The sequence below is a fragment of the Canis lupus genome, chromosome 25, assembly GCF_011100685.1.
Source record: "Canis lupus familiaris isolate Mischka breed German Shepherd chromosome 25, alternate assembly UU_Cfam_GSD_1.0, whole genome shotgun sequence".
In the NCBI taxonomy this organism is placed as follows: Eukaryota; Metazoa; Chordata; class Mammalia; order Carnivora; family Canidae; genus Canis; species Canis lupus.
Window position 1 is genome coordinate 12,199,075 of NC_049246.1, and position 143,435 is coordinate 12,342,509.

General features: G+C 44.9%; 2 protein-coding genes, 3 long non-coding RNA genes and 1 pseudogene across 10 annotated transcripts; 3 read left to right on the plus strand and 3 right to left on the minus strand.

Annotated features, from left to right (window-relative positions):
- Positions 1 to 15,526: 15,526 nt before the first annotated feature.
- Positions 15,527 to 19,062, minus strand: LOC102153058. The gene is made up of 2 exons (XR_005378429.1): positions 18,928 to 19,062; positions 15,527 to 18,617 (listed from the first exon to the last, which is right to left on the minus strand). It is a non-coding gene; the product is annotated as an uncharacterized LOC102153058 (long non-coding RNA).
- A 40-nt stretch (positions 19,063 to 19,102) lies between these two features.
- On the plus strand, positions 19,103 to 33,215 carry MTIF3 (mitochondrial translational initiation factor 3). Its single transcript, XM_038573402.1, has 5 exons — positions 19,103 to 19,247; positions 24,418 to 24,492; positions 28,567 to 29,033; positions 31,901 to 32,058; positions 32,965 to 33,215. Exons 3-5 carry the CDS (start codon positions 28,568 to 28,570, stop codon positions 33,178 to 33,180), a joined length of 840 nt encoding a protein of 279 aa, XP_038429330.1. The 5' UTR covers positions 19,103 to 19,247; positions 24,418 to 24,492; position 28,567; the 3' UTR covers positions 33,181 to 33,215.
- GTF3A (general transcription factor IIIA) lies at positions 28,326 to 45,595 on the minus strand. 4 transcript variants are annotated; one of them, XM_038573405.1, is made up of 10 exons: positions 45,307 to 45,595; positions 42,776 to 42,876; positions 38,508 to 38,604; positions 38,038 to 38,126; positions 36,980 to 37,053; positions 35,928 to 36,011; positions 34,943 to 35,172; positions 33,660 to 33,713; positions 33,295 to 33,423; positions 28,326 to 29,247 (listed from the first exon to the last, which is right to left on the minus strand). In XM_038573405.1, exons 6-10 carry the CDS (start codon positions 36,004 to 36,006, stop codon positions 29,227 to 29,229), a joined length of 513 nt encoding a protein of 170 aa, XP_038429333.1. In that variant the 5' UTR covers positions 36,007 to 36,011; positions 36,980 to 37,053; positions 38,038 to 38,126; positions 38,508 to 38,604; positions 42,776 to 42,876; positions 45,307 to 45,595; the 3' UTR covers positions 28,326 to 29,226. The 4 variants fall into 4 exon arrangements, with proteins under 4 accessions (XP_038429333.1, XP_038429331.1, XP_038429332.1 ...); XM_038573403.1 differs by lacking the exon at positions 28,326 to 29,247 and having other exon boundaries at positions 33,163 to 33,423; XM_038573404.1 differs by lacking the exons at positions 28,326 to 29,247; positions 42,776 to 42,876 and having other exon boundaries at positions 33,163 to 33,423.
- Positions 45,596 to 45,711: 116 nt separating this feature from the next.
- On the plus strand, positions 45,712 to 51,406 carry LOC119865911. The gene is made up of 2 exons (XR_005378430.1): positions 45,712 to 46,024; positions 50,965 to 51,406. It is a non-coding gene; the product is annotated as an uncharacterized LOC119865911 (long non-coding RNA).
- A 48,905-nt stretch (positions 51,407 to 100,311) lies between these two features.
- On the plus strand, positions 100,312 to 103,045 carry LOC119865830. Of its 2 annotated transcripts, XR_005378194.1 has the most exons (3): positions 100,312 to 100,430; positions 100,908 to 101,025; positions 101,351 to 103,045. It is a non-coding gene; the product is annotated as an uncharacterized LOC119865830 (long non-coding RNA). The 2 variants fall into 2 exon arrangements; XR_005378193.1 differs by lacking the exon at positions 101,351 to 103,045 and having other exon boundaries at positions 100,908 to 101,308.
- A 26,038-nt stretch (positions 103,046 to 129,083) lies between these two features.
- Positions 129,084 to 131,201, minus strand: LOC119865831 (annotated as a pseudogene). The gene has a single exon (XR_005378195.1). The product of XR_005378195.1 is annotated as a stress-induced-phosphoprotein 1-like (transcript).
- Between the last annotated feature and the right edge of the window lie 12,234 nt (positions 131,202 to 143,435).

The window sequence follows — 143,435 nt, forward strand, 5'->3', positions numbered from 1 at the left end:
TTCGGAACTGCGCCCCTCCCCATCCAAATAAAACCACAAGGCTCTCTTTGTTTCAGAGATGGATGAACCAGCAGAAAAGCTCAGATGGAGTCTGTGCCTGCCTCTCCATTTCAGAAACCAGAGCATTTGTGTATCAAAGGCCAAGGTCATGAAGAATGCAGGGTTTAATCACCAGATTTTGCTGAAAAGTAAGCCATCAGAGTCAGTTTCCTGGGCTCCCATGGGGGTTAGTGATTGATGTTGCTGAGGAGAGACAAGAGTCTGAGGGCTTGAGTCCCTCACCAACTAGTTCTGTGACCATGGGTAAGTCAAGTCACATTGGGGGACTTGGTTTTTCATCTCTATCCAGGGATCCTGTACCACCCATTCCAAGCCAGCCAGTTGTCCATAGACCCTGACATTGGAAGACCCTCAACTGAATCATTTCTCCCAGCAGTGACATCCTGAGTCCATCTCCAAAAGGACTTCACTTCCATGTGCCAGACGAATTTGTGTTTCCACATGGATGCTGACTTTGCCAGGAGAGTGTTGGGGTGGTGGGAAAGACCTGGCTGGGAATTGGACAGAGGTGGGGTTAGAATTCTGAGCCAGCTACTTTTAGCTTTGTGACATCTGAGCCCCAGTTCCTCACCTGGAAAATGGAGATAAAAGAATATGTCTTGGGTAGCCCCGGTGGCTCAGCGGTTTAGCGTCACCTTTGGCCCAAGGTGTGATACTGGAGATCTGGGATTGAGTCCCACATCGGGCTCCCTGCGTGGAGCCTGCTTCTCCTTCTGCCTGTGTCTCTGCCTCTCTCTCTCTCTGTGTCTCTCATGAATAAATAAATAAATAAAATATCTAAGAAAAGGAATATGTCTCAGGCCCTCATAAGGATGAAAAAGAACATGGAAAGCACCCAGCGCAGTGCAGACATACACACACAGTAGCCTCAGAGCATAATGGCTAAGAACTCAACCCACAGGGTCAGTCAGACTTGGATTTAAATCCCCTTCCATCACGTCCAGCTGGAGATCATTAGCAAGCACTAAATAAGAATTATTATTATTATTGGCAATTGTTGGGGGAGGGATTTTAGCAATATGGTACATGTTAAGAAGGGCTTCTTGTTTTCAACTGGGTTTTGAGGACTATAGTCATAAATCACAATGCACTACAGAGCTCTGAATTGCAAAAGTAGGGTGCAGGAAACAATCTAAGGGAGCAGATATCACCAGTAGTAGCGATTTTACATAGATAATCCTTCTTCACAGAAGATCGATAGCTCCTTCCACCTGGTAATCTTAGTCTCTTCTCTTGTAAGGAGATTGTTTCATTTCCTGGGTTCTATGCCCACAAAGCCAGGCTTCCCATGTAAGCCCAAGAGCGGCCACTTCAGAAGGAGTATATTGTTTCCAATAAACAAGGCAGGGTTCATTCACATCTGGGGCCTCCCCACCCCATGGTGTGGCTGTTCCTAGGGACTGGGGTTCCTACAGGGACACCCATATGGTCATCCAGCCCCACAGAGACAGCCACTCTGGAAGGTCAGGTGACTACCATGGAAGGATGTTACTGCCACCTACACCCAAAGGGCTGTGCTTTGCTCCCCAGGAAATCAGGTGGCAGGCCTGGACCTTCCTCCCAGGACCTCTCAGGTGAGTCCTCAGCAGACTTTCTCACTTCGATGCAGATTCTGATTCTGCAGATCTGGGGCAGAGCCTGAGGCCTCCTTTTCCAACAAGCTCCTGGGGCTTGTCAATGCCTCTGGACCCAGAGACCTCATCTGGGGAGACCAGCTCTTCCTCGAGAATCCCAGGTGAGTCTGGATAATCCAGACAGAGCAAAGGACCCTGGAGCTACCTCCACTGTCTTGCAGAGACCATGGCAAGAGGCAGCTGGTTTGTCCCCATACCTGTCCTTGTCAGTCATACCTGATATTATAATCACACAATCAAATTAGAGATCACATAAACCATTGAACTATGACTGCAAGAAAGGCAATAAAAAACCAAATTGAAATTCTCAGTAAGAGTGAGTCACTAAAAATAAAGACTCTTGAAATCAATATAGGGAGATTACTATAAAAACCTGGGGCAGAGGGGATCTAGATGATTCTGTATTCCTATTGCTCCCTCAGATGTCTTTAATTCCTGACAGCACAGTGTAGAATGGGTGTGATTTGCACAAGACTACACAGCATTCGAGGCAGTGGACTCACATTCAGAAGACTTAGCTCCACAGAAAAAGGCTGGAAAAGAAATGTAACTGTGTATCTTTTAAGGTAAAAATAAATACCGTATTTGAAATATGTGCTTTTTCAAAATCACTGGTTCCAACTGAGTTGCACAGGAGGGATCCCCTTGTATCATTTCCAAAAGCAAGTTAATATCCCATGTATCATAATTTAGGACATCGTTGATTTTTACTGTTATTAATGCTCCACTTTATTATTTGTAATTTTTTAAATCATTCAACAATGAATACTTTTCAGGCATACCATTTTTTGCTTATGGAACAATTTTTTAATGATACTATTAGAAGAATAGGATTTCTGCTTCAAAATGCCTTTCCAGATTTTGGTTAAGTATTACCTTTCTGCTTTCCAAAGGAGGAATGTTTCCACTTCCTTGATATGACTCTAACCCCCATAACTTAGTGGCTTAAAATGACCAGCATTTCAATATTTCTTGTGCTTTTGAGGGTTGACCAGGGCTCAGTTGGACGGTTCTTCTGCTGCTGTCACTTGGGGTCTCTCCTTCAGTCACACAATTGGTGAGCACCCGGGCATTCCCTGATATTTTGGTGTGAAATCTCCAGGTTTCTGGTAAATCACCTGCTGAGCTAGGCATGGGGAGGAAGGCTGGGAATTAAGTGTGAGAAGGAAAGATTGCTTTTTTTTTTTTTTTTTTTGGAAAGATTGCTTTTAAGATCAAACATTTCAACCTGCATCTTCTCCTTCACTCCCTACCCCAGTCATGTGTGAGGGATGAGGGATAAAGCATCACAGCGCAAGCCAGAGAGGGGACCCAAACCCCAAGATGTGGATGAACTTCAGGGGCACAGAAGTCCGTATTGAATCTATTCCAATAACCTTGCTTCAGCTAGAAACAAAGAGGATTCCAGCTTCGCCCTGAAGCAGTGGGAGTAGAAGACTATGTGAAAGCTTTTGTTCTGAAGTCATTCTGATCCCCACTTCTGGGTGTGCAGCTAATAATTACTACTTTCTTTTTTAAACACCATTTGAGCAGAGCTGGAGTGTCACCAATATAGGAGGCATGGAGACCAAAATGTATAAATAGCCCCTCTGAAAGCACCACAAAGGCTGGGCTGTGACTTCCAGGGAGGAATCAATATTTCGAATGAGTCTCGGTGCTTCTGGAACCAATTCTGTCTTATTGGCCGGGCCCCATCCCCACCCTCCACTGCTCTGGTCCCTCCACATTCCACACCTCCTCTTCACCAGCGTCCTCCCACTTCCCACCTCCAAACAAAGAAGCAGTACTAGGAAAAGCTCAAATATAATTGCAGAAGGTCTCCAGCGGCACGCCATGTCATGGCTCTCAGATGAGATCTTCTAGAAGGAATGTGGGACTTAGCAGAGGGCTCTGGCATTAGCCCTACATTTAGAAGTCAGCAGTGGTTTAAGAATGACATGGGAAGAGTTTCCATGATTAACCAATTAAAAAAATCATTTCACCCCCATGCTGACCTGAAATTCTCCCTATGGGGTAGAAAGGCAGAGAGAAGGTGGGAAAAAATTATGGGTGAGAAGACAGCAGTAAGATTGGGTGAGGATCCATGGCCCATGTGGCAAGGCCACGTCAGGGACCATCACACCACGCGGGGCTGCGCCCCCGCCCCCCAACCCCAGCCTCAGTCACCTTGGCTGCCGTCCTGCTGAAGGCTTTCTTCTTGGTGGGACCCAATGTGAATGGTTCTGTCATAGTGGTTCCAACATCACCAGCATGTGACACCCTGGACCTGCCCATCCTCTAGCACTTCATGTAGTATTCTATCATAAAACCGTAATATCAATAAAACTGTTGTATCAAATATATATGTGACATTCTAGCTACATATTAAAATTATTTATCCCCATTTGGCAGAGGAGTAAGCAAAGACACAGAAGTTCAACACTGCCAGATATAACAGCGCCCTATCTCCCAGGGTCTAAGCCCAGTTTAACCCACCAGCAACACCCAGGCTCTTTTTCACTTTGCCAAGTGGCCTCTGTTTGGGAAATGTGCCAATCCAGGAGAATGGCTTGGGGTTCCCCCTTCTAAGAAAGCCCTGATCGTATCCCACCATTTGAGTTTGTCCATGTTCCCAGGGGACAGTAGCAGACATTAGTAGTCAATGCAAAGTAAGTGTCACACAAGCCCACTGTCAAAACTGAACTCTCTTTTTTTTTAAGATTTTATTTATTTATTAATGAGACACAGATAGTGGCAGAGACATAGGCAGAGGGAGAAGCAGGCTCCCTGCAGGGAGCCTGATGCGGGCCTCGATCCCAGGACCCCAAGATCATGACCTGAGCCAAAGGCAGATGCTCAGCCACTGAGCCACCCAGGTGTCCCAAAACTTAGCTCTCTTGAAGGAGTATTTTAGAAAGAATATTGTTTACCTCATTTTTTTGACTCTGTGCCCTAGATTCTGGCAGCAATCATCAGAGTCAGATCATCAGTTTTAGGTCCAGACTCTTATCAGCATTCAACAAGGGTCCCTAGACCTTGCCCTTCCCAGGATCAGGAAGGGTTGGTGAGCATGATTCAGTCTGCACTACGGATTGAGATGTTCTACCCATTACCATGTGGTCTGCTCAAACAGAACTGTATACAGGAAATGCCCATGGAGGGGCGCTTCGCCATTTACTTGTGTTTCTCTTCACAGGAGGGCTGGGCAGTAACAGCCCCTATTTAGCGCCCCTATTGGGCCCGTGAAGAGGCATTGAACAGAATCTTGAAGAATGCAAAGGAGTTCATTGAGAAAAATATTCTTTAAAAATAGTAATTGTGTCTTATCCTTCCAACACAGTGACTGGCTCTTTCTAGAGATATTCCCTAAGTATTGAATAAACAAACGAATAAGCCAGTGAATGAATGGATGCATGAATGATAAAACTGTCTGTATTGGTGCTTCTCAAACTTTATTACACATCAAAATCACCTGGAGAACTTGTTTTTTTCAAAACCTGGTTGTCAGTCCCCAGGCCCACGGTTTCTGAATCAGTAGATCTGAGAAAGGGCCCTGAAATCCCATTGCTCACAACCTTCCAGATACTGCTCTGCTGCTGGTCCATGGGTCATACTCTGAGTAGCCCTGGTCTACATAGTAGACCTCTCCAGTTTATGCCCAGAAGTCAGAAAATACACAGAGATAGTATTTCAAAGGAACTTGGATCAGGAGATGAATAATATCATGCATTTGTACATTGCTTGATGCTTTCAAAATATTTTAATGTGTCTTATTTGATGCTCGTAAGGCTGTCTGTGACACTGTTAACCCATTCTACAGAAGAAGAAGCAAGAGTCCCGAGAATCAAAATTAATTGCTCTAGGAACCACAGCAGGTAAAATAGTGAGTTAGGAAATATCTCCAGGTCCCCTGATTCTTGCTATGAAGCTCTCTTCTCCACACTGAACACAGAGAATTTTTAGCATAAAGTAAATAGTAATATAAAGATTATCTCATGGTTTAAGTGATTTCCAGTGTAGCTTTCCTAGCTACACTGTTTTTGAAAAGGAAAGAAAGTTTTGAGATTATTATTCACTTTAAGAAAGACCTAGTCATATATTTTGTTTAATAATAATAATAATATATTATTATTATTATTATTACTGGGGCACCTGGGTGGCTCAGCGGTTGAGCATCTATCTGCCTTCGGCTCAGGTTGTGATCCTGGGGTCCGAGGATGGGGTCCCGCATCAGGCTCCCTGCCTATGTCTCTGCCTCTCTGTGTGTCTCTCATGAATAAATAAATAAAATCTTTAAAAATAAATAAATAAAATCTTTTAAGAAATTACTATTAAATTATTATTACATAAATAACATACTGCAATATTATTATTTTAGCCATAATTTATGGAACAGTAGCTAAGAGCATGAATTCTGGAGACAGACCTTCTATGTTCTAATCTCAGCTCTGCCATCCACTGCTGTGTGACCTTGGATAGGTTAGTTGACTTCTCTTGCCTCAGTTTCCCATATATGAAAGGTATATAAGAAGAACAATAGCAGTTCTTAACCATAGGACTTTTTGTGAGAGCTAAATGAGTCAATATATGACGAGTGCGTGGTGCACATGGTAAGTTATATATATGTGCACATGTGTGTGCATGTTATCACATGTCATTATCACTGACGTGCACTGAGGGCATTTAGCCTTTGGGCCGAGGCCAAGTGGGGGCTGCGGAGTCATCATTCAGGTTAGGACTCCCAGTGACAAGGCTCAGTTTTCTGACTCAGAATTCTCTTTCTCCAAAACGAGATAGAATCCCTCCATCCACAAGACCAGAGGCAGGCATTCTTGAAAAGCAATGTTAAGGAAGAATTTGCAGAGCACCTGGGACCCAGGTGTCTGTCTGGGAGGCAGGAAGAGCCCCAAGGCCCCAGCGATGGGGAGGAAGCAGTCCGGGACAGCCAGAGGAGCAGGATGGGAAATGCCCAGCAGTCTTGCTGGCTGAGCGCCCCATCTCCTCATCCTCACCCCCTGCCTCAATGTGTACCCTGGGCTGGGTCATCCGGGTTTGTGGCTCTTACGGTGTCATTTCCAAGAAGGCAGCGAGGCCGACAATGAGGCAGCCGGGGATGCAGCTCAGAGTGTGCAGTGCTGCCACTGTAGGCCTGCCGCTGGTCTACGGGACAGGTGGGAGCCAGGTGGGAGCCAGGTGCCTGGCTCAGAGATGTGCTTCCCAGGGTCCCTTCAAGCCCTCCTGGACTCAAGTAGCCCCAGGGCCTTTCCCTAACTGTTAGTGCTGTGCCTGCAAATCCTTCCTGGTCCTCGTCCACGCAGCTCCCGCATGCATTTCTCCTTTGCAGCTTTTCCAGCAGTTGTGTGTGCTGCCCCCCTCAGGAAACCGAGGGGCCATTGGTCATGGAATTAAGGACAGAATTCACTGCACCATTGGGGTCCTTTCCTCAGGAGCCCGACTCCTGTATTTCTGCCCAGTATTTTCAGGGCAGAAAAATTATTCCATAGCAACATTATTTTGTAAACAAGGCAAGACTTTCTTGAGAGCGTCTGATGACAGGATTGAAATTCTGGAATCTCTAGGACTGTGTTCCAGATACAGCTTCTATGGAACACCTTAGACACTCAGGCACTTTGACTATAAAGAGTCAGCTCTAACCTGGCCTCCTCTCATGAGAATATTTTAGGCAGTTGGTAAAAAAAGTAAGAAATCTCTATTCTTATTGGAATAATGGAATAATCAGCTTTACTGGGATAATAAGCTTTACTGTTTGTATAAGTTAATTAATAAAAGAAATTCCATTTGTACACAGGCTGAATTTATATCATATCTGTCACTGAAAGTGATTTATATACACTCTAATGCAAAATGTAGCTGTGTTTTGGTTTTCCTTTTACATAATATTCTATCAGCAGTAACCAAAATCATACTTTAAAGTTATGACTTTTAAACATAAGCTTCATAAAAATCCTGTTGTAATTGAATTTTTAAAATATTTTTTAAGGATTTTATTTACTTATTCATGAGAGACACAGAGAGAGAGGCAGAGACATAGGCAGAGAGAAGCAGACTCCCCGCAGGGATCTCGATGGAGGACTTGATCCCAGGACCTCGGGATCACTCCCTGACCAAAGGCAGACATGAACCACTGAGCCACCCAGGTGCCCCTGTATTTTTTAATTACTAAGGCAAAGTATGAAATCTGAGTGCCCTCAATCTCATGAGATACTGACACACTGGGAAAAATACATTTCTACCTACTACCACATAATTGAGATAAATACAAATGGCATTTTGCACAATAATAATTTTAGAAAGTAGAAATGCTGTTCATATTTAATATCCCAATAAGTATTCACTGAGACAAAATAAATGCAATACTGAGAATAGAAATTTGGTAAGGTGACAATCTTATTATATAAGATTTTCCTAAAAGTGTTTTTATTACTTTATTATTAAAATAGTATATATATATATTTTTTTTCTTTTCATTTTAAGTAGCTCCACACCCAGTGTAGAGCCCAATGCAGGGCTTAAATTCCTGGCCCTGAAACCAAGACCTGAGCTGGGATCAAAAGTCAAACATTTAGGGATGCCTGGATGGCTTAGCGGTTTAGCGCCTGCCTTCAGCCCAGGGTGTGATCCTGGAGTCCCAAAATTGAGTCCTGTATCAGGCTCCCTGCATGGAGCCTGCTTCTCTCTCTGCCTCTCTTCTCTCTGTATGTCTCTCATGAATAAATAAATAAAATCTTAAAAAAAAAAAAAAGAGTCAGACATTTAATCAACTGAGCCACCCAGGCACCCTTCTTTGTTTTTATTTTTTTTAAATAACCTTATTGATACATACTATTGATACATGCCATAATACTTACATACCACAAAAGCAGTCTATTTTAAGTGTATAATTCAATGAGTTTTAGTAAAAAGACAGAGTTGTGTGACCATCACCACAATTTAATTTTAGACCATTTCTATTACGCTAAAAAAAAAAAAAAAAAACTTTTCTATTGATAATTATTCTCCATTCTTATCCCCTGCCCTAAGCAACCATTAATTGACTTTTGGTCTCTATATTTGCTCTTTTAGGATAATTCATGTAAGTGGACAAATGTTAACTGTTCTGTGTCTGGCTTCTTGCACGGACTGTAATGTTTTTGAGGTTCACCCGTGTTGTAGCATGGATCAGTACTCTCTTCCTTTGAATGGTCCAATGGTATTCCACATCTGGTATGCCACATTCTGTTTAACCATTCTGTAATTGATGGGTATTTGGATTGTTTCCACACTTGGGCTATTTTGAATAATGCTGCTATGAACATTCACGTACAAGTCTTTGTGTGGACATGTGTTTTAATTTGCTTAGATATCTAACTAATGAAATTTTGGGATTTAATGGTAAGTCTATGTTTAACTTTTTAAAAAACTCCTAAACTCTTTTCCAAAATAGTCGCACCACCAGCAATTTATAAGGGTACCAATTTCTCCATATCCTTGTCGATACTTGGTATTATTTTCTTTTTAATTCTAGCCATTCCAGTGGGTGAGAAGTGGGATCTCCTTGTGGTTTTGATTTGTATTTCTCTTTCGATTTTTAAAATCTTTAAATTCATCCATTGTCAACAGTGAAAACTTTTTATTAATGCTTTTTTGTGATCACACTTCCATTTTGAAGTCAATGACTCTGTCACCTTGAAATGGTGATAACTAAAAACTGTAAAAAGCCTGAGGCTACTTGTAATCAAGATTCAGTCAATCAGAGAAGCCTAGGTAAGCAAAGCCATGCTACATCAGGCTCAAGGTATTAAGAAAAATGGATTCAAATGAAAGTGAGGAAGATTACTTTTATAACCCAGTTTTAAATCATATTATAGGATTAAAAAAATAAAAAGGTGATAGAGAAAGATTGGTTTGTGGTGAAGGAAAAATTCAGCCAATGCAATCTAATCTACTGCTATTCCCAGAAGGCTTGTCCGTGTCTTTTTTGTGAATGACACATTTATTTTTCATAGGTCTGTATCCTATAAGTTACTTTAATGGCTACTATTCATCAGGCACTTCTAAGTGCCAGGAATTGAACGTGTTTTCACACTTGTGTGTATTTTTAAAATGTTAACGAGTCCACATGGAAAATACTTTTTCTATCCCCACGTAACAGACGATAAAACAGCTTTATAAGGTAAATAACCTGAGCAGAGACACACAGTGGTCAAACCAGCGGGACCTAAGTCACTGGCTCCAGTTTGCGCTCCTGCTGCTGAGCCTTATGGGCAACCAGCACTTGGCCAGTGGCTCTCCAGAAGTCCTTACACACGTAGATTAATTCTCTGTTGCTGTTTCCTTCTCTGGCTTTGTTGCATGAACAGCATGAATGTATTTCTCAATCCGTTTTATCCTTTCATCCGTGTCATCACTTTTGCCCAAAGCTCGTGTACAAGCCCTCTGGCCACATTCAGGTGTCCAGGAAGCCTGGGGGGCCTGGCTTACCCAGGCTTGGGCTAAGATGAAGCTGCCAGTATACCAACTATCACTCGGCAGCTCTCTCCCCCATTCAAGAAAGCAAATGAGCTAGGGGCCAGTTATAAAAAGAATGATTTCAAATCTATTCTAATTGGTAAAAAATAATATTAAATGAGTGAAATCAGTGCCGACTTCTCTGACTTACGCTATTATTAATATAAACTTACGTATACTGGTGTGTCATGACATGATGGTTGAATGTGAAAGGGGTATTATGAATGTCAAAGGCTATCAATTATAGTCTATAAGTGATGCATCATAAATGTGAGGCACAAATACCTTTTTCTTCATTATCCCACATTATTCTGTTGCATGTCTCACATTTATGATGCATCCTTCCAGACTATATAAAATTGCAGTTATAATTACCATGGATCCATTTTATGATGTCAGTTTTTTTTACTGTGAGTGTTAATACCAAAACCTTTGACCAAATCAGTCATAAAATCCAACAATTATGCATGGAAAATTAAAGAAATGGTTAGACTGGATTTTTTTACTGTGCTGTGAACTTTCTGCCTTAGAGGTAGCAAGCTCAACCCAATGTTACACATGCGTGATCATCTGATAATCTTTTTGAAAATGATGATGATGATAATATGGGATGTAGGTTACAATTGTAGAGTCCATAATGTAGTAAATACAAGGAAATCCAAAGACCACATTGTTACTCCTTTATGAGACAGACTTTCTCTGTGATAGTTTTCATAAATTGTTTAGACTTTCTGTGCTTCTAATTCAGAATGTAAATCTCTAGAGTAGTAAGCATACTACTTAGCAAGGACATTTGTTTCAATAAAAGATGCTGACCTCAGCAGAGCCTCTCGTAGTAATTTAGAAAGATTCCTCCTAAAACCGTAATAAAATACCTAATGGTCTCTTATTAAATGCTCTCAACTCAAAGCCAGAAAAAAAAAAAATGGGAAGGGAAGCCTCTACAAGACACAAAGTCCTACACCAAAGCTTATATGCTTTATCCAAGACAGTCTGCTTTCTCTTATGTCAGAGACCATTAGAAAAGGTTTAGTTGTGTGTTTTACAGCTCACAACATTTCAGCAAATACTTAATATACACTAAAGGTATGTAGGTGTTAGGCTGGTGCTCGAGCCAGCTTGGCCAGGGTGCAGTCCCTGCCTCTAAGGAACTCGCTATGTTGAAGGCAGGAAATGCCAAATATTGAAGCAACTATATTGGGAGGTGGAGAAAAATAAATACCACAGAATAAGCATACATAAAATGACAGGGGTCCAAAGAAGGAAAAATCCACCCAGTTAGGTTAAGGGAAGCCTTCATGGAAGAGGTGGTATTTGGGCTAGGGCTGGAAAGATGGCTCTGTGTTCCAAGCAGAAGGCAGGGCACGAAGAGGTACAAAGGCAGAACAGCACCAACTATGATTACGGAACAGCAAGTAGTCAATTAGCTGCTCAGTAGTGGTGGGTGAAGAGAGAGTTAAAGATATAATGATGTCTGGTTGCACTGAACACAAAGTTATTGTGAGAAAATCCACCTGAGAGATATCTACAGGTTGGAAAGGCCAACCAGTGGACTCCGTGGAGACTGGAATTAGAAAGTTAGACATGAAGGCTTCTATCCCCTTTCTCACAGTGCCCCATGATCTCCTATTTTTCTGCAAGGTCCCTTCCTCATGTCTGTTCTATTCTGCTCCTCTCTGCAGACCAACTCATCTGCATGAGGAACTCCAGCTGGCACATGGGGTTAGCTCGACTCGTGAAATAAACTTTATCAGACTTTTTGTCTGAGTGACATGTTGTCAGGCATAGGTTCAGCTGCAATATAAAGACTTGTTTCTCTCGCAGAGATAATAAATCCAGCAGCACAGTGTGCTGGCGTGTCAGGGCCCAGATTCCTCCTATCTCATCACTCTGCCATGCACGGTTTCCATTCCATGAGCCCCTCATGCTCCAGGATGCCATCCAAGCTCCAGCCATCATGTCCACCTTTTAGCTGGCAGAAAAGAGGAAGGGGACAAGAGTACACACTCCTTCTAAGAGAACTTTCTGGAAATTGCACATACCACAGCTGCTTAGTGTGATCATGTGATATACCATGTAAGAGTGAATGAGGATGCTATTAGTAATTACACTGGGATAATAGGTGTAAATGAGGACTCCCCAGGACCTAGAAGATAAGTCACATGGGAGTACGTATATTCCATATACCTACTATATCTCCATATATTCCACCAGCCAGAACTCTATCAGGCCATGACCTGTCACAGGCTGCACATACCATCCTTACTCTGTGCAGCTACGTGCCCAGCTAAAACCTGGGAAAGAGCAGGATAAATATCCAATTAATAGCTCTGCCACAAGTGCCCTCTGACATCCAGCAAATCTCCCAGTAGGAATGTGCAGGTTGTCACAGTCTGTGGACTGGATTCCTGTAGGACAGGCTTCTCCTCTGGTCCAACAGCTGTGAGCAGGATGAAGGAATGAGGACAGGACTTTTGCTCTGTAAGGCTCCCCTGTCGGGGGCTGAGGAAGGGGCTGGGCCGAGCAGGCAAACTAATTGTCAACGCTAACAGGTTATGGATCCATTGCAGAGGGTGGTTAAGTGCTAAAGCAGCAGCTCAGGATCCAACTCAGCAAGTGGGACAAGGAAAACCGCCAGAAGGAAATCATGTGGGTGGAGTTTTACTAAAATAAGGTTAGTCTGGGGATCCCTGGGTGGCTCAGCGGTTTGGTGCCTGCCTTCGGCCCAGGGTATGATCCTGGAGTCCCGGGATCGAGTCCCATGTGGGGCTCCCTGCGTGGAGCCTGGTTCTGCCTGTCTCTCTCTCTCATAAATGAATGGAATCTTTAAAGAAAAAAAAAATAAAACAAGGTTAGTCTGACTGCGGTGTGAGGGCTGATTTGGAGTAAGGACAGATGGAGAGCAGAAGTCCCCTAAGAAACCCCTGCATTAGGCCAGGTGAGACTGAACTTTGGGCAGACTGTTATAAAGTGGGGGAGAATTGTAAAGCCAGGTAAGCAATTATAGCAACAAGAAGGGGGAGTTGGCAGTATAATGGCAAGAGAAGAGTAAGAAAACCTATGACAGGTAGAAATAGCAAATTCAAAAACAACTGCCGTTCAGAACGTGGAGTGGCATTTGATACAGGTGCGACTGTATCATATAGCACCATATAATAACGTGTAGTCATAATAATACCCTTGTTCTTAAAAAAATTCATTATACCATGTTTCAGAACGCAACACTTTGTAACACATTATATAAGATACTTTTATTCAAAATGGTAAGAAGTTTTGCGTTCATTTGAGAGGTATCCTTAGGTATCTGGAAGAGACTCTTATACAAAACATTTTATTCCCAAATAATAATTAAATGAGTCCTCACTGTATCTGAGGCAACCGTGTTGTAAAATGCATGCTACCGCACAGCTCTTAGATGTGTAGGTTACACTTACCCTTCCGACTAGACTATAGAAACCATGGCTCTGGAGACCCAAGTTCAGCATTCTACAGCCTCAACCACATGAATGTATGAAACTCATTCAAAAAGTCAAGCCTCTTATTCATCATAGAAATGCAGCTCATTAATACCTGAGGCCTTCATGTGATCAGCAAGACACTTAACATCAGTTCTAGGTAATTCATACCTACTGAAAGGTTTGAGTTTCCAACTGAAAGGCTAGAGTTCACATGACCCTCTTCACATGACCCTCTTTCCAAACACCAAGAGTTGGGTCCTTGAACAGAAAATGTGGATACTAGAATGGTAAGAGGGTGAAGGACACAGGCAGAAACCTATAGCCATGTTTCTTTGCTTGCACAGAGAAACACTATACAACTAGTTATGGTCTGTATGAGGCTCTAAATTTAAAGAAACGTGTATGGGAACTTAAGAGGGGGCCTCTGGTAATTTTGAAAAACAACTGAGAAAGCTATGCTAGGATGGTTAAAAGTAAAATACAAAGAAGCTTCTAGAAATTTGAGCCCTTGCGTCTGACTGCTGAAGCATTCCTCCATTTCTATTGGGGATTTTTTTTTTCAACATCCCTCACAGATTATTTTTGACTTAGCCAAGCAGGGAGCCTATTTTAAAGCTCCCAATCTGAAAATCATGGAAGCTTTATAAAGTCCTCCACCTGCATCTCTTTTTAGGAACACAATCCCTTATTCTCTAAAGGATGAAAACCTCCAGCATGTAAAAACTTTGTTAAGCTGTCACTATCAATAGGACCAAAAAGAGAAAAATAACAGTTGACAAAGAAGAAACAAATTGCATCTTCGAATAAGTTTTCTTGAAGCTCTTGTTAAAAGCTATAACCTCTGATGTTAACTAAATTTAACCCATCCTGACCCTCGTGGTGGCCCTTAACCTCTTCTTTCTTCTGCTTCCTGTGGCTGCTGGAGAAAACGGGCCCGGTCCTTGGAAAAGCGTTCTCTGTAGCACACAAAAGGCCCAGCCTTCCTGCTACCCTGCCAGGAGGCCCCAGATCGACCGAGGGGTCAGCACCTGTGCAGAGAAGCAGGTGACAGTGGACGGCCCGCCACCCTTCCCAAGCAAGTTGTAAGAGTGTCTACCCTTCAGCCACCACACTGCAGTTTCAAGCATTCAAGCCACTGCAGTTCAGGTTTTGTGAACACAAGACTTTAAACAAATTAATCTATTGCTGTTCAACTGACTGTAAAATTAATAGATTTACTGTTGCAAAAAAAAAAAAAAAAAAGAAAGAAAGAAAAAGAAAAAGAAAGTGAGAAAGTAAAACTGAGAGCTTTTGCTTACACTTTGGTAAGGTCATGGATGTGTCCTAAGCTGCCAACAAAACAGCCTTGAAAATCTTTGCAGCAGAACCGAGCAACTTTCGGGGAGGGGGCGGAAGAAGCCAAACAATGACAGAGCCATACAGTGTAAAGTCTTCCTGATACAGTAAACACGTACAACTCCACACTTGAGCTTCTCAACGCCGAGAGCACTCATTTGTTTTATGGCTAACATTTATTCAGTCCTGCCTTCCACAAAGGGTCTTATAACTAGATCTCACATGGTTAAAAATGTCATTGGGTTTTATATACAATGTGAAATGCTAATAACTTAATTCTGTTTTGCTCTGATTTACACAGTACATATTGTACATATTTTAAGGTTTCCTTTACTAGCTCTTTGTATTTCTGCAGGGCGTCCGGCGACGGTAATGGAAATTATTTTCATCAAGTGTTTCAAAATGACCAAAGTTAACGGAATCACCCCCAAATTTAATACCCTTTAAAATGGAAACACATGGCTCTGTTGTTTTTCCAATGGAGACTTAGGACCTATTTTCTGCTTTGTTCAGTTGCACGAGACTTTTTACAGAAGATAAATGGACCTCCCATATGTAACTACTCTTTTATTTAGCATACATGAAAGCTTTCCAAAAAATGTATTACAATATGTCATTAATTTTAGATGAATTTATTTTGCTCATTCACAACCGTCATGTTCTAATAATTGGTGCCATCATTTTTTGCCAAGAGGAATGATTAGTCTGGAGTCCAATATTATGGGAAATTCTGCACATGGCAAATTATCCTGAATCTAATAATAGTTTGAGAGGACATGGAGGGTTTTAACACAGATGTGGTCACCAGATGTCTTCCAGCTCTTCTTGGGAATTGGTACAAGCAGCCACATGATGGATTTAGGTTAATGGAAGAGATTCCCTCAGTCTTTCAAAACATCGAAATAGGCTATTCAGGGAATGCTAAATCTCCCTGCCTAGAGTTTGTTCTTTCTTAAGTGTGTGGATGTTTATGTTTGGATTGATTAATCACACTTCTGCCTGAGGGTAAACAGAAGATTCCACAAGAAGGCTTCCAGCTTTCACCTGTCATAATGGACACTCGGTATTCAGCTGAGGGTATCTTCAGGATGTTTTGGACGAGTTATCTCACACTCTGCCATAGCCCCTCACACACCTTGCTTTTCTGCCCCTGACAAGCTTGTAAACATAGACTAAGGAGAGCGTGGACCCTCACAGCTGTTAAGAAGGCTCTGAAATGAGCAAGTTGCTGCCATTTAAGACAACTGCTGTTGGCTAGATTTAGTTGGTACCACATAGGATCTCACATATAACAGACTTCAATTCCCCTATTTTAGCAAAACTGTCCTGATAAGGGCTTACAATCTCATGTTGGAGAGCATATATAAACTAGCTATAAGCCGTTAACAACTAGTTGTTTTTTTTTTTTTTAAAGATTTTATTTATTTATTCATGATAGTCACACAGAGAGAGACAGAGAGGCAGAGACACAGGCAGAGGGAGAAGCAGGCTCCATGCACCGGGAGCCCGACGTGGGATTTGATCCCGGGTCTCCAGGATCGTGCCCTGGGCCAAAGGCAAGCGCCAAACCGCTGCGCCACCCAGGGATCCCAACAACTAGTTGTTGAAGAATATGTTGAATATGTGAAGCCACACAGGCTTTGACTCATCTATGTAACCTCAAAATGAACACAGGGTTTGATGAGTTTAAGATTAGCCTCTTAAAGTAATTGTTGTAGTGACTGTGGCATCATGAAGACACAGCCTAGTGTTAATAACTGTATAAAGAAAGCACCCATGGAACACTTACTTTGTGGAACAGATACATTGCACCTCGCTGACCTCAGGCTGAAACACAGTCTTAGGGGCCTCCCTGTTGCAAAGGTTTCCTCCATGCTGTGGGGAGAAGGGACTTTGGAAGCGAACAGGCAAGGCAGAGGACAGAATATTTCCTTTAACCCTTCAGCAGAGCAAAACACCAGTATATGCATTATGTGAGGAACCACAGGACTGGGGGGGGCCAACCACAGAAATTAACATGGAATTTACTCTGTGGAGGAAAATGTAGAGGTTTTAGAGTCACCTGGATTTGAGTCTTATTGAATCACACTTTTGTATTTTGAGTTTTTGTTTTTGTAAATTATGAATAGAAATAACAGTTGGGAAAGCTGTGTAAATTTCCAAGAGTCCTACTCTATACCCATATTCAGTTTACAGAGGATTTGTGGCATAGTAATAATATTTCCCCAAAACTAAGAAGTAGGCCATAAATACAGGGAGAACCTGAAAGAGCCAGTTGCCTGCTTTACTATCTTTATTCAAGGGTATTCAAAGTCCATCACAACGGAGCTGAATCTAAGACTCTCAATGACTCTTAAAAACTGCCATGTCCCATTTCAGCTGGAGGTCAGAGCAGAGTTCAAGATAAGAGATTCAAAAAAAAAAAAAAAAAAAAAAAAAAAAAAAGGCTTCTCTCTGAGGGCACATCTGCAATGTGCATGTTTCTCTGCTCATCTCCTTCCTGAGATACCTGATGATGGCAATCTAGAAAACTTCCCAAATCACCTAGCCGGGACACATATGCCCCAGGAGGAGCTGACAGTAGCTCCAGTTACCGACAATCACTTGGGAATTAATTCATTCAAATTACAATCTTAGTAAATTTCAGGTCTTTAGTTTGGGTATTAAACCCCTTTGGGACACCTGGGTGGCTCAGTGGTTGAACATCTGCCTTCAGCTCAGGTCATGATCCGGGGGTCCTGGGATCGAGTCCTGCAGGGAGCCTGCTTCTCCCTCTGCCTGTCTCTGCCTCTCTTTCATGGATAAATAAAATCTTTAAAAATAAATAAACCTCTTCAACTTCACACGTTTCACTGAATATCCTCACAGACTTGAAACTCTACTGCTTCCCTAGTTACTTTATTTAGTCTAGCAGCCTAAGAAGATTTAGCATCAAGAACACCCACTCTGGCTCCATGCTGCCTGCATTTCTTTATTCTGGATTCTGCTGTTAGTTGCCTGACCTTGGGCAAATTACTGAACTTTAGGCTTCAGTTCCCTCCTCTGTGAAATAGGGTAAGAAGCCTGTCCTGAGGATTAAATGACTTGATAAAAATAAAGTACTTAGAAGGGTGCCCGGCAGGCCCATCGGAAAACACTGAAAATTCGAGTATTTGTAATTGCCGAGCACCTACCATCCCCAAGGCATCCTAGTCACTCTATTCCTGCATCTCAACAAACTTACATCTTGGTATTAGCGAAGAATTTTGCTGGCCTAATTCTTGTGTAACGGGAAATGGCCAACACGCATGCCCACCCTGGACTTTGGGCCGCACGCGCGCGCACACACCCACACACACACACACACACACGAGTTGTTTCTGGGTTTACCAGTTCACTATTTCAACAACGTAATGAGCACCTCATGTGCCAGACGCTGGGATGTGACAAAGAAATAGAACCTTGGGCCTTTGCTCTCAAGGAGCTCGGAAGGCTGATCCAGGGATTGCGTCTGTAATAAAGCAAGGAGGATTTAAGGAGAATGAAGCAATGTGTTCGTCAGGACCCCGCTGCACGTACTGTTTCCTCTGGTCTGGTGAACTCTCTCATTAGGTGACTTCACTGCGTCACGACAGCAGATTCCCACCGGGTCTTGAGGAATTTCCTGTGGAGACGAGGTGAGAGGTCAGGTGACTGAGGCGGCACGGCGGCCTCGCGGCAGGGGTGACAGCGGGGACGGCGGGCGGGGGGGGGGGGGGCACCCGAGCTCTGCAGCTGCCCTGCGGACTCCTGACAAGCCACTGAGCCGCCACAGGTCGGTTTCGCCTTCGTGACACTGACGGCCTGCTGGAGGCTCTCCCAGGGACGACACTGCTGGGCTCGTGGACGCCGGAGCCCATCTCCGGATCGGCCTCCGGGGACCCCACGCTCGGGAACCCAGGGCGGCCTTTCACGTCCCGGGTCTGTTTGCTCACCTGCAAACCGGAGCAGTTTGGCTCCTTAAACCACCGTGAACCTTAAGAACGTGTATGAACCACTTTACTCAACATTACACTAAAAGCGAGAGCCCGCAAGAACCAGCCCCCCCCCCCCACCCCCACCCCCACCCCCGGCCCTCCGCACTTTCTGTCGGAGGACTTCCGCCTTCCAGCGGGACGGCGCCCCGCCCTGCGTCACCTTTCCTTTAAAGCACGCGGGCCGAAGCCCCGCCCACTACGGAGAGCGAAGGGGGCTCCGGCGGGGGCCGGTCCGTGGCCTCTTCCGCCAGACCTTACCAGTCGCCGGCCCGGCACAGGTAAAGCTAAAGGCGAGGGGTGCCCAGGGAAGGCGGGGCCTGCGGCGGGAAGACGTGGGCTTCGGCACAGGCCTGCGAGAACGCGGCCTCGGCGCTCGGCTCAGTCCCTGGAAGGGCAGTGCCGCCCCTGGCGCCGGCCGGAGCGCGGAGGGGTGCCGCAGACCGTGCCGCGGGGTCGGGGCTTCGGCCGGGCTCTCGAGCCGTCCGTGAGTCCGGGATGCTGCCGGTGCCGCCGGGAAGCGCGGGCCCTAGCCCTGGCGCCGGTCCCCCGTGACCCCGCGCGCCCCGCCCCGCCGTCGCGGCGTACGCAGGGGCACGCACGCACGCACGCTCGCCGGCCGTCCCACGCCCCCGCTGGCTTCCTGGTGTGGGCGTGGCCGCGGCTCCTCGCGACCGGGTTCCCGGAGGAAGCATCGCGGGGCGGGGCGCGGCGTGTGCCGCGGGCAAGGTTGCTCAGCGATGGCGGGGTTTCCTCTTCCCCTGCGTATCATTAGCAAGGCTCCTGTGGCGTAAGACCCTCGAGAGGAGTAAATAATCTTTGCTACTGAAAAGCCGCAGTTCCACGTCCGTGTAACGAAAGGCTTCGGCCTCAGGGAGGGCAGAGCGCAGGGGCGTCCGACCTGGCGGCGGCTGCGCTGTGCGTGGGACGGTGCAGTGAGGGGCGCTTCAGACAGCTCGCCGTCGGCGTCGGCGGAGGGACGGCGCGAGAACCGCAGACCTGTGGCTGTAGGTGCTAGTGGCAAAGCGAGCCTGTGTGAGCATGGGATGTGCGAGCGTTAATGCCGAGCTCAGCACACTGAGGAGCGGGCCGGGGAAGGAGGCGCCGCTCGGCTCAGTTCGCACCAGGAGCGCCCGGAGAAAGGGAGCCCGAGGCCGCCGCCTGGCGCGTCCCCGCCCGAGGGAGGAGCCTGCAGAGGTGGCGCGAGCCTCCGGGCTTCGTGGAAGATGCCGGCGTGTACCCGAGGGCAGTTTTAGGGAGGGGAGAGGCGGGGAGCGGGGTACACGCCGCCAGCCGGGGTGGCGGCAGCCGTGGGATGGGGCGGCCTGCTTGGATTTGAGAGGAATTAGAGAGTAAAATTCACGAGACGTGGTGTTGGATTAGCGAGGAGGGTGACGGAGAGCAGAAACGCAAGGGTGTTTCTCTGCACCGGCTGTGGTGCGAGGCACCGAGATAGCAAATTCTAGAAGAGCAAATGACGGCGTGGAAGGTTGACGTGCAGGAATGACCCCAACGTTAATATTCAGTCTGTAGCTCTGGATTTAAAAGCTTTTTTTTTTTTTTTTTAAATAATATTTCCTGGACAGTCATTAAGCTATTTCAGTAAAATAGCTAAAATATACAATAAGTTAGGATTTTTATAGATAAGGAAATACGGTTAAGTAATGGGCCACAGATACATGTTGGCTTTTTCCAGTGTTGTCAATCGGTGTACGGCTCTTAAAAGGCCAACCTGAGTATGGAGACTATCTGTACCCCTTGTGGGGGGAAGAGCAAAACCCGAGCCCAGCGAGAGCAAGCAGCGTGAAGGCCCCGCCCGCGGGTCGGGGCGCTGCTGTTGAGGCTGCGGAGCACACTGCAGCGGGCAGATGGCAGATGGGCCCTTGGCCAGTTGTGGGCAGAAGCAAGGACCTTGTGAAACTGCTTTGAAAGGTGTAAGAGAGGATTCTTAAGTCCTAGGAACTGGCAAAATTAGTTTCACAAATATTTAGTCCGCTAGAATCTATGTAACTTTGATCCAACCCCCTTGGGAACCACAAATAACAGTAAGTATGAGCTTGTGAACATGAGCGATAAAGGAAAGAAGAGTGGTGAGCGTGCAAGCAATTTAATTTCTTATAGGATAGGACTCCCTCATAACCACATATTTAAATCATATTCCAAGAAGTTTCATTACAAATACACTATCAGTACCTCCTGAAGAGGTACTATAAAAGGTAATGCAAAATAATGTATCTTTTTTTTTTATTTCAAAATAATGTATCATAAGGGGATTGCAGCTGTCCTTCGGAGCAGTTCGGAGCAGTAATCATTTGATCACTTTTTTTTCCTTGTACAAGAATGTTCATAGCAACTTTATTCATAATTGCCAAAAACTAGGAACATTCTAAACTGTTCATCGTCACCAGAAAACTGGGTTTAAACTTTGTAGTATATTCATATGCTGGGACAGTTCTCAGAAATAGAAAGGAACAAACTAACGATCCATGCAACAAAAACACGCTAAGATTCCTTACAACAAAGAATACATACTGCTTGATTCCATTTATATGAAATCTGAGAACAGACTGTGATGGAAAAATATCAGAACAGCAGTTGCCTCTGGATGGGGATGGGGATGGAGACCGACTTGGAAGAGGCATGAGAGAACTTTCTGGAGTGATGGTAATATTCTACATGTTGACAGGAGTTTTGGTTACAGAGGTGTTTGTACCTGTCAAAACTAATGAAAGGGTATGTTTAAGATTTGTACATTTCATTGTATGTAAATTTTGCCTCAATGGAAAGAATCATAAATATTGAACACGAGTTAATTGAACGCATGCTGAAGTATTGGAGGATGAAAGGTACCAATGTCTGCAGCTACTTTGAAATGTATCAAATGAAATGGACAGAGAGAAGAATAAATAGATGGGTAAATAAAGCAAAGATAGAAACATGTAGAATCTAGATGAGTGGGTATCATTCACTGTACAGTCTTTCAACTTTTCTGTAAGAAAAGTCTGGGAACTAGTTCTCAAAGATTATTGTTCATTTTAAACAACTGCAGAGGGTTCCCTGGGTGGCTCAGTTGGTTAAGCATCTGCCTTTGGCTCAGGTCAATCCCAGAGTCCCAAGATCGACCCCCTGGGCTCCCTGCTCAGCAGGGAATCTGCTTCTCTCTCTGATCCTCCCCCTTCTCATACTCTCTGTCTCTCAAATAAAAATAAAATCTTTTTAAAAATAATATAAAAATCAACTGCAGACTTAATGTGAAAGTATAAAGAATACAGCCGTAAGCTCTCATGAAATACACTGTAAGGACGAAGACATATATTTATTTCATAATTTCCCGCTCTGTGGCTTACCATTTAAAATTCGTTCAATTTCTTAGGAAATATGTGGATCAAACATTAAAATTACTCTGTGTTGTATACATTTGGAATGATGCAGTTATTTTTCTTACATAGTCCCAGGCAAGGTAGTGATGGTGTTGAAGAGGTCTAATCAGAGGAGTGAGGACTGAAATTAGGAATTTCTAAGACAAAAGAGTGAAAAGGGCCTTTAGGGCACTTGTCAGTTTACCCCCCCCCCCCCCCCCCCCCAGTGCTTGCAGGATACAGATTTTTTTCAGTGATCCAGTCTCAGATAAACAAAGAACAACAAGGAAATTACATGTTTTTTCCCTACAATGTGGAATCAGCTACAGAATTTAAAACTCCCACCAGGTATACAGATTCCTGCAGCACAGGATGATCTCGATAAGGTCTGAATTACGGTGAAACCAAACATGGATATCTCGTACTATACAATTTGTGCACTTTAAGTAAATGACTTTAAGATTATTGACTTTTCAGATAGTTCTGGATGTCTCAGAAGGGATAGCTGTGGAAGTAAGTGACTAAAGCCACCCAAGTTGTCCTAAGAACATAAGCATTTTTGTTTCTATTTAGACTGCTGTTTCATTCAGCCCACTACTTGTTTCACAGAGGTATCAAGACGTTAAATCAGAATATCATGAGAGAGCAAGGCCTCCTATTTTGTGTCCACCCTGAAAGCTTTCTTAACCTTGCCTTAACCTTTGCTCTTGTAATCCCAGGTAACCTAAACTACTTGAACCCACTTACCTTATAATGTTTTGTCGTTTATTTTCTTGTGTCTTCTTTTCTGAAGTGGGTCCTGACCCCAGTGGTACTTAACAAGAGAGGAACAAGGAAACATGTTGTGTTTTGAAAAAGCATTCCCAGATGATGCTGGTAGGCCTCCAGTTTCTGGGAACCGCTACTCCAAAACATGTTAACTTTGAACTATTAGCCGAACATTGCACAAAGACACTTTTAGACCTCTTTGATGAAAACTAGTTGAAGAAAAAGACAACTTGCATTCCCAAACAATTCAGACTTTGAAATCCGTAAATTTCCCTAGACATAGGCTTCATTTAGGTATAGCCTTGAAACTAATGAAGAGAACATTTTTAAAAGATACATAAAGCTAGAATACCAATTTATTAAATTATAGTGGCATACATAGTTTATTCAGATTGGAACACTCATATTGGCATGACTAATGAACTTTTTCCTTCCTGTGGGCTCTTGTTTTTCTTTTAATTATGAACAAAATTAAACACACAGAACAGTCGTAAGGCTAATAACCGAACATCCATGTAACCATAACGTAGATTGAGCAAATATTGCCATGCCGCACACATATTTTCTGCCAAATCCTGTCAGAGTAAGTGGCAGATGTCATGGTCTTCTAGAACCTTGAATACTTCAGAGGCCCAAGAATGGCATTTTCCTGCCTGAGACAGTTCAGTTCACAGTACTTCTTGGAGGGCACCGGGTCCAGCAGCAATCTCGTCCATATTCCCCTTGTTCCCTGTATGTCAACATCACTTTTTTGTTGCTTTTTTTCAGACACATTGCATTTTTATACTTATGTCTCCTCTGCCTTTTTATTCAAGAATCGCCCCACTCCCTTTCCGTTTCCTATAAATTGACTTTTTTTTTACACCAAGCCAGAGGTCCCACAGTCTGTATTTGTCAGATTGTTTCCTTGTGGTGATGTCTGACCTGTTCCTGAATCTGGGCCCTTGTATTCCTTGGAAAATGGAAGCCAGGTCTGGAGGCTGGACCAAGTTCAGGATAAACCTTTTTGGCAGGACTGTTTCACAGAAGACACCGTACACCTGGCGTGTCACAAGGAGGTGTGCACTAGGATGTCAGCTTGTCCCATCGCTAGAATGCTGAGTCTGACCTTAGGTTAAGGAAGGGTGACGGCCAAAGTGTGTTTTTCCCATTTCAATTTGCAAGTAATCTTTGAGTCACCCTTTGGCACCATATGAATATCTTATTTCCTCATTAGCTTTTTCCCTAATAATTTTTACATCCACCCTTGTCTGAATCTGTGATTTGATTGCAGGTAGCAAAATAGTGATTTCTAAATTACTTTTCTTCTCCACTTATTTTTTAGCTGACATTCTCTTCTAACGAAGAGCTTTTCTTCACCAGCTGGAGATGATTGCTGATTGCAGTTCTTTCTAAAAAGGTAAGATGAGCGCTTAGTCCTTTTTCTTTACCAATTTTCACAGTAGGGAGTTGAGGTAGTAGTCACATATGGTTCTGGCAAATGATCTTTTTTATAGGTTTTTGCATATTCCATGTGTTGAAACAACTTTCAGCCACAGTTCTTTAATGTTGAAATTGCTGTGCATTTGGCCAGTGGGCCTCTATCCATGCTACTGACATGTGAATGAAACATAAACAAATGGAATGGTAATACTGTGGGGGAAATCCGGAAACTGGATATACGATAATATAAAAGAATGTTTATATTATTAGTTGGAGTAATGTTGTTATGCTTATTAAAAAGACAAGAGTCCTCACCTCTCAGAGATGACATACAGAAGAATTTGCTGGCGCGATAGGATTCACCTTGAAATAGTCCATGGGTGGCTGAGGATGCAGGAGAGTAGTTAAGGCAGAGAGGAAGCGGGTTTGGCTACATGCTATTAAGAAGCTGTGTGATGGGTGCTTAGGGCTTTATTATACTATTCTTCCTGTACATGTTTGAAACTTTTCCTAATAAAAAGCTTTTTAGGGGTGCCTGGGTGGCTCAATGGGATGCTGAAGACATCTGCCTTCAGCCCAGGTCAAATCTCAGAGTCGCTGCTCAGCAGTGAGTCTGCTGCTCCCTCTCCCTCTGCCCATCCTCCCACTTGTGCACACCTGCATTTGCTCTCAAATAAATAAAATAAATAAAATATTTTTTTAAAAAGCTTTTTAATTATTTGAATTTAAGTAGGTATTTGTGATTCAAGTTTAGTAATGTCACAGCTTTGTTTCTTAATATTGTGTTTATACTTTTATCCGTGAAGCACATATTTTGAAGAAATAAGTATATGTTCAGCTTTGCTGACACAAAGCCAAAATTTAGCTAGTATTGGAGCTTATTTGCTCTGTAAGTCAAGGAAATTTAAAATGTTTTAAAATTTAAATAATGGTATAGAATTTAAAGAAAAATATAGTATTTTTCTACTCTTTAAATTTTTTTCTTCCTGGAAGGTGTTTTTAAAGCTTTAAAATAATCTCTACGTCGTTCTCCTGAAATAGTCTTTATTTTGTAAGTAAATGTAATTTATTTGCTAGTATAAAAAATATTTCTTCCATGTAAAAGATTGAGGAAAAAATGATAATTAGGAAGGATAGGAGGGAAAAATCACTTGGGTCCTTAACCACAAACAACCAAGGTTTTCATAAATTTCTTTTCATCTTTTTCCTATGCCTCTGCTGTTTATATGCTTACTTGCTTTTAAAAATCCTACATTTTGGGGGCACCTGGGTGGCTCAGTGGTTGAGCATCTGCCTTCAGGCTCTGGTCATGATCCCAGGGTCCTGGGATGGAGTCCTGCACTGGGCTCCCTGCATGGAGCCTGCTTCTCTCTCTGCCTATGTCTCTGCCTCTCTCTCTGTCTGTCTCTCATAAATAAGTAAGTAAAATCTTTCAAAAATAAATAAATACAAATCCTACATTTTGAAAAAAATCCTACATTTTGAAATAATATTATCTGATTTAATGTGTTGAGAATTTGTTACCCAGGACACAGTAGCTTCCATCCATTGCTAGTGCCATCCTAACTCACAGTGAAATTTGGCACTGCTGCTATCTTTCTGATGATAAATGGAAAAAAGTCTTCTCTGGTCTCTTCAGGCTTTCCTGCTTTTTTTGGTTTAGGGGCTTCCTCTACCAACAAATACCTGGCTTTTTTGGTTAAGCAGTAGTATCTCAGCTATTTAAAAACCAGTTTGCTCCTATTTTAGAGCTTTTACCACATGTACAGCTGGAGTCCCCAACCAGGTAAGGACTGTAAGTGAATTCATCTCATTCACTGGGGGTGGAACGTTTGGCCATAGATCTCACTAGAGGTCAGTGGACATTTGAAATGGTAGCCAGAATGGGAAGAGTGTGGGTTACCAGCATTTGTGAATATTGCTAGGGAATGACGCATCTGAGGACCTAGGAGTCAGGTGCCAGCAGACGCTGACTTTGGTCCTGGCTATTGCCTTTGGCTCAGACGTTCACTAGCATGTCACTCAGCTGGGCCGGGCTCTGGGCTCTGGTGTTAGAACATAGCAGTGAACAAAATTGATAATTACATCATCTCGGGAAGCTTGCATTCTAGTGAGAGATTATGAATATGTGTGTAAATAAATATATGTCAGGCAGTGGATTTTTTCCAAAGGCAAGGTAATGGATTCGAAAGTGATGGGGTGTATGGTATTCTCGAGTGGATGGGGAGGCCTCGCTGAGCAGTAACACTAGAGCCGAGGTCTGAGGTAAATGAACCACTCGGCTATCTGAGGGAAGGGAACTACTGGGTAGAAGGACCCAGAGGAAGACTGTGTTCAGTATTCTCAGGGAACAGCCCAGAAACCAGTGAGGTTGAACAGAGCTGGGAGAGTGGGGTAGGTGCTGTCGGGGAGGGGGGCGCTGTGGGCCACTTCATAGGCTTGGCTTTTACCTCAAGTGCGATGAAGGCCAGTGGAGGGTTCTGAGCACAGGAGGGACGTCATCTGCCATGTACATGTTTAAAGGGTCAATGTGTGTGCCATGTGGGTGATAAATTATAGGGGGTCGGGGCAGAAGCAGGAGGGCACTCAGGAGGCAGTGACTGTAAACCAGGTGAGAGAGGATAGGATGGTATTTTTGGAGTGGGGTGTTAGCAATGGAGAAGGTGAGGAGTGGTTGGATCGTGGATGTTTTTAGAGGTTGGACAGCCAGATGCACTGCTAAGTTGCTAAGAGAAAAAGGAGAATGAAGGATAACTTTGCTGTTTGGGGCCTGAGCAGCTGGAAGGGTTGTGGTCTTTATAGGAGAGAGGAGTGAGCAGAGGGTCGAAGATTGAGAGCTCGGTGGTGGTTCACTGTGGGTGGCACTGGATATCTAAGTGGACAGGTTGTTCAGTCAACTCTACAAGTTTGGGATTCAGGGGAGAGGCTGGAGCCAGAATGATAAATATGGGTGTTATCTAGCTAGGTGAGGACAGAAGTGAGAATATGTGCCTCCCATCACTTCCCATTCAATTTACTGTGTCCTGTGTTTTGTTTTCCATAGCAGTCACTAGAGGCATAAAGGAGGAATGGTGATGGGGGTAGGATCAGTGGTTATACAGCCTGGTGGGATCAAAGCCAGGGACCAGAGGGCATTTCCAGTTTTAGCAAACACTCCAGGTGACTCTCCTGCAGGTGACCCAGGGACCATTCTTTGAGAAGCACTGCTGAAGGCCCCTCATCCCTTCCTCTTTAGTCGTGGACAGGCCCAGCTCCTTGAGTTCTTGTGTTGCTAAGCAGACCCCAGATTACACACACTTGGGTCCTCTCATTGCTCCTCCAGCCTGCACCCCTCACGTGTGAATGTAAGGAGAAGGCCACTGGGGAGAGAAGCAAGTACAAAAGCAAAATGCCAGATATAAGAGCCCCAGTTATCACCATGTGTGCCTCATGCTTAGTTAACATTTGGTCGTCATGCCTTGCCTTGTGAATCATCTGTACAGTTTCTGAGGTCCACACTGATTCACGCCAGGGCATTTCTTGAAAGTCTCAGTGATGTTCCCATGGGTCAGATTCCTCACGGGGAGTCCTCTTTCCCAGAAGAGTGCTCTTGTCTTCTGTATACCATCGGATGTATTGATAAATTGTTAGCAGTTGATTGTACTCAAAGTTTATGAATTGGCATTTATGAATCACCAGGGATTTTATATGCTGCATTCTCCTAAACAAACCTTTAGGATGATAGTTGCTTATGGAGTTGGCACTATAAGATCCTTTGGAAATAGGGTCAGATGAGATAGTATTGGGGGAAGAAATACTGGGAAACAAAAGCACTGGGCATATATGGTTTATTCTGACAATAACTTGCACTGGGGATGGTACCACCACGGGTTAGTGTGACCACAGTCACCTGACAGTCTGCGTAATGGGTGTCACTTCCCTAGGCCCGGACCTGTAACATTCCTGCAGATGACATACCTGCAGTCTCACTCACAGCCTTCATGTACCACAGCACCACAGCCCGGGGATGAACTAACTGAACTGTAACAGCTCTTTCTCCCTGCTTTTTTAGGATGGCTGCCCTTTTTCTAAAGAGGCTAACGTTACAAACCCTAAAGAAGACGGCAGGAAATTGCACTAGAAGATGTTTTGGTACCTACATCCTGCCCCTGACCATCCCGGCGCGGCTGCCCCTCGTTGCTCCTGTCCCAAGACTATCTTCCCTGATGCATGCCAGAGCCTCTGGTACCGTGGCAGACACCCAGGACAGCAGGAAGAAGAAAACAAAGAATGACCCAGCTTTTAGCAACATCGGAAGAAAAATTCACGAGCGAGTCATACACGTGCTGGACGAGGCAGGCAATGATTTGGGGAGCATGCACCGTGCCGAGGTGATCCGGCTCATGGCCGAGCGGGACCTGAGGCTCGTGAAGAGGGACAGCGGCTCGGAGCCTCCACGGTACCAGCTCCTCTCGGGGCTGCAGATTCACGAGGAGCGGCTGCGACTTCGGGAGATGGAGAAGGCCCACCCGAAGCCTGGTAGGTGTCGTGCCTCCTGCTCCCCAACGCCTTGGGACCCTACTTCTGCGGCCGACCATGGCCTGGGCCAAAGAGCCCTGGGCCTACAGGGATGGGAGAAGCGGGGGACGTTCCCTCTCAGCACCTTAGCCCAGCTTTCTCCAACCCTCTTACTTGTGTCTGTTCCTCGTCTTTCTCCCCCGATGCCCTGTGGTCAGCATCTCTTCCTTTCAGCCTGTGTAAAATAAAGGGAAGATAAGGTAAACACCCCAGAGTGATGGGTCCTTGGCTCTGTCTCTGGTCCCAGGTGGCAGTCATTGGGGACCCCAGGAAGGAAATGACACTCAGAAGAGGCGGATTGGAGTCCCTGTTCCTGGGCTGGGCCACCCTTAGCCCCTTTCTTCCTCATCTCTAAAGTACAAGGGTTCAGTTCATTGCTTAGTGAATCTCCAAGGTGATTCACAGAGCTTTCATAGCCCCGTGTTTTGTTCCAATATTGGTAAATAATGCTCACTTATACACTTCACCAGTCACCTTATGGTGCCCTGGTCATTCATACATGCATGGAACTATGAAGTGGATAGTAAAGATTTTTTACGATTCCTACTAAGTGCTGATCGTTCTGGAAGATCATTTTCTGGACAACACCCTGAACCACGGCCCAGGAACTTGGTCCTGCGGCTGCCGCAGCAAGATTATAAGTCTTAAGAAAATCACACACTCTCTGTGGCTCAGTTCTGTAACAGCACACTCCACAACAAGGATGTTGACTGGAAAACAAAGTATTCAGGGAGCCCAGCTAGGATGATAAAGAAACCAAACTATTACAGAAATATAGTTGAATTGCCCAGAGAAGCTTAGAGAAGACGAGTCGCTGTTGTCCGAGATAGTTGAAGGGCTAGGATGTTAAAGGCATTATTTTATTCTGGATGAGACCTAGGACCAGCTGCAGGGGCTAGAAGGAAGCAAGGGGGTGTTAATAAAAGGACTTTTTTTTTTTTTTTGAAAACTTTTGGGAATTAGAAAACATACAGAAAAATATAAACACCTGTTACCCACCATCCAGATGAGCAAGCGTTAACATTGTTGTGCTTCAGATTTTTAAACAAAACCTTACAGAGAGGGATCCCTGGGTGGCGCAGCGGTTTGGCGCCTGCCTTTGGCCCAGGGCGCGATCCTGGAGACCCGGGATCGAATCCCACATCGGGCTCCCGGTGCATGGAGCCTGCTTCTCCCTCTGCCTGTGTCTCTGCCTCATTCTCTCTCTCTCTGTGACTATCACAAATAAATAAAAATTTTAAAAAAAAATTAAAAAAAAAAAAAACCTTACAGAGAGGTTGAAGTGTCTGTGCTCCCTCCCCCTCCACCCCCACTACGGACTCGGGGTGTAGTCTGTGTGTGTGGTTAAACTTGTTATATATAAACAGTATATGGCATGATTTTATATACATAAAATTGTCACACAGTTTGCAAGAGCCACGTTTATAGAAGAGCCCTAGCTAATTTATTATAATTACTAAATGGAATCCTAAGGATATACCGTATACCGTGGCTTTGTTAGTGCCTTTCCATGGACATTGGGCTCGTTTCCAGTCTTTCACTGTGAGGAACAATGAGCATATCTGTCAGTGTCTCCAGAATCTGTGGGGCAGATCATCAGCAGTGTATGAGATTTCTTTCTCCACATCTCACCCACACTTGGTACTCTTATCTCATTTTTGTCATCCTGATGGGTGAGAAAGCCTATCTTTATTATTTATATTTCCTTTCACCATGTGAGTTGCCTCCTCTCTGAATCGCCTATTCATATTCCTTGTTTTTCTATTTGCATAGTTTCCCCACCCCCACCCCAATTTATAGGGTTCTCTATTCTGTGTGATGCCAAAAACCTTGTCCCAGTTAGATTCCTTTTTTTGGCCTTTTAAGTTTCCCAGTAATGTTTTGATATAGGAAGTTATCAGGCTTTTTCTTTTTTTTTTTTTTTAAATTTTTGTTTATTTATGATAGTCACACACACACAGAGAGAGAGAGAGAGGCAGAGACACAGGCAGAAGGAGAAGCAGGCTCCATGCACCGGGAGCCCGATGTGGGATTCGATCCCAGGTCTCCAGGATCGTGCCCTGGGCCAAAGGCAGGCGCCAAACCGCTGCGCCACCCAGGGATCCCTATCAGGCTTTTTCTTAACAAAATCCTTCTCCTATCCTGAGGTCACAAACATGCACTTTTTTTCTTCTGCTTTAAAGTTGTATCTTTTCACATTTAATCAGTCCTCGTGGGGAGATTGTCACATGGGTTGAGATGTAATTTCTCCCCCCTTATGAAAACTCTGAATTGTCCTCAATGCTTTCAATAGTCTGTTCCTTCCATGTAAGATAACTTTTCGGATAGTCAGGATTTCCATTTCTGGAGTAAAGGACCTAGGAGCTCTCTTGTCTGATGTAGTCTAGATGACCCCACTGTTACTAGGAGGGCATCAGAAAAGGAGTCAGATGAGATGAATACTTCCCAGATGCTGCTCCAATCAGAAGGAAAAATAAGGACAGTCAAGTTTATCCTAAAGCTAGACTCGTTCCTTTTAAAGGACCATTCTTTTGTTGTTTCATCAAATGTGGGTGATGGTAACTGGAAGCATTTCATATATTACAGAAATGTATTCTGCTTGTAAAAGTCCAAGACATAAATACTCTTACTTGGCAGGTAAAAAAAAATTGGCAGTTTTATGTCAGTCCATCTTCCTTGTTTATAAAAGTGTTTACTGGTCCTGTGAAACTAAGAGTGGAGCGTTCGGGGCCCTGTGGCAAGCTGACCTCATGAAGCATGTGTGATACAGCTCAGGTTTCATGAAGAGACCAGTAAACGGTCCTAGAACCCAGTCTGTTTCAAACTAGGACCTGTCCTGACTAAGGAACTCACTCTTTCTTCAAATATTGGACAACATGATCTGGACACAAAGAGTAAACAGATTCAGCAGTGGATTGAGAAAAAATACAAAGTTCAAATTACTATAAAGAAAGGGAAGAATGTAGAGGAGCCCGAACATAAGATGGTAAGTAAAAGCAGGTATGAGTAACCGCTCGTGCGTGGTTCTTGTTTTCTGAGCTAAAGGTAGAATTGTAGAAAATCTAGATAATGTAAAGGCAAAGGAAAGCAACTGGTAATTCCACCCAGTGATGGCAGTGGCTTTCCAAGCGTACTCTGTATCCATCCCTTTTTCCATTGAAGCATGTTTTATCACGAGAACACTTCACTTCAGAATTTCACGGCTATGTACTATTCTGTTTAACAAATTGTGCAATATCACTTAAAAACAGAGATTCATTTTTTAAAGTCTATCTCCTGTTTATAAATGCCCCTGAGAAGCACTGCCAGTATCAGTTTACACTCCCAGCATAAGTTTGTAGAATATCTATTTTCCTTTTAGAGTCTGAGGCCTTAGCAGCTCAAAGGCAGCATTAGTCTGGTGGTTTCTACCCTCATTCCAGGTTAGAACCACTTAGGCCTCGGTTTCAGCCCAGCTGATCCAGAATCTCTACAACTAGGTGTATTTTCCTAATCACTCCAGTGACTCTGTTAGCGGCTGTTCCGAACTGCAGTAGACTTGGGGGGTGGGGGTGGGGGGATGGATAAGAGAGTCCTCTGCCAATGCCTAAGCCCACTGCTTTTTTCTGAGAGGGTATCTGGAGTCAAACATAGCCCCTCAATGCCATGACGGAGTGGGGATTTAAAGCTGTCAACCTTTAGTGCATTCGTTTAGTTCCATAGAGTTCATAACACTGTCTGTTTTCATCGGTTTCAGTCAGCTTAACCAGAGAGGCATAATTTGATTTAGCTGCTCACTTAAGAACAGCAAACAGCAATCCAGGAATGCTGATTTTTATGTGTATTACTGCATTAACACGAGAAGGAATCAACATTGGTTTTAAATTAATTTTTGGCTGTTTTCCCTTTCTAGGAGGATATCTGTAATAAAATACTCCAGACTATGCCGGGGATAGCTACCTTCTTATCCCGGCCACAACCTGTTAGAGGAGGAAAAGCTGTAACATGTGTTCTTCGTCATTTGAGCAAAAAGGAAGAGAATGCATATAGAGAAACTCAAGAAACCCAGAAAAGAGATTCTTTGGACAAAGAAAACAGAGACAATAGAGAATCAGATGTGCATCAGTGATTTTAATAAAGAAAAACGTGGTTCTGAGAAGGAAATAGCTCGCTTGTGTGTAGTTGTTTAAACAAAGCAATGTGAGGTTTAGCTGAGGGTAAGGATTGCAACTGTTGAGAGCACCTTGTCTTCAGTACAGTTCAGGGTCTCTCCATTCTTAGACACAGATAAGCCTTGTTCTTGCTTCTTTTTAGGAGGAATATAGCCACTGAGACGAGAGGCCAAACTCCGCTTTTCACGAGATCGTTTTACCTTTGGAAATAAGAACACAAGACAATGAGAATTCATAATCAAACTTTGTGAACTGGTCTTCTAATAGGTGTATCCCCCCAACAAGCCTACCACACTCTACAAGAAAATGAAGGCCATGCCATCCCTTCCATAGCAGTGTAGGCTCACACAGGTAATAAGGAGCCAAAAACATTCTAGATTGCATCTGGCTGAGGTGACTGATGTTTAAAATCAACAGCCTGCCTGATTCAACTTACTTTGAGCTTCTTCTTGTCAGGGTCATGCACGACAGCATGCCTAGTGAGACTTTGCTACAATGAAGGAAAAAAAAAAAACAGTTATATTTTAAAAACCCTGCCATTTTGGTGTCTATTCATATGAAAACTCCATGAGTTATTTAAATTAACTGTCAACAGGCAGCCTGGGTGGCTCAGCGGTTTAGCACCACCTTCAGCCCAGGGCGTGATCCTGGGGACTCGGCCCACGTCAGGCTCCCTGCATGGAGCCTGCTTCTCCCTCTGCCTGCCTGTGCCCTTCTCTCTCTGTGTGTTTCTCATGAATAAATAAATAAAAATCTTTAATAAATAAATAAACTATCAACCTTTCTATTATATACCATTGAGAGTGTGGCCTCTACCCAGAATAGAATTTTTCCTCAAATCCTAGGCCTTTCCCAAAGATCCAGATGAGGAATTTATAGTCTCAACCTACTTATTTCGTAAGTAAGAGGAGGGGAAACTAGTTTTGAGTGAGATATTCCAAGCTGAAGAAGATTCTTTTAACTGAAGTGATGTCAGGCAGCATTTCCAAACACCAGTGGGATATCTGACCAAGGTCTTGCTGTCCTTGATAATGCTGAGCACCATCAGCCCCAGGTTGTTTTCTGATGGGATGCATGCTGAGGCTGCCTCACATTGTCTCTTCAGTCGTAGTTACAACTCCTGGTACATACTTGGAAGAGCATCTGCCAGACTGAGAGTCTGCAGGACTGCACAGGCCCTCCGTTTAGTGTCATAGTCTTAGTCAAATCACACCAAGACTCAGACTAGAGTCTCAAGTGCTGTGGTCCCCTATGTCCTTGTTGCCCACGTCTCTCAATCCCTAGATGACAACAGTCTAAAAGAACACCCAAGAATCAGCATACTCTTACAATTAATTAATGAGCATGTAGTACCACAGGCCATGGTTCTCAAAGTTAGACAACATCGCCTGGACGGTTTGTTAGAGCCCAAGTTACCAGGCCCCATCCCCAGAGTTTCTCATTCAGTGGTGGGCCTATGGATATGCATCTCTAGCAAGTTCTCAGGTAATGCTGATGCTCCTGATGCAGGGCCATGCTTTGCCTATAGGCAAAGGCAAATCTGGCTGTTTTGCGAACCTGAGTTAAGAACCACTCTAAGTGAAGCAAGAGTGAATGGTCCAGAGCACCCGCGCTCCCCATCTCTCAGCCCTGGGGCAGCATCTGGAAACCTAGGGCTCCCAGGAACCTGGCTGGGAAGCCACAGACCCAGAGGACTGCATTTGGAGGCTGAGTACTTACTTTCATTGCAAATGTTTTGCCACAGCCTTCCTGTTCACAAGTGAATGGGCGCCTCTCCTCGTGGAAAGAGAGGATGTGGCTCTGGAGATTGAACACGGTCGTGTAGGTTCTGCTACAGCCTTCTCTTGGACACCGGCACACGTCCCTTTCTGGGGCGTGGGTTTTCATGTGCTGCTTAAGGTAATCCTTGCGCTTAAAGGTCTTCTGGCATACTTCACATTTTATGTCCTCTGGTGGAGTACACAGACAACTTCCTCAGGCATCACCATACACAAGAAGTTAATTTGAATATGTAAGGAATGTTGCCCAAAATATGATTATTGTAAATGAGAAAACTAACTCCAATCTTTATCACTTGGAAGTTTGTCTCCGTTTTCCCACGTTCTTGTATCACGTAGAGGCACACTCTCTTCCCTTACCGGGGGAACAGGGGTTCTCAGCACGGTGGCTGTGGGCAAGGGAAGATTAAGACCAGCTTCCTTCCCTGTCGTCCAATACCTAAGGCACTGGTTCCCACGCTGCCCCACAGAACACCAGTGCCTCCCTAGGTTCTTTACTTGCCAGAGCCTTTAAAACTACCAACTGTGGGGTACCTGGATGCCTCAGTCATGAAGTGTGCGCCTGCGGCTCAGGTCATGATCCTGGGATCCTGAGAGTGAGCTCCCTGCTCAGCAGGGAGTCTGCTTCTCCCTCTCCCTCCACCCTCCGCCTCTCTGTGCACGTTCTCTCAAATACATAAATAACACCTTAAAAAAAAAAATAACACCTTAAAAAAAAAAAAAATGCACAGCTGCTCCTGGCATAGCCTCTCCCGAACCTGGGACCACAGCTCGCTCTGCTCATTTGTCAAACAGCTGAGGGACCCAGCACGTCATAAAACATCACACAGAAAGGTTATTATTTTAGGGCTCATACGTAACATTTCATTCTTTAAAAACAGTTCTATAGCGACAAAGATTTACACTGTGCCACACGTCTTCCTTACCTTTATGGGTTTCTTTCACATGTTTTAGAAGCTCTGTCCATGTTTTGGCCACAAAGGAACATTTGTCTTTTTGACACATATAGCCTGTTTAGAAAAAAATACATTGGTGCATTGCTTCTCATGAATATTCTGTGTAAACACCAATCGTAATTAGAAAGGAAACAAACCTATATAATTTTTCTCCTACCTCCCAATAATCTGTTAGTCTTTAGAGGTGGGAATAGAAACTAAGTTTGTTGTACAGGGAAACCAAGTAGTCGCACAGCATGGTATTCCACATGGGGTCTTATGTCAGCAGACTTCCCAGAAGCACGTAGTCCCCTCTCCCGCTGTGCCCAGTGAGCTACGTACACTGCACGTGGTCTCTTAGCTGCTGTCTCCCTGCCTCCGTGGCTCGCAGCCCCGTCCCCTCCCTGCGTTATAGGGTCCTGTGCTAACTTGTGTTTCACCAACTAAATAGCAGAGAGAAACTAAAAGGAACAAGGCTACCTCTCATTCTTTGGCTACGAGTCTCTTGTTAAAACAAAAGCTCCATATATTCTACACTTAGGAAATTGGAATACAGATATTAAAAAAAAAAAAACCCTCATGGAAACAGAGAATGGATTCATATATTTATTGAGTCTTTTTGAAAAAGTGGCAATCTGATTACCCCAAAACCTGAAAGTATTATCCAAACTATTCTCCGTGCCAATAAGGAGAAGATAGACACAGGTAGTAAAGAGGTTTAAACAGTGGTGGAAAAGCCAACCTTGGCTGGAGCACTAACACTGAGAAGCATAAAGCACCAGCAGGCACTTGTGGCAAACAATAAAACATTTGCTTTGAACAGTGACGACAGAGGAGTGGAGAAACAGACAAGAGTGTGCAGTGCCTCTGGCCAAGTATGAAACCTGATTGAGCAGCATAGGCTGCCCCTGCCTACACAGTGTCCGATTTCTTTGTGTGACCACAGAATAGAAGAGGAAGCACCTTACGGTCAAAGAATTAGACACACACACACCCTACTGGGGCCTACTCAAAGCAGCATCCCTGGGGATCACCAGACATACCCTCGTGGACCTTCCCGTGTCGCTTCAGCCTGCTGGGTGAGGTGAAGTGTTTCCCACAGCCTTCATGGGCACACCTAGGTTAACGACAGGGGACGGATGAGTCAATCCATTCCTGTGGAGCATCTGCTTAGGGTGAATGTCACTCTCTCCCTTTCTGCTACCAAAGCCTCTGTCCCCTCAACCAAACCAATCAGAAAAAGATTTAAAGTTGAGACTGAATCACAAGTGAAATTCAAGTTACTTGACCAGCCTTGAGACAAAACAGAAAAGAAGGACTTTTTTTTTTTTTTTTTGGCGTGTGTGATCGAATTAGACTTTTCATCTTTATACTTCTGAAAATGGACTGTTTTCCTGGCTACAAAAAAATGGCCGAGGTAAACCCCTGAGGCACTTTGAATGTCTCTGCTGGATTGAGTGCTGCCGCCTGGGGACTGCAGCGTGGAAAGCAAGTGGGAGCCACGCAGGGGCACGGGCCGCTTCCCTGCGACAGGCCCCAGTGGCACAGGAGGTGGTAGGCCAGCCAGCACGGACAGGCCCCAGCCCTGCAGTGACCCCAGGAAGGCACTCGGCAGGACGGCTGCACGCACAGCCGCCAGCTAGTGCCCTTCAAGATGTTCCTCAGAGCAGGTGACCAGGGCTCTCTGACACCCTGGGCCAAGTCCACCCCTGGGTGTCCAGGCACCCTTCCTGCTCCTTGGGAAGGCCGCTCTAATGCACGCTAAGCCTGGCGACTTTTGCTCTGTGAGCAAAGAATACTTCGTTGTCTGTATAATGACATTTCACACAATTAAATGGGTTCTAGCAGAATACTAATTTCTTAGCTTTTCAAGCTTAGCCACAATTATACTGATCTCACACATCATTCAGAAACACATTAACTATTTCTGTTAGAAAAGAAAAACAAAGTTAAACTTATGAAATGCCCCAGTATATAAACGGGCATTCATGGTATAGAAAAATACTGATGAAGAAGTGGTTTCAGAACACTTGTATCCAATCTTTGCATTTCACTCTCACTCCCACCTGAAATGTGGGATCTCAGCCAGAGAAGCACCTACTTGAAGAGTGGCTCGCTGGTGTGCTGGCACTGATGGATTCTCAGCTGCTGGTGTTTCTTGAAAGCCTCCTTACAACCTTCAAAAGTGCACTGTTTAAGAAAAAGGTTCGTTAGTCTGGAGAAAAATCAAAGAACTATTCACAAGAGAATTCCCTCAAGATCAAAATATTGTGAAGACTTCATACTTGCTACCTGCTCCCACAGGGTTACCATCAAATTCTAGGCAGGAAGCTTTACAGATGAACACATTTGAAATAGGAAAAGTGTTTCGTTCTGGGGCAGTCTACCAATAATAAACTTCATTAGCACAAAAGTGTTTGCTTTCAAAATAAGCCGTTATTAGGATGGCTAGTAGTTGGGCTAAATTCAGGTTTTTGTCAGAAAAATCTGGTTGATGAGCATTTTAGAAATGTAGACAGTAAGCATAAAAATATTTAGAAAATTTAAGCCAAGAAAATCATTCATACTTACTACATATTGTTTTTGTTGATTTTCGTGTTTGCGTTCAAAATGTTTGTTCAAGTTTGATTTTGTGTTGAATTTCTGATCGCAGCCACTAGCTGTACAACTGTAAGAAAGTGTATAGACCAAAATATTAACGAGACAAAGGAGAGAATTTCTAAGATAAATATATCCTCCAACTCTGTAAAGCTACTTTCCAAAGTATAGTATAAAATAGTCTTTAACAAATTGCGAAGTGTTAAGTCAAAGTGCCAGCCTCTCAACTCTGAAATGATCGCCATGTAATGAGATGCATTTTCATGTCAGGCCTCTGAAATCGAGCACACTGCATCAGACATCCTTTATGAACTCGGCAGAGGGAAAGTGGAAAACACAAGTTCCAAAGCCCAAACCCTCCTTAGGCTTAAATTGTGTTCAAGTTAAATGTTCTCGATTTAGAATCTCATAACCTTAATTTTGCTTGAAATGTCAAATAATAAACTGCATTTCCAAAAAAAACCTCAAAAACACTAGTTTCAGCCTACCATCAGAGATAAAAATGTATTTAGGGCAAAACCACAAACCACTATGCCCTCTGTCATAACAGCAAGCCACTCCAGTCCCCCTTAATGAGCGTTTCTATATCTTGCCCTTGAATTATCTAAATTCTTTGTGGAGTTGCATTTTTTTTAATGTGTGCTCTTCTTGTGATGAGTTCTCCTAAACCTGATGGATGAAGCAGGACTTCCTTGGCAGCCCTAATCTCAGCTATCATCCACTGATAAACACTGGATAATACTCCTGTCAGGCATTGTGCTAGCTACAGGGACAGGCGGAGTCAGACACACAAGCTGACAGTATGCAGGGGCAGTGGGAGGTAAGCCACTGGAAGCACACGGGAGGGGCACTGTAGAAGAGCCCACTGCGAATTCCAACAGGTGTTGTTTCTGACCTCAGGAACAGAGTACAGAGTTTTAGCTGGGTACGAGGTCAACAGAAATAGAGCTTTTTCTAGCCTCCCCTGCAATTAGGGGTGGCTACATGGATATTTCTGGCCCATCCTGTTCAACTGCCAAGTTTCTAAAAAGGAAGCACACCTCTTTTTGCTCTTTCATCCACCCTGGTGGCTAGAATGCCTACGTGGCAGCTGGAGCTCCTCCAGCAGTCACCTTGAACCATGATGTCAAAGCCTCAAGATGAGGACGTCAGAGACAAGTTACAAGGAGCCCACGTCCTACTGACTGTGGGAACACCCCTCAACTGTCCACCTCTGCACTTCTGCTTTTCAATTAAGCAAGAAAAGCAGAGACTGTCTTATTTAAGCCTCTGGTGTGGCGGGTTTGCTGTCACTCTGGACTTCAGTCCTGACATAGGCGTCTAACCCAACACAAGGTTGGGGCAAGAGGACAAGGCCCAGAAAGGTCCTGACAGGAAGCGAATAGCAGGGGTCCAGAAGATGTAGGGAAAGTTGCAGGGCAGTGCTGCTGGTCAGTTAAGAACAGCTGGACCACAATTTCGTGTCTGAGAATCAAGCACGATCATAAAAAGGCCAGATCACAAAGGTCATTTAAACACCATAAGATCCTAGATTTTGTTATGAAAGTGACACCTCAAACCCATGCCCAGCTTTAAGAAAGGAAGCAGTCTGGAGGCAGAGAAAACACCATTCAAGTGGGAGTGAGAGCCTAGAATATGACCATGGCAGCCAGAGGAGGGACAGGGGCTAAGGGATGAGTAACAGATGGGATGACCCGCCCGCTGTAGGGGCTGCCTGAGAGGTTGAGGCATCCAGGGGAGCTGCCCTGCCTTTGCTGCGGGTCATCAGGTGGACAGGGATGCCACCTGACAAGAACGAGAGAGATGATGAACGGAAGCAGAACTCAGACTGGACTGTAGCGGTGTAGGACACAGGGAATTTAAGGAGCCAGAGTGACAGTGTCCGCTGGGGACCTAGAGTGGAGGACAGGTCCAGCTGAAGAGAGAGCCAGCAGGGACTGCCACAGAGCTGCCTTGTTCCCAAGGGAAGCTTTCCCATTTACCCTGTGCATCTGTATCCAGCCCCAGTTCTTTTTTTTTTTCTATTATTATTTTTTCTTTTTAAAGTTTTTTTTTAAATTGGAGTTCAATTTGCCAACATATAACACCCAGTGCTCATCCCGCCAAGTGCCTGCCTCAGTTCCCATCACCCAGTCACCCCATACCCCTGCCCACCTCCCCTTCCACTACCCCTTGTTCGTTACCCAGAGTTAGGAGTCTCTCATGTTCTGTCCCCCTCTCTGATATTTCCCACTCATTTTCTCTCCTTCCCTTTATTCACTTTCACTAATTTTTATATTCCCCAAATGAATGAGACCATATAATGTTTGTCCTTTGCCAATTGACTTATTTCACTCAGCATAATACCCTCCAGTTCCATCCACGTCAAAACAAATGGTGGGTATTTGTCGTTTCTAATTCCAGCCCCGGTTCTTTTGGAAGATTTTGTTTTAAAGAGTCTATAGTAACTGAGCTCAGAAAAAGCATAAAAGGGACACGGTTGCATGTTTCCTTCCTTCCTTGCCCCCTACCCACCCAGGACTCCCCACCACTCCCAGGACAGGCAATGATTTTGGTTTTATAAAATAACTTTTAGAGTTTTAACCAGACAGAAGCAAATATAAATACAGTTTCTTCCTGTCCAGCTCTCCCTTCTCCTTTTTACACACAAAAAGGCAAGCCCTCCGTACATACTCTTCTGAACCTTGGTCTTTCAATAAATACGCCTTGGAGATTCTCTCCCAGTTTCACAGACAGCATCTGCACTCTTTTTTCCAGCTGTGGAGGACTCTACTGTGTGACATACTCTTCAGTCCCTCCTGACGACTGGGGCGCAGGCGGTGATTCCATGACTCTGCTATTACTAACAGTGTAGCATGTAACCACGTACACCCACTTACTACAGGCACAAGTGTATCTGTGGAATAAATTCCTCAAAGCGAAACTTCCAGGGCAAAGGCTATATTCCAGCTCTATTTTCCAGACCATGCCGACTCACTCTTTGCTGGGCTAGCTGAACTCCACTTTGAGATACATTAAGTTTCACTTAGGGTCATTTATTTTGATGAAGTTCTGTGTGCTTGAACGGGGACTGAGATAAGGACATCTGCCCCCACAGTAGTTTGTCCCATTCCCGCTGGCTAGGACGCTGGTCATACAGAGAGGTGGCTGCTCCCCATGGAGAATGACGTGAAGAGGATCCTGTGTCAACAATTGACAATTGACCTCAGACTGGGCCATAGTGAAACATGAGACACTTCACAGTCATCTTTAAAACTAAAAGAAATCCACTCAGATCATTAGAAAACTTTGGTGCTCTAGGAACTGTCCCATAGAACACAGTTATGATATCAGATTCTAACATCTGCAAAACCTGCCATACAGCTAGTTCTCTACATGGTCCCCTACATGTAGCTCTGGATATCTAATAAATTATTATTATTTTCATTGAAAACTAAGTGTTTCCATGAACATTACGTTCAGTGGTTCACGAAGTGTGGATGCCAGACTCACAGCATCAACATCACCTGGAAACTTGCCAGAAATGCAAATTCTCAGGCCCCACTTCCTGCCTACTGAATCAGAAACTCTGGGGCGGGATCCAGCACTCTGTGTTAATAAGCTCTCCAGGTGATTCACATGCTCCCCAAATCTGAGCTCCACTGCTTTAAAGAAGTAATTGATTTACCACACAAGCAGTATCTCCATCCTTTTAGAAATAATCAGTAACTCCACAAAGAATAAAATGAAAAAAAAAAAAGAAAAGAAAAAAAGAAAAAAAAAAAGAATAAAATGAGCCTGGTACGAGAGAGGTGCAGGGGGTTAATTTGAGGAAATACAAGATAAACTATTAAAAGCTCTACTCCTTCATGCTTCTATCTCTTAACCCAGCAGCTTACTGGTTCACAAAGACCCTTACACATGGAGCCGAGACTCTGCCAGGGAACCAGTAACCCATCTAGGTCTGAATGGAATGGTTTTTGGGGGTGGATTTCCCAGTCAGTATATATGTTATGGAAAGAAGAGAGGATGCAAACTCAAGAAAACTTCAGATAAACGCATTCCTGAAGTTATCGCACACAAATGACCCACAAAACCCCCTCTCTCTTCCACACATTCAAACCCCAGTGTCCTCTTGAACCAGGAGATACAAAGGACAGAAGCTGCATGCTCTTGGTCTCTGGAGTTAACAATCCATTTCTTACCAGGTCTACATGCCAAACACAGCCACTTCAAAGGCCTAAAAACTGTACTTTACTTACACAAATGGCTTTTCCCCAGTGTGAATCAGAATGTGGCGGCTCAGATGGTAGTCCCTGACAAAGGCTTTGCCACAGCCTTCATGGTCACAAACAAATGGTCTCTAGCAGGAAGGAGAGAAGAAAACATGTCAATCCTCCCCTAGTTAATAACTCTGGTATTATTTAAAGATCTAAAATGTGCAGTAGGCAAAGCCATGGACTCCACCTTCCGGGATGGCTTCCACTCAGTATTGGGCATCGAGGCTAGATAATGGAGTTTTACAAATGCCAAACTTTCTCACAAAGGCAGTACAGCAGATTTTGTTCTACGAATAGCATAGGAAATAAATAGGTAGCTTTCACAGTAATGGCACTGTTAACCTGCACCTAGCCTAACGACAGGCTTCAGCAGCAACCCCCTTAAAGATTACTTGTCTGCTATTAGCGTGGCCTATGTGCACAGGCCGCCACCACAGTGTGTTTTATCCATTCGAAGCCCAGGGCAGAGGAACGTGCAGGTTCCATCTCATCCTGGACAAGCCCAAGGTCTGTGCTAAGAGAATGCCTGGCACACCTCCGGGAAGATGTTCACAGGTGCCAGAGTAAAGCAGATAGCTCCCAGCCTAACTGCAACCACCACTGGGACCCAGGGGTTGGGAGGAGTCGTCTCCATTCTGAACCTACAGGAAAAGTCAAAAACATCCCCCAAATAACCAGTTTTGTTTATTTAACTATGAAGAACATAACCCCAGGGCAGTCCAGGAGGAAGAAACCAAGACCTCAAATGTCAGTATTAGTAGCAAAGCAAACAGGAAGACAGAAGAGTTGTTTTACTGGGGGAAGATCCACAGAACTTTGCACAGTATCTGTAATTTTGTTTTGTTGTCATTTTAAAGAGAGGGCAGTTTATTGTCTCAGAGAGCAAAGCTGAGGGAGGGGTTTGCAGAGCTACTTCCCTCAGGCCTAAGGACACAATCTATCCTTCCCCTGAGCCATGGCTCTGGGGGTGGCCCACAGAAGGAGGAGGGGCTCTGCTGCCCCAGTCGTTCTCAAGCAGGGATACAAAAATGACCACATGCTTCCCTACTTGGACATACAGGTTTCGGAACCCACAATTTGAGGGACAGAATGGGCAAGAGAAAACACAGGGAGGCAGAACATAATGGATGTTTTGAGCGAAGCCAGTCACTGGGTAAGACTGCCAAGACAGCTGGGTGGCATGGGTGAAGTCAAGGGCAGAAAGGAGCAAAGAAAACAGGAAGAGGACAGAGCTGGAGGAAATGGCTAACCTTCCAAAGCTGGAGAGGCTAAGGAGGATGGGGGCCATGAGGACACATGAAGGAATGGCCCATAAGTTAGGCAGGTGCTAGGAGCAAAGGCAGGGGTTACAGGTCCCTGGTTTAAGAAATTAAGGGCCTTAAGGGGCACCTGGGTGCCTCAGTTGGTTGAGTATCTGCCTCTTGATTTCAGCCCAGGTCATGATCTCAAGCTCATGAGATCAGGCTCCGTTCTCATCAGAGTCTGCTTGAGATTCTCTCTCCCTCTCCCCACCACACTCTCTGTCTCTCTCGAAAATAAATAAATAAATAAATATGTCTAAGAAAGAAGGAAAGAAGATAGTTTAAACCCCTTCAGATGAGGCAGTGTGAAGCCGGGCTTTGCCAACTGTTGGGAAATTGGGCAGATTCCTTGGCTTTTCTGAGCATCCCTTTCCCCATGGGTCATCTTCCAAAGGCTTCCCTTTGCCTTCAAAATAAAACCCAAACTCCAAACCCTATTTGTACCCTGGCCTACAAATGAGTCCACCAGACTGCTCTGCTTCTGCTTCTCAGACTTGGCCCCATACGGTCTCCAACTCGATCACGCTCAATCACACTCAATCACAGGTTCCTTTTGCACTTATTTTTCTGCCCAGACTGTTTTTCCCTCCTGTCTGCATGACTGGATCCTTCCCTTCTCATTCAGGTCAAGAGAGACCTTTCCTGACCATCCTCCAGGAGCTCTCCATTTACTACACTTCTTTGGAATCTGTCCTTATTCCTACATCTCCACTGCCCCTGCACCCATACCTGGACTACTGCATGTGGCTATATGAGTCTTAAGTCCTGGGAAGGGGCACCTGGGTGGGTCAGTAGTTGAGCGTCTGCCTTTGGCTCAGGGCGTGACCCCAGGGTCCTAGGATCGAGTCCCCACATCAGGCTCCCCGCAGGGAGCCTGCTTCTCCCTCTGTCTGTGTCTCTGCCTCTCTCTATGTCTCTCATGAAGAAGTAAATAAAATCTTAAAAAAGAAAAAAAAGATCAAAGGGGCAGCAGCGGCTTAGTAAGTCTGGAGCCCAAGACAAGGATGGCTCAATCTTGTAGTCCGTCTACCTCTCCCTAACCGAAGGCAGAGCTGGTTGGCCTCTGGCCCAGGGCGCCAAAGCGGGCCGGGTCCTGCAAAGGCATGTGCGCCCAGTGCCGCCCTCCCGGGGCCTCGCGGACGGTGCCCACTGGGCGGGCCGGCGCGCCCCGCGCCCCGCGCCCCGCGTCCCGAGGCTCGGCCGCCCGGTTACCTCCCCCGTGTGCTTGCACAGGTGCGCGTCTAGCTTCCAGGCCTTGTTGTAATTGGCGCTGCAGTCGGGGAACGAGCAGATGAACCTCCTGCTGAGCGCGGAGGGCGGCGGGGCGGGGCTCTCGCCCGCCGCGGTGAAGGCGTCGGCGATGGTCAGGGATGACACGGCCTCCGCGACAGAGGCCCGCGGCTCCAGGGCGCCCGGGGCCGCCGCTCAGCCACGTGCCGAGGCACGTGCGGCGAACGGCTGCGCGCGGCCCCGGAGGACCCGACGCGCGACCCCGCCGCACTTCCGGGAGCGCGACCCCAGGGGGCGGGGCTGGGCGCCGGCGCGCGCGCGGATCGCAGGCCCCGCCCCACGCCGCAGACGCGCATGCTCCGTGAGGCCGCTCGCGGGCCAGCGCCCCTCCCGCGGGCGGGCCTGGCGGCGGGGTCCCTCCGCCCGAGGGAGAGGCTCGGGTCTAACCCGCGCGGCGGAGCAGGAGGCACCGCTGACGCGCAACCTCTCTCGCACCCGCCACCCTCTGCAAAGCACTAACCGTGCATCGTCTGAACTAGCTTGTCCTTACGTTACTGGTTTGTCTTCTTTAGGGGTCTGTTTGGCCGTGTGCTTTCTCCGTGCTTCCTAAACGTAGCTGCACCTCGGAATCACGTGGCGATCTTTCACAGACTCCAAGCCCAGAGCAGATCCCCGACCAGTGAAACCACAGTTTCTGGAGGTAGGAAATAGGAGTCAGAAGTTTGGGGAACGCTCCAGGGATTGCGAGGTGCAGGAAAGCTTGGGAACCACCGCCCTCGCCGCTCCAAGTGTGGGTTGCGGAGCCGCAGCACCACGGGCCTTGAGGCGGAGCGATCTCCAGGTGCTGTGATTCTCGGTAAAATTTGAGAAGCGCTGTTCAGAGGCTCGCACGAATACAGGTGTCTCGGTTTAGGAGGAGCACAGGTTTCAAGGATGTTCCTGGGTGAGGGTAACAAAGACAGGATGGATTGTCCGATGTTCCGCCAGGTGTGTGTTTTTCGCATCCTGCCTCCTCCCAAGTCATTAAGCAGGTCTTTGTCAGGGTGATGAACCGGCCCCTGCAGAGAAGTACAAGTTCAAAACCAAGCCAGGGTTTACTGGCCAGCCCTCATCTGGGATCCTCACAGGACTCACTCCTGAGCTCAGCCCCCTCACCTTTACAGTGAGGATGATGACGATAACGCCTGTCTCAGGGTGTCAGGGGAACTGCAGAGGGTGTCTGGAACTTGGGTCCAGCTGTTCCTGTTCTTGTTGCTGCTCTAGCCCCACCCCATGGGACAAATCCACACACAAAGCCCCCCACCCACAACTCCAAGGGTCTTAAATCGTTTCCTTTGTGTCAGGCTCTGGCTTTCTCTTCCTCACCCCTACCGCACCCTGGACATGGCCAGGGTACATCATGAATCTCTTTGAGATGTTCCCTTAGCCTCCTGACCCCATACAGTGCACCGTGGTCCTCCTCCTGCCTTCTTCACTTTTCCCTGTCTGTTTAGCCAATTGCTCTTCCCACCTTCTTAGCTCGGTACCCATGTTTTTGGGCTCAGCCCTCTGCTATGATGTATTGTGGTGGGAGAGCCTTCCACTGCACCTAACTTTGTCACCTAACTTTGGATTTCAAGTGTATTAATTGTAGGAGTTTGGGTAAGGTTCTTTGAATCTCTTTTCTCACCTTTCAAGTGGACTGTTAATACCCAGGGTGATAGCCCTTTTTGAAATGAATGAGATTATATGAGTGAATGAGATTATATGAACCAGAAGTTCCATTTATTATATGCCACTCTGCTAGGCCCATTTACCACCAACTTTATCTTCCCAGCAACTCTGAAAAACTAGCTAATAGGATGCAAGCCATGCCTTTTTCCTTCTCTTTCTTTCCTGTGAACACATCCATTGCTTCACCTGTTTTTCCCTGCAGTTTACACCCCAGTGTGTTTTTCTAATGCCCACATTTCCAAATGACAAGTAGATTTTTTTAAAGCTGTACACCAAGCAATCAATCTTACTGCCTCCATGGAGCTATCCCTCTTTCCTTCTCTTGCCCTGTCAACAGTGGTAGAATTCTGTCTCCCACTTGTGAAATCTTAGCACTGTGGTTCTCAACCATGGCTGCACATAAGAGTCACTTTTGAGAATGATGACACCTGGGGCCTACAGTGAAATCAGAATCCCTGATCCTCCTCCTTCCTCTGCCCATCACTGGCCTGGCTGACTTTTATGCCTGTCCCGTCCATTCCCCTTCTCATGCTCTGTCTAGCTTTTCTGTGCTCAGGACCTACACACCTGAAACAGACTCTTATGCGGCTGCCAGCGTCACCTCCCTTAAAACAACTGAGCCTTTATAGATTTAAATGTGCAAGACTGCTAATTGCCAAGCATTTTCAGTTCTCTTGGCTCTTACACCTGCAAACTAGGTAACAGCATTTGGGTGGGAAATGGGAGCCCTGAGCTCAGCCCCGCCCACCATCCCACCAGGCTCGTTCCTACTATAGACAGGACACTCAGCCCAGAACAAGTCCTAGTTCCTCTAGATAAACCTTACCTGATTACTGCAGCCCCCACCCATCTCTTCTGCCTTTGAACTTCTGTAGCCCTTTCCTTCTGTAGCACTGAATGGTAAGTTTTAGAATGTGCTAGGTTATCTTTAACTATTGAGGCATCTAATTTCCTGTTTCCCCATCTTGATTTAATCTCCATAAGGGCAGAGACTGGATCATACTTTGAATCCAGTAGCAAGGTGGCTTGCACACATTATTTGTTAGATAAATGAGCACAGCCACGAACCACTGTGTGAAGCCTTAAAGGTTTTACATGAATGTCTTCATCAAGGAATCTTTCTGTGCAAGGAACATAATCCCACTCTAATCTATGTGAAAAGAGATTTAGGGTAAGCACTCAAGGGAATCTCTGCGTTTGATTGCCTTAAGGCCTCATAGGATCACTGTCATCAGCAGATAGCTTCTCAGTCTGACTGTTGTTACTCAGGTCTGCTGTCCTTGTTTCCTATGTACGTCTGTGCCTGCATGCGTGCACATATTATGTGTCTAGTCATATGTGTGTGTGCATGTGTGCCTGCATGTGCATGTGTTTTTCCTTTCCCCCCCTTCTTTCCCAGGCTTCATGCCCTCACAGTCCCAGGTCTCGGATCATCCTTGTCTCTTTCTCCACTCTTCTCTGCAGATCGGCTCCTTGTAAGAGACTCAAAGTTTCTGGTCCTGTGACGGTGGTTTTCCAAGGGCTTTGGCTCAACCCAATCAGCCCTGACTTTACATAATCTGGCCCCTTAACTCCCCAAGGCTAATGACTCCTGAAAGAGAATATTGGGCCTGCCTGAGGCTCAAGGTGTTTTCCTTGAGCCCAAACAGTTACAGCCTGGAAGGGATAAGACTATGCATTTTGTAGGTCAACCAAAAAGACAGAGTATTCTAATAATGCCTCTATTTCTTTTTTAAAAAAGATTTTATTTATTTATTCATGAGAGACAGAGAGAGAGAGAGAGGCAGAGACACAGGCAGAAGGAGAAGCAGGCTCCATACAGGGAGCTGGACATGGGACTCAATCCCAGGTCTCCAGGATCAGGCCCTGGGCTGAAGGCGGCACTAAACCACTGAGCCACCTGGGCTGCCCTTCTAGCATCCTAATATGCGCTAATATGCCTCTTCTAGCTATAAAATTGCACTTACTAGTCTCAGCTTTTTATCCACTCTTTGCCATGGGACTTCATTCCTCCTATGAAGGGAACTGGAGATATTTTCTCTCTCCCTGATGCTAAGCTCAGCTGTGTGATTTGCATTGGCCTTGTAAGTTGAAAGTGATGGTGTGCTTGTTCCAAGCCTAGGCCTCAAGAGAATTTGTATGTTGCTCTCTTAGGCTTTTGTCATTGCCGCCAGGAGGACATTTCTGCTCTAGCCTATGCTAGGGAGAAGAGAGATGTGAGGAACAAAGCTGAGTCATTCTAGCTGAGCCCAGCATCAATGAGCCTACTATCAGCTGGCCCTCCGCTTATCTACACATCTTGACCATAAGGGGTCGGGAGCCATTATATTGTCCGATGGCTGATTATGCAGTACTTTTGGGGCAATGGCTTAGTTGTACATTCTCTTCACTAGTGCTCTCCCTTAGCCAATAAGCATGCTCCAGGATCTCATCTTTAAAACAAAAACCAAACCAAACCAAACAAAAAATCCTACAAAACTCTTTTATGTCCCTGTGCTTCTCCTCTCCATTGCATGTGTTTCTTTTCGTCCCTTCCCAGCCAAGTTACTGAAAGGAATAGTCTATGCTCTCCTTCCTCTTTGCTTATTCTTGTTCTTGTCATCATTGTCGTCTTCTTCTTCTTCTTCTTCTTCTTCTTCATTCTCAAAATTTTGAGCCTACATAAAAATAGAGTGAATAGTACAGAGAAACCCCATGGATCCATCACCCACCTGCAACAACCATCAATTTGTTGCCTCCATCCCCAGCCTTCCGCATGCTTTTTTTTTTTTTTTTTTTTTGGTAAGGTATTTTTAAGCAGTATCCTACATCATCTCATTTTGAGAATTAGCTCTAACTGCTAATTCTAATCATATAATCATATTTCATTTTATTATAAGACTCAGCAAAATAAACAGTAGATCCTTAAAATCACCTAACACCCACAGGCCCTCAAACGCAGCATATTCAGGGCAGCCAGGGTGGCTCAGCGGTTTAGCGCCACCTTCAGCCCAGGGTGTGATCCTGGAGACCCTGGATCGAGTCCCATGTCATGTCGTGGGGCTCCCTGCGTGGAGCCTGCTTCTCCCTCTGCCTGTGTCTCTGCCTCCTCTCTCTCTATCTCTCATGAATAAATAAATAAAATCTTTAAAGCAAAACAAAACACAGCATATTCAAAACTTCTCCCAGTTGCACCCAAGGAAGGCCCTGATCCTTCTAGTTGCTATAGGGGCCTGTGGTCCTATCAGAAAAGCAGTGTTCAAGGATCAAATTAGGCCACTTCCTAATCATGTGGAGAGAATACTGCTCAGGTCTATCCTCCTCAAAACTCCTCTAGATTTCCCCAGTTCTATTCCTGTTATTCCAGTAAGACTTAGACCTTCTAACACTAACAAATATGGTACTAAAGGAAAAGAGTGTAGATAGTAGGATTAGAAGGGAGAGTCCTCGAGTCAGAAATGCACACTAAGGAACAGTATTGTCAACAGTATTGCCTGGGAGGTCGAGGCTCAAGGGGGTGACTGTGGGGCCAGAGAGGAAGAGGCCAGTAGGAGACATTTAAACGCACAGTTAAAAAGGCAACTCGGTGATGGATGGGCTTTGTAGTTTGGCAAATCTAACATTGAACCTGGCTCTACTATTTACTATTTGACCTTGAGATAATTACTTAATCCCCCTGAACTTTGTGTTATGTGTACAATGGGAATAATATACATATTTGCCACAGGGCTGTTGTGAGAATTATATGAGACAATTCTTGTGTGGTGCTCAGCGCAAGGCTCAGCACATAATTAATCAAAATAGTAGCCTTTATTTTTTTCCCCATTTGCTGCTGACTTACGCCTTTTATTCTCAAGCTAGAGTTGTGGTTGACAGGCACCTGTGATTGCCCCCAACCATCACTACTTCCTGGTATTCATGTCCTTGTGTAATTATCCCTCTCCTCAGGTGTGGACTGGACCTTGTGAGGTGCTTCTAACTCATAGAATAAGACAAAGGGGATGGGACATGATTAGGTTACAAAATATTGGGACTTCCTCATCTTCCTAGCAGACTCCCCTCCTCTTCTTGGCTTGCACGCTTTGATGAAACAAGCTTCTGCTGTGGAGAAGCCCACAGCAAACAGTTGAAGGTGGCCTCTGGCCAACAGCCAAGTAGCAGCTGAGGCCCTCAGTCCAACAGAACTGAATAAGAACTGAATCCTGCCAACAACCACGTGGGCTTAGAAGCATATCCTTCATCAGTTGAATCTTCAGAAGAGGTCCCAACCCTGGCTGACTCCTTTATTGCAGCTGGGGAGAGACCCTGAAGCAGGCAACCTAGTAAAGCTATGCCTAGATTTCTGACCCACAGAAATTTTAAGATAATAAATGTGTGTTGGTTTAATCCATTAGGTTTGGGGGTAATTTGTTATGCAGTATAACCAATACATAGAGTCAGAATCTTTCAAAGATTTTAATTATTTATTTGAAAGAGACAGAGAGGGCAGTCCCGGTGGCACAGCAGTTTAGCGCCGCCTGCAGCTCAGGGCGTGATCCTGGAGACCCTGGATGGAGTCCCACGTCAGGCTCTCTGTATGATGCCTGCTTCTTTCTCTGCCTCTCTCTCTCTCTCTGTCTCTATGAATAAATAAATAAAATCTTAAAAAAAAAGAAAGAAAGAAACAGAGAGAGAGAGAGAAGCATAAGTAGAGGATAGGAGCAGAGAGAGAAGAAGAAGACTCCCCACTGAGCAAGGAGCCTAAGATGGGGCTCCATCCCAGGACCCTGAGATCATGATCTGAGCCAAATGCAGACACTTAACCAACTGAGCCACCCAGGCACCCGCAGTCAGAATCTTTCATTACACAAAGTAACTCTAGACCTGGTGGTCCTGAACTCGCACTAAGGGGAGAGCATCTGAACAAAGAGGGTTCTGACAGGAGAGGGGACCCTGACACAGCATCCAGCCATTATACAAGTCTCTCCCTAACCAAGTAAGACAGACAGCCTGACAAGAATCAGTGTGACTGTGGTGATAACTGGACAAAATAGCTCAAATGTGTTCTGCTCTGGAGGACCTTCAACATGTGGTTCCTTTCATCCCAATTTTACTCTTATCTCCAATGTTTACTTCTCTTGGATTGGTCCGGCACAACCAAGGTGGTTAACCATAGCCATTGCCCTTTGAATCAGGTGAGGAACCAGAACATCATCCCTGAAACACGCTTTTAACTTAAAAAAGCAGAACCATGTGCTCTTTCTTCTTTATAGGCATGTGGTAGAAAGAGCTTTGGATTGGGCCCCCATCACTACTCAGTACTTAAGTATGACTTTGGGCAACTCTTCCCAAACTGCTTTACCTCATCTATAAAACAGAGGAGACCTTTCCCTACCACCCTCACAGAGTTGTGGGCATCACGTAGAAACTTGGTAATCAATTAACCTCTCTGTGACCTCAGTTTCTTTACCAGTCAATTTAGGACAGTAGTATCTACCTTATAGGTTGTGAGGATTAAATGAGAAGACTCACATAAAACACATAGCAAAACACATGGTTCAGAGGAATTACTCAGTGACTGTTAGCTCTTGCCACCATTATTACTGTGATCTGTGTGAACACCATGAAGTGCTATATAGCTGTAAACTGTTACTGACACTAGGTTCTCAAATGTTGGCTTAAACAAAAAAATGAATGAATGGCTGAGCACTATTACACTGGCCAAGGTCAGCCCAAAGTGAGGTGGAAGACAATGGTTAGGCCAAATTTCCTCCACTTTGCCTTCAGATTGAGCAAGAGAGATTCCACCCTTTGGTCACATTCTCCCTCTATGGCCCATCTCTCAAAGAGCCTTGAGGAGTCACTGATTATCTAATTGCCCAGTTTAAAGAGGTCCCCCAGGCTGTCACCTATAGCTTTGCCCTTGCTCCCAGCTGTGCCGTGTCAGCAGCTATCTTGCCCTCTCTCAGCACCTGTTCTTTGAATGCTTCCCCAAGACTTCCCCTGGAATCGTCCAGGGCACAGTACTGAGACCCAGTACCTTCCCCTTCTTAGTCATCTACTCACCAGGCAGTTCCAACCCAGCTTTTCAAGTTAGCCTTCCTCTAGCTTCGGTCTGACCACCACATTTTCTTGCAGCTGTAACTATGCCACCAGGGTACCACCACAGGCCTGGACTTAGTTATTTCTTCCCACTTCAAATCCATTTTAGTCTGGCGTGGCCAGATTCTATCTAGAGATCAAGGCCTAATTGCCCTCTAATTACCCAACAAGGGCAGGTGCTAGCATGTACACAGTATCCAGCCATAGCTTGAACACATTCAAGATTTTTGTGTTTGATCATTTCCTTCACCAGCTTTTTCCACTGAGCCACCAGACACGCCCCTGGAAAAGATGAGCAGCCACCTGTTTCTGGATGGAGTTTTGGTTTCCATTAGGGCTAGAATCCATCCCTTCCCCTTCACCTCCACTGCCAGCATTGAGGTCCAGCCCACCATCATCTCACTTGATCACAGAGTGCATCCTGCATCCCAGCTCACTCTCTCTGATCTTTTCTCTGCATGACTGCCCAGGAGTCCTTCCCAAATGCCAGGGATTACAGTGGTGTCCCGTAGCCTTTAGGACAAATCCCAACTCCTTAGTAATATCCTTGCAAGGCTTCAGAGAAGCCGGCATTATCTCCAGCCTTATTCCTTGCCACTTTCAGTCTAGTCACTCTATCCACTCTACCACTCTGTGCTTCCTTCATTCCTCACACCTACCCATCTCATATGTCAGACCTCCCCATAAACTCTTTCCTTGCTTTGTACCATTCTCTCCTTGTTCCCTGCTGTCCCTCAAAACTAGCAAATGTCGGGCAGCCTGGGTGGCTCAGTGGTTTAGCACCGCCTTCAGCCCAGGCCATGATCCTGGAGACCCGGGATCGAGTCCTGTGTTGGGCTCCCTGCATGGAGCCTGCTTCTCCCTCTGCCTGTGTCTCTGCCTCTGTCTTTCTGTCTCTCATGAATAAATAAATACAATCTTTAAAAAAATATATAAAAAACTAGCAAATGTCAACTCATCCATCAGGTGGCACCTTAGGGTCAATGCCTCCAAAGAGCCTGCCAGACCCACTCCAGTTGGCCAAGCAGCCTTGCTCCGTACCTCACAGAACATGGCATGACCCCACTCTCAGCACTGGATGCACTTCACCAAAAATGTTTAATTCATCTTCCTTGGCAGTGTGCCAGTTCTGTTGGGCAGGCTTGGTGGATCTTGTTCACCACTGTAACCCCAGGATCTAGCACAAGGCCTGGCACCTGGTAGGTACCAACAAATATTTCTTGGTCAAATCAATACATTTCCTACCACCACCAAGCAGCAGCAGAAATAACAGTGGAAGTTTTTATGACATTTCACTTGCTCAAACATTTATTGGTCCAAAAAGAATTTCACCTAAGACATGAATTTTTGCCTTGAACAAAAGGTATAACTATTGCTTTCTAGAATGCTGGTGATGTTTTAACTTTCTGTCTTTCTCTCACATGCTTCATGGAGTCCCTGTATCCCAAGAATTGACTTCAAAATACCGTTCCCCCCTTTTCTTCTCAATCACTGAGGTCAGTTTTCGGCCCGTTTCTATAAAACTCTAAATGTACCATCTCATTCACCCTACCCCTATATTTGTGGGCAGACATTGTAATTCCCACTCACCAATAAGGAAGCCCCATGTCCTCAGGACTCTGCATCAGTGGACAGTCTAATGGCCACAGGCCTGCTCATTCGTTGCTGCGGCCCCCACACCATATGATCTCTTCTTGTCCCCATACCTGTGGGTTCTGCGCAGTCGTGTCAAATAGTCCCTTTACTAACAGTGGAGGTGTTTATTTATCACCTACATTTTAGAGTGATGCGTGCACCCTTCCCAAGGCTAGAGAATCATTTATACTTCTTACCCCAGCACAGAGCAGGTGCATGGCAACTTTTAAAATATTCCTTGTGATGTTCATTTACTCAAAAAAGATTTATTAAATCTCCTTGGAAAGTAAGGTTCCAGGGGCTAGAGCGGCCCCATTACAGAGATGGGGAACAACTGAGATAGATGAGCACAGCGTGGGTACTGTGCTCTGTCTAGGGCAAGCACTGGGGCTCTTTCTTGTGTTGTTGCTTTTTTTAAGATTTTATTTATTTATTCATAAGAAACACACAAAGAGAGGCAGAGACTTAGGCAGAGGAATAAGCAGGCTCCTCGCAGGGACCCCGATGCAGGACTCGATCCCCGGACTCCAGGATCATCCCCTGAGTGAAGTAGGATGCTCAACCATTGGGCCACCCAGGGGTTCCTCTCTCTTGTGTTTCTGAACTCAGGATTTTGTGCTTTTATTTTCCCCGCTGTGTGATCATAATTGTCACTTTCCTCAGACTCATTAGGGTATATGAACAGTGACCTCCAGCCCATCTGACCTTCCACAAATGCCACTGCTTCTTCACCCTGGCCATGTGAGTCACATGCAACTCTGATGGCCTCCTTTCTCTTTACATCACTAAGTCTTTCTTCTTGGTCAGAAATTGGCAAAGGGAGGTGTGCCCGGGTGGCTCAGTTGGGAAAGCGTCTGACTTTGCCTTAGGTCATGATCTCAGGGTCCTAGGATTGAGCCCCATGGTGAGCCCCACATTGGGCTCTGTGTTCAGCAGGGAGTCTGCTTTTCTTGCTCCCTCTGCCCCTCCCCCTGCTCACAAACGCACTCTCTCTCATATAAATCATAAAATTTTAAAAAAAAAGAGAAAATGAAAGAAAAGAAAGAAAGAAATTGGCAAAGGGAAATTCTATAATCCAGTTGCTAAAAATGTCAAGCAGGGCCTGTTACACAGCCCTTTCTGAATAGCTGCTACATGATTGGGCTAATTAATGAAAGAAGCGGAATGGAGGACAGATGGATAAATGAAGTTGGCCAACTGGATGCATGTGCTTTACCTGGAAATGCCCTAAATCATAAAGCCCCAAATTCCACAGACAAAGAGGTTCCCTCAGGAATAGAAAGATGATATGACAAGGTGTTTTTTTCCCAAAGCAGCCCTCCTAGTGATGATGAGGAAGCCCGGGCTCTCCAGCCAAGACTACTGGGAGGCTGGCCTCTGAGGAGTAGGGCTTTAAAGTGGAAGCAGGTTCTTTCTCTCTTGGAGCTTTCAAACTATTGGGCTTGCCTTATTCCAAAGTTCATGTTCAGGGATTCCCAACCACTATGTTGAGCCAACCAGTAGTACAAGACAAAAGTCAATGATAAAAGCATGGGCCTGACCTCATTTGATCCCTTCTCACTGGTCTCTGGGCCAGCTTTGGAGATGGGAACCATCCCTCTTGAGGTGGAGGGTTTTGCACGTCGGGGTGGGAAGAGGGAGTCTGTACTCTTTGGGACATCTGGGGCTATGTTTGAGAATGTGTAGAATGCATCCTGGAAAACTAATATTCCAATGTCTATGTTTATGATGACACAAACTTGGCCTAGAATCTCAAAGGGATCTCCATTAATGTTCATTTGCCTAGGAAGAAGAGAAAATAGCTAGCTGCTCTTACATGTTAATCTTCCAAAAATAGGAATTTGAGCAGATGTAAGAGCAGCTGCTGCCCCTCTATCTAGGTCCTTGCCCCTATACAAAGAAAGAAATGCCTTCATCTGTTTGCAGCTAAAGCAGATGAAACAGTCTGCTTGGCTTTTCTGTTTCCCCAACGCTTTGTCATTGTTTCCCTCAATGGAGATATTTCCTCTACCAAATGTGCAAACAATATTCCACTGCACACCAACAGCTCTCCCTTTGTCACCCTTCCTGCCTACTGCTACAACTGAAGGTGTGTGTGTATGTGGGGGGGGGGGGGGTCATCTCTAGGGTCTTCTCCCCAGAAAATACAAATCTGAGCAAAAAAATTGTTCAGCAATCTCATGGGGTTGGACCCCACATTAAGAATTCCTGCTCCAGGGCTGCCTGGGTAGCTCAGTCAATTAAGCATCAGACTCTCGGTTTTTGGCTCAGGTCATGGTCTCAGGTTTGTGAGATGGAGCCCTGTGATGGGCTCTGTGCTGGGTGGGAAGCCTGCTTGAGATTCTTTCTCCCACTCTCTCTGCCTCACCTACCCACTGTTCACATGTGCATGCAGAGACTCTCTCTCTTAAAAAAAAAAAAAAAAATCCTGCTCCAGAGAGTAAGTAGAAAAATATTTTTTATAAGTAATGCTTAGGGCATCTGAAACAAAATGGAGACAGCAACTTGGTTTGGACTTTTAGATCTTTCGGTTGATTTATTTGTTGTTGTTGACATCATTTAAATCCTAGAGTTAGGGACGTCTGGGTGGCTCAGTGGCTAAGCATCTGTCTTCAGCTCAGGACATGATCCCGGGGTCCTGGGATCAAGTCCCAGATTGGGCTCCCCACAGGGAGCCTGCCTCTCCCTCTGCCTGTGTCTCTGCGTCTCTATCATGAATATATAAAATCTTTTTATTATTATTTAAAGATTTTATTTATCCATTCATGAGAGACACAAAGAGGGGTGGGGGCAGAGACACAGGCAGAGGGAGAAGCAGGCTCTATGCGGGGAGCCCAACGTGGGACTCAATCCCAGGTCTCCAGGATCACGCCCCGGGATGAAGGTGGCCCTAAACCGCTGAGCCACCCGGGCTGCCCTATAAAATCTTTTTAAAACAGATCCTAGAGTTAGCGACTATTTTTTTTTTAATTTATTTATGATAGTCACAGAGAGAGAGAGAGAGACAGGCAGAGGGAGAAGCAGGCTCCATGCACCGGGAGCCCGACGCGGGATTCGATCCCGGGTCTCCAGGATCGCGCCCTGGGCCAAAGGCAGGCGCCAAACCGCTGCGCCACCCAGGGATCCCGAGTTAGCGACTATTTTGAATGGGCTCTAGTTAAGAGGTGTCCTCCAACATCCTAAAGGGTGGGCAGCCCAGGAGGGGAAGCATTGTCAACTTAGAAGGGAGCTTGTTCTCATGTGTGATAGTTTGAGACAATAAATAAACAAGTGGCTTGCTTATTCACTTCCCACAGAGATTTATCATTTATTATGGTACGGTTGCCACAGAGCGACAAGCGTTTACAGTATCTGTGATAATGGGAGTGAGCCTGTACGGAATGGCTTCAGGTTGGTTGTTTCAGGTATTTATTGGGGATCTCTGTGTGAGAAGCTATGCCAGCTCCACCTGACGCTTTGGCGTGTGTCCCACAGAGCCTTCCAGCTGACAACTCTTCCGCCTGGGCCAGTGCCATTTTGGTGGTTAAAAAATATTAAAATATTAGTGTGAGATCACTCCTTGTTTACAGCAGGATTGCTGAAAAAAAGACCTGTGAATTTCAATCATGTCATCACATATGAACTTTTTATTAAGCTTCTATTTAGCAATCAATGAAAGTATGTAAATCTGGAAGAAAGGTAGAGCAGTGTCCTCGAGAAAATTGAAGGACTGGTGTTTTGCCTTTTTTTTTTTTCTTTTAAAGCTATTTCGAGCAATTAAGAATCTTTTGTTGCTGGTTGTATTTGCCAGAAAGTGCTGTTTCAATGTAATAGTTATACTAAAATTTACTTAAATACTATTATTTCTATCTAAATTGCTTTGAGGATGACAAAAATAGTAAGGTTACATTTCTTGAGCAGCAGTCCACTCAGCATTGAGACTGACAAGGAAAGTGTGGTCTACGTGGAGTGATTTCAGGCCTTCAAGGAAGAACTCTACCTCATGCTTAAACATACACGTTGAGGTATTTAGGGACCTGAAAAAAAAATTCCCTGGAAGGTTATCTCAACATCCTCCAGCTGGAGGATGGTCTCAACCTCTAAGACCCCCTGTCATTGAACAAGTTGGGTTTATTGCCCATCCCAGTGAAGTCTGGAAGAGTCTGGCTGGAGATATAAACTGGAGTATTTTGAACTATATTTTTAGGACCTTTAGCTATCTAAAGGCCACCACCCAGGTCCTTTCACATATCTGAGGCCTGACACCAGCCTTCTGGATGCCCGCACCCAGACCGTCTCCGGAGGCATGCCCTGAGGCTACAGGAGCCTCCTCCTCTGTGGGCCTGTGGGAGCTCCTGGCCCCCAGCCAGCCATATGGGAGAGGTGAGCCCAGCACCCTTGCCTGCGGCAGGGTCAGGCTGAGCCTGGCCCTCGCTTCCTCCTCCCCTACTATCTTCCCCCTGGAGGGTGCTCCCTTGCTAAATCCTGCACACGAATCCTTGTTTCAGGGTCTGCTGCTAGGAAACCAAGAGTCAAATCATTTGACAAGGGTTATTAGGCAAAACAGCCTAAACTAAAACATGCCTCTGCCTTTCCCACCTTCACCCCAGACTCCTTCCAATTTCATCTTCTCCAGAAGCAACTATTTTACGTTCATCTTAGCTTTGCTTTTTTTTTTTTTTTTTGGTATGTTCATTTACATCCCTGAATCACATTTTTATGGTGCTGTTTCATTTTCTATTGATTTTCCCAGATTATGGAGATGAATACATACAAGCCACATGCACACACACTTCTCCTTCCATTCTCCTAAACGGTCATAAAACAACACTAGGTTACTGTTGTATTTAACTTACTACATGCCAGGCATTGTTCTACCCATCTCAGATGTATGACTTATTTAATACTTCTCCAAGCCCTAGGTTCTGTTATGATCCTCATTTCGCAGATAAGGAAACTCAGTCAGAGTGGTTAAGCAAGTGGCCCAACCACACAACTAACAAATTGGGGCTACAGATTTGAAACGAGGCACTCTGGCTTCAGAGTCCAGGCTCCCAGCCACTTCATCATACTGCTGGGCTTAGACCAGTCTTCAGGATTTATCTAAAATGACTATATCAACGCTATTAATGGCTGACCGAGGTGGTAAACTGTGATTTCTCCTTCCTTGCAAAGCTTTTAATTTTATCCAGAGTTTAAAAACTATCATTTTTGTTTGTTTGCTTGCTTACATGGTCTTTTGTTTCTTATATACTTACCTCTAATTCCACTTAAACTCTCACCAAACAAAACGTCCTCTCAATGTGTTCAAGCACATCAGGTACTTGGTCAGGTTTGCCTTTTCAGAGAAATTTCTCCCGGACTGCTTCTAGCCTGCTCCCATCTGCACTGGCTGCTCCCAGGACCTGCGATTGGGTCCTGGGTCCCTTCTTCGTTATCCATGGGGCTCCCTTCACTCCAAGTCTTCTTCCTTCTGGGTTTGCTTGTCATCCTGGTGGCCTCTCTGTGGCTTCCTGACAAAGAGTACATGAGAAGTACTTAAAGATATCTTTTGTCTACCCTCACCCTATACTGGTTGGCTGAGTATAGAATTCCAAGTTTGAAACTGTTTTCCCTCAGGATTTTGAAGACATGGCCTCATCGCTTTCTAGCCTCTAGCACTGTGCTAGAAAGTCTGAAGACAGTTTGATTCCTGATCCTTTATATATTATATGTCATATATAACAAATGTATATATACACAAAAATGTTTATATATAAATGTTTATATATAAATATATAAAAATGTTTATATATAAATATAAATGTTTATATATAAATATAAAATATATAAATGTTTATATATATAAATGTTTATATATAAATGAAATGCATATATAAATGTATATATAAAATAAAATTCATGTATATAAAATAAAATGTATATGTAAATCATATATATAAAATAAAATGTATATATAAAATTTAAATGTATATTAAAATACATATTTTAGGGCAGCCCGGGTGGCTCAATGGTTTAGTGCTGCCTTCAGCCCAGGGCCTGATCCTGGAGACCAGGGATCGAGTCCCACATTGGGCTCCCTGCTTCTCCCTCTGCCTATGTCTCTGCCTCTTTCTCTCTGTGTGTCTCTCATGGATAAATAAATAAAATATTTAAAAATATATATATATTTTAAATGTATATTAAAATATATAAAAATGTATATAAAATATATATTAAATATATATATATATAAATGTATATTAAAACTTTCAGCATCCTCCCCTTCTCCTTAGTGTCCTGAGATATCCCCAGGGATATGCAGTGCTGCATATCAGTGTGGCCTATTTGACTGCTCACCAGTATGAGCTCACGTGTTCTGGAAATCCGTGTCCTGTAATAAGAAGATTCTCCTTAATTGCTTCTTAAATGATGCTCTCCAATGCCCTTGTCTGCTCATCTTTTCATTCCTGTTTTTCATTTGTTTTGCTTTTTGCTCTATTTTCTGAAAGATTTCCCTACTTTAATTTCCTAAACTACCTATTGAGGATTTTTTTTTTTAATGTTCTACATGATCTCTATGTTCTTATATTTTCTGCTTTCACATTTTTAAATTTTTTAAAACTTGTCCTTTAGGTTTGTTTTCTAAAAATTGGCATCCTTCTTGCTTTGTGCATGTGGTGTCTTCTCTTATCTATTTGAGGTATTAATGATAGTAGTTTTGAAATTTTCACCTCCCTGCCTAGATTCCATTTCTCCACTTTGTTTTCTTCTCTTTGTGTCGAGCATTGTCTCCCATTACATAGTTTCTTCAGCTGCGTGGCAATCCTTGGCTGCCCTCTCATATTTAATTCAAAACCAGTTGAATCCCTATGCCCATGGGTGATGCCTGAGAGCTGCACTGTGTTACTGAGGAACCCCAGTGTTTTTAGGGCTTTCCTCTCAGGCTGATCATATGGGCCAGGTTTCTGCTGATGGTATCCTGCTAGCAGCTAGAAGAAGCTCAGAAGCTTTGCAGAGGATGAGACTGGCAATCTCCCTGCTCATTAGATACATTTTCTCTCAGTTTCCCCTTTCCTCTACTGTGCTAGATCCCCATCAATGTTTTACCCTCCTCAGTGGGAGTAACTCCAAGCTTCTGATGGGAAGAGGCAAGGGGAGACTGCCCACAGCAAGGATTGTGTGTATGTATTGTAAGACCTAAAATTTCACGTGCAGCATTGACATCTTAGAGCCTCACAGGGCCCCAAAGACCTACCTATAAGTTCCCCTACCCTGACCAGATATGTTCTCCACCAAGCCAGAAGGACACCCCATCCAACTAGATCCCTTGACAGCTAGCCCTGCTGTACCCCACCCACCCCTCAACCTGACTTCACCTCCTTGCCAGCCCATGAATTAAACAAATCAATCATATCCTCCCATGGGAATCAGGGATCATCCTACCCTCTTGTTACTCTAAAGCTGGACCTCACAGTTTCACTGGTTCACTCTGCTCTGGATGCAGGCCCTATACAGCTCTTCATGACGTACTGTATCTTCCTCTTCCAAGCAGTGAATATATGTGACAAATAAACTGCTCTCACCCACTTGTCCAGTGTCAAGTGTCACGTGTTCAGCCATTACAACCTGCCTGGATCCCTCCCTCACCAATGGGGTGTACCCAGTGAAGTATCGTATGTGTATGTGTATGTACACATGCACACATGCCCATACATGCATTGCACACCCACAGTGTACCTGGAGTCTGACTGCTTCTATTTTTTAAAATATTTTATTTATTTATTTATTTATTTATGAGAGATACACAGAGAGAGAGACGCAGAGACAAAGGCAGAGAGAGAAGCAGGCTCCATGCAGGGAGCCCGATGTGGGACTCGATCCCCGGACTCCAGGATCACACCCTGAGCCAAAGGCAGGCACTAAACCACTGAGTCACCCAGGGATCCCCTGACTGCTTCTTAAACACATCAGTCAGTACCTCTGTTTCTTCCAGAGGTAGACATAAATGATGAGGTCAGGCCACCTGTAATTGGTTCCAGCTCCCTCTCCACTTCCTAGCTGTGTGGATTTGAACAAGCTGTTCAGCTCTCCTGTGCCTCACTTTCCTCATCTGAAAAATGGACATAGCAACAGTACCAGGGCATTGTGATAAGTACATAAGTACACGAGGGCCTACATGCAAAGAGCTCACTTTGGGCTTCTTAATAAATATGGCGGACTAAGTATGAGCATGTACTGCTTGCTTCTGAAACCCTACTAAAAAGCCTGAATGGACATTTTCCCAAAAAGTAGATTTTCTCAGAAGAAGAAAAGAACAAGAGATAAGACTGTGGCAAGAAAATTTTGGATACTGCAAAGCAGAAATTTGGCTGGTAACTGATTCAGCATGGTCAAGAAGACAAATGAGATAATACATGGTAGACACTCAAAACAGTTAAATGCAGGAAAACCATTTTGGAGGCTCTTAGGCTGAGAGAAAAAGAAAGTGCTTTGGAAGCAACGAGATAAGTGCACAGACTCCCTTCAAAGAGGACCAGGAGCAATTGGTACCATCTAGGCACAGGAGATGAAGGAATTGGAACGCGGCTGACATTCCCAGTGGAAAGTAAGTTTTGAATCAAATAAGTTTGGGGAAGTTAGGAAAAGGACCATCTTGATACACATAGTCATAGGTAATGAGTTGTATATTTAAAATTGTATAAAGTGCATGTGGGGGAGAATGTCAGGCAGCATGCTCTAGTTTGGAGGCTGATGCCACATGGAATCAACACGGATTCAGCATGTGGAGGGAAGCCCAGGGTATCAGGGACTTGAGAGAGAAGGTGGGGGGATGAAGGGGCTTCACTTGCCCAGGAAGGGGGCTAAAGGTCACTGATTCAAGCTGCCTGTCCAGTTTGGAGATATGCCCCCCACCCAGGGCTTGCGCTGCTTGCCAAAGGCGGATTAGCTCCGCAGCCCATGTTGCTTCTGAGAAGAAACAGTGCAGAGCCATCTTGTGGTGGCAGAAAGACACACAGGCCTCAGGCGAGAAACTTTATGGGATTTTATATGACATCAGCTGGTGTAAATACATCTGCATACTATTGTACCCTTGGTTCCTCCCATACGGTCGGGCAGCATTCTAAAGTGGTCAGCAAATGTTTACAGCAATCTATACTTGTCCCGCTAACACATTTACCACAGGTAATTATCTTAACTACCTGATAAAAATGTAATGGACATGTTGTAACGCTAGCTATTGTCTGAGAAGGCTTTGACTGACAGTCACTCATGCTGGATCTTTGGTTTATCTTTATAGGCACATAATCAAATCCAAATTTGATCGTTAGTTTGTGATTTGATCTAAGTAAGCAGCCAAATTGGGTAATCATGATCCTGAAAGATTTGTTATTTGCCTCAATGATGTGGTTGTGATTTTTTTTATGCTCTTGGAAAATAAGAAAGTAGCCCGATGGCTGCCAAATGCTGTGCAGCCACCTCTCTGTGCCAAGGATAAATCTAATCTGTCAGAGATGATGCCAGGCATGGAATATCGGTTTGTATGCGTCATGGATTCCTGTTGCCTCTCGTGGAAGCCTCTGTCATTTCGCGGGGGGCGGGGTGGGGTGCTTTTATCATACTGCAAACAGCAGGAACATACCGTGCCTTCTGAGGCCACGTGGAGTGTGACACCGGGCATCAGGGACAGGCTTTCGGAGCGAAGACTGCAAAATAGCTGCTGCCCGCCCTGGCCACTGGCTGCTGCAAGTCTCCTCTGTGTCTCCAGGACTGTTATCAACAGCCTGGGCAGCGATGAAGAGTTTTGTCCGGTCGTCAGCTGTGATGCTGATGTACGTGTGCTTTTCTGCAGTAAACCTCAGGCCCATGTAAGCAAGCGGCCTCTTGCCTAAGCTCAGAAGATGCTCCCATCTTGGATACTTATTATGAGAGACATTTAATAATTTTATTTATTTAATTATTTATAAAGATTTTATTTATTTATTTGAGAAAGAGAGAGAGCGAGCAGGGAGAAGGGCAGAGGGAGAGAGAGAGAGAGAGAGAATCCCAAGCAGACTCTGTGCTGAGTGCAGAGCCCCCTGGGGGGCTCCACCTCAGGACCCTATGATCATGACCTAAGCCAAAACCAAGAGTTGGACACTTAACCGACTAAGCCACACAGGTGTTCCAAGGTGTATATATATATATATATATATATATATTTTTTTTTTTTTTTTTTTTAATGTGCTCACTGATAAGGATTTGTCTACCTTGCCTATGTGCTTCCGCTGACGGGCAATTTCTCAGCCACCTTCCCAGTGTTGGGAAGAGGAGATCTTCGGGCCTGTGTTTAGGAAAGCCAAGTCTCTGGACCACAAACAATGGAACAGTAAGAGCCCCAGCATGGTATAGATGTTTCCAGGCACTAAGGGACAACCCTAAGCCAGACCAGGTATGATCAGCTAGAAATGACTTTGACCATGCTCTTGAAATCAACTAAGACAGAATTCAGTTCTATTTTTAAAACTAGCAGTTTTCTCCATGTCCTTAGGGCAACCTAGAATGTGTTTTCTGCTCGCCCATGATCACTCAGTCCCTACCCCCACCAACCTGATCTTTGCCCAGCAGACATAGAGGCGCCTGCCTGACCTCAGCCCTTCGCCCATGAGAGCCTCTGAGCCCGATGACTTCCTGCCAAGGCGTGCCAGCCTTGCCCATGTGTTAGCTTCTGGCTCTGCTGGTCTTAGCCTGTTGTCTCATTGTTTCACGAGTGCCACGTAACACCCATGTCTGCCCAGGGAGATGGTAAGTGCCACAAAGGCAACAGGCAACAGGTGTAGAACAGGTGATAGGATTCATCTGATCATTTGACAAATACGTACTGAGTACCTGCTCTGTGCCAGGTACTGCTCTGGGAAGATAGCAATGAACAAAACAGGCCAAGGTCCTGCTCTTAACGAGTTTCTATTCTAGTGAGAAGACAACAAACAAAGAAATACATCACATTCTAGATGTAGAATCCAAAGCATGGTCCAAGGTCCCCCAAGGGTCTGGGGGCCAGAGATGGGAATAAAATCAGAGCCTTCGATGATGAAAATGAGTCAGACTCCTCAGCTTGCAATGTCACTGTGTGCCACTGTGTGCCACTGTGCGCAATGCTCATCGTCAACGCGTTTGCCAGGGATGGGTAGGCTCTGGGAAGTCTGTGCCTTGCTAACATTTTGGGTGCTCTGGTCTCAAATTGGGTAGTGTGGTTCTCCCAAAACATACAGCATTCGTCCTGCCAGGGGCCTCGATTAAGAGTGGTCTTGGGCACGACAGGGCTGTTTCCAGCTGCCTGATAACACCTTGCAGTGCTCACCTCCACACAACAGCCCAATAGCAGGAGAAAATCAAGGTAATTTGTGCTGCCCAGCTCAAATTACCCTTGGCAAATACAGTTCACTTTATAGAGCAAACAGGATCACCCAGTAAACTTATGAGGCAAAAGAGAGAGAACTTTACTCACCATTAATGTTTTACTACCTTTCTCAAAAAGTATAACCTTTAACCCCCAAATCAACCCTGGACTGAGGCAGAGGAGGTCGGGCTGCTGGGTCAGTTCCGGGGGCCGTCTGTCACTAGGCCAATGCTGTTTCCATCAGGAGAACAAATAAACAGAAAGATAAGCTCTTTAAAGCACACCATGGAGCAGACCCAGAATTTCCCAAGCGGAGATAACCGGCCGCTGGGCCCTCATTTGGATGATAGGGGCCTGGTTGCCTAAGTGCCTGGTACAGACCTGGGCCTTTGTAGTGAGCAGAGCGTGGGAAGCCCCTGCGTCCACCTGGAGGAGAGGGCAGTCTTGTGCTGACTGCAGACACTCTGTGGCTTGGCCCCAGCACCGGCTGACTCTAATGACCTGGAGGATTTGATGCTTCCACAAAGATGCCTCACTCACTGTCAATCATGACCAGCAAGGATCCTATTTAGCACAAGGACTCCAAAGTCTGAGCCACATTTGGTGGACAGAGCATTTATGTGTGAACCATCTGGGATACAAGGAGCTCCCCAGGATGTGGGATGCCTGGGTTTACCTGGATGCACGTGCTGAGCAGGGAACTGAGGAGACCAGTTGGTTCTTTCCTTCTTTTTTTTTTTTTTAAAAGATTTTTATTATTTATTTATTCATGAGAGACACAGAGAGACAGGCAGAGACACAGGCAGAGGGAGAAGCAGGCTCCACGCAGGAAGCCCAACGTGGGATTCGATCCTGGGACTCCAGGATCACGCCCTGGGTCGAAGGCAGGCACTAAACCACTGAGCCACCCAGGGATCCCAGGTTCTTTCCTTCCTTCCTTCCTTCCTTCCTTCCTTCCTTCCTTCCTTCCTTCCTTCCTTCCTTCCTTCCTTCCTTCCTTCCTTCCTTCCTTCCTTCCTTCCTTCCTTCCTTTCTCTCTCATGTGTCAATGACAAGTACTTCCAGACACACGTTTCAATAGTTGACTAAAGCCTAATTATTTATGACTGAAGCAGTGAAGTCACATTAGGAGTCAGTACAGCTTATTTATATTATTCTAGAACCAAAATTCGTACAAGACTGGAATAAACGGACTGTTCCACTTGGGTTCCTTCCCAGAGCTCAGGCTGCCCAGTGGGCTTAGCCCTGTGGCATACGCAGCATAGTTGGGATTCCTGCAGTTTGGGGAGGAACACTCTGTTATCAGCGCCTCTTGAGTTGGTCATGCTTTACAATCGCTGATCGCTGCGCTTCTCTTGCTTTTAAATTATAACTCACTGTTGCTTTCGCTTCTTTCTTGTCAATTTAGTTTGTTTTGGGTTGTTTGATTAGCCCTGCTGTGTGCAGGGGGGTATATCAGCATCTGCCTAGACTTCCCCAGTAATTACATGTAAACACGTAAATGCTCTGACATTCAAATGCAATCCATCCATGTCCCTAATTGCTAAATCAAAAATGCACGTAATTCTGCTGAATGGACTTGAGGAGCTCTGTTTTTATGCGATATGGAAACTTTGAAGTAGGTAGGCCAGGGTTTTTAGCTGTGGGCTGCCATCAAAAAAGTTTCTCGAGCTATTCACTGTTCTAGAAGTCTGGGGTAACATTGCACCAGTGTATGCATTGGTGTGCTAGTAGATACTTAGCAACCAGCTCCCAGGGGTAGTGTGTGTGTGTGTGTGTGTGTGTGTGTGTAATATGTTCACTATTCAGCTTTATTATAAATGTTATCAATGTAGATGATGTGTGACACACAACATACACATAAGAAAATATACAGCATTCTTGATTTGAAAATTCCATACAGTCTTAGATAAAATTTGTGATCATCTTTGAATACCTTCACCTTTGTTTTTACGTAATGTAATGACCAATAATGGCCATGTTTAATCACTGGTACGGGAGATCCTTGATAGCCAGTACCTGCCGTCCTGGCACACCATTGAGTGTCAGACACCAGGATGGCTGTGATTTAAGAAAGAATAGTTATTTTTGCAGACACTGTGATGGTATTTCCCATCCTCACTTCCCTCAATTTATACTTCGGCCAGCAGCGAGGCCTGGGCTTGCCCCTTCCGCCAGCCCCCCACCCGGGGGCCTGTGCCCACTCTGGGGCTGGCCCAGGCTGCGGCCTTCTGCAGGGAGCCAGGCCGAGGCAGGTCTGCACTTGCGGCCCTCCCGGAAGCCCAGCCCCCGCCATAAAGAGGAAGTGCTAGGAGCAGTTTGAGAATTAGGAAGAGAGTGCCAGCCAGGGACTAAAAGCCTAGTGCAGCCATAAAAATCTGCCCCAGGGTATGTCTTGAGAAATAAGGTGTTGGCTTTTAAAGTGTTTAATTTTCTGTCCCTTAAAAACCTTAACCAAAAACTTCAATTACAGGCAGATCATAAAACTCAAATTCCAATGTCAGGGGACATGTCCAAAATGCGCGTAATTGTGTAACTTCTATGTATAACTTCTATGTTTTGTAATGCTTTATCAAATGACTTTAAAATGCTCCATTTTACCTTGTGTGAAAAAACGTCATTTGTGCCTTTATTGGTCAATTGCGGAATTCTTTGATTTTTATTTTTCACAATATCTAATCGTCAATGGTGAGAGGTCTCCCTGTTTCTGCAAAGGGTCCTTTTGTTTAAAAAGATAACAAGACAAACACATTTCTCCATCTCCCACTCCTGCTTTTTTTTTTTAAATGAACCAGGATCCTGCAGATCCCAGCAGAGGCTGTGTCCTCGCCTGCTCCCATTTGGGACTCTTCTAGATCTGCTCCCAGCTTCCCTTGCTACCCTCATCCCAGGAAGGAAGTATCCTAGACTTCGAAACTATTCTTTTCTCAGAAGAATACTCATCTGTGAACTTCTGGGGAGAAAAAGCTCAAATAATCACTAATTTGGAAGCCATCTTTGAGTTTTGAATGCTAAAATCTGCTCTTTGAAAGGCATTACAGGAAAAATAAATTTAAATACTCATACTAAGTAATTCTGTTCTATAAGCACCTTCTGTTCAGAACCAATATAGTAATAGGTTGAACAGGGCAAAAATAAGATCAACTCTTCTCGACTAAGAAGCCTGACAAGAGCAGGCGGCCTCATAACTTCCTTTTTTATTAGGGAAATGGCTATGTTGAGATACGATGACCTGGTTTCCTAGAGGCACCTGGAGAAGTAGGAATGCAGGTAGCACTGGCTAAAACAACATGTCACCTACAGTTTGAATAACTGTAACACTAATAGCATTTACGTACATTCAAATGAACTCTTTTCTTTGTGCCCAGATGGCGTATTGACATAACTGCTTTAATGAAAAGGTCTTTTGACGACAAAAGCATTTAAGTTTCTGAAGGAGGAAGCATTCCTTGTTGGGCTTAATTGATGAGGTTTCAATGTCCCCTTTTTTCTAGTAAATCTAGCTCTCCACTCGTGCCTATTGTTAACGACCAGGATGGGGTGGGGGGGAGCAGTGGGCCAGGAGTGCAGGGTACCCAGGGTCTCCCAGGGGCTCTCTGTATCCACCCATCTGAGATCTGTCCCTTCTGTACCTCCATCTCCACATCTGTTTTATGGGTATCTTAACATAGTGGTCACTTCCCTTCTGTTCCTGGAGAGGTTGTAAGGCCAGTAAGACAGAGTATGAGAGCATGCTTCATCTGGAACGTGCTACCGCTTCAATTCTTTCTTGGATTTCACCCAGCCCCAGCCCCAGCCCCAGTTCCAGCTCCAGCCCCAGGAGGGGTGGGGGGGGGCGCCCGGAGGGGAGTGGGGGTGGGGTTCTACAATTGGCCAAGAACATAAAACTAGCAATTTGAACCAAGGACTCTTTTATGAGTTTCTGCAGGTGTCTAATATTGGAGCACAGTGAGTATGTTTGTCTTTAAACACCAGAAGTCCAAGTTCCATTCTGAGGCTGGTGGGTAAGGAGGGGGAGGGGATGAAGCTGGAACTCCTTTCCAGGCTGTGGAGCTACAAGAAACAGTCTACTAGCAGTGCCTACTAGCAAGACTAACTTCAGAGCTAAACCCTAAAACATCGTTCATTTGACAAGAAGTTACTAATGCAATAAAACTTAAAGTAGAAAACAATCCTCTGAACATATGGCCCAAATAATTACAGACAAATGGCTAAAGTGGTTGGAATAAAATTCCTACTGAAATATTCCCATCTATATTTTGGCCAGATTTCACCTCTGAGGATAAAATTACACACTATACCAACAACAGCCTGGATTAATAAAAGCACAGGAGAAAACTTCAATGGAAACTGGAAATTTCTGTGACTTTTCAGAATTCAGAAATCTGGGAGATGTGAGGTGAACCATCACCTTACAGAACCTGGAATTGAGAGCATTTCCTAAGATATTAGCAATAGGTGTAGCTAAGTAGGATTAGGATTCCTGGTCACATAGCTCTTTGCTATTTTCAAAGACAGATAATCACCCAGGCTACAAGGGCCAACACACAATAAAAAAGTAAATTTAATAAATATTCAATAAACATTTTTCTTTTTATTTTTTTTTAAAGATTTTCTTTATTTATTCACAAGAGACACACAGAGAGAGAGAGAGAGAGAGGCAGAGACATAGGCAGAGAGAGAAGCAGGCTCCATGCAGGGACCCTGATATGAGATTCAATCCCAGAACTCCAGGATCACACCCTGAGCCAAAGGCAGATGCTTAACAGCTGAGCCACCCAGGCATCCCTAATAAACATTTTTTGTGCTAATAATAATAAATGTTTTTATATTTGGATCAGTATGGTAAAATGCCTATAGGTCTATATCAGCCATGAGATCACCAGTCTAATAGTCCAAAGAAATAGAATAATTCATATCAATGTGTCTAAAATATATACTATTGGGCACTAACACTCTCTACACACATGGGTATATATCATGCTTGTACTTTTAAAACACAACCTCATACATTTGAATTTTTAAAAAAAAACCTATAAGAAAATGTATGATTCCCAGTTTATAGATAAATTCAGATATTGAAAGTTTTCTTTTTTTTTAAAGATCATATTTATTTATTTGAAAGAGAGAGAATGAACAAGAGAGAGCACAAGAGGCAAGAGGGACAGAGGAAGAGGGAGAAGCAGACTCCTCACTCAGCAGGAAACCCCACACAGAGCTGGATCCCAGGACCCTGAGATCATGACCTGAGTGAGCCAAGCAAAGGCAGACGCTTAACTGACTGAACCACCCAGGCACCCTGGAAGGTTTTCTTAAATGTTGAATGAATATAGGGGAAATGATTCCTCTAAAGCTACACAATTCTATGGTTGAGCCAAAATGATAACCCAAGTCTCCAGGCTTGCAGTTCACTAAACTGCCCACTTTGCCACCTGCAGAACCTTAGAGGTGCTTCAGAGGCACTCCTTTGAGATCCTTCACAGTAGGTGGGGGCTTGAAAGAGGGGTGGCCCTCCCCACTCCCCTCTGACTCTACCTTTGTCTACTGTCCCGGGAGTCCAAGCCAGGAGTGTTATGAGATTTTATTTGACACAGCTATGTGGCTTCGCCTAACTCCTTGAAAAGGGAAACTGTAAAAGATGTGTTTCTGCAGGGGGATGACATTAATCATTGCAATTGAGATGAAGAAGAATTTTATCACTCTAATGACTGAAAAGTATGTGCAAATGATGGTGCATACACACATGAAATAAGGACTGGAGGGGAGGAGTGGCTATGGAGGAGGAGAGGAGCAGGGAGGAAGAAATGCTCCCTGGAGCGGGGAAGAGCAAGAGCAGGAACGAGGAGATAAACATCATGCACTGGGCTCCAGACTTTGAACAAGTATATTTCTGATGATGGCTCTTTCAACAAATATATTTATTCTCTCTAGTACATTCTGTAAATTTTTTTGTTGTTTAAAATTTGTGGTAAGGGGATCCCTGGGTGGCTCAGCGGTTTAGCACACCTGCCTTCGGCCCAGGGTGTGATCCTGGAGCCCCAGGATCGAATCCCGCATCAGGCTCCCTGCATGGAGACTGCTTCTCCCTCTGCCTGTGCTTCTGCCATTCTCTCTCTCTCTCTTTCTCTGTGTGTGTGTGTGTGTGTCTCCCTCATGAATTAAATAAATAAATAAATAAATAAATAAATAAATAAATAAATAAATAAATAAATAAATAAAATTTGTGGTAAAAGGGACGCCTGGGTGGCTCAGCAGTTGAACACCTGCCTTAGGCTCAGGGCGTGATCCTGGAGTCCTGGGATCAAGTCCCACATCAGGTTCCCTGCAATAGAGCCTGCTTCTCTCTCTGCCTATGTCTCTGCCTCTTTCTCTCTGTCTCTCATGAATAAATAAAATCTTTAAAAAATTGTGGTAAAATACAAATAACATAAGTTTACCCTCCTAAATTCGAATCATTTTAAGCTATACAGTTCAGTGGCATTATGTACATTCGTATTGTTGTGCAACCATCACCACCATCCAGCTCCAGCACTCTTCTCATCTTGCAAAATGAAACCCCAAATCTATTGAACACTAAGTCCCCATTCTCTCCTCCCTCCAGCACCTGGCAACCACCATTCTACTTTCTGACTGCGTTAGATACCTATATAGGTGAGGTCATACAGAATTTGTTGTTTTGTGACTGGCTTATTTCACTTAGCATAATGTCCTCAAGGTTCATTCATGAGGTACCATATGTCAGAATTCTCTTTTTAAGGCTGAATAATAAATATTCCATTGTATGTACACCACATTTTTTTATTTGTTCATCTGTCAATAGACAATTGGGTTATTTCCAGTTTTTAGCTAGTATGAATAGTGCTGTTATGAACATGGGTATACAAATATTCGTCTGAGTCCCTGCTTTTAATTCTTTTGGGGATACACCTAGAAGTAGAATTGTGGATCATACAGTAATTCTGTTTTTAAATTTTTAATTTTTTTTAATTTTTAATTGTGGTAAAAAATAAAGCCCCACATAACATAAAATTTATCACTTAACAATTTTTTAAAGATTTTATTTATTTATTCATGAGAGACACACACAGAGAGGCAGAGACATACAAAAAGAGAGAAGCAGGCTCCCTGTGGGGAGCCTGATGTGGGACTCGATCTCCAGACCCCAGGATCATACCCTGAGTGGAAGGCAGAAGCTCAACCACTGAGCCATCCAGGCGTCCCTCACTTAACAATTTCTAAGTGTACAGTTAAATAGTGTTAATCTATTTCTGATTTTTTTTGAGGAACCACCATACTGTTTTCCATAGTCTCTAATACATTCTTGCATTTGTCATCAGCAAATGAGATAATACAAATGAAGCTCCTAAAAGAGTAAATTTCAATTCAATAAATATTAACCAACAATAATAACAGCAGTAATTATGTAACATAAAAACAGTAATGATGCAATTGAGAAACAATTTATAGGGAGTTTTTATTGTGGGACACTGTGCCAGGCACTATGGATGATGTAAAAGACTTGTAGGAGGGGCTCCTGGGTGGCTCAGTTGGTTGAGTGTCTGCCTTCAGTTCGGGTAATGGTCCTGGGGTCCTGGAATTGAGCCCCACGTTGGGCTCCCTGCTCAGTGGGGAGCCTGCTTCTCCTTCTCTCTCTGTCCCTCCACTTGCACCCCTCGTTGTGCCCTCTCTCTCTTTCTCTCTCTCTCTCGCTCTCAAATAAATAATTTTTTTTTTAAAAAAAAACCTGTAGGATGGGATCCCTGGGTGGCGCAGCGGTTTAGCGCCTGCCTTTGGCCCAGAGAGCGATCCTGGAGACCCGGGATCAAATCCCACGTCGGGCTCCCGGTGCATGGAGCCTGCTTCTCCCTCTGCCTGTGTCTCTGCCTCTGTCTCTCTCTCTCTCTCTCTCTCTGTGTGACTATCATAAATATATAAAAATAAAATAAAATAAAAAAACCTGTAGGATGCTCTCTTTGCCTTTACCATGGTTATAAATTGCCCTGGAGAGACAAACACACAGGCATCTAGCTTATAATTTAATCAGGAAAGCAGAAGACCATGCAGAGGTGTGCTGGAGCCAGGGTACCAATGGGCAAGAGCCCAACTGGTACATCTCAACTCTGAATTCAGTGACATCTCGGTGGTGGTTCAAAGTCAACCAGAGTGGGAGTGTTTATACCACAGTAATCACAAACACTACAATTCAGGGCTCATTTTTCCCCCAAAGAGCTGGTTGTCACACATTTGGCAGCCTACCACTGAGCACACATAACTGAAATAAGAACCCAGAAAGGAGAATTTTTGGACTGGGGAATATTGAGGACTTTCACTGATGAGAAGATATTTGGACTCTGCTCTCTCTAGCCATTTTTTTTTTTAAATGGATTTGTTTCTCAGCTCCAGGCTCTGAAGGGTGGAGCACCCAATGCTCTGACACACATCCCTCCAAAATCAGGTCAGAAGTGTACATTGATGACTCTCATTGGTATCAAACCAAGTGCCTTAAACTATGAACAGACCATCTTTAAAGTGAGAGGAGCAAAGCAAAGAGCTGATAAAAATGCCGCGCTGAGGACAGAAATTCTCCCAATCCTGGACATTTTCTGCTCAGTTTAACCTAAATTATCAGTATCACTAAAACCACACTTCCCCTTCAGGGGTGATCAGATTTAATGATTTACATGAAAAGAAAAGAAGTTTCTTCAAAACAGTGTCGTTGTAAAGATCACATGGGCTGATTGTACATCAAAAAGTTTTGTAAACAAAATCAGAAACATGAAAATAACATATTTGTAAAAAAAAAAAAAAGAAAGAAAGAAAAGAAAAAGTGAAGGTCTACATTCTCCATTAATTTAATTTCCTTTTTGTTGTAACTACAGAAAGTGCTTTTAAAAAGTTATTGAACCATAACTGTTTATGAAAGATATTTGGTGCCCAAATAAGACACTGTGGCTTTTTGTATGTATGTTTTCAGTCTCAAATATAAGGCAAAGAAACCACGGTTGTATTCTTCAAACGGGAAAGGCATGTATGCTTATTATATATCCTGTGATAGAGGGTTTCTAGACAGCTGGAGCGTCCGGTGAGATTACTAAAATGTTCTCAGTAACTACCTATATTTGACTTTGGCACCTTTTTAAAAGTCAAAAGAGGCATTTGCAAGGAGCCATAAAAAGTCATTACATATGCAGAACAATTGAAGCTCCTCAGCATCTGGGGAAGGAAACACATCTGTCTTCTGTCTATTTCTTCCCTAAATGTCTCCCTGAATCAACTTTTATGGGGGTGGGGGAGGTAAGAGGAGGTCATAAATATCCCATTCTATTGGAATCCCAGAGTTAACAATACCCCTGCGACTATAAACACAAGATGTTGCATTCAGGAAAGAGGTGCAGTCAAGTAAGCAGAGATCTTTGTGACAGTGGCCTCGGTGTGGGCCACAGGCCAGCTAATCACATTACCATGAGAGCCAAGAGGTGGCCTGCAGACAGTGAAATAAAGAGGAGGGGAAAAGCACAACTAATCTCGTTAAAAGGAAAGCTAAGATAGACGCTGCTTTTACATAGCTGCTTAAAACGTCCCGTTTTCCCAGGACTGGGTCACCTGTGCATCCTCGGGGGCTTGGGCTGGTTTCCTCGCATTGTTCAGTTGGGCCAAATGCTGGGGCCTTGTGGGCTCCCTCGGACCTTGCCTTCAGAGTATTCTTTTTAAGAAAAAACAGACATCACACCCTCTCCCCACCAAAAGCCTTCTGGAAGTGCTGTTTTCCTTCATTATGGTATTTTCAGTTTACTGTTCCCTAAGTTGTCTAGAAGGATGAAGTCCACTAAAGGCTTGAGCCGAAAGTCAAGCTTCTCGTGTGTTCTGCGGCTTTGAGGAAACAAGAACTTAAAGGAAGTCTGGGGAAAGCTCCTAGATCAGTGGTCCTCAAAGTGTGGTCCATGGATCCCTGGGGGAGCCCTCACTTTCAGGGGGTCCTCCTGCTTCTCCTTTCTCTAATGGCATAGCTGTGGGAGGTTGGGCTTCCTTACATGTTTCAACAAAACCAACAGATTAGAACAGATCGAAGCAGACGTGAGAACCAGTTGTTGAAAAGATTTGCCATCTAGAAAGCAAGATGCTTAAGAAGATTTGTAAAAATGGAGGGCAATACTACTCTTTTCACTACATGTTATGTTGCTTCAAAAAATAGAACTCTTTTCGATAAAAAAATATTTAGGTTAACATATAAAGGATTTATTACTGTTCTTCTTAAGTCAATTCTTGATTTTTGTTTTAATGTGTAAATATGGGTAGATAGAATCCACATAAACAAAAGTTCTTTGGGGTCCTCAGTGACTTGCAGGAATCTAAAGAAGTCCCAAGACCAAAAAGTTTCAGAACCACTGCACTAGAAAGACATGAGAACATTTTCATTGTAAACATCGCTCATTGCTCTAAATCTCCATTTTTAAAACTGCGGACTAAAAGGTAGGACTTTTCCTCAAACTGCTCCTAAGGCTCAGGCTAGAATCTTAAATTAGCCTTTGATCAGAGACACATGATGTACCAAGAACCAAGAATTGTAGAAATTCCATGAGCCCAAGAAAATGGCAAAGAAGCAAGATGTCACTTAGCCAAAAAGAGGAATCTCTGGAGATCCATGTAAGCTGTTGTGTGTACCAGTAGCTTGTTTCTTGTTATTGTTGAGTAGAATTCCGTGGTGTAGATGTACCATGGCTTCCTTGGCTCTTCACTTATTGAAGGACATCCAAGTTGGCTGCAATAGGAGGCTATTACAAATGAACATTTGCGTACAAGTTTTGTGTGAACGTAAGTCTTTATAGCACGGGGATAAATTTCCAGGAGTGCAATTGTCAGGTCATATGTTAGCTGCATGCTTATTTTTTTATGAAACTGTGAAACTTTTGCAGAGTGGAGGTACTATTCTGTGTTCCCACCAGCAATATATGAGTGGTTCCGTTTCTCTGGAATTTCACCAGCATTTGGTGTTGGCACTGCTTTTTATTTTTACCATTCTGGTAAACACAGAGTGGGATCTCACTGTGATTTTAATTTGCATTTTCCTAATGGCTTATGATGTTGAGCTTCTTTTTGTGTGCTTATTTGCCATCTGTATCTCTTCTTCAGTGCGATATCTTTTGCCCCCATTTTAATGAGATTGATTTTTTTACTATTGAGTTTTAGGGGTTCTTTATATATTCTAGATAGTAGTCTTTTATTAGATATATGATTTGTAAATATTTTCTTCCATTTTGTAGCTGACTTTTTCATCTTCTTAATAGCAGGAGTGCTTCAAGGGCAAAATGTTAAATTTTGAAGTCAAATTTATCAGTTTTTCTTTTTATGGAACATGCTCTTGGTGTCAAGTCTAAGAACTCCACCTCACCCTGGATCCTGAAGATTTTCTCTCATGTTTTCTCTAAAAGTTTCATAGTTTTACTTTTGGCATTTAAGTTCATTTTTCACTTGAAGTTAATTTTTAGGTGAATATGACCAGTTGCTCCAGCACCATTGTTTGAAAAGGCTACTCTTGGGATGCCTGGGTGGCTCAGTGATTGAACATCTGCCTTTGGCTAGGGTCGTGATCCCGGGGTCCTAGGATGGAGTCCTACATCGGCTCCCCATAGGGAGCCTGCTTCTCCCTCTGCCTATGTTTCTGCCTTTGTCTCTGTGTCTCTCATGAATAAATAAATAAAAAGAAAGAAAGAATGAAAGAAGAAAGAAAGAAAGAAGAAAGAAAGAAAGAAAGAAAGAAAGAAAGTTAGTTAGTTACTTTTCCTCCACTGAATTGCCTTTGGGCCTTTATCAAAAACTAGTTGAATGCATTTGTGTGGTTCTATTTCTGGGTTCTCTATTCTGGTCCACGGAGACAAGTATTTATCCCTCCACCAGTACAACATACTCTTGATTGTTGTAGCTATATAATCAGTCTTGAAACCAGGAAGACTGCAATGAATTACATTTTAAAAATTTATTGACATAACCTAGGTGCTTAGTCTTTGTTCATAATAAATGTATTAGTTAAAACATTTACATTTTCTCGACATCTTGTCAGTTATTACAATTTGTATTTTTTAATTGAAATTCACACTTTCCCCCAGGTCCCAACATTTACTTTGTGCAAGTGACTTCACCACTCTGGATCCCAGTCTCCTTATCTAGGAAATGGGGAAACAGTCCATCCTTTGGAGTTTGTACATACTTTGCAGGAGGCCAGTAAGATCGTATGAGGTCACATGAAAAGCAACAAGCATAAGACCAGGCTTGCAGCACAGACTCCATGCTCCCATCCTCCTTCTCTTTGCTCACACTGATTCTGGTACTTAGGCTGATCGTATGTGGAATTGTTTCTTATATTTCTGCCACTTGCTCTCATTTATCAAACCCAATACATGTGAAGGGACACACAACTCTTGTAACGATCCATCACTAATATGTACTGTACTCATCACTATTAAAATCTAGAACTGCATCTGAACTGAGCAGTTGGCTGATAGCTGTGATACTTTGGTTCTTGAAAGGGCTCCCCTGGCTGCTGAAGGCACAGCAAATCCACGAGGGCCTACAGAGGCTGAGCTGGCGATAATAGTAAAACCTTTCCTCCCGTTACTCAAAACAGTCCCCTCTGCTCTGCCCTACATACAAACACACCCAAAAGTAAAACAGGAGTTTTATTCCAAGCCCTCAGCCCCCCAAAAAGCAATGTATTTCAGGGTTTTTTTTTTTCCTTTAAACATCTCAGTCTTTCCCTATGAACTACTTTTTTTTTTTTTCCATTTTATGTTTTCTCTTTATAAATCATTATCTAACCTGGACACACAGATGCATATTTCTAAATTGTTAATTCAGCAAAGAGTATTGTTGTTAATACATTTAGATGTTTTGCAATCCTTACGTGTCCCTAGTTTCTCTGATGTGCTTTATGTAAGTGTGATTTATGTGACTCAGCAGTTTAGTGACTTAATTTTTTAAAATATTTTATTTATTTATTCATGAGAGATACAGAGAGAGAGATAGAGACATAAGCAGAAGGAGAAGCAGGTTCCCTGCAGGGAGCCTTATGTGAGACTCGATCCCAGGACCCTGGGATCACTACCTGAGCAAAAGGCAGACGCTCGATCACTGAGGCACCAAGGAGTCCCAGTACAATGACTTTATAGACAATTGTGTCTACAGTGACTGTTTTATAAGTGATATATTTTTATGTATAGACAGTGTTTATGTTATTATGTTATTATGTTATCATGTTCATTATTATGTTTCCCATGCCTTTTAAAAATCCCTTTACTTTACTTTTTTATTTTAACTTTTTAACTGAGAGATGTAAAACATATCCATAAAGGTGCCTATAAATAAACGTTCAGCTTGCTAAATCATTTAACGTTGTCTGCATTTACCAACCAGGATGATCAAAATGTCATGCATTTACTAACCAGAATGATCAAAAGAACATTTCCAGAACCCCAGAGGTGTCTGTGTGTCTCTTCTTGTTTATTTCCCCCTTCCCCATCAGATAACCACTGTCCTGTCTTCTAGGATGATCACATTCTTTATAGTTAATTGTAGAGTTTGACACAGCTCTGTGTGCATCCTTTAGCAACTTATGTATACATATGATAGCTGTATTCTTTGTCTTGTTTCCTCTACCAGCATTACTTTTGTACTGTTGGCCCGTGTTACCGCATGTTGCCAGGGTTTAGTCATTTTTGATTATCCAATACATCACTAGCCAGCTACATACTTATCCTTTTCATTGCTGATGAACATTTGTATTGTTTCCGGTATTTGGCTGTTGTGAACAATCTTGCTAGCACATTCTTTTGTACTTGTGCCCGGATGCACATTTCTCTGAACCACATCTCAAGAGCTGGGGTTGTGAGTTAAAGCATCCATACCTTTCCTGTCACTCAATACAAAGCTGTTTCTCAAAGCAGTTCCTTCTACTCATGTTCAACAGGTAATATATGTAGCCAGTGTTACATTTAAAAAGGACTCAAGGAGAATATATTTGTTTCCCTCCTCCCTAATTTCAATATCCAGTTCCATCTGTACTTTTTTTCTTCTCACACAATCTCTTAAGTTTTGGTAAGGACTGACAAAGTTCTAACTTTTGATGAGCAAAAACTCAATCTCCCCAGTTCTCAGACTGTGCAATCAACAAAGGGTACCAAGCTCCAGGATCCAGTGCTGGTTTTAAAAACTTTGTGCAAAAATGACTTTACTAAGTGCGGAGTGTGGAAAGGGCAAATAGGGAGTCTGTGGTTTACAATCATAATGTTTATTTCTTTTCCTTCTTTCTTCTTTCTTTCTTTCTTTCTTTCTTTCTTTCTTTCTTTCTTTCTTTCTTTCTTGGCAGACTGCCACGTGCAGCGCCTCATTTGGATGTGTCTGGAGTCTCGGAAGCTTGACTACCCTACGTTCTCCTACAAATGGACCCTGAGAGCTTGTTTGGAGGTTCTAGCAGGGGAGCGCAGCTACTCGTTTACCCTTGACCGAAGAACGGTCCTCCTCTATCGGGGATGGTCGTCCTCTTCATCCTCTTCGACCGAGCGACCGAGCGCGAGCGCGCAGCTTCGGGAGGGAGGCACATGGAGCGGTGAGGGAGGAAGGGGACACCCGCCTAGCCAGCCAGATCAGCCGAATCAACCCTGGCGATCAATGGGGTGACAGATGTCGCAGCCAGATCACCCTCACATCCATAATGTTTATTTCTAAAAACTTCATTGTTCAAAAAAAAAAAGGAGCTTCATAAAAGTGACACTTATGACATCTTTTTTAAAAAGATTTTATTTATTCACGACAGACAGAGAGAGAGAGGCAGAGACACAGGCAGAGGGAAAAGCAGGCTTCCTGTTGGAGAGCCCGATGTGGGACTCGATCCCAGAACCCCAGGACTCAGGGATCATGATCTGAGCCGAAGGCACTCAACCACTGAGCCACCCAGGTGTCCCATGACATCTTATTTATTCTGTCCTTTTGAAATGCTTAAGAACTTAAGGGACTGCCCAAAGCAAACTCTGGGCAATATGCTAGGCCAACAGTTACAAAACAAAACCCAGCTTTTTGGGAATTCACTTGGTGTGTAAATCTGGCACACCTATGTTGGACCTTTAAGCCAGGGAAGGATACAGTTCAGTTACAGGTGAATGTTTTACGGAGAAAGGGATTAGCAAAAGCACCTGGCCTTGAGCCACACTTGGACTCTACCCACTGAAAAGCATTTTCTCTCTACTTGTGACTTCTGCTGTACCCACTTCTGACTGCAAATTTCTTTAGGCAAAGTCCCCATTCTGCTAAATTGGATTTTTTAAAAGTCTCATATTGCTACACATTGCAAAAAAATTTAGAACTCGAAACCTTTCTCTCTAAAACTCTTTTTAAAACTTTTTTGTCATGGGAATTTTAAACAACATAAATACAAGGTCAATAAGAGTCCAGATAAATGAAAAAAATCCCCAAGGACCCATGACTCAGCTCCATCAATTGTAAACCAGGATCAATGATATCTTATACATCTATCTTTCTCATCTATCTTGACCTCTATCTCTCCCTCTCACCCCACCAACGCCAATTACTTGGAAGCAAGTATAAGTCATGATTTCATCTGTCATCACAGGGTAAGAACTCAAAAAAACCAATTTCTCTATGCCATTATCAAAAGTACACATGTACACAAATTAACAATAACTCCTTAATTTCATTAAATGCCCAGTGTGGGCATTTCTTTGGTTTTGATACAAACCTTTTATTTTTTTAATAATTTTTAAATTTTGTTTTAATGAGGATCTAAAAAAATCCATGTATTGCAATAGTGTAAACCCTCATTAAAACTTTAAGAATAAAAAGATAAAACTTTAAGAATATGGTTTGTATATCAACAATAATAACTGGGAAACCCTGGAAAGGAGCCACACTGGGGGGAAAAAAAGGATAGCTTGACCATACATTAGAGTATATTTAAAAACCTCTATAGGGATGCCTGGGTGGCTCAGTGGTTGAGTGTCTGCCTTTGGCTTACGTTGTGATCTCAGTTCAGAGATTGAGTCCCACAGCAGGCTCCCTGTGAGGAGCCTCCTTCTCATTCTGCCTATGTCTCTGCCTCTCTCTGTATCTCTCATGAATAAATAAATAAAATATTTTTTAAAAAACGAAAAGTAAATAAAAATAAAAACCTCTATAATAAAACTGTTTAACTTGGGCCCGAGGAGAGATAGGCAGACAAAGAACTGGAAAAGAAAATTCAGAAATGGATCTGGCTGCATATGTGAATTTAGTAGACTGCTAGGGAGACATCTCAAATCCACATGCCAGAAATAGGACAAATTTCCCTAATCTGTTTCAAACCCAGAAGTAATAAGGGATTGGTAAACTTGCTTATAAAAGATAAAGACAACAACAAAATACTTTTTATTTTTTTTTATTTTTTTTAACAAAATACTTTTTAAATGGCATAAAGCTGTATTATAAAGTAAAAAGACAAAAGACAAAAGGAAAACATTTGTACCCCTATCACAGAAGGTTCTAAAGGCCAACCGATATATAGAAAAATGGAGGGGAAATGAGAACACAGTTCCCAAGAACTGCAAGTGGCTGTCAGTCATCTGAAGGCCCTCAACCTCACTCAGATGGAGAGAAACTCAAAGCTAAGTTGTGCTGAGATGTAATTTCTCTGCTAGCGGGTTAGTGGAAATCCAGCTGTTTGACACTATACAATGCTAACAAGGCTGGGAGGAAACAGCCTCTCCTATATGTATGGTGGGAGGGGAATTGGGAAATGTCTAGAAAAAAATGATATACATTTCCCTTTGACCCACCAATTTCCCTTCTACAAATCTATCCCAAGAGTAGACTGGCCAAAATGTAAAAATGTATATGCATTATTATAATAGCAACAATCTAAACATGACCCAAATGTCCACCAGTGGGAGATTGGTCAACTGAATTATGGTACTTGTAGCCAGTGCAGCCGTGCTAATGGATGAGGAAGCTTTGCACATATGACCATGGAAGGATCCCTAGGGTATACTGTCAGCACAAAAAGCCCAACAGGGAAAAGTGTTTATTATATGCAGCCATTTAAGAAAAGCTGACACACACACACACATTATAAAAGAATGAATTTTGTGGTTTGTAAATTACATCTCAATACAGCTCTTAGACAAATATATATAAGTATTTAAAAATAGAAGAATAAACCACAAATTTTAGAGGAAGGGAGAGGATAAGCCATAGGAGGCAGGGATGAAGGTCGACTTGTTTCATACACCGAATTCTACAGAATTTATTTTGGGGCCATAAATATTTTATGTAATTTTACAAAACAAAATTAAATCAAAAAAGCAATGCCAAAAAACTGAAAGTAAAAGGAAACAAATGGACCACAGGGTGTGCCCCGTGGTAACCAGAGGCACCGCTGCAGGTGGCTTTGAAGCACTACCACTCGATGGTACATTCTCAGTAGGCTATACTCCAAGGAGCTGGAAACAAAACCTTAAATAACTTTCAGTAGTCATTCTGTTGATGGTTGTGTTTCTTATTATTATTCTGAGACTCTTGTCTGTATTGTGGGCTAAATCAAACGAGTAACTATACTGGTGTCTTCGAAGACTTTTCTCTGTGGTTGATGAAGTTAAGTCAAATCCCTGTAATCCTGGGTGTGAACAGAAGTTTCAGAAAATCACCTTGCGATTAATCTCCAGTAAAGAATACAAGTCTTTCAGCTCTGTCCATAGAAAAGAGTTGGACAAAATACCTTCCCAGTGAGAATTAGCACTCCTAGCACTGAAACTTTGATCTTTAGGTAGCATTGTCCACTAAAAATAATCAAGAGTCCTTGAAGAAATGGCCCATTGCAGGACTGGGGCCGCAAATGTGGCATATTATATCAGTTAAGCAAGGAAGCTATCAAAGTCTACTCAAGTGGCCTCAGTGTTCTCGGAACCAAGCTTGTAAAGGCTATCATCAGCCAAAGATAAGAAAACAAACATTTTTGGTAAAGATGAAGAGTACAGTGGATTGAAGTAAGTCCCATATGCTTGAGTCCCTGAGCTCACAGAGATATAAAAGCCCACCAAAGCAATAATCACCCAGGTGGTTACCTTTAGAAGATATTAAGGCACCAAATCTCTATCACCTTTGAACTGGGAAAGAACCAAGCAGGGTCGCCTGGGTGGCTCAGTCAGTTAAGCATCCAACTCTTGATTTTGGCTCAGGTCATGATCTCAGGGTAAGACTGAGCCTCACGTTGAACCCCATGTTCAGCCGTGTAGGGCTCTATGCTCAACGAGGAGTCTACTTGAGATTCTCTCTCTCCCCATCTCCCTCTATCCCTCCCCACTGCTTGTACACTCTCTCTCTAACATAAGTAAGTTAATTAATCTTAAAAAGAAAGGAAGAAAGGAAGAAAGGAAGAAAGAAAGAAAGAAAAGAAAGAAAGAAAGAAAGAAAGAAAGAAAGAAAGAAAGAAAGAAAGAAAGAGAAAGAAAGAAAGAAAAGAAAGAAAGAAAGAAAGAAAAGAAAGAAAGAGAGAGAGAAGAAAGAAAGAAAGAAAGAAAGAAAGAAAGAAAGAAAGAAAGAAAGAAAGAAAGAAAGAAAGAACCAAACATTTGTCCTTTATTTCTTTCATGATCCGAGCCTCAGGATAACCAAAGAGTCGATGAGGGAGGTTTTACTTTATAATATGCCAGTTAATAGATGAAGAAGGAATGATAGAATTAGAATATCACCATTTTACAACTCCAAATAAATTAATAAATCTGGATAGTGGTTGTCAGTGGTTAGTAACATTTCACAAGGAGAGGAAAATGGATATTATATACTTGCTAATAGAAATACACCCCACCTATAAAGCGGTTTTGCACACAAACACCCCCCCACCACAACCAAGCTTCTAGATCTGCAAATATAAGGGATAGAGAGCAGGTTAAAGGAGATTACAAGAATTCCAGCAGCAATATTCAGCCTGTAGGAAACTCTAAAGAAGGGACAACTTAATTTCTGAGGGGTTGGAAAGGTTGTGGGACCTACAGATTAAAAGATACTCAAGAGATATATCCCAATGTACTGACCTCATATGGATCACAAATTCAAACAAACTGTAAAAGAATTATTAGGCAAAAAAAAATAAATAAAAAATAAAAAGAATTATTAGGCAATCAGAGAAATATAGACATCAACTGTATATTTGAATGATATTGAGGGATTATTATTCACTTTCTAGGTGCAATATTATTGTAGCTGTATTTTTGAGAGTCTTTATTACTTAGAAATACTAAAATATTTACAAATGATGAGCTACCTAGCATTTGCTTCAAAATAATCTGGGTGGTGTTCATGGAGGGGTTGTCAAAGAAGATAACACAAATTTGGCATGTGGAAGCTGGGGGATGAGTAGATGAGGGTCATTATTTTATTCCCTCTGCTGAAGAATATTCCAGTTTGTTCAATGAAGACCCAATCTGCCCTCCTACTAAAGATTCCCAATAATTCAAGCAAGGTAGACAGTAGTTCCCTGGAAGAGCAGTTTAGACAGAACAATAAGATAGTCCATCTACTTCCCTTTGGTTGTAGAAGGGAGGCTCTATGGCTACCTGGGGCCTAGCACAGAGCCTGGCCCATACACATACAAGCATTTGTTGAATGAAGGAATGACTGAGTACCAAGGCAGGGGAGAGGCAGGGGGTTGGGGGTGGGGTGGAGGTGGTACGGATGGGAAACCCATTTAGCATTTCCCAATCAGGAGATAACAGATTGTTAACTACCTGGATAACAATCTTAGCTTAGCTAAAATGCATTATTTAGATTACCAGAGCCGATTACAGATGAGGTAAACTAGGTCAAAGTTGCCTTAAGAATAAAGAGATGTCAAAAACTCAGTTTCATTTTTTTATCTGCTAGAAATAGCACTTTTCCCCTCTGCTCCCAGATGTGCTTCCCACCCTCCACCTCCCTCCCCTCCTCAACTACCTCCCCCTCTCCTGACTCCCCATCCTCTCCTTCCACCAACAACAGTCTTCCCCTCTCCTCCTCTTCCCCTTCTCTTTCCCTCCCCGACCCTTCCCTCCTCCTTCTCATGTCCCCTTCTCCCCTTTCCATGCCCCCCACTCTTTATCCACACCCCATTCCCCACATCCTGGTCCCCAGCACAGTGGGAACCAAGGGGAAAATGCTGGAGTGTCTTTCTGACAAATCTGAGGGCCTGTCTGGTTCCTGCTTTTTTCTCTCAGTGTATCTGTTCTTCCTTAGAATGTTCCATCCATTGAGAATCTAAGAGAAAAGGAAAGGACTCTTCTGTCCAGGAATGATTTGATGAAGGCATATCTTAGTCTGTGGGAGACCTAAGCTCTAGTGCCAACAAACCTACAGCACAATCTCCTTCTTTTCCTGCTCTCTCTTTTCTTTCTTTTCCTTTTTTATTTTATTTATTTATTTATTGAAGTTATTTATTTGTTTTAGTAACCTCTAAAACCCAGTGTAGGTAGAGCTCAGACTCACCTGAGATCATGCTCTTCCCACTGAGCCAGCCAAGCACCCCTCTTTTTACTTTTTTTTTTTTTTGAGATTTTATTTATGTATTCATGAAAGATACAGAGAGAGAGAGAGAGAAAGGCAGAAACACAGGCAGAGGGAAGCAGGCTCCATGCAGGGAGCCTGGCATGGGACTTGATCCTGGGTCTCCAGGATCAGGCCTTGGGCCAAAGGTGGCGCTAAATCCTGAGCCACCTGGGCTGCCCTCCCCGTTTTACTTTTTAAAGCTGCTGGTGTCACTGCAGCTGGGAAGGGCATGTTACCAATGATCAGAAAAGCCATCCTGAGATGCTTTTGAAGACTTGGAATGGAACTGTGGCCTCCGCATGAAGCCCATGGGGATGTGTCCATGCAACTGCCCTTGGCTCCAGGGACACAGGCACCTGCTGCTGTTTTCAGCACCGCCAAAGGAGCCTGGCTAGGACGGGCAGAGGCAGAAAGCAGCTGTGATGGCCACTCCACCCCCACCCCTACCATCCCACCCCCCCCCACCCCCCCAGCCCTGGCTCAGCTCCTAGAGCTTCACACACTGTTGGCTGCAATCCACAGAGCTTATGGTTACATGGGCTAAGATGTATCCCCCCAAAATCCATACATCAAAGTCCTAACCTCCAGTATCTCTCAATATGACTGTATTTGGAGATAAGTCTTTAAAAAGGTGATTAAGTTAAATGAGGTAATGAGTCCCATGTGACTCGTGTCCTTAATTAGGAGATGAGGGCACAGATGTGAGCAGAGAAAAGACCACATGAGACACAGTGAGAAGATACCCATTTACAAGCCAAGGAGATGGGTCTCATGTGAACAGAACATGCCAGCACCTTGATCATGGACTTCCAGCCTCCAGAACTGGGTAGAGAGCAAACATCTGTGATGTAAGGTATCTGGTCTGTGGCACTTTGTTATGGCAGCCAGAGCAGGCTAATATGGTTACCAACTACTCGTGTTTGGGATGTTGATATGAAGCAAATAGCACATCACGTAATTTAGAGTACACTGGAAAAATCGGTAAACTCCCCACACAGCCTCCAGGTCCCCTTTCTACCTCCCATCTCTCCTGCTATCTGCCCATCTCCTGCTCTGTAACTACACTGAATTGCCAACCCACAGAGCGATGAGTGCTCATTGTCCTCACAGCAAACCTGCCACCTAGGCGCTATTTAATGCATAAGGAAACCAAGGAGGCACAGTGAGATCTTGGAAGATTACATAGCCAGAAAGTGGCCCAACCAAGATTTGAACCCAGCTCTTTTTTCCAGAGTTCATGTTCCTGACACTTTGCTACTCCCATGGCCAGTCCTGGCTCCCCACTGCTACCCTCATCAAATCCAAACTCCATGCCCAACTTCCCCACCTTGCCATTAGCTGTTCTTCTCCCCCCAACCTGTCCTCTGTAGAATGGTCCTTTCTCCACTGCAGCCTCCTTCTTACTGTCCCTTGCATATACCTCACAATGAGAAGGCTGCCTCCAATCCAGAAGGCCCACCCCTCCTCTCTGCCCACCACACCTGCCTCCCCAGGGAAGTGCAATTGTGATTTGTTGACCACCAGATATCTTGATTCCAAAGTCCCCTGGGGTTGCTAATGCTCATCACATCCTACAGTTCTTGATTAAGTCACTTTTGGGTCTGATCCCTGCTGATGTGTGTGTCCCTTGAGGCTTAAAGTCCCATAGCTGGGACCACGATGGGGCTTTGGGTGCAGGGAAGGACATAGCCTGAGAGGGCCTCAGGCAAGAGTAAAATGTCTTTGAAGATTATGTTTCATTTCTAACATACACCTGCATGTTGTATCCTAATCTGTAACATTCATGTTTGATGTAGTATGAAAGCTAAGTTCAAATTATGCACCAGAATGAAAAGAGAATCAAGGCCTAATTTTAAAAATCTTTCACTGAAATTTACCCCTCATTTACCAGCTGGTTTCTGGGTCCCTGGCACAGTACCTCACCGAGCAAGTGTCCTAAAGAATAAGAAATGCCTGCTCAGGAAACACGGGTGCTGTGCAGAGAATACAGGCAGGATCCGGGCTTGACTCCTGGGCTGTCCTTCACACACCAGGTCTTAGGGACAGCTTTCTCCAAACCCCAATGTCCCCAGCTGTCAGAGGGATGACACCCATCTCCAGGGTCCATATGACAGCTAAATGGGATCACATCTGGCTTGCAAGTAGGTAAATATTGAATCTCACTAAATACTTCATGTCCCTTTCCCCCTGGAACTCATCTAAGCACCATCAGACTGGGACCCCCAGAGGAGGTTCAAGAAAAGGAGTCACCATGCAAAACATGGTAGAAAGTTGGTCAAGATTGGGACACTTCTGGATCTCGAGTCTCCTTAAGAGTGTCTAAAGTTGGGGGCACCTAGGTAGCTCAGTTGGTTAAGCATCTGCCTTCAGCTCAGGTCATGATTCCGAGATCCTGGGATCAAGTCTGCTTCTCCCACTCCTATCCCACTCCCACTTCTCCATCCCACTCTCTCTCTCTCTTTATATAAAATAAATAATTTTTTAAAATCTGAAGTTGTCTCCCAAACTGCTCATGCTGGATCCACTCCCAAGTCTGTTCTGTAGGAAGAGAGCCTCGGTGCCCCGATAAGCACTTGTCAAAAATGCTTCACAAAAAAAATGTCGTTGCTGCTTCTCAAAACACAAATGTTATAGCCCTGATGGTCTATATATAGGGTCAAGAAAGGAATACTGTCTTGCAAAGAAGGGTGGCCCCTAAAATAATTCAGGGGCTCAAAAACTAGGAGCTTTGTAAATGAAAAGCCATACAATCTCATCATATCTTTTATGTACATCTGGCACAGTGCCAGCAGCTTTGGTTATAGTCAGTTTCTTATTTGTTTATTAGAACTCAAGCTTCTTTGAGAAAGAGGTCACTTCTTATTTATTTTCTGCATCGTATCTCCACATCTGGGAAGTTTCAAAAATAGACAATGAATGTTTGCCAAGAGAACTTATAATTGAAATAATTCTTTTTCAATCTACCATTAAGTATTCCTAAGTTATTCTACTGATGTTTGGTTGACACACCTTGAAATTCTAGAGATTTATTTTCTATGGACGGCACAGCTTTCTCCAGAAGACTCACCTAACCAGGAGATCCAGTCCCCTCAGTTTCACCTTCAATCGAAGAAAAGTGGTCCTCTACCACATTCCTCCAAAATCCTTTGTGCCTTTGAGATTATTTGCTTCCGTGTTCATTTGTCTTGTGGTTAGGGACCGGGTCATTCCTTTCTGTATCTCCATTGTCTCTATTAGTGCTTAGCACAAGGTAGGTATGTACCAATGTCCCAAACCAATTCCATTCAGAGTATTCGGAATGGTGAAATTTTATCTCATCGATGAAGGAATTTGAAGTGTTCATAAACAAACAAGAAGAGCTGATCTGCCACATTTGGTACTTCTATTACCATAATTTTTTATTTTTTTTATTTTTTTTCAGAATCTGTGGGAAGGGATACTAAGTTTTCCTTCACTGGGAAGGAGTGAGGGAAGGAACTAGGGGGAAGGGAGGAAGCCATAATGCCAGGAGCTTCATCTCAAATAATCCTCATAACAAGACCCTTGGGTTGAGGAGGAGAGCACTATTACCCTCATTTTATAGATGAGAAAACAGAGGCTTTGAGATGTTAAGTAACTTGTCCAATTACTAAGTTGAGGAAGGGATTCAAAACCAACTACCTGATTTCAAAGGAGTATGCCTTTCCCCTGCACCATTTTCTCACCTGACAACGATCTAGCTTGTCAGCACTGAAGGGGTGAGATACCCAGAGACTTTCTTCACTTAAGGTCTCCTGAGTCAGGAGAGCTGACTTCCATTAGGTCCTCTTGATGGTGGCATCTTTCCCTGGTTGGTGACTCTACCTGGAGCCACCTGGTCCTGGATCCCTGCAAACCTTTCACAGGAAGCCCCGATGAATCAGCATCATGCTTAGGGTCCCCCTACTCCACCATCTTAACTCCTTCCCCATAACTCAATGTCATGAGATGAAGGACAAGCACTCCTGCTTCACAGCAGCAAAGGAATGACCCGCAGGAATTGCCCCTCAGTGAAGTCAGCAAGACAGTGCCCTAAGAAAGACACCTAATGCCACCCTTTGGACCTCACAACTTAGGGAAAGGAAGTCTTGGGGGTCTTGCAGAGCCATTTGTATCAAGCACTGAGACTTGGAGACCCATGCCTCTCACACCAGGACCCTACGAAAGGTTATGTTTTACCAAATGCCCAGAGGGTGTGAAATGCCTCCTAAGAGTGGACATAACATGATTTCCTACCAGTACTACTAATCTTGCTTCTTTGTTATTCAGATTTGTTCCATTTTGTTGTTTGTTGGAAGGGAACTCACAGAACATAAACTAGCCAGTCTTAGGGAGATAAGAAAACAGCCCTAGGGAAAACACCAGAGCAACTGAGCTTGTATTAGAATGTGGTTGAGATCAAATTATAGAAAACAAAGACATTTAACAGAACAGGCTTCACTGATAGTTTTCTTACATGTTCTCTTAATGAAGAAAGCATACTGTGGGGCCCAGAACAAAGCTCATCTCCTTAACAGGCAAGACGGATCCAAGGATGGAGGGAAAAGTATGGGAGTGTCAAAAGAGACATTTTCAGCTGGCTTTTGCATTTGGGAGGATTCAAGGTCAACAAATGTTGCCAGCTGAAGAGTCACAATAAATTTTTAAAGGGAAAAAGGACCTACCTTCAGGTGCCTCTGCTGACTCATTTTCCTTATAAGGATAAATGTGACCTTGGTGTGATTTTTTTTTTTTTTTTTTTTTTTTTTGGCAAAAAGTCTGGCAGCCTTTCCTTCTGGGCATAAACAACAGATGAGGCCATTTGACATCAGCTTGGTGTACTTCCAAGAATCATGTGAGCTTGATTTGGCACTACCGTTTTCCAAAAGTTAACACTGCCTGGATATGTGTATTCTTGGAGAAAATAAAACAGAGGTATATATGTATATGCAGTTGCCCACCTTAGGATGGGGACCATGTCCGACACCTGGAGAGCCCCTGCCCTGGTTGCCTGGCCTGCAGCAGGTGCCCACTGGTTGAATGAATGATTGCAAGATATTTATGTGTTGTCCACGGTCAAAGAGAGCAGGGAATGGAACATGGTGAAAGGTGTGCAGAGCCCTGCTCCGGGCTGAGGTCCTTCCAACACCTCAGGCCTAACCACCCTCTGCCTTAGCAAACATTTCTCTTCCTCCTCTCCATCCACTGGCTGCTGGAGGCTGCCCTGAGGAATGCAGTCCCCTGGGGTGATGCTCCCCACCTTACACCTTTGCAGGCTGGTAAGTGGGGCCTAAGAGGAATTTCTTCCAGAAGTGCAACCCTCTTATTAATGTAACCCCCTTAAGTCCATTACAAAGGAATTTGTAGAGGAGGGGAAAAGCTGTCTGAGTTCTGCCACCCCGGACAGGCGACTCTGGAGGTCACAAAGACCGGTACCCTGCCCTCTTCACTCCCGGGGGTGTGTGTGTGTGAGGGGGAGGGGTCTGAATGTGGGAGAGTCCCCCAGGGTGGGGGAAGTGCTCCCACTCCTCCCCCTCCCCCTGCGGGGCCCAATTCCCTGCATCCGTTAGCATTAGCATGTGCTGTTGGAAGTGGCCCCTTCCCCTCCTGCAGGCCAGGCCGCACTGGCCAGGGCTCCCCCACTGCTCCTGGCCAAACGAATCCCCACAGCCCTCCGCTCTCCCTCGCTGTAAACACTTTTATTTTCACTTCGGTTTATGGCCTGCCCTTCGAAGGGATCTCAACTTGTTTAAACCAGCTCTAAACAAAGGGCTCTGCTGATTACAGACATGCTGCTGGTTTTATGGTGGCCTTCCTTTGTCTCGCTTTCTCCCACTGCCTTCCTTCCTCCCCACCCCCTCCGGCCAGGTACCAGGTCTTCTAAGGGAGGCCTTCCAGCCTCTGAGGGGTGGGAGGGCGGGGAGGGGGGTCCCACCACCTCTTTCTGGTTCCCCTCAGCTGCAGGCCTGCTGCTCTGACAGGAGGTGGGGGATAAAAGGACCAGGAATCCCAATGTTCCCGAGGTCGGGCTTCAGCCTCCCCCCCCCCCCCCCCCCCCCCCCCCCGCACCCAGTGAGGGGGACTCTGGGCCCTGTCCTGGGGGTTCACCTGGCTGGCATCTGTACCATGCTCCCTCAGGGGATGTTGACATCCTGACCCTAGTCTATCCCCTGGACCACCCTAACCAACCCACACTCCACTCAGCTGTATGCCCCGAGATCAGCTGTGGAGCGGGCAGGAGATAAAACTCCTGCCCCTTGTGGGGACAGACACCCAGCCTCTGCCACGGACACTAGCATGGGCCCCTCAGGCAGGGACCTCAGAGCAAGTTGAAGATGGGCTCCAAGCTGGCAGCCTTCTAGTCATTAAGTGGCTAACTATTCCTCTCAGGTTAGTGCTAATTCCCTTTGCTGGGCTTCCTCTCTCTGTGATGGAAAGGGCAGAGGGTCCTGAGGGAGCCCGAGGGCCTAAGGACGTGACAACTTCCCTGAGGTTCCTGGGCTCACCAGCACCTGGGAGAGTGGATGGGCTGAAGTGGGTGACAGTAGCAGCTCAGGAGATGCCTGCTTCCCTGCTGATGCTGGGGGTGACTCCAGGGCTCCACACACAGCTCCCCGAATATACAGAGGGAAGGAAAGAAAATGACCCACCAAAAGGAAATGGTGTAAGGTCCCACTGACCTCCCTTTGTTTCACCTGGGGATTCCTCTTTGGCAGAGGGTATTTGTTCAAGGGAATCCAAAGAAAGCCTTTGAAAGAAGGGTCTAGGGCTACTTGGTGGGAGGGTGCGGAAAGGAAGCTCAGAGCCTTGAGTTTTCTAAACAAGCTGACTCAAAGAGAAAGATGATTGTCTCCAGTGTGTGCCCTAGTCACACAAACACAGGGGACAGAAGAGGGACAGTCATGTGACAAAAGCCCATTCCCCATTCGCAGTGCCCGGTCACCTCTTCTTCAGGTGTGACATTCTAGATGGAACTCGGGCAAAGGCAGATCTACCTAGGACTGGACCTGGCACACAGCAGGCGCGTTGGGAAAATAAATCATGGTGTGATTCTATGTTTCTAAGCTATGAAGTAAAAGATGTGAGAAAGCCAACACATAGACAATCATCATAAGGAAATGTGGTGCCTGCTGGGGGTGGGATGGGAGGTGCCAGGGCAGGAAAATCTCAGCGGCCCCTTCTCACTCCCTCCCTGAACGTCAGCCTCTGAGTTAAGAAGCCAGCACCAAGGAAGGGGGAGCCCACTCAGCAGCAGATTCCAGAGTTGGTCCAACCTCTTTAAAACCCATTGTAGGCAGATTTTGTCCTACTGCCTGTGTGTGTTCCTTCTCACTGTTTAATAAAAGCCCTGCATTTCTATAGTAGGAGGTTTTTTTTTCCAGTTTGCACATACGCTCTCTTATATAATGCTTAGGATTGCTCAGTATGTATTTTTGTCTTATTTTTTTAGAAGAGGGATCGAGGATATAGAAAAAGTAAATGACTTATTCCATGAACTGAACCACAGATCACTAGAACTGAAATAAAAATGCCAGCAGTTCATTTTATTTTAGGATTGACAATATACTCCCAAAATTAACATGGAAAAATAAAGGCCCCCAAATAGCTAAGACAATAACAAAGGACAAAATTGGAGTTTCTACACTTCCAGGTGTCAAAACTTATTATAAACATACAGTATTTAAGATGATATGGTATTGTGTTTTTTAAAAGGATTTTATTCATTTATTCATGAGAGACAACAGAGACACAGGCAGAGGAAGAAGCAGGCTCCAGGCAGGAAGCCCGATGCAGGACTTGATCCTAGGACCCCGGGGTCATGCCCTAGGCCAAAAGCAGACACTCAACAGCTGAGCCAGCCAAGCTCCCCAAGATGATGTGGTATTGATGCAAAGATAGAAAAATAGCCAATGGCACAGAACAGGGTCCATAAGTAAATCCACACATATGTAGACACTGGATTTATATCAAAAGTTCCAGCACAGAGGAGTGGAGAGAATGATCTTATCAGTAATTAACACCGGGGCAACTGGATATCTATATCTATTTTTAAAAATCTTGGCCCCTGACTCACACCATATACAAAAATTAGTTCCAGATGGATTGATCCTCTAAATGTAAAAAATAAAGTTTCTAGAAAAAAACAGGAAAATATCTTCTTGACCTTGAACTAAGGGAAAAAAATTTTCTAACAGGACACCAAAACCATTAACCATAAAGGAAATAGATAAATTCAACTATATTAATATTAAGAACTTCTGTTCATCAAAAACATATTTGAGAGAGTGAGGCAAACAAGCCAAGAGTAGAAGACAATGTTTGCAAGCATATAACAAACAAAGGACTTGTATCTGTAACATATAAAGAACTCCCACAAATCAACAAGTGAAAGACAGACCACTCACATTGCCCCCTAGTGTATGGTGCTATTGGACTAGAAGCAGACCTTTTAGGGATCCTGCTAAGGAGAAGTTGAATAGGGATAAATTTTATTTGGGTTGATAAGATGTACTTATGTGATTCACAGTTGCTTCTTTCTCTTTTTTTCTTTAAGATTTTATTTATTTATTCATGAGAGACACACACAGAGAGAGAGAGAGAGAGAGAGAGAGAGAGAGAGGCAGAGACACAGGCAGAGGGAGAAGCAGGCTCCATGCAGGGAGCCTGACTTGAGGACTCCATTCCAGGTACTCAGGTATCATGCCCTGAGTGAAAGGCAGATGCTCAACCGCTGAGCCACCCAGGCATCCCACAGTCACTTCTGTGTACAGTTAAGTTATTGCTAATTCTCCTGGTGTAAGAATGGCTTCAAGGAACATATTTATTCACTTCCCACTGCCACATATATGTTTGGCATCAGGGCACAAAGATGAAATGTTCTTCTAATCACTAGGCACACAAACAATTTTCAATAGAGAAGTTGGTTCTCAGTGTCACTGAGCTAAACAGAAGTTCCCCCCACTCAGAAACATACTCAATAATGTAGACTATAAATGAAATGCATCATTTGTTTTCTTTTTACAAACATCAAGTGTTCATTAGGATTTCTGGGTTTGTAGGATGTAAGTCTGTAACAGTATTTTGCATGGTGACTGTGTGAAGTCATATGTTTTATGAATCTCAACCACCATGCCAGAGGAGAAAAGACTAATTTGTCTTTCTAAAGAATGATAAAACAAAATCATTGACAGATGAAGAGGAGATAAAAAAAACTATGAAGCCCAGAAAGGTAGGGACCACCTCACATCCATTAGGATGGACTTTATAAAAACAAACAAACAAAAAAAAAACCAAACAAGAGGGCATGCCTGGCTGGCTCAGTAGAGCATTGACTCTTGATCTCAGGGTTGTGAATTCAAGACCCACCTTAGGTGTAGAGATCACTTCAGAACAAAACAAAATACAAGTGTTGGTGACGACGGGAAGAAATTGGAAACCTTGTGCATTGTTGGTAGGAATGTAAAATGGTGCAGCCACAGTGGCAAATGGTATGGCAATTCTTTAAAATGTCAATCAAAGGATTAACATATGATCCAGCAATTCACCTTTATACCTAAAAAAAAGTAAAAGCAAGGACTGGAACAGATATCTACACACCTAAGTCCATAGCAGCATTATTCACAGTAGCCAAAAGGAAACAACCCACATGTCCATGGATAGATAACTAAAAAAAACAACCATATAGTGGAATATTATTCAGCCTTAAAAAGGAAGGAAATTCTGATATTCTAGATAACGTTATGTTAATTGAAATAAGCCAGTCACAAAGGGACAGGTACTATACGATTCCACTTACATGAGGTCTGTATTTTGAAGTGATTATAGCATCAGCCAGCTTTTAAAATTTTTCTGATTTCTTTTCTTATTCTAAATAAATACTCACTTCTGGGATGCCTGGGTGGCTCAGCGGGTGAGCGTCTGCCTTCGACTCAGGGTGTGATCCTGGAGTCCCGGGATTGAGTCCCATATCGGGCTCCCTGCATGGAGCCTGCTTCTCCCTCTGCCTGTGTCTCTGCCTCTTTCTGTGTCTCTTGTGAATAAATAAATAAAATCTTTAAAAAAACATTCACTTCTATACATCATGGTTTTCAGGGTTATTATTTATGTGAAAGTTAGTTCCTTCTTAAAAATGAGGCCAATAATATACAAGTTAGAAAGTTTGTAAAAATATTGAATCAAGTGATATATAAAATAATACATATTATATAAAATACATACAATATAAAAATGTATAAAATAGATTTAAATATTTATGAGAGAGCCATGACTTATTGCCAAGCACTCCTTTGTGTTATGATAAAGGAAAGGAGAGTTATAAAATAAAAGCAAGGAGAGCCTGAGGTGGCTCAGTTGGTTAAGCATCTGCCTTCGGCTCAGGTCATGATCTTAGGGTCCTGGGATGGAGCCCCATGTCAGGCTCCTTGTTCAGCGGGGAGTCTGCTTCTCCCTCTGCCCCGCGCTCCCCCTTCTCCCCACTTCCCCATGCTCCTGCTCTATCTCAAATAAATAAAATCTTTTTAAATTTTAAAAACAAAATAAAAGCAAACACCCCCAAAAAGTGCTGTCAAACCTGATGGCTAAGCCCTCTCTTGTGTGATTTTTAAATTTTCCAAATCCATCAGCAGTGGATTCTCAATGCGTTGCTTCCATGCAGCCTTGAACACTGTCTTTGGAGGTTTCAGCTGAGTTGAGGTCCCCTATATTTGTGGAATGTCTCTGACTTACCACATTTTGCCAGACATTAGGAACACACTGACAAATTCTGCACCCTCCCCTGAATGGGCCAACTGACACAGAAACAGTTTCAATGCAGTGGTGGTGATGGGCTGGGCTTTGTTTCATCTGTTGTTCCTCAAAACCTTAATGGCTACATCATAGCCTGAATAGTGAACAGAAAAGGGAAACCCTTTTGTGAGCAGGTACCTGGGAAGAAAGTTGGGGAAAGGTGGAAGGAAGGGGAGGGGGTGGGAGTCTAAGGGAAGAGACCAGAAGCAGAAGACTGGAGCCCCCTGGTGGGGAGACGTGTCAGGGGGCGGCCAAGGCCCTTGGGCAGATGTGGACATAAATACCTAGGAAATCACTAGAAAGCTGATTTTTCACGGTTATCATTTTTTTAAGGAAAATGTTGTTGCTTCAAATCCCTCTCCCCTCATCTGGTCCTAGAACATCAGTTTATGGTTTGCAAAACCCTTTCCCACACATCTCATTTTATTTCATTTCTGCTAACATTTGTTACACATCACAGGACACAGTAGTTACCTCGTGACCCCACAGCCCTTTAAGCTTTTTTATTTCTGATAACCAAAATTTTATTGTTATTCATACCAAAATTTCTCCTATTTCGTGTTAGGCCACTATACAAATTAGACATAAAACTGCTCAATATTGTTTTCTAGTGCTTTTCTTCAGTAAATCTGGATTTTAAAACCTACCCATGAGATGTTTTGTTTTTATACAAAGCACTTCTTTTTATTCTTAACAGTCCCTATGCCACACATGCAATTAAAGCTTTATGTTCTAAACTTGTCATATGGGAAAACAAACCAATTTTCAAATTCATCAAGGAGATATAGGAGTATAAACAGTTGGTGTCAATATCATTTAGTGATTCAACCCAAATCTATACATCCACCCTGCTTCAGCAACAAAGAACTAGTCCTCTGTCATTCTAATTAGAAAATATCCTGCCAAACGTACTGCCCGACCTTGTGAAGTTGGTGTTACACGTCAGGTTCAGCCAGGTGTTCTGGTCCAGGGAAAAGGTAGATTAGATTTCAGGAGTCAGAAGAGTCCTGCAGGGCTCTGCAGGTGGAGGGACGGCCAGAGCGCCCAGGACCAGGAAAACTCATACCTGGAATAGCTTGGGAAGACACGTCTACACAGTGCCCCCTCCTGGTCATCTCAGAAATGCAGAAAACCTACAGAAAGGACAAGAGCGTGCTGATTCCTAAGCTTCTGAGAAGTAAAGAAGTGCGGCTGGAAAATGTTTTCCGCACCTGAGGAGCAGGATACCTCCAGGGATTGGCTGCATCTATGAATACCTACCAAATGGAAGCCATCAAATCAAATGGGGGGCTCAAAGCAGATGATCCCACTCAAAGCAGAGTCAGGGAGAACACTCAAATTGCTTCTAGAGCCGCTTGGCATGTGTTTACTCACAAGGTCAAGAGCTGATTGAATCAGTGACTGCAGGTGGAAACTAATCTCTTCACCTTTGCCAGGAAATGACACTTCTAGGCACCAGAATGTCTAGGGCTAGCCTTGAGAACTGGGGTACGACAAGCCTATTGCTTACTGCTGCCACTTTCCTCATCTTCCACTCCTTTCCAAAGAAGAATCTCTCAGGATTTTCCAAAGTCCCCTCCTTGGCCTGCTCCCATTGGCAGGTAGAGATTTGGCAGGGCACTCTTTCTTCACAGCAGGTGTGGCAGCTCATAGAAGACCCTCATAGCCAAGGGAAAGATGGCAGCTTGGTCTAAGGAGGAGCTGGTGGGATGCAGCTGGTAGGCAGGGCAGGCAGCTCATGTCTGAGAAGGAGCTCACTATCCTTGTGGGCCTGATTCAACAAATTCTGTTTTATTTCGCTGCTGATTAGAGCTTTCTGACTGTAGAAGACATTGCCTGCTGTTCAGATGGCAAGACCACTGGAAGTCTACTGAGGTGACCCAGTTTAGCACAAAAATATTTGGTACTTTCAAGATGGAGCAACATGATGCATAAGGAGACCTTTGCAAACCTCAAAGAGCTACACAAATGTAAGAATAGTAGGGAATATAGACAAACATTATCCTTACTGCACCAGAAAGTATTACATTTGGACAAGGAGTCCATGGGGATGAAAACCCAAAAAGGTCCTCAGGGTGTGGTGGGTATGGGAGAGGGGCCGTGTTGGATACTCAACAGGTAGAAATTCAACAGAAATGAGACCAGAACCAGAGTTCTGGCAACCAGTTGTCATTGTTATTAAGCCCCTCTGGGCCAAGAGCTATTCCAACCGAACTGCTACGCCTGTTAAGTAGAGGTACTGGCATCTCAAGCTGCCAGTGTCCTGTCTGGGAAGGATCCTCAATGCTGGAAATAACACACCACCAATACCCTTCAAACCCTCATAAGTCAGCCCTCTTTTAGCTAGCAGAAAGTCAAATAGATGCCAAGATTTACTGAGAATTGGTTGTGTATGAGACTCTATCCTAAGTGCCTCATATTATTAGCTTATATAATCCTCCCAGCAAGAGTCTTAGCCCCATTTTACAGGTGAGGAAACTGAGCTGCAGAGCAGTTAAGTCACCTTCAGAGGGAGCGAGGGTATAAATATGGGCAGCCTTGCTGCGGAGATGCCTTAATAACCATTGTGCTAGACTTCTTTTCACCAAGAAGCGGAGAGAGGTAGAATGAGGGCCAGGTGGCTACCACTTGCACTTACTGCTCTGTTCTTTGCACTCTGTGTAGATGTTTTAGGACACTTTTGTATGAATGCTTTATTTCTTGATACATGTTTTTGAAACGATGCACCAAGGTAGCCGTCTGATAAGGAAAAGCCAGGAGAGCCTTCCGTGTGCCTGCTGCTCCCGGGGCCGGGAGGTGCTCTTCGGCGGCTTGTTCGGGGCGGTCTGTTTGCTGACAACACACAGTGCAAACAAGGGCTCTGGTGGGGACGTCAGGGGAGCAGCTGCTCAGTGTCTAGGAAAGCTTGAGTGTGGTTTGCAAAGTAAACGGACTCTAATTTGGACAAATACTGCTGTGGCCTGGGACCTAAGCAAGATAAAGCAGCGAGGATGTGTTGACATGGATGTTTCCCTGGGCCCAAGTAAGGAAATAGAGGAGAGGTCCCAGGAATGTGAGGGGTCCTCTCTCCCCAGTATTGAGTTCACTGCTGTCAAGGACTCAACTGCTAGAACTGAAGAGAAAAATCCATCTGAAGTCATCAGTGCCTCCAGTATTCATGGAGAGCATTGCTAGAGGGAAGGCAGAGGCTACTTGGGAGGAGGCGGCCTTTGGTCAAGGTGTTGTTTCCACCAGCTTAACAGCTTTGCGGGTCATCATGGGCTCCAATCCCACAAAAGCAAGCTAGTGGGAGGAAATAACACAAATAAAAATCATTGAGAGACGGAGAGAGAGGTCTCGACATGCAGTGTCTAATCCAGCTTGTCTCAGACTCCACTGAGTGCATGTCACCTGGGACAGAAGCAAGGAGGTCTGGGTTTGAGCCTTGCTGTTGCCACCTCCTAGCCGTATGTCTTGGGCAAGTCCCCTCACCTTGCTTGACATGTCTCTCCATTCCTAGGATCAGCACCTGCCTCACAGGGTCGCCGTGGAGACAGTCGTGGGCAGAGCACGGTGGCTGGCCTATGGCGAATGCTACGGAAAGCAGCTGATTTCGTTTTCTGCGTTGCTGCCAACAGGTATTCACTTCACAAACACACCGCTCTGTGGTAGAACCTTGTGGTGCCCCACGAGTGCCCCAGCTGTATGTTGGCTGCTAAACAGCTGCTCCCTTCTCCAGAGAACTCCACCGAAGGGCACCACATCACCTGGAAATGACGAGAAAGTTGCCCCCACTGACTTGTACAGCTACGAGAGCCTGGCCCCCTTATATGTGACAGGACAACTTTGTGCTGCTGTTCACGTTCCAGAACTCTCTGTGGGATCAGCCTGAGGCCAGACTTCAACTGAAGCCACATTTTTGCTTAGCATCTACCTTACCTAGTCTTCCTCCCTTCCCTGCAGATTCCTCCTGAGAGCGCTTCCTCCGACGGTGGCTTGCTGGCCCCGGACACTGCTTCTCGGGGCCCTGTCCTAGGTGGCCACCATTGCCAGGCTCCGGTGATACCACAGTGAAGAAGCAGTGGCCCCTGCCCCACGGAGCCTGTATTCTATAGGGGAGGTGTGACCAGCAAAGAGACTATCAGAGTAAGAAACTCCACGGAGGTTAGCTCTGAGGCAGCGTGAGAGCTCGTAGGCTGGCCCCCATGGCAGGAAAGGGGCTTTCAGGAGGAAGAGACACCTATGCCAGGACCTCCCGGGCCAGTAGGCATTAGCCAGCAAAGCAGTAATAAAGGCTGTGCTGGGAGGAGACAGGCCCAGGGAGGGGGCTGGGAACATTTGAATGGCGTGAAGATTTGAATGGTGGCCCAGTAAGCAAGGAGAGCATTTGCCAGCTCTAGAGTTGCCCATCATCCTTTCCTCCAAGACCGCAGAGGTGACCCCTGAGCAGAGTCATGGCAACACAGCGGGCACTCCCTGAGGCTGTCCCCTGGGAGTACTCTGTCAGGGGAAGGTAGGTGCGGTGACCTTCACACAGTGATCCCTTCCCAGGCACTTCCTCCCCAGGGCTCTGACCACAGTGAACCTCTGCCCTCCTTCCCACCTGCTGCAGAAAGACTCACAAGGTGCAAATGCTATGTGATTCCACTTATAGGAGGCCCTGGAGCAGTCAGATTCCGAGAGACGGAGAGCAGGACCGGTGATGCGGGATGGGGTGGGGGTTGCCAGGAGCTGGGAACAGGGGATGGGGATTTGGTTTCATGGGGACAGTTTCAGTTGGGGTCGATGGTCAAGTCCTGGAGATGGATGGTGGTGATGGTTGCACAACAGTGGGAATGTACTTAATGCCACTGAACTGTTCGCTTAAAAGTGACTAAAATGGTAGGTTTCGTCTTATGTATATTTAACCACAACAATCATGATAAAAAGAATAAGGCTGTTGTCTCAATCTACACTCTGGGTATTGAGTGATGTTGCTTCTTACAGTATAAGACTAAGAAGTTACTTGAGACCTTTCTTTTTTTTTTTTTGAGATACGTTTTTAAAGACCTCATTTGTTATCAGAAAGTAGATGAGGAAATCATTGGATCTCCCCAGTCATGTGGTTAGTTCTGACAACCCCGGGCTGCTTCTGTCATGATTCATTCCCCCCGATAAAACCCATTCTGGTGATCTAAATCTCCTCCACTGCCACCTTTCTAGAATTGCACCGAAGGTGATTAAGACAAATACTAACAGTGATCCCTATTTGGAGTTCACAGAACATCTATGTCGTTGTGGGAGCTTCATTCACAACCGGAGCAGAGACAAGGGCGCTGTCTTCCTGTGAGCTCCATCAGGGCATGGGGTATTCCTTCTCGATCTCAGCCCCCAGGTCCACTGCAGGGACTGACATGGAGGAGGGGCTCAGGGGATGTCTCAGGATGGAAGGAGGGAGGGGGAGCGGGAGAAGGGAGGGGCGGCTCCCAGATAACCCGGGGCCTAGCTCCTCCTTGTTCAGATACAGGGACATTTGGTCCAAGCCAGAGAGGTTAAGTCCAAAGCCACATGCTTTAGCTAGGTGAGCGATGACCCTGACTGGGGTCAGAACCAGGCCTCCTGGTCCCTAATCCAAGACTGCTCCCACTGTGTCATCCTAAAATTTGATACTTGAGACTCTATTTGATGACTTTGGTCTAATGAACTCCCACCTGGAATAACTGAACTTTTGTGTTTCTCTTATTTGTTTCTTTGATACCTAGTGTTTGCCCAAGTAAAGTAAACTTTTTAAAGATATGAAGCAGGGTCAGAGGCCTTGCTTTTTACACAGCGATAAGTATAGGAGAGTGACTGTGTCTCCACAGGGTTCATTTGACTAACAAATGGAGGTTTCAAAGATCACGTTATATTCTAAACTGCCTCCTTCGTGTTTGGGCCAAAGGAAAAAGAAGGAACAAAACATTATTAAGCAGTTATTGCCAAATGCTGGCCTGTAACGTCATCCACTTAAATCCTCATGGAAATCCACAGGCATCGTTATCTCCATGGTTACAGGTGAGGCAGCTGTGGCTCTGGGGCCCTTGGGAGTTAGACCGTGTGGCCCTAGGGAGCTAAACTAGACTTACCTGTGGTTGAATTGGGGTGAGTGGCACGGTGATATGCAGGCCCTCAGTGAATGTTTGTTGAATGAATAAACAAACTTACATTGATACCCCTGCCCTTCTGCCATATCTACTGCCATGATTTGGAAGGTGTTGTGTAGACCTTAGAGATCATCCTCAGTCCCAAGCATAGGATGACAATATAGTCAGACAGGAGATAAAAAAAAAACACCTGAAAGGGGGAAAAAAAAATAAGCAAAGCAGGGTACCTGGTGGCCCAGTCAGTTAAGCATCGGCCTGTGGCTCAGGTCATGATCTCAGGGTCCTGGGATGGAGCGCCCTGTCTTAGGCTCCCTGCTCAGTGGGGAACCTGCTTCTCCCTCTCCCTATGCCTCTCCCCCTGCTTGTGCTCTCTGTCTCACTCTCTCTATCTGTTAAATGAATAAATCAAAACCTTTTTTTATTTTTTATTTTTTTAAAGATTTATTTATTTATGATAGACATAGAGAGAGAGAGAGAGAGAGAGAGAGGCAGAGACACAGGAGGAGGGAGAGGCAGGCTCCTTGCCGGGAAGCCCGACACAGGACTCGATCCCGGGACTCGTGGATCACGCCCTGGGCCAAAGGCTGGGGCTAAACCGCTGAGCCACCCAGAGATCCCCTCAGAACCTTTTTTTAAAAAAAAGAATAAGCAAAGCAGGTTTTATTAATCATTCCAACAGATGGAAGGGAGGCGGACGAGGGGGTGTTGCATAATTAGTTACTTCAGGATGAAACATCAGATTTTGAAACAATGAAAAGACACAAGAGAATCTTTGTCTCCGTGTCTACGTGTCTCTGAGCAGTCACTGCTTCTGTCACAATGGGGAGGGACCAGGAATGTTTTAAGTCAGCAGAGCGGCACAGCCAGGGGTGTAACTGATAAAACGGGGGTCCTCTGACATAGCTCCCATGGTTCTTACCTTTCCGCACTCACAGGACAGAGTTTAAAACAGAAAGGAGTTTCATAGCGACGGTGAAATCTCTCCAGCTAGAGAGGCGGTCTGGGCCTGCTCCCCCCACCCCCCCAGGAGGGAATGTTTCCTGTTCCCAGTGCTCTGGGAGGACCCCACCATTCCTACTGGGATCCGGGGTCCATGCTATACCACCCCAAGGAGCTGAGAAGCAATCACTCGGGGAGAGCTACCTGGACATCTGGGTCCAACCAGGTGTGCCTTTCCTCCCTGCCCGTCCCCGGGGTTCAGCCCTTTATATCCCTGACCTCAGAAAAGCTCAGCGGAGTTATTTCAATGAAAGGAGGCGATGTGCTATTCCAGCAAAATTTAGTCAGGACCTGGTGACTCCGGTGACTCGGGAGTCTGGCAATGATCAGCTACCCCGGTGTGATACTTAAATTTGTTTAAAAAATGGGGGCGGGGGTGGAGAAGGTGATGAAATCAATACTTGAAATCATCCTCATTGGGTGGGCTGTGTGCTTGCTTTTTCACCCGAGCTGTTGTTGAAGTTGTTTATTGAAAGGTTATGCAAACATGATTAGTCAGCTCCGGGCCCATTAATAATCCACTGGACAGAGACGGCTCTGTTCCAACTGATTTTTGGATTTTGGGAAATGTCAGATTCCTTGCAGTAGAGATGAAAGTCCCGGAGGGGTTGGCAATGAAATGTGAAATGTTTGCCCCTACTGGGATTGATCCTATGGGTTCAGGAGATTGAATGCCGAATCGCCACGATTTGCTTGTCACTCTGGATGAGTCAGGGACCTGCAGCAGTTTTGTAGAGAGAAAGAGGAGTCTGAACCAACATTCCTGTGGCGAGACCAGTGCAACAAGTGGGGGGAGTCTGCCGCTGTCTGCATACTGATGGTGACCCAGGAAAAAAATGCACGTGCTTAAAAAGCAAACTGCGAATTCCGAACCCTCTTCCCCTGTGTGCAGTCCTTCCAAAACTATTAGATCGAATATCCTGAGAAAAGGTCTGTAAGGTAAGCTGTAGGGGGCATGTGTGAGAGATGGCCAGTGGTAAGAGCTCAACCTTTGGGACTGGGACTCAACCTTTGGGGCCTCCTGGGATATAACTTAGAGTAAATTGATCGTTTTGAGCTTCTATTATAGTAATTGTGAATTGAAGATTTCATCATAACAAATTTCCTATTTCAGAAAAAAAAATATTTTCTCTGGACCTAGTCCAATTATGAGCTCAAATTCTGAACATGGAACCCATCAGAGCTAAGTTGTCTACAACGTCCAGTTGCACAACTACATATGCAGGCCTAACATCAGAAATTTCAGAAGAGGGGCACCTGGCTGGCTGAGTCGGTAGAGCATGTGACTCCTGATCTCGGGGTTGTAAGTTTGAGCCCCACATTGGGTATAGAGATAATAATAATAAAAAAGGAATTTCAAAAGAATACATACACTTCCAAGAACAAAGCCATGCTTCCTCACCAATGAGTCAAGACTGCCAGGGCATAGCTTTTGTGACCCATTAATTCAACAGTCATTGGCCACTGTCTACAGAGGATATTCACTGAGGCTGCTCCTGTTTGCAGGTCACCCTCCCCATGTCATTCCCAGCTTGGAGTCCACCTTGGGCACCAGTCACAGCCATTAGAATCAAATGGTCCCTGCTCCTATCCTCTCTGTGAGGTGTTCTGTGCAAACTCCTTCCTATCCGCCATCAATCTCCTCTCATACTCTAATTTTCTCACTGGGTTTTGGGATATTCACTCCCTCCAGGTGTACCAAAGTAGAATTAGAAATTCATAAGGAACCTACTGAATGAGAAGACGAAGATTTGGGAAAATGTTGAAATTGTTGAACTTCAGAAAAAAGACAGACTCTTTTGCTTCCTTTTCTTTTTGCAAGGGCAAAATGAACTCAAGGGACTAGGATGGGACAAACATGACACAGAAGGAGCTGGAGCAAGGGAAGAGGGCCCATCCCACCCTACGTCAAGAGCACATGGGTTATTTCAAGGTCCTGTCAGAAATCCTGACAGGTAATGGGGAGCAGAAGATGTGTTGGAACCTGGAAGAGGCAAATGCTGCTCAGTTTTCTGCACCCTGTCCACTATAGTCTAGCATCATTGTCTTTATCTTTGTCAAACCCTAAGAAGGATGATGAGCAGATGGCTCAACCACAGGGGCAATCAGAAGACCTGGTCGTGCAGACTCACCTGAGGTCCTTTTATGAAGTCAGATGGGGAAGTCAGCAAGATATGTAGACAAAATCAATCCCAGATTCATAGAAGATGGCAACTTACACTTTTTCTTAAAGTAGGTTCCATGCCGAGCATGGAGCCCAATGTGGAGCTTGAAATCATGACCCTGAGTTCAAGACCTGAGCCAAAATCAAGCATGAGATGCTTAACTGACTGAGCCACCCAGGTGGCCCAGCAGCTTACACTTCTGAATGGGTATGAGACTAAGGCCCATAGAGATGCAGGGATTTGCAGAACTCTTACTTGAACCCCGGCTCCCTGCTCCCTTCATTCAGGGCTCCTAGGGAAAAGAAGGGAATTTGACCAGTGTTTTCTTCTTTCTTTCTTTCTTTATTTCTTTCTTTCTTTCTTTCTTTCTTTCTTTCTTTCTTTCTTTCTTTCTTTCTTTTTAGATTTATTTATTTATTTATTTATTTATGATAGACATAGAGAGAGAGAGAGAGGCAGAGACACAGGAGGAGGGAGAAGCAGGCTCCATGCCGGAAGCCGGACGTGGAACTCAATCCCGGGACCCCAGGATCGCGCCCTGGGCCAAAGGCAGGTGCTAAACCGCTGAGCTACCCAGGGATCCCCTGACCAGTGTTTTCTGCATTCTAGACACTTCATGCGCTTTCTCGGTCAATCCCCATCACAGAGGGATTGACCCATATTCTAGATGAGCGAACTGAGACTCAAAGAGCAGAGAGCATCTGCCCAGTATCCATGGTAACAAGCGGGGAAGTGGGCAACCAACACCAAGTATCATGCCCTTTTTGATTTTTGCTTTTTGTTTTTTGTGAGGGTTGGCAGAGGGAGAGGGAAAGAGAGAATCTCAAGCAGACTCTGTGCTGAGTGCAGAGCCCAGCTCAGGGCTCGATCTCATGGCCTGATGATCATGACCTGAGCTGAAATCAAGAGTCACAAAAGTGTGAGACAGCTGATGGGACGGAGAGAACAATCCAGGCACTAGATCACTCTGGGAAGCAGGAGGACCCGTTGGAAACTTGGGGTGAAGCCAGAGGGAAAGATTTCAAGTCCTATGCTGAGGGCCCAGCAATTTAATTTCAGAAACTTGTCAGGGGAGAGACCTGACTGTCACCTCCGTTGACCCTGTCCCTTTTGTGATTTCCCTGCTGTGGCCTCTAGGAGGGCAGAAAGCTTGGTGTGAGTGCAGGGATCTCACATGTGCCCCACTGACCAGCCCAGGCCTGGCCCAGAGTCTACATTCAACTTGAATTTGTCCAGAGAACAATCTCGTGCATAGTAACAAAACAAAAGCATTTTACACCATGTTAACAGAAGCACAAAGCCCAAGATCTGACCATGCAGAGCTTGGATGTGAATCTGGGCAGGAATGAGCTGAGATGTGCCCAATTTGAGGCAGGCAGCCGGGATGGGCCCCAGAAGGGCCTCTAAGGGCCTCCAACTTTAGTCCCACTAACTTGGAAGAATAGAATAGAAAGGACCTTAGGCATCCAGGACACTTTTTAAAAATATATTATTTATTTATTTATTTATTTATTCATGAGACACACACACACACACACAGAGGCAGAGACACAGGCAGAGGGAGAAGCAGGCTCCACGCAGGGAGCCTGATGCGGACTCGATCCTGGGACTCCAGGATCATGCCCCAGGCCAAAGGCAGGTGCTCAACCGCTGAGCTACCCAGGCTTAGGACACTTTTAAGAGACTTTTTACACTGTAACAACTGTAAGAGAAACCCTTAGTTGTTAGAATTGAAGGTCTTAGAACTTGTGCCACACTCTTAACCTTATTGGCCCAAATGGTTTAAAGATCTTAACTTTAATTTTTCCTTTTTACCAAAAGTACAAAACATGAATAAGTTCATTTATGTGTAAGTTTCCAAGGAAAGAACAGGAGCTTAGATGTCGCTTCCTCTCTCAGGGATTCAGTTTCCTTTTCTAAACTCTATTATCTAGGGGCCCTTTTGAATTTCAAAATTGTAGAATTCAACATGAAATGAAAAGGACCTTCTTACAGAGGATCACATTCTAAGCTGGGAGATAGAGAATTACCCTCATCCCTCACATCCATGTCTGGCTCTGCCTCCCTCCCCTCTCCCTCCTTCTCTCCTTCTATCCTTTCCCTTCCATCCATTTAACATATACTTTGTGCCAAGCAAAACTTATTTCTCTGGTTAGGGACATGTGTTGTCAGTAATTCAGGGATACAGATGTTTTCTCTGTAAGCTTCTCTCCTTGGCATCCACCGCAGGTCCCCTCAAGCCATGCATACCATGGGCTGTGTGGGTGGGGATGGGCCCAGGGCTGGAACGGAAGCAACGGGAAAGCTGTGTTGACAACAAGGAAGACCCTCACTGGCATTCGTCCACAAAATAAGTCAGAAATTGTCCTGCTCCTTTCTTCAAGGACCTCTCAATGTCTCTGCCCCTCAGAGACCATTTGAAAGGAAACTAAGCCAGGAATGACTTCCCTCCAGGCTCAAAGCTGCCTTGCTCTGTCAGGAAGCATAAGAAATCTGGTCCATTCTTAAATATGGATGATTCTACGATCTTGAGCAGATGGTTCACTGCTCTACCTTTGAGAGTTGTAGATTATAACAGTGTATTGTCTTTGGAGGGGGTGGATTGTTTTAAAGTTAAATCCTGGGAGCATTATAAGCTAGAAAAATGAGCTCCTGAAGATGGCAGAGTCTAGGGAATGTCTCCTAGGAGATGCTTCCTCCAGCATCCATTCATTACCTCAGGGGAGGTGAGGAAGCAGTTCACAGATGGCAGGGCTGGACAGGGTTGGAGAGCAGGGGCCACCCCTTGGAAGCCTAGCCAAGTACACCTGTCATGGCCCCATGATGAGGTCACTGGGATGAGGCTACCCTGGTGCTGCTGACCTTTGGTGAACTTCATTAGGTGGCACCACCACCACCCAGTGTACATTTATCGAGGGCATGAAGATCTGACCTCCTAGGATGGAGCTGAAGAGTCAGGGATCCAGAAACCTCGGCCCCCAGAGAGCTGCCTGCAGGGACTCCTCTCATGGCATATGCAGGATGGAGGCAGATGTCAACTCTACTGTTCAGGATGGGGCCGGAAGCCAGGACATCCTTGGGGAGTGTCGGGGGCTTCTGAGATGGTTTAACACACAGGTTGTTGGGGACCAACATGTGCGGCAGATCCATCCTCTCTCCACTGGCCCACAGAAGGGGCTGAGAATAGGCTGCACCCACAGCACCCAGGCCTAAGTCTCCCTAGGACATTTTATCCTGACCTGTATGTTCTCTAAATTGTCAGACACACAAGACAAATCATCAGCCATGAGGGCCTGGAGGCCCATCAGGCCGTAGGCAAGGCCTTGCTCTTGGTAACCAGCCCTCTTTCCATTGCAATGAACCTGCACCAAGGAAGGAAGAACTCTGTGGGAGGCAGGAAACGATTCCTCAGAGAAGACTTTGCATGTGACCAGAGAGCATCAGTGACAGGGAGGGCAGGGGTCAATGTCACCCAGGGCTCCAGGACAGACCTACAGGCAGGAAGGGCCCTCTGACCCCCATCCATCTTGTCCGGTGGGGCTCCGGGGAATGTCCCAGCCCCAGGTGGCTCCCCAGTCAGCGCCTGGCACCCTTCGGTGTTGCCTCCAGTGGAAAAAATGGGACTCCCCTCCCCCCACACTCCCCCCGCAAAGAAAACAAAGACAAGCCCACTCAAATACAAAATCAAAGTAAAAGAAAATAAAAAGAATAATTACTAAGCTAACTAACTGGAAAATGAATCCTGACTGTCAGGAAGTTAGCTGACTAGATGTTTGCTGTCCTTCTGTAAACACCAGGAAATGAATGACCCTAAGGAGAGCCTCCCTCAGCCCTTTGCCTTAGGACCTGCCTCTTCCAGGCATCCTCCCCAGCCCCACCCCTACCCCCAGGTTTGCAGGCGGGTCCTGGAACTTCAAATCTTGTGGAATGGTGACATCTGCTGGCAGTCGCTGTTACTGGAAGCAAGTTCTCAGAGATTAAATGTGTCCGTGTGTGCGCTGGGGTGTGTGCCCTGTCATGCCACACCCTCTGTGCAGGGGGAGGGGAGAAAGGATATTTTGTTAGGCACACACACACCACACACACACACACACACACACACACACACACACACACACACACACACGTGTGTCCCCTCTGTTTTAGAGACAAGAAAGGCCCAGGGGTGGCTGGTACACTTGGAAAAGGTGATTGAAAAAGGATGTGAATCTCCTCCCAGCAGAACCAAGACCTGGCCTCATTGATCCAGAATGATCTGCTCAGTGAGTTGATAGTGAATTCCATGATCTTTTAAGAGATCTACCAATCCACATACTCGGTGTTCTCACAGCTCTCTGAAAAATAGCTGTTTAAGGGAGATCAAATGCATTTTTTTTTGTCATTCCTCTTGTGCCCTGGTCCTTGGGCCAGCACAGGGCAGGAAGAGTGCTGAGCTAGCAGAGGAGTCCAGCTTTAAAAGATTAAGTTGATTCGTTCAATGCGTAGTTGTGGAGCACCTCTACTCCTTGGCACTCTGTGTTGCCAGTAAAGCTGAGAATAAGACTAGCAATGTAAATGGGGAATGTAAATGATGCTCACATTGCATGCAGTTGGGAGAGAGACACGTAAATAAGCAGGAAAGGATACTTCCTGGGACGTCTGGGGGGCTCAGTGGTTGAGCATCTGCCTTCGGTTCAGGTCATGACTCCGGGGTCCTGGGATCGAGTCCCGTATCGGGCTCCCCACAGGGAGCCTGCTTCTCCCTCTGCCTATGTCTCTGCCTCTCTCTGTGTGTCTCTCATGAATAAATAAATAAAATATTTTTTTAAAGATACTTCCTGATGTTAGAAGGGAGATTAATATTTTGTGATAATTTTATCGTTGAAAGGGCTCCCTTAGATTGGTGGCATTTGAGTGCAGCTCAGAATGACCCTGAGGAGCCAGGCAGGCAGGGAAGACCATTCCCAGGAGAGCCAGCAGGTGCACAGACCTGAGGTGGGAGGCTGAGGGAGAGCGCGCCTGCAGTGTGTCTGCTGTGAGGCACGAAGAGGAGGCAGGAGATGACCTGCAAGCAGAAGGCTGCCTGTATGGATATCATCCTGAAAGGTGATCTTTTTTTTTTTAATAAAAAAGAAATGGACACTTCCCCACAATTCACAATACAGAAGAGTAGATGTATCAGATCTATGTTGCTCAAGTGGAATTTCCCTTTCAGAAAAGAATGCTTTCCTCAAGATGAACATCTCATCAGGACAGGACTGAATATAGTTTTTCAGTGGTAATAGTTTGTGCTAAGGAAAGAAAAATTGATATTGTGTCTAGTTTTGAAATTGTGGGCAGATTCTGGTAATTGAGAGGACAAGGATGGTCTGGGCTAGGACGAGATCCATGACTGTGTGTGTGGCACCACCAGGCGGGGCTGTAGACTCACAAAAGTGGGGCACGGAGCCTGCGGAAATGGAGCCACCCACAGTCTCTCCCCAGAGGGAAGGAGAGTTGGGGAAGCTTGTCCCTCTCAAATATCAACGCAGGCTTGCTTTTACCATTTCTTTCCAAAGCACACGAATCCTTGATTATCCCCCCATTTCATATCACTTTGTGTCCTGAGGTCCCCTCCGCACCAGCACAGAGATCAGTCAGCCAGTGTGTCCTCAAGAGAGGGAGCGAGTGGGAAAATGGGAAGATTAATGAAATCAGCCCTTCTAGCTCCCGATGAAAGCCTTGCAGGAGCACACATGTTAGGAGGTGGGGGTTCAAGAGGTGAGAGGATTGGGCACAGACTCGGTGCCGGAGGAAGAATTATCCGTAAGAGTAATTTAGGTGATGGAGAAGAAGCGGGCCTGATTTGAGCCATTAACATGCCCAGCACATTGCCAACGCTTTGGAAACATTACCTCTTTTTAACTTTATGACTCTATAAGTCAAGTGTTGTGAGCGGCCCCAGTATAGGGGAGGAATGTGAGGCTCACAGATGGGAGTCGTCCAAAGTCACTGATTTGAACCCAGACACTCTGACCCCAGAGCCCAGGAAATCGACTCTGTCATGTGAAAACAAGGACAAACCAGGTTTTCTAAGACAGTACAACTGGACGCAGGCTAATAAATTGGCTAATGTACTCCTTGGGTGGCAGGGTAATGTCCAGAACAAGAGACGCATTTGGCCCCATCAGACACATGTGCACACACACACACACACACACACACACACGTGTTAACCACATTGTCTGCTGAACCACCATAGCTTGGGTGCATTTCCACCTCTCATTCCTTGAAACTTTTGGTTTACATGTGTATTTCTCCTCTTTACTGAGAGCTCAGTAATGGCAGGAACTCTTGTTTTTGCATCCCCGGGTATTCATTAGGTGTATCCATTTAATTAATTAATTGTATTAGTTAGATTTGTTAATTAATAATTAAATTTTTAAAATTATGGTAAAAGGCACATAATACAAAGCTTACCGCCTTAAGCATAGTCCAGGGGCAGTACGTACATCCACATTGTTGTGCAACTATCACTATAATCCACAACTCTTTGCATCTTGCAAAACTGAAACTCTGGGGGCACCTGGGTGGGGTGGCTCAGTGGTTGAGCATCTGCCTTCGGCTCAGGGTGTGATCCTAGCCTCCTGGGATTGAGTCCTGTATCAGGTGCCCCGCAGGAAGCCTGCCTCTCCCACTGCCTGAGTCTTTGCATCTTTCTCTCTTTCTCTGTGTCTCTCATGAATAAATAAATAAAATCTTTTTTTAAAAAAACCCTGAAACTCTGTCCCCATTAAACAATAGTTGTCTATTCCCCTGCCCCTAAACATCCCCGCAGCCCAGATCACCCTCCAACTTTCTGTCTCTGTAAGTGGAATCATATAATCTTTGCTTTTTTTGTGACTGGCTCATTTCAATCAGTTAATGTCCTCAGGGTTCATCAATGCTGCAGTTTCAATAATCATCACCTTTCAAATCACATATTTTTTAACAAAAAAAGAGCAAACAGGGGCACCTGAGTGGCTGAGGTAGTAAAGCCATTGACTCTTGATTTGGGCTCAGGTCACGATCTCAGAGTCCTGGGATCGAGCTCCTCATTGGGCTCCAAGCTTAGCCCAGAATCTGCTCCAGGATTTTCTCTCTCCTTCCTCTGCCCCTTTCCCTGCTCATTCTCTCTCTCTCTCTCTCTCCCTCTCAAAACAAATACATCTTTAAAAAAAAAAAAAAGCAAACATCTGTTGAATGTTACTAGGTATTACCACTGTTCTCAGCAATTTTACATCTGCTACCTGATACAAGCCTCATAACAACCCTACATGGTAAGTACTATTGGGATCTATGGTCTCAGATGAGAAGACAGAAGGCCAGCATCGCATAGCCAGTAAGTGGTAGAGACAGAACTTGACCACAGGCAGCTTCACTCAGGATCCATGCTCACATTATCATTATCACGCCATACTACTCTCTTAGAAGACTTCAGGAATGTTTTTTGAGCAGAACTTAATTGAATTCAAGTTTATGCTTTGGCAAGGCCCATAAAGGTTAAAAGAGCAACCAACTCGGTCATAGTCATGGGAACATCATCTAAAAAATACTTAAGGGGTGTGTAAGCAGGAAATTGAAGAAGATGACAGGGGTGCACTTAAAAGAAGGACAAGCCCCCTTGTGTGTAGCTAAAATGGGGAGAAACAGGAAGGGTCCAGGAAGGCAGATTTCTGTTTAACCAATATAAAGGAGAATTCTTGAGCAGTTCAAGTAGAATGGAAAATAATCTGGAAGACCACCAGTGAGAGCTGTCACAAAGGAGATTCCTGGGTCGGCGGGTGGGTAGATCAAGTGATATCCGAAGTCCCTTCCAACTGCGATAGTCTGCGGTTCGATGATCTGTGAGTATCAGGTTTGAGGGGGAGGCAAGGCAGGGAGAAATGTATGATTTAGATCTTGGTGCCTGGAAGGATAGCAGGACTGTCCCTGGAGATAGGAAATTATAAGGGAGGATTGATTTGGAAAAGCAAGACGAATCTGGCTTTGGGCAGATGTGTTTTTGCGTATGGCAGAAGGGGAGGTTTTTTCCTGGAGTATTATAGGAAGTCCCCCTGGGAGGTGAGTGCAGAAGAAGCAAGAGGGAAAGGATCAGGGGAGAAGAGCGTGTGGGGAGGGAGACCCTCCCCACCTGGACAGGACGAACCCTGGAACAGCCTCCCCTCCCCGGGCAGAAATGCCTTTGAGCAGCTGCTGGCATTGGCCGCTGTTGTCATCCCCTCTGCCACCTCCCACCTTAGTGCTGTGGCCTCTGAAGCTTTGAGTGTCCCACCTGGGCTGAGCCCACAGAAGCCTGGTTGGTTCAAGGAGAGGTTACCCAGGCAGGAGGGTCAGGTAATGGGCCCAGTGGTGCGTGGCTCTCAGGTGGCGGAGGGCCTTGGCCACCAATCATCTTAAGCCATGGAAGGGCTGGAGCAGGGAGCGACGTGATGCAAACCAGCCTTGGGGAAACAATCCGGTGGTGGGCTTCGGAGGATCATCACCGGGGCGAGACTGGAAGCCGGGGGTTGTCAGGAGGATTATTGGATTAGCCCACGGCTGTAGTGACGTGTCTGCGCCGCCCTCCTGGACTGAAGTGCCCCCTTCCTGCCCCTCTGGCCTCCCCCTAGGCCAACCCCCACTTTGTCCAATGGATGCTCGTTGAGTCCCGGAAATCACAGGGAACATCTGCGGTATTTCCATCTCTGGGAAGAAGCAGAGCACCAAAAAGAAGAAAACTCCAGAACTGGATGTGGTCTTAACTAGCACACACAAGACCTGTTTCCCTAGTTACCTAGCTTTGAAGCCTCCCCGCCTGGGAGAGGAAATCCCTGCGTGGAGCGATCAGTCTCATCCCAGCTCTATGAACTGTTGGCTGTGCCACCTTGAGCAAGTTACTAACCTCTCTGAGCCTCAGCACCACCTGTCAGACTAACGTAATCATAACCTCCCACACGGGGACAGTGTGCAAAAAGCTCTTAGCAGAGCACTTCACAGCACTCCAGACGGGAGCTGTTCCTCTCGCCCGTGGGCACCTTCCTCACTAGCTCCTGTCTCCAAATGTTCGGTCCACAGCTGGGATGAGGCTGTTCTGGACGGCGCCCACTCACAGCTGACAAGAACCGTGCATCACAAAATCTCTTTCAACCTAGAACATAACATCTTAAGTGGAACACGATGAGGTTTTAAGCAGATCTGTAAGGTGGTTTCTTTTCGATTATTATCAAACAGGAAACTGGGGTTTGGGATTCTCTTGCCATGACTCCAGCTTTCCTCTGTTCAACCCAGTGTTCAACCAGGGGCGACCTCTCCGTGACACCGTCCTCGAAAGGCTGGAGTCACGCCTCCCGAATCCACATCTCTCCCTGAGAGATGTCTGGTTCACCCCTGCCCCTCAACACCATTGACCCTATTTGCTTTCTCAAGCTGAACAGTATGAGCGTGAGCCTGGGTGTCAAACGGCCCAGTGGCGCCTGGGAGCTCGGGCACAGCCGAAGCATCGAGAACACGCAAAACCAGAGGACTCTCGGCAAATATTTATTAGATGCATTACACTGAAGGCACAGGCCTTGACTATAGCCCTCTCTGGAAAATAATAATTATTTCCCCAGCCGGTAAGTCAGCTTGTGTTTATCGTCCGCATATTTTCTAACCAAGATATGTTATGGTTTCCCTTTATGGTGGTTAATGCTCAGCACGCCAATTACTTTGGATTTATTCCATTTGACATCATCTCCTAAATTGGATTTCTGCCTCTTTGTGCCCTGATAACTCCTCCAAGCATCCGTTTTATTGCTTCTGTTTGTAATACCTGAAGCCATGCACTTATTACTCAAATCATTCCTCTGCTTTCCCGTTTCTGTGCAAGGGAAGAGCTGGCACAAATCTTCTTTGGCACACAAGATGCATGACTTATCTCGCCTTCCTGGTTGCAAAATACTCTCTTCTGACAAGACTTTGCCCAGAGGCTACAACACCAGGGCAAGCCAACGGCATCTGCTTTTCAGACACTCGGCGAGGATGGTATAATCTTTCCAGGACACATCCCTCAGCTGGGTGGTTGCCTCCTGGGTGGGCTCTTCTGCTTCCCATATGTCTCCCCCACACCAGGTCTTCTTTGGGGGCCATGAGGTCAAAAGAATCAGCATCACAGACAGAGGCAGCCAGTGGGGGACCAGACCCTGAGTCTGGCATCATCAGCCTTGTGACCCAGGACGAACAACCTAGCCTTCTCGGCTCCATTTCCTCTCCAGCAAAGTGAGACTAATAAAGAGAACCAACCTTGAAAGGTGGATGACAAATTAGAAATAATTATGTTAAGTCTGGGTTTCTCCAGGCCATGCCAGCTAAGCCTTATTTTCAGTGTCCCCCAAAACAGTAACCCTTGGCATGATCATGTGGACCTTCCCTCCCCAACAAGTGCTTTTCTGGCTAACTCTAGTCATGCCCTAGCAGAGACCCACATGTCCTCATGAACAGCACCCAGTTATGGCTTGGTGTTGGCCATCCCTTCCCCTCTGCTTTGGCCTACTTTGGGGAGATGGGAAGATAAGGCCACTGTTGCCCCAAAGCCTCAAGGACGCACAGAACTGAAGCCCCAGAAGAAACCCAAAGATCCAATGTTGACGAGAACATGGGTGCCACCTCCCATGGCTGCTGAAGTGGCTGGCCCCACTGTTGAGGCCATCCTCTGGATTGTAAGGGGCAGTTCTTTCTGTGCCCACTGGCTATTTCATTATACTCTCTTTTACTGAGGCTACGTTCAGGGTGGGCAGGAAGATGACAGGTGATAGATCCCAGTGGTTCTTAGAACACACTCTTCCTCTCCCACTCTAACCCATTCATTCACTTAATCCAACCACTACAGCCCCAGTACCTACTACTTACCAGGCATTGTGCTCTGCCCTGGGGATACAATGGTGAAGAAAATCAGGGCAGTCCTTGGCCCCATGGAGCTCACAGGCTGGTGGGGGACAGCATGGTAAGTGTTCTCATAAGGAGTGCAGGGTGCTCTGTCGTAGGGTACCAGGCACCTTGAGGTTAGGGAACACTTCCCAGAGGTCCCCCCTAAGCAGTCTCCTTGCGGGCACCCCTTGGCTCCCATAGGCAAGTCAGACTGTTCTCTGTCCTGGGGAGGCCCTGCACAGGCTTGAAGTGGATGCCTGAAGCACACATGCAAAAGTGCCCAGCGTGATGCCTGGCCCAGAGCAAGGCAGTGAAAGAGAAAAGGGAACTTTTTTTTACTTACGGGCTTTTAGCCAATGATAAGGGACTTGTATGATTAGTTGATGGTCATTTGCCAAACAGTCCTAAGATGGGCTTGGGTGAGGTGGTGCTAGGGAGTGGACACAAAGGTGGAGTGAGAGAAGTCACATGCAGGGGACCCAAGGACACACTTCCCTTGTGGCTACTGGAGTTCCCATAAAGGATTATGAATCTTTCTTGCAGTTTTATTCTGCTGAAGGAATAGCAGTAACTTGCCTTTTCTGTAGCAAGAAGTTTTTTTTTTCTCTTCCTCTTATTCCTTTTGTTTGCCTCTTTATGTTTTCCTGTCCTCCAACATCCTTTTCTTTCTTCACTTGAAAGTAAAGCAAATTAAACAGGATCAAAATCCTCTGTAAAGAGGCATCTTGATCCACCAGCAGCTCCAGAGCAAAGGGAAATTTGCATCTCTTCAATTCCTCGTAATTATTCATTTCCTTTCTCTTCCCCATCTTGAACATAATGGCTGCATGAATCGTTTTTCCCTAGATAAGAACTTGAAACAGTGAAGCTGCCAGCAATGACTCAGCTCTCTTTTCCAGACTCGTCAGTGTCCGTGAATTTTTGACGGAGCATTCCTGAGAGGTAGAGCTATGCCAGCCCAAAGGGAAGAACAGCAGCAGATGCACTGAGCAATATTCTTCCAAAAGCATATTGTCATGCCATGACCGTTTTTCTGTTTAATATTTATCACCCACTTATAGTGCATTTGGTGTTAAGTGGAGCCATTAAAAAGTTCAAAATCAATCCTAATAGCAATAATTGCTCCTATCTGCAGTTTATCTTTTAAAGTTTGGTTTTACCTGCTTTTACAGATTGTGAGGTTAAATGGCTTGATCAAATGGCCCACCCAGGGTTGGAGCCTGCTTCCTTAGAAGGCAGCTCCTGATTGACCATCAAATGGAAGTCACAGACTCGCCCATACCCAACCCCCCAAACTAGAGCCTTCCTTGCTGTTGTCATGGTAACGTTATGATCCGCTTCATTTAAAAAAAAAAAAAAAGTGACTTTTTAATGCCAGTCACTGTCTTTAACTCAGACCTGTCCCAAGCTGCAGACTTGTAGATAGAGTCCCTTCCTGGGCACTGCTCTGTGACGTCACCTCAAATTCAACCCGTCTAGAGCTAAACCAGAATCACCCGCACTAAAACCCGTGCCCCCCAGCAGCTTCCTGAGCTTAGAGCTCAGAGTTCTGGCAGCGGCCGCCTCAGGGAAGGAAGGAGCTGGACCAATGGTCCCTTCTCAGGGCATTACCCGCACCCCAGCGAACCCACACCAAACGCTATATATACAGTCAAATGAACTTGGAAAGATTCAGCTCTACCCGTCCTGTCTCACTGACGTCCATTAGTTCACCACCCGAGAGTGGGACAACTAGTCTAGGGCAAGGCCGACTCTCTTCTGTTGTGTGGGTGAGCCTATCCTTGTCACCCTCAAGTACAATGGAGCTGGAAGATGGGGTGCCTGCTCACACCCTGGAAAGGAGGGACAGGAATTAAATTGGTGGAACAGCAACTTTTAAGAGAAGACCAGCAAGGGCTAAGTGTGTTGTGCCCCGCAAACCTTCGTATCGGCTGCCTGCGTGAAAGTCAAAGTCACTCAAGGAAAAGTATTGCTTATCACGGAGAAGTGTCCAGGACACAGGGGAGCCTCGAAAGCTGTGCCACCCCGGAACTCTGGACAGCTCCTGGCACAGAGTGAACTGGCCAGGGTGAATCCTTTTCTCACGGACCCACAGGCGGATGGTGGTGCGGGCGGTGAAAGATGGAAGAGAGATGTGGTGGGAGGAGAGAGAACAGAAGCTGGTCTGGAGAATTCCAAAAAGGCAGCTCTGGCCCCTGAGAAATCTGTCAGCAATGGCCTCAGTACCCACTTGTGTGAGGCCCGATGGCCCCCACCTACCCCTCTGCACTATTGCAAAGTCCATCCGGAGCCCCAGAAATGCCTCTGCAGCCATGAATCCCAACGCAAACCCAGCCTTTGATGCCAGGCCAAATCCCTCCAACCTCCCTTGCTCTACCTTGGACTGACATTGCAACTCTCCAGTCCTCGCCTGCGGGCCTACGGAGCAGCCAGCATAATCTCCAGGGATGCTTTTACCTACCCTCTCTGGCGGTGGCTTTTCCTGTCAGCTTTACCCTCCCCAAACAAGAAGTTTAGAGAGGAGTGCAAGACCAAAAGCTACACAGGTAACATCCAGAGCAAAGCTCTCCCCGAGGCCTGAGCCATGAGGACAATCTCAAAGCCAGCTCCCCTCTGATATTTAGAAACTCCCCACAAAAGAGATTTGCTTTGATTTGCTCAAGGAGAGGAACATGTGGGGCTGAGGCGTATCTGAATTCTTAGAGGGTCGCTGCATAAGCAGCTTAAGAAGCCCAGGGAGGCAGGTGCATGTGATGGACCAGCATCCAGCACCCACTCTGCCCTCCTGCCAACGTGCCCCCCAGGACGGTAGAGGCTGGAGCGAGACACGCTCCTGACAGCCAACGTTGGCAATGTGGTTTTGCTCTGGGCAGACTGTTTGGAGGTAAGGCGGGGGTCACACTGGCGGTGCCCACGGCGCCTGGTGACAATCGCAGCCATGGAGTCGCCGGGCTTTTCTGCCACGGGGCCAGCAGACGCTGCCACACCTCTAGCATCTTGTCGTGAAGCTCACAGGTGTCCAGGGAGGAAGGACACTGGGCAGTGATGTGGCGGGGGCAGGATGATTCAAGAACCAGCCTAAGCTCATGGCACCTTTTTGATTGTGACCTAGACCATTGTGAAGCTAGAGGCTGCCCGCTTTTTGAAAGACCAGTCCTGGGGTGTGACCCACTTTATAATCCACTGCTTTCGAAGAGATTTCATCTCCTTTACTGGATCCCTTTCTGATGAAACTCATTCGAGAGGATTCTGTCCTCTGCAAGTTAACTCTGACCATGCAGGATCTGAAAACCACAAAGCTCATGTGTGCAAAGAAGAAATTTGAGAGGAAAAGGAATAATGTATGCTGTGCTGCATGTATGTGTAGTTTAGAAAATCGCTTGTTACACCACAAATATATGAGCATTCAAAAAAGCATTTTGTTTAAAGATAGTCATTATGCAGTAGATAACTCAGTCAGCACCATGTCCAAGTGATCAGAATTACTGTCCCCACACAGGAGCAGATGGACACTGGGTGCCTTCAGCTGGGAGACGTCGAGAAGGACATAATGTCACTTGCACCATCTCTAGTGGGGAATGCACAATCTCAATCTAATCATGAGGAAATGCCAAGCAAACCCAAGATGAGTGGCATTCTATTTAAAAGGTAGGGAGAGAGGCAATGATAAATAATTGAATTCTTTAAAAATGTTGCTGTCAGAATGCCTGAGTGGCCCAGCGGTTGAGCACCTGCCTTTGGCTCAGGGCGTGATCTCAGATCCCTGGGTTCGAGTCCCATGTCCGGCTCCCTGCATGGAGCCTGCTTCTCCCTCTGCCTGTGTCTCTGTCTCTCTCTCTCTCTGTCTCTCATGAATAAATAAATAAAATATTTTTTTAAAATGTTGCTGCCATCAAAGCTAAAGGCTGAGAAGATATTCCAGATTAAAGGAATCTACAGAGATATAACAACTAAATATAATATCTGGCCATAGGCTGGAGTCTGTCCTGGAGTTGGAGACATGCCATAAAGCACATTCATCAGGCAACTGACAAAATTTGGGAAATGAAGAGTAGGATTAAGTTTAAAGTATGAACCAATGTCAATGCATGAGGTTGATGACTGGTTTTATGTAAAAGAATATCCTTGTTCTTAGCAAACACATGGGAGTATTTAGAAGCAACTTACTCCCAAATGGTCTAGCAAAAAAAAAAAAAAAAAAATTGAGAGAAAGAGAAAGAAGGGGCCAGGCGACAAAGAAAATAAAAGAGTAAAATGGATGGGTTAAAATGTTAACAACAGGTGAATCTAGGTAAAAGGTTTATAAAATGTTCTTTGTACTATTCTTATTTTTGCAGTTTTTCTGTGAATTCAACATTACATCCAAATAAAAAGTTAAAACAAACACCATTTCTTTTTTTTTTAAGATTTTATTTGTTCATTTAAGTGAGAGAAAGAGAGCACAAGCAGAAGGGAGAGGCAGAGGAAGAAGTAGGCTCCCAGCTGAGCAGGGAGCTGGACATGGGGCTCGATCCCAGGACCCTGAGATCACCACCTGAGACAGAGGCAGATGCCTAACCATCTGAGCCACCCAGGTGCCCCACAAATGCCATTTCTTTACCTTCATGTGTTAGGTTTTGTCAAAATTAGGATGCCTGCCTCCTCGGAGCCAGGCCAGCTCTAATTTTCTTGATTGTAATGAGAGGGAACTTCAGGCGCCCCAAAGCAGAGCCCAGGACTCCTCTCCCTTTACCCCCATCAGTGCATTTCTAAGCGTTCAGGTTTATTTATGCTGCTCATGCCCTCTGTCTGAAGGTGAGGCACTGTCCTGGACTCCCTAGCAGGTACTGCTCCATCTGCACTGGACGGAGCCATAGGAGAGCTGCCCACCCCTTGCTGTGCTGTGAGTCCAAGGTAGGGTGAGCACAGTGTTTCCACCCTTTTTTTTTTAATTGCAAGGCCTTTGGTACTAATCATGATCCTCTATTACCTTTTCAAGAGAGGGAGTGACAAACCTCCTCCTAATTTTAAAGAAACATAAAACACAGACAAGCAGATTGTTTACCTCAGAACTCGGCAAGGATTTACTTCATTGTCAAGACAGCAGAGAGAATCTCAGGAAAGAAAGGCCTGGGGAAACTGATCCAAAACCAGATGCTGAAAGTAGGTTCGCGGCAATACAGTTTGAGGTTCATAGGATACAGAAGTAGATGAAGTAGGTCCAGTCGAAGAGCTGGTGTCCCCATGGGGAGGCAGAGCCTACAGGCTAAGCATCCAGCAGGGTAGGCCCAGGGCCGGTGGGCACTGCAGGGAAGCCAATCAGAAGAGGTGAGACTCAGCCATATGTCTAGGGTGAGAAAAGGCAAGGCTTTGGCTCAGAGCCTCTAGGACCCCAGGCCTGCCCCACAATAGGGTCCCAATCCCTGCTGTAGGACTGGGCCCCAATGTCAGGGCAGAGGGGCCATCGAAAGACCTTGTGCCGAGGCTGGAGTTCACCAGGACTTTTCCAGCTGCAAGGAACAGAACCCCACCATGACCGTGGGAAGCCCATGGGTTCTAGGTCATCCATGGAAGCCAAGAACAGAGTTGATGCTGGGCCCAGGAACCAAACCGGAAGATGGAATCACAGGGGAGCTGGACTGTCGCCCCTCTGGTGTTCGTCTCTGCTTCCCTCTGTAATTTGCTTCATTTCTCTCTTTCAGACCCACTTTTTCTGTTCCTCAGACCCCAAGCTGCAAACAGAAGTGTCCAACAACTTCAACATCACAGTTTAGCCACCTGGAAAAAGAGAGACTGATGTTTCAAACAGGCCCATTTGTAAGCTCCGATGCAGAGAGATGGCTCAGATATTGCAGTTTGCCCACCCCTAGATTAATTGACTCTAGAAGGAACCCTGGATGGTTGCATTGTTAAAAACTTGGTGGCCTCCATGGATAGATGGATGGATGGAAGGATGGATGGATGGATGGACAGATGGATGGAGGGGGGCTACGGCAGTTCCTAAAAAGGTGAGAGGACCATCCAAACAGAATGCGGTCCAGAAAGGGGTCTGCCAAGGCAGGCTGCAGAATTAGAGGACTTTTGTTATATATCTCTGCTTAAACGTGGCTTCTTTGGGGCTATTTTGACAAAGCTTGAGACTGGTTGTCACTGGGCATGTGATTCATAAAGAGGGTGATTAGCAACAAAAGTCTCTAACTCAAGAGACTGCTGTGAAGCCCAGGAGTGAGGATTAGGTGCTCATCTCTCTTAGGACCAGGACTTCTCCATAACATCCTTGCTCTCGCCAGTTAGGTGAGCACCTTAGGAGGAATGGGCCTCCTTGCTTGGCACCTGCCCCTCAACACCACCTGGGGTGCTCCTGAAAGAGACTCGGGGAGCTTCCCCTTGCAGGGTTGGAAACAGCCTGAGAGGCAGGCGGTGGTCGAGTTTTGCTGGGTTGTGAGAGGTTGGAAAGGATACAGTGACCTGGGGCAGAGGAGAGACCAGAGTGGCCAATGTACTGTGCTCCCAGTCAGGCAAGGCTGCCCCCCCTCCAGAGCCCAACCCAGAGAAGATTCCAGAGATGCTGGAGGTATGCCTGTAGAGAGGAGGAGGCAGAGCAACTAGAGCCAAACTATCAGGTGGCTTGACTCCTGTAGCCATCTTTGCGCCCAGTGCACCATTCCCAGGTTGCATTTCTACATCTGCCCTGATAGGTAGCCATCCATCCCTCCAGTCACTCATTCATTCATTTGCCATTGAACTAACACCTTTAATTTATTTATACATCAAGCTCTGTGCTGTAGAGATGGGGCAGCAGAGACAGGTACGTAAGCCCTAATACAATCATTACTTTAAGGTCAGTATGAGTGAAGTGCCAGGGAGAAGAGAGGCTCCCAGGGGCACCTGGGTGAACTGGGGGCGGCTTCATGGAGGTTGAATTTCGAGCTGAGTTGTGAAGGACGATCGCACAGAGTGTGCTACGGCACAGCAAGCACTGAACGCTGCCTCAGGATGCCTGGGGTTTTGCCCTGAGTTTGTGACAGAGGCACCAGGGCTAGATTGAGGCAGGAGAAGTGCCCAAAGGGGCAAAATATAAAGAGACAGCCCTGTCGGGGTCACACAAGTGCAGGCTGAGTGGCCCCTTAAGTCACATGCCTCTGCTCCACCACTGCTTCCAGCCCCAGCCCTGACTCCTCCTCCAGCTTTGTCCTCTTAGCAGTCACTTCACTGGCTAGGCTCTGTTTCTTCATCCACAGGGCCCTGGGCTAGAGAGGTGGTGTAAGGACACCTCTCTCTTAAAGAGCTCATGATCCGTCCGCCCTAGCGTGGCAGGTGCGCTAGCAGACATTGCTGGGGAGTCCCAGCTAGGTGCCCAAAGAGCAGATGGAACTCCCCTCCGGCCTAGAGCCAGGGCCCGGGGCCTGGAAGAAGCATTAGCTTTTCCGTTGCCTTCTGCCTCCCCTGTGTCCTTGCAGCTCCCAGGCCTCTCTCCTCCACTTAGCATGGGAAGCAGAAGTAATCGCATCCCCATTCACGGTGAAGGAATTAGATTTCTAATAAGTTTTATGTGGGAAATGAGCTTCGTAAACACCAGACTGAGCAGTTCCACATCATAATTGAGGAAGAAAGAGCCTAAAAATTATTAAGCTCTGTGATTGGGGAAAGGAAGATGAGCCATGAGAGGAGGGCCTTCCAGGGATCAATCTGTAAGATTGCTGGGGGGCGGAGGGGGGAGGATTTCTGGCCTCTCTTGTCAAGTAAGAAGAGGATGTAGCTACTCGGAGCAATGTTTAGGGGTTATACGTCTTGTACCGGCAGCTGGCTACTGGCTCTGCTGCGCTATAATCCTTTTATCTGACTACTGAACAACCTATTTGGATGTTCCCACAAGTACCCCAAAGTCAACTTGTTCTAAACAGGACATATCATCCCTTCCAAACCATTCCCTGGCTACCCTCTCCAGCATGGACCATCTAGTCTCCCAGGAGGAAACCACAAAGTCACTAGAGGTTCTAGACGATCCCCTTGTGCTCATTCAGTGCAACACCTGTTGCTGAAGCCCTGAGGTCTATCCCCTGGGGGTTTCACAATGCCCTTGCCTCTCCATCTCCTCCACCAGTGCTCGGGTTCGAGCCTTCATCACTTCTTGCCTGGATCATACCATGGCCTCCTTACTCATCCCCCTCTTCAGCCCAGCTCTTTCCCAGACAGCCAGAGTCATCACCACCCAGATTAAGAGAGAAAACACTGCCCTTCCCTTAGAGTGGCCCATGCAGGCCTCTCTGGATGCCTCCTCTCTCTCCCTGAGAAGGAACCATGATCTTGTCTCTTAGTGTGCTTTTGCATTTCTATACACACTCAAGAATCAGAATCTAGGGTTCCAGAGAACAAATCCAGTTGGGTTTTTTATTTTTATTTATTTTTCATTCTTTTTAAGATTTTATTTGTTTATTCATGAGAGAACAGAGACAGAGAGAGAGGCAGAGACAGAGGCAGAGGAAGAAGCAGGCTCCCTGCAGGGAGCCTGATGCAGGACTCAATCCCAGGACCCTGGGATCAGGACCTGAGCCAAAGGCAGATGCTCAACCACTGAGCCAACCAGGTGCCCCAGTTGGGTCTTTTAAATTGAGATTTTACTGACTCTCTAGATCAGTTAGGGGAAGATTGACATCTTTATAACATCGAGTCTCTGATCCACATCTGTTCGAACATGTCTGTTCCTCTGGGTCTTCTTTCATGCTTCTCAATAAAGACTATAGAAATCCTGTAAAAATTTAGCTATATTTTTTCCTAAATTTTTTGTGTTCCTATGCCATCTTCTGTTTGTTGCTATTATATCAAAATGTAACTGCTTTTATATTGATCTTGGATCCAGAGACCTTTAATTTATGTAGGTTCTGCAGAACCTACATTACTATTTGAACAGTATCACCAAAAGTGTTCCTTGATGAATAGGTATTTACACAACATTTTAAGGTTCTGCAGTCAAACAAGCTAAGAGGAAATTGGTCTGGTGTCTATGACAGCTTGGCCATCTGACCTGCTGAGGAGGTGTCACGGGAGGGGGGAATAACTACCTGGGCGTCACAGGGATTTTTCTGAGCCCTCCTCTGGGTCCCACACTGAGCAGGGTCCTACAGATACTGTCCTGCTCTCAAGGGGATCTCCTTACAACCTGGTAGAAGTTAGAATTTTTATTTCTCTGCTATACCACAGAGATTTCTCCTCTGAGCACTCTGTGATCCTACCTTCCCAAACAAATCCTTCAGATCTCTTTTTACTGTTTCTATGTGCTTCCCCTGATTTGGTGTCATTCCAATCTTTTGCTCTTCTTCTAGACTTTGGCTTTCAGGCCATTGGAGCCACTTAGCCCAGAGGCTCAGAGAACCAGACGTGCCAGGGAATGTGGCCCCCTCCCCACTTCTGGTTAACTAACGAGTGACTGCAGCAGTGTGCAAATCCTGCTCCTTTGCTTTAGTCCAGATGACTCTGAGGGGACTTACACTCCAGAACCCTCTGTGGGAGCAGGCCAAGGCCAGGCATGTGCACAACCCCTTTCTGTCTTATTTTTCTTTCCTGTTCTCCAGCTTCCACTGGGAACTGTTCCTTAAAAACTATTTGTCTCATGGGGCACCTGGGTGGCTCAGTGGTTGAGTATCTGCCTTCAGCTCAGGTCATGATCCCAGGGTCCTGGGATCGAGTCCCATATCAGGCTTCCCACAGGGAGCCTGCTTCTCCCTCTGTCTATGTCTCTGCCTCTCTCTGTGTCTCATGAATAAATAAATCCAATCTTAAAAAAAAAAACTATTTGTCTCTGAGTTTATTTCTTTCATTTACTTATTTGATCCATTCTTGGTCTTCACAGGAGACCCAAATGGGTGGACATCTCTAGGTGTACAATTTAGCATGCAACCATGCAGTAGAATTTTCCACTCTATGATTCAGAGCAGGAATTTAATACAAGTAATGGGAGAGCTAAGGAACCAAGCAGGGATAGTGGAGGCAACTGGAAGTCCTTGAAGCAGAAGGCATGGCCACTCCTAGCAGAGGGACAGGGTGAGGAAATGGTGTTAGCAGACCCCTGGGCTAAACCCCCAGAGGGCCTGTCTGAAGTCCAGAGTGGCCCCAGCAGCCCCAGCTGAGAAAGGGACAGGGAACAGAAACCAAGTGGGAGCAATGGGCAGAAAAGTGATGAGAGGTGACTGTAGGGAACAGAAGTACTTCTAGAGAAATCTGGCTGCCCCACCATGGAAACATTTTTTTTTTCTAGTTGAGAACATCTCCCTGTTGAGAGAACGCTCCTGGAGAGGTTTACTGGCTGTAAACCCATCCCTCGGTTGGTCCATGTCACAGAACCTGGAGGCCCGAGAAGCATGCCCAACTGGGCCAGGATGTTGTGTGAAGTGGCACAGAATCTCCACCCGGGTCTAGCATCCCTGTCTGAATTAGGCCCCCAGTGGGTCTTGGGTGGGCTGTGGGGGGTGGCACAGACTAGACTAGAGTGATTCCAACAAGAGTTTGATAGCCAGCTCAGAGAGCATCCTGCTAATTCTCCCTGTGCCCGTGCCAGCCCTGCAAGCTCCCAGGTGTAGCAGTTTATAATTGTATTTGACTAAACGATTACAAGTCAGAGAGAAAAGGTGAGCCTAAAAGGAAATAGGCAGCGCCCTCAATGAATTCAACTCTGGTCCCCCATAGGTGAAACAGAAGGTAAAAGTCCAGGGACAAGAAGTAGGGCCATGAGGTCCAGCCATACCTCTCCACATGCAGAGCCCCGGAAGCTGTCAATGAGGGGCCAAAGCTTACACAAGGTGTTAGCCATTCAAAGAAAGAGCAGAGAAGGGCCTTCCAGGCAGAACAATGGCCTGGAAATGCTCTTTACTGACAAAGTGTTCAATTCTTCTGGTCCTGACTGAGCCCACTGTACACGAGGGGCTCATTCTCTTGGGGCTGAACAAACTTGACTTTTAAATGAATTGCCTGGTCGCACACACTATTTAGTACAAGTATGTTCCTAGTGGTCTTTGGCTGGAAGATGTTGACAAACCATGATGAGTCATACATGTTACAAATTGTTATATCTTCCCACTGCATTGAGTATTTTACAAATATGTGATTGGTAAAACAGTGATCAGTACCTCTTTATCCCTAGGAATGCTTTTTGCCCTAATGTCTATTTGGTCTGGTATAGCCACCCCAACTTTATTTTGGTAAATATGCACTTGATGTGGCAGGCCCACCCCACCCGCATAGATATCCACATCCTAATCCCTGGAACCAGTGAATATGATACCTTTCATGGCAAAAGGGACTTTTTGCAGATGTGAGTACACTAAGGATCTTGAGATGGGAGACAATTATAAGTTATCTGGGTGGGCCCAATGTCATCACAATGGTCAGAATAAGAAAAGGGAGTAGAGGGGAAGGCAGTGTGATGAGGAAGGGAGGCAGAGAGTGGAGTGAGGCTCTTTGCAGATGGATGAAGGGGCCACAAGCCAAAAGATACAGGTGATTACTAAACACTGAGAAAGGCAAGGAAGCAGATCTCTTCTTCTTTTTTTTTTTTTTTTTATAACCACGCCCGACTGGCTTGTTTTATTGGAGAAGGGCATGTGGAGTTAACAACGTGAGGACAATTGGGACCTGAGGTCGGGGAAGAACAGCACCCCCTCCCCATACATGCCCACTGCCCCAAATAAAAAATAACCAACTATGGGAGAGCAGCTGAGACAGTGACTGAAGTTGGGGAAGGGAACAGGGAACCCAGGGAGTGGTGGAAGAGACCATGCGTGTGCTGGGAGGGCCCAGAGGCAGCGGCGGTGCGAGTAACATGAGTACGAGTCTCTTGTGTCTTCCACATAGGTCTATATAAATATATAGAGAGAAGTTGTTCACTTTCCCTTGCTCTCCCCTCTGCTCCGCGCGGCTTGCCGCGGTCCCAGCTCCTCTTTCCACATGAGGGCGAAGGGAAGGGGATGATGAGCAAGTCATCACCGAATTGCAATCAGACCCACATCCATCAGCTTCTGGATCTTCTGTGCTATTACAGGATTCTTTAAGTGTTCGCTGAGTGCCTGAGGGTCCTTCTGCATCTGCTCCAGGATAAGCCGCATGGCAGGGTCACTCATTATCTGCTGCACCTCAGGGTCAGCCATGGCCCGTCGCTTCACATCTTCGGGGCTATCGTGGCGGTTGTACTGGGCCATCATACAGCGCTGGTAACCGTCTGCCGCTTCCTTACAGTTGGAGTCCAGATCTAACGCCTTCTGGTAGACATCCATGGCTTTCGTGTAGTCCTTCATTGCCTCCAGGGCAGCTGCTTTCCGGGTGTACCTCTTGATGAAGGCTGGCTCTAGCTGGATACATTCCTCACAGTCCTTGAGCGCCAGCTGAAACTCCAGGAGTTTGGTGTAGCAGGCAGCTCGATTGCTGTACAATTTGGCATCTTTTGGATTCCGTTTGATGGCTTCTGTATAATGCTTCATGGCCTGGGGATAGTCCCCTTTCTGAAAACATTCATTGCCTTTGTTCTTCTCCTCCAAGGCCAGATCTGGGTTTATGTAAGCCAGCCGCTCTTGCTCCTTCAGAATTTTCTCTGCCTGTTGGCATTTCTTGAGCACATCTGGGGTCCGGTGCTCTGCCAAAGACTTGTTATAGAAATGGATGGATGGCATCCTTGTACTTTTCTTCCTTGAAATAGGAGTTGCCAATTCGAGCATAAGCTTTGGCAATCTGTCGATAGTCTTCTCGGTTTTCTCGCCCCACTTCGATGGCCTTCTCACAAAGCTCCCGGCATTTACTGTAGTCACCCTTCTCGAAGTACACGGCTGCTTGATTGGTCATGTAAGTCATGTTGGTGGGGTCCAGGTCCTTGGTTCGGTCATAGTGCTTCAAGGCTGTGTCAAAGTCTTTCTTCTTGTAGGCTTCGTTCCCCAGCTCTTTCTCTTTCAGCGCCTGCTTCTTATTCTCTGGAAGATCTTCTTCCATTGGCTCTGGCTTGGTGTCCTTCTTGGGAGGAGGAGGTGGGGGAGGTGTTCCAACTTCCTCCTCCTCATCCATACTGCCCAGATCCACACCCAGCAGGACGCTCAGAGTAGTCATGATCCGGGGATCTTGCAGTTTCGTGCCCAAGTCAGATGGCTTGTTTCGTAGTTGCTCTATCAGCTCCCGGTAGGCAGGATCAGCGAGCAGTGTCCTTGTCCTGGGATCACTCTCCAATTTCTGGTACAGATTGGGCATGTTGAAAGGGTTCATGAATTTCCGTTCTGCCAACCGAGCCTCCATATTCTGTAAGCCCTCTTTGAGCTGAGGATTATTTGCTTCATGTTTTAAACCCTCTTCGTAGGTTCGCTTGGCTTCTTCAAATCGGTTTAAGAACTCAAGGGCTGCAGCCTTCCTCGAATAGCCCTTGCCCCAGTCGGGCTTTAAGTCCACGGTTTTGCAGCCATCCTCATAAGCCTTCTGGTAGTCCCCTTTCTTGGCGTAGGCTGCGGAGCGATTGCTATAGAGCACATGGTTCTGGGGATCTAACTTAATGGCCTCAGAGTAGCACTGCAGTGCGTCATCAATGTTGCCCGCACTCAGGGCCTTATTGCCCTTCTCTTTCAGCTCATTTACCTGCTCCATAGCCCAGCCCGGAACCCCGTTGAATCGACTCCGTCCACTCCGCGTTCCCAACCGCCCAGATCTCTTCTCAGAGCCTCCAGAAGGAAGCAGCGCTGCTGACACCTTGACTTTAGCCCAAGAAAATTAATTTGGGACTTCTGAAGTCCAGAACTGTAAGAGAATACATTTTTGTAATTTTAAGCCACCACGTTTGCAGTACTTTGTTACAGTGGCAACAGAAAACCAATATGCCCAGTACTCACAATTTCTCTGGGCCCTCACAACTTCCATCTGAGGTAATTTTCCTTCTGCCTTAAAGTCAACCTTTTGAATTTTCTTCATTGAGAGTCTTTTGGTGATGGCTTTTTTCAGTTTCTGTTTGTTTGGGAAAAGATTTTTTCCCCACTCACAAATTAGGGAACTGATCCAACATACATTTCCTGGAGACTGGCTTCCTTCATTTGCTGATCTTCCTTGGGGATGAATTCCAGCTATTTGCTTCCATACGGCCTCTTTTATGGTTGAGTATGTATCAGCAAATGCCTTCCGTGTACAAATACTTTCTCCCAGTCTACGCACAGGATAAGGATTGTATATCTGACTTTGTTTGGGTGAATGGGGCCCTGTGATTAGTTCTAGTGACAAGTAGAAATTTTCTGTTTCTTGGTGATAAACATTTCATTGCTAGTGTGAGCCTGTAGAGATCTCTTTTTCCCTCTTTAGCAACAGGGAACAAGGAAGGCAAAAGAAGGTCTTAAGCCTGGGTTCCTGAGTGGCTTCAATGAACAGAATTCCCCGTCATTTTGCAATGGACAGGTAGTAAGAGCAAGAAATAAACTTTTCTTGGAGCTGTTTGTTGTCACAGCAAAGCCTAGCCTGGCTTGACTGATAGAATGCTCTTGGTTATTATATCTGTAGTTTTGTTTCTTCTTTCAGATTCAATCACACTGAAATCTTTAGGAAAATCAAAGGTAATTATGCCACAGATTGCCTTCTCAGAGTTCTAAGATCTGAGCAAAAGAGGGAAAAAAATAGCACTTTATGCTGCCATGTGGTTTTAGAAAGGAATGTAGAAAATTGACTTTCTATTCCAGAATGTTCTTTGCAATGTTCATTGTTGTTCCTTTTGTAGAGCAGTAGGCAATCATGTTAAACATGAAAATAAAAAAAATAAAAAAAATGAAAATAACACACAAAGGTTTTTGTTTATATTTCATAACTGATTTTCAGTATCATTATTAGGATTTTGTAAATATTTTAGTAATATGTGTATTTGCTGTATTCCTTCATGGAATTTTATTAAAATCCAATTTTTTCCAAAGAAACACATTCCTATTTAATGATGCAAGTCAATGGAAAAATAAGGTGTGACACTCCAAAATTCACTTTACGGGTCACTTTTAAGTGAAGAGATGCAATCCTAGTTTACATATACTCAGAAGTAATCAGTTACTACTCCTAGTACTAATGCACACCTACTAATACTCCATCATATTCCCCATGGGTGAAGACCAGCAAGTCCAGTCACACCTCAGTTGAGGTACTTTGGAATCACAGGCAGAAGAGGGAGCAAGACTTTATAGGTCCCTGTTCTCTCTGCATCCTTCAGAGAAAAGCCTGATGGGCAGGGGGCCAAGAGTGGATTCAGCCATAGGGCTGGGTTCCAATGCCATGAGAGGGAACATGATAGCAGCCTTTCTCAGGCCCTCAAGTGCCAGCCAGAGTGAGCTTGGGTGCCAGATTTGGAGGTCTTCCAGCTCCTAAGGAAGTTGGGAGCCCCATGCAACAGAAAATTGACAATGGGTTCAGCTTCATCCATTGGGAGAGGTGGAGTCATGAAGAGGATACTCATCAAACAACCTGACTGCCATCTCTGCACCACCATCTACTAAGTGCCCACCACAGGCCGGACAAAAAACTAGGTGCTCTACACTTGCTAGTTCTTACCTTCACTATAACCTTTTGAGACAGATATAATTATTCCCAATTTTACAGATGAGGGGAATGAGGCTCTAGGAAAGTTTGGTTACTTATCCAAAGTTAGTTGACTTGTAAATGGTAGAATCAGGATTCAAATCAGGTTTGCTCTTTTCTCTGTGTTTTACTGTATCCTGATATAATATTAAATAAATACGACAAGAAAAGGGTACCTGAAAATATAATTCACAGTATTTTAAAATCACGTAACTTTTTTTTTTAGTTACATAGCTTTTTAAATAACCAGGATAAACATCAAACTATGTCTTCAAAATGGACCCTCCCTTCCTCTAGCCAAGACACCAATAATAATGGCACCCTCCTCTGTTGCTTTTGGCCAAAGAGTGGCACTTGAAACATTGGAGAGAACCTAATGCTTTGCATTGGTTTTGGAAAGATCTCAAAAATTTGAGAATGTGGAGGTGGTGTGTGTGTATGTATTGCAAGGAGGGATTGCCAGAATTGGAATCAAAGGGAGTAGTGAATGGTCTTGACTACTTTGGGGCTTTAGGTAACTCTAAATCAAAGGGTCCCCCCAGAAAATCCAGGGCCATTCAGATGGCCTTAAATACTTTGAAATGAAGTATAGTACCCAAGACATAGTAAGAAATCATCAGAACCTCCTAAATTGATCCATCAGGTTCTCTGAGACACTTGTAGCTGGTAACCATACCCAGAGTGAATTTGAACTCCCTCAGAATTCAGGGCTTCAAGCTTAGGGCCAGTGACCTCCAATAGCTGAGGGTCCAGCCAGAGGGGGCATCTCCCCACCTGCCACAGGCAACTGTGTTCTTTAGAAAGGAGCAAGGGGCAGGAGCTCCAGGCACTGTTAGCTATAGCCTGCTCTTCTCATGCCTCAGAGCTCCATACATGAGAAAAATAAACTGGGTCATCGCTGCTGGTATAGGGACATTGTGTCAGGTTCCAGAGAAAAAAAGATAGGCTTTAATATAGCAGGATGATCTGTCATCATTTACTGGAGGCTAATTATAAGCCCGAAACCAGAACATCACCAATTTTGGAATCTCCTCAGAGGATAGCAGAGAGCTGACAAAGGCTAGCTTTCAGCTTAACTTTGGGCAAATGGTCCAACATGCTGTGGCCTACATTCCTCAGCTACAAAATAAGAATATCTAACGACTTCTTTGAAAGTGGGCCACAATAACATTTTGAAGGGTGGTGTATAAACATGGCACTGTAGAATCATGTACTCTCGGAAGCCTGACAAGAGCATGTGGTTCATTCTCTACTTGCAGATGAGCACTTGCTTATATGGTCCAAGCAGATGAGTGGCTATTCTCATTTTCAGTGCTTCCAAGCACAATTCACATTGTTGTTAGTCTATTTTGATAGTCAACAGCATAAGAAATCCCTCCCTATGTTGTCTTAATTTCCACAGACTGCATCCTCTGAACAACCTCTTCTTTTTTTTTTTAATTTTTATTTATTTATGATAGTCACAGACAGAGAGAGAGAGAGACAGAGACACAGGCAGAAGGAGAAGCAGGCTCCATGCACCGGGAGCCCGATGTGGGATTCAATCCCCGGTCTCCAGGATCGCGCCCCGGGCCAAAGGCAGGCGCTAAACCACTGCGCCACCCAGGGATCCCTGAACAACCTCTTCTATCATTCTTGGGCATTCCTGATACCCTTGTTGGACTCACTGTGCTGAGTTAGGACGTCCTTTCTGTTGCTGCCCCAGGTAAAGGCCATGCCTCTAAGGCAGGAAGTCAACATGTCCTCTGGAGGGAAGAGATAATCCCAAGATCTGCTGAGTGAAGTAAGTCAGTCGGAGAAGGACAAACATTATATGTTCTCATTCATTTGGGGAATATAAATAATAGTGAAAGGGAATATAAGGGAAGGGAGAAGAAATGTGTGGGAAATATCAGAAAGGGAGACAGAACGTAAAGACTCCTAACTCTGGGAAACGAACTAGGGGTGGTAGAAGGGGAGGAGGGAGGGGGGTGGGAGTGAATGGGTGACGGGCACTGGGGGTTATTCTGTATGTTAGTAAATTGAACACCAATAAAAAATAAATTAAAAAAAAAATCCCAAGATCTTCAGCAGGAAAGAAGGACATGGGGAGAGGGGAGAAAATCCTGGCTCTCAGGGCCATAATCCCCCAGATGTAGACCTTGAAGGCTCTAAACATATGTAAAGGACTCTCACAAGAGTTATCAAAAGGTCTCTGTCTTCTGGAGGTGGTCCAGGAGCTAGGTCAAGAGGTGTCCTTGGGAAGGACCTCGGGACAAACAGGTGACAGCTATATGTCCTAAACCAGACTATCAGGGCATATTGCTAAATGTTGTCCCCAAGATTTCACTCCAGATCTCCCCGGGACAAGCATTCTTTGCACCCTTCTCCTGGAAGGGTGATTTGTTGAAAATTTCAGGCAGCATCGTATCATAGAATTTCTTCTCTGAGAATATTTGGTGTTGTCCCTATTCATCATGCTGGCCAGATTTTTCCTTGTCCTTCTCTAATCTCTTCATTCATTCAATAAGCATTTGCTGAGCACCTACAGTGGGCTAAGTGCAGGATCTAGCTGTGGGCACAGTACACCTGGTATCTGTCCTCAGATTACAGTCAATAAAGACCAGACTCTTCTGTCCCTGAGATGATTTTATTTTCTTTGAGCACCTTTGTTAAGCATTTAGAAAAAGATAAAAGTTAAAACTTACCAGGATGACCTGAAAATTCATGGAGCATTCCATGTTTTTTGCCCCACATTGGGCTCCCTGCTCAGTGGAGAGTCTGCTTCTCCCTCTGCCTCTCCTCCTGCTCATGCTTGTGTACTCTCTTTCTCTATCTCTCTCTTTGTCTCTGAAATAAAGAAATAAATAAAATATTTAAAAAATAAGTTAAAACTCGTCTAAAATGAGGGCTTGGAATAATCTTTTAGTGCTAATTACCCATATTGTTCTGGCCAAATTCCTCTGTAGCCTTCTGAGTGAATGTGGCACTGTATAGGTGGGAGTGGTGCCCAGGCACGGGCTTCAGGAATTTCCACCAGGTTAGGAGTAGCATGCGCTATATGTTGGGTGTATTCCCAGACAGAGCCCCCCAGATGTTGTGATACAGTTACCCACCAAAAGGGGAAAAAAATACTGGGGGAATCAAGCTACCAGACTAGGAAAGCTGGTTGTTTTCCTTCCTTTTATCTGTTTCTTAAGAAAAAGAATTCTTTTTTTAAAAAAATCCAAGCACATCCAATATAATCAGCCTGACAAACTATAGTATTATACCCTGACTAGCTAGTGTCAGGCAAAGAACCAGGCTCGAGCATCAGAGAATTTCTCCCTGAACCTCTTGAATCACAGCATCTGCCGTGTTTTGTTTGCTGTCACCTCAGCATTTTCACTTCATCGGGCTCTAAACCAGTCCCTCCTACACGGAGCTAGAGGCAGCTGGTAGAGTGCGTGTCAGGGCACCGGGAGGATTCTTATCTCAGAGGGAACAAATGTGTGATCAAAATCTTACACAACTGCAGCCTATCCTGAAAAATCTACCTGCTTGTGTCACCGCTGGGTGGGCGTTCCCAGGAGCAGCTGACACTTTCCACAATAGCAGCACTATTTCATGAAATTGCGTCTCCTGATTTCATTCCCACCTAAACATCACTGGCTCATAACACCAGTGACGGTGGAGAGACAATTGTTCCCTCCCACCCCACCTTCAGCTTCGTCACTGCAAGAGATTTATATATGCGTGATCCTCTCTCGCCTCCAAATATAATAAGGGAGGGAATCTGAAGGGTATTGCCATAACATCTGCTCACTGCCACATCCCGTCGGGTTTCCTTTCCCTTTAGTCTAATGAATTGTTTGTCATTTTCTTACTCCCACTCAAAAATGCTCATGCTTACGTTATTTTTATAGTTTCCAATAGAAACCATACTCATTTTCCAGAACAACCTCCCTCCAATATTTTGCCAAGCTTGATTGAGTATTTAATTGAGTCAGAAGTGGTTCTAGTTTTAAAAACAAAGGTTTCTGGTTTTCATGGACATTCAAAGCTAAATTCTTCACTAGATCTTAATGAGATTCTGAATCATACTTTTAATTTTACCTGTTTAACTACTTATGCTGTTTTATTACTATTACTACTCTAAGAGTTTTTACATCAGTTCGAATGAAAGTAATGAGAAACGGCTAAGTCCATGTAGGAGAGAGGGTAAGTCAAGCAGAAAACATCCATACCAAACAGCCAGTAGCACTGAAAAGTCCTTTGAAAGTGTGGCTTCAGGGGCACCTGCGTGACACAGTTGGTAAAGCGATCGCCTTTTGATTTCGGTCAGGTCGTGATCTCAGGGTCGTGAGATCAGACTCACACTCTGCCTGGAGTCTGTCTGAGATCCTCTCCCTCCCTCTCTGTCTGCACCTCCCACCACTCACGCTCTAAATAAATAAATAAATAAATAAATAAATAAATAAATATTTTTTAAAGTATGGCTTAAAAAATTGTTACATTTAAAAAAAAATTAAATTAGGTAACCTGATCTCTCTGTTGTAGGTATATAGGTCATAGCTAAGTAAATGTGCTTAAAATGCATAGAAAGAGGGCCTGGGGAATTGCTCAGGAGCAATTGGCAGTGGTAACAGGGAGCCAGTGTAGAGGCAGGGAATAAAGGGGAGTCAGGTTCCTCAAAAAAATAAAAATGAAAATATCATTTGATCCAGTAGTTGCACTATGGGGTATTTACCCATACATATATACATACATCAAAATGTATACCCCCCTGTGCTTATGGCAGCATTATTCACAACAGCCAAGACATGGGAGCAACCTAAGTGTCCACTGACAGATGAATGGATAAAGGAGAAGGGGTACCTATAGGTGGTATGTATCAGTCTTTAAAAAAAATGAAATCTTGCCATTTACAACAACATGGAGGGACCTACAGGGTGTAGTGTTAAGTGAGGTAAGTCAGACAGAGAAAGACTAATATCATATGATTTCATTTATATGTAGAATTGAAAATCAAAACAAATGAACAAACAAACAAAAAACCAGAAACAGACCCGTAGACAGAGAATAAACTGATGGTCGCCTCCACAGGGGAGAGGGTGGGAGTTGGACAACATGGGTGAAGGGGAGTGGGAGATAGAGGCTTCCAGTTTTGGAAGGAATAAGTCCTGGGGGAAAAGGCAAAGTCAACAATACTGTAACAGTGTTGTAGGGAGATAGATGGGAACTCTGCTTGTGGTGACCGTGGCATAATGTATAGACTCACTGAATCGCTTTGTTGAAACTACCATAACATTGTGTGTCAACTAGAGTTAAAAAAAATAATAATAACAAGAAGAAATAAAAAGGAAGGAAGCTGGACACAGATACAAGCACAGAGGAAGGACCCGGTGAAGGCACAGAGAGAACCATCTACAAGCCAGGGACACCTGAGGCCACCAGAAGCCAGGAGAGAGATGTGCAAGATTCTCCTTTACAGCAATCAGAAGGAACCAATCCTGCCATCACCTTGATCTCAGACTAATGGTTTCCAAAAATGGTAAGACAGTACATTTCTGTTGTTTAAGCTGGAGAAAGGAAGATGGGTGGAGTGCGGCAGGTTTTACTTTGATTACTTCTATGTCACTGGATCTGTTACAAGAAGAATGCATTGATTGTATAATCTACATATGTGCACAGACACACATCAGGATGTATGTATATTAAAAAAATGGTAACTCTAAACTTTATTACACTTCCACAAAATTCCTATAGTAGTATAATCACTCCTGGAGACTGATAATTCTTCTTTTTTTTTAAGACTTTATTTATTTATTCATGAGAGACACTGGGAGAGATAGAGACATAAGCAGAGGGAGAAGCAGGCTCCCCGTGAGGAGCCCCATGTAGGTCTCCATCCCAGGACCCTGGGATCACGACCTGAGCCAATGGCAGATGCTCAACCACTGAGCCAGCCAGGTGCCCCGGCTGGCAATTCTTACTATATTTTAGCTTGTGGGCTTCAGAAAGCTTTGTCTTTGCTTTACTACAATGATTCTCAACCTTGGATGCACACTAGAATCATCGGGAGCTTCCAAATCTCAATGCCCACGCCATACCCTGGACCAGTGAAGTCAGAATCTCTCAAGAGAAACTGGCTCCAGCCTTATTTAAAAGCTCCCCAGGCAATTTCAATGTGTGACCAAAGTTGAGAACGAGTTTTACTCTGTAAACTCCTCAAGGGGAGCATCTATGTCTGGTTTGTCTTTTTGTCCTCACAGCACCTAAGTTAGTGACTTATGTTACTATAGTGAGGAGATCTGGACTCTCCAGTATTCTCAGAGGCAGAAAAAGGATCTTAATAACCACGAATTGAGTAATATGTTGGAACCAATGCACACAGATTGATTAGCTACAACAGACAACATCATGCCCTTTTAATGCCTTCAGGACACGCATCTTTTCACACACACAGATCTATACACACACACAATCCTGTGCTGGGTCTATCCTCTGAGTCTGAGAATTTGGGGAGGGTGTTCTTTGGTCAGGCGATAACCCAGTAGAGCAAGGTGAAAGTCCTTAACCAGCTGTGAGTTTCATTGCTGTCAGTAAGAAGATTGAAAATGAATTTCTAAGTCACCGTTGAGTGGAAGGTCACCTGGGAAGGAACCCTCACCCTCCTTCTGACTGCGTCCCAAAATTGATTACATTATCCCTGAGACATTTCCCAATCTTATTTGGGATAAGTTTCTTGGACTTATTGACAAGTCCCTGAAAAGGGAATTTTGGAAATCTGAAGTTCTTCAGACATATTTGGGTTTTTTTCCTTGAAAGTGATGCCAAAGGCTTCCTCTCCCCCCGGCACAGCTGGTGTTGAAGGTTCCAGTGGTTTCATCTAAAATTTTGTAGCTCTAAATGTTATTGATCCTTGGGCCTATCAGGCCTGTTATAAAGGTGTTAATGCTGAGGGCAGAGGGTCCATTTTCATTAGGCAGTACACTGGAATTACCCATGCTTGCTACGGCCCTCTGAGCAGCTTATGTGGTTATATTAGTTCCCTAGCTGTCGATCTCTTGATGACAAGATTTCAGGAGCAGAATATCTGGTGTATGAGTGGATTATAATCATATTATAAATATCCCTGTAATGTATTAGTGAGGTACTTTTAAGAATAATTTACATAGCACTCTGCTTTGTATCTTTCTTTAATTGGCATGAGGTCTCTGCGGCACTATTCCATTTCAAATTTCTTAGGGTGTTATTGCCTTTTTTAAAAAAAATCCCATTAGGCCATAGCCTCACAACAGATTTTGTGAAATCCTATTACTTACAGAACCTCTAAAATCAATGATCCTATATATTTTAAAAAGCAGGAAACAATTATTTGAAATAGTATCCGCATTTTACATCATTAGGGGCACATATATTTTGTGAAGTTTATAATTCCAAACATAGAATAAATCATTGTGTTAAATCCTGGTATTTTAGAGGAAAACAATATTAATCAGCTATGTAAATTATGGCATTATGAGTCAGATTATTTCCTCTGTAACAGTATAAAATTCGCAAACTTTCCATCAAGACAGAAACAAAAGAGAAAGAGAGAGAAAGACAGAAACTGAGATTGAGGAAAAACTATGATCCTTTTGGCATGTCTCTTTTTAGGATGACATTTCAGAGCCCATCTCTGCTGAGCTGGTGTCTGCTCACCTGGCCACACAGTCGTGTTTATTAATGTCAACTCTAACCCAGATCTATATCACACGACGATGCACGCATTTCCTGCTTCATTCATTCATGGTCCAAATAGTTTCTTTCATAGTAATTGCTTATGGAAGTTGTGATAGTACAAGCCTTCCCTTTCCCCTTGATTCTCCCCATAGAAATCCAGCCCACTTGCCCCCTCCCTCCCTCCATTGCTTTCCTTCCCTGGCTTCAGAAATCCTGGGAAAGGCTGATTTGAAATCCACATCAGAGTCCCAGGATAGGAGAAATCCCTGTGCCCAAGGATGGGTTAGGTTAGCATTATGGTCAGCAACACACACGTGGGGTGCCTCCTTAACTTCTTAGAGTCAACATTATGCTTCCTTCAATAAAGACACCACACAACTGGGATGCCTGAGTGGCTCAGTGGTTGAGTGTCTGCCTTTGACTCAGGGCATGATAAGTCCTGAGTCAAACAGGACAACAAACTCACAACATTTTTCATTAAACCATTAAACAACCTTTTATATTTTTATTACATGTTCAAAAATAAAATTAATCAGAAAGAGTTGCATTTGTTCAGTATTTCACTTTCAGTTATGGTTTTCTTTCTTTCTTTCTTGGTCGAATTAATTACCCTAATTGTAATTAAGGGTAAAGAAATCAGTCTTTACTCTGCCTGTTTAGGTGATCAAGTCCCCAGTTCATAAAAGATAAGTTTTCTTCACCAAAGAATGCCAGGTTCCAAAGGCAGAAGAAATGATAGAATTAGGAAGTCATCATTTTGCAACTCCCCATGAAAAAACTGATTCAGGTAAGAGCCATCAATGAACGCTACAAGCAAGGGGTAGAAGGTTGTGGGGAGTAGGATCTTTGGTCATTACCAAGGTATCACCCTATAGGTGACTTGCCAATTTCAAGAGAACAATTTACTATCACAAAGGCACGTACAGGTGGCTGACAATTCAACCAAGGGAACAAACTCAACATCCCTAACAATGGCACTCCTCGGTGTGCTCCCTGACTGACAGGATGCAACAGGAAGTATCCGGTATCACCTATGCAGTATTTCTTCCTGATATGTTTAACCTGCACTTAAATAAGCCTTTAGACCTAACTTTTAGTGCACAGGAAATTCAATAGTTAGAATGTGGAGGTAACGACACTACAAGGAAACAATTAGACATGTGGGACGTTTTACAAGACAAGCTGGCCTCGTCTCTTCAGAAAGTCAATATGATAATGGAAAGCAGATCAATGCTTGCCTGGAACCAAGAACAAAGGGGATATGACTGCAGAGGGGCACAAAGATTTCTGGAGTGATAGAAATCTGCATTTTGATTGGGGTAATGGTTACACTGATGTATAGAGTTGTCAAAATTAATGAACAGAACACTGATAATGACTGAATTTATTATGCTGAGGTTATACTTGGATATAGTTGATTTTTAAAATAAAAACCAATTATCAGTGTCACACAAAAACTGAAGCCAGGGATGCCTGGGTGGCTCAGTGGTTGAGCACCTGCCTTCAGCTCAGATTCGTGATCCTGGGGTCCGGGATAGAGTCCCACATTGGGCTCCCTGCATGGAGCCTGCTTCTCCTTCTGCCTGTGTCTCTGCCTCTCTCTCAGCCTGTGTCTGTCATGAATAAATAAATAAATCTTAAAAAAAAAAAGTGAAGCCATTGGCCCATATTTAAATTGTCTAAAGAGCCATTATAACCAGATATAATAAGAGAAGCTCAGTCAGATCCAGGCTTGAAAAAAAGGGACAACTAAGGACAATTGGGGGATAATGAGGAGAATCAAAACATAAACTAGATGCTAGATCATATTGAGAATTTTTAAAAAGATTTTATGCATTCATGAGAGAGAGAGGCAGAGACACAGGAAGAGGGAGAAGCAGGCTCCTTGCAGGGATCCTGTTACGGGACTCCATCCCTGGACCCCAAGATCACTACCTGAGCCAAAGACAGACACTCAACTGCTGAGCGACCCAAGCGTCCCAATCACATTGAGAAATTGAGATTTTTTTTCTTCTGGTTTATGATAGGACAATGTTCTTCTTCTTTTTTTTTTTTTTTTAAGGATAATGTTCTTATTGTTAGAAGATGCTTGTTGAATTATTTAGGACAGAAGTGCCATGATGTCCATAACCTAATTTCTACACTAAAAGATATATATGATCATGTAGAAAGAGAAAGCAAATATAGCAAAAAGTTTTCAATGGTTTAATTCTATAGAAAGAACTCATTGATATTTAGTATGCTAGACTTTTAACAATTCTGTACTTCTGAAATATCTAATAATAAAAATATAGAAAACAGTGATAGCCGTGTGAGTGAGTGGTGATGGCTCCTGCGGTTTGGAGGCAGCCTTCAGAAAATCTTCTAGCCTTTTCATGAGATTAACTTTTATGGCAGGGAGTCGCCCTTTCCATTGCTTCTCCTTTAGGAGAAAGGATGCTAGTAGATCCCCAGTGAGACTTTTGTGTCCTACTCTGTGACCTAAAGGACTTTGGGCTCCTCCCATCATCCTTCACTTCTCCCTGCCACAATGCTACCGGGGAAAATACACACAAATGGCTCTGTTAATTGCTTGAATAAATATTTCAACAAGACTAAAAAGAAAAGATACATTCACTCCTGGAATTTCTCCGTGAGAGAAGAGAGGAT

Bases quoted from the DNA above. Each gene is read 5' to 3' on its own strand.
- MTIF3 (XM_038573402.1), top strand. From the start codon at position 28,568: ATGGCTGCCCTTTTTCTAAAGAGGCTAACGTTACAAACCCTAAAGAAG. The intron at 29,034-31,900 runs GTAGGTGTCGTG...GTTTCAAACTAG, and splicing joins GAAGGCCCACCCGAAGCCTG to GACCTGTCCTGACTAAGGAA. The intron at 32,059-32,964 runs GTAAGTAAAAGC...TTCCCTTTCTAG, and splicing joins AGGAGCCCGAACATAAGATG to GAGGATATCTGTAATAAAAT.
- GTF3A (XM_038573404.1), bottom strand. From the start codon at position 36,006: ATGTGTCAAAAAGACAAATGTTCCTTTGTGGCCAAAACATGGACAGAG. The intron at 35,173-35,927 runs GTAAGGAAGACG...GTACTCCACCAG, and splicing joins TGTGAAAGAAACCCATAAAG to AGGACATAAAATGTGAAGTA. The intron at 33,714-34,942 runs GTAAGTACTCAG...CCTTCATTGTAG, and splicing joins GCAAAACATTTGCAATGAAA to CAAAGTCTCACTAGGCATGC.